The sequence below is a fragment of the Corythoichthys intestinalis genome, chromosome 15 (assembly GCF_030265065.1).
Source record: "Corythoichthys intestinalis isolate RoL2023-P3 chromosome 15, ASM3026506v1, whole genome shotgun sequence".
Lineage (NCBI taxonomy): Eukaryota > Metazoa > Chordata > Actinopteri > Syngnathiformes > Syngnathidae > Corythoichthys > Corythoichthys intestinalis.
This window is the reverse complement of record NC_080409.1, coordinates 10536596-10642727: the sequence shown is the minus strand read 5'-3', so window position 1 is coordinate 10642727 and position 106132 is coordinate 10536596. Positions and strand designations below refer to the sequence as shown.

Here is a 106132-nt window from a genome sequence, read left to right as displayed (position 1 = left end):
TCTGATAACGGATACCCTAAAATGTAACTTCCGGTTTCACTAGTAAACTTTGGTAATCGGCACTTTGTCAAGTGCGAGGCACGCGTCAAATCGCTTTGGACAAGTGTGAGCTTGTGACACATTCCTGCGATTTAAGTGTTGTGTAAAAACATATTAACATGATTTAAATGTGGTGGCGCACTTGCGCTGTCAGCCAAGAGCTAAGAGAAAGAGCAATTGCATTTACAGGAAGTGCGTTTCTCGTGCTTTCACCGTAGTATACACCAAATGGAAGTCGAAGAGAATTCTTTTATTTTGAAAGTTAAAAAAAAGTTTGTCTAACTCTTGTCATTTCCGATTCTAGACGCTCTTGCAACTTGGAACGAATTTCCCCCTGTCTCTGTTGTTTTATTGTGTTATTGTGACTTTTCCAAGTCAACTAGTTTCCCAATTGTACTCGCTAGAGTTTTCTCTTAGCTGTCGAGCCGCGTGACATGTCTGACTTGTGACGCTTTTGAAAGAAGACGTCTTTCGGAAGGAGTTGTCGAGTCAGGCCTGTTGGTGTTATTTCCCATCAGTGCAGCTGGTGGCTAACACAGAAATGTCACTGGCCGAGTACGAGAGACATTTCGACTCGCTGAATTCCGATTTGGCCAGCGGGTCTGTGCTCAGCGAGCGTTCGACGTCCGCCACGTTTAATGGCGAAGAGGAGAAGTTGCATTACATTCCCATTCGGATCCTCGGGAGGGGGGCGTTTGGTGAAGCGACGCTGTACAGAAGAACCGAGGTGAGCTCATCCACTTTTGCTTACTCTCTGAGTGAGAAACTGTTGAGTTGCAAGGAGAAAAGACAGCCAGTCAACACGTTGCTAAGCAACAATCTCACTTCTTGTCCGAGGCCTCATGGTTACTACATCGACAGAGTCAAAAGATGGGCATGTTCAAATGTGTATTTATAAATTGCTTATATGAATAATATCATTAAAAAAATGTATTCATGAACTAAGCAATTGTCCTTGTTTACCCTTGATGGGCAGGTGATTTTTTTCTGTCATTAAAAAATAGAACTTAACCCAGTGTCCTTAACCTTGTTAAAGGTGCTGAACCCCACAAGTTTCACATGTGGATTCACCAAACCCTTCGGAATTATTTAATAAGTTTTTTTTTTTTTTCAAAATTCAAAATCGATATATCTAAGCTAGTAAGCTAATAATTTAACAAGTTCCGGTTCAAAATTCTTCTCATTTTGACAGCATGTCATAGACTTCATAATGATATTGACGGGACAGACTTCCCAGACACTGCGTCACACCTTCAAGTAGGGGGCCGTCCCACACTTTGCTTCAGTCGGTCGAAGTCGGTCGCAGTTATTCTCAAACACACACAAAAACGCGATCCAACGCCGGATTTTGGTTGAAAAAGTACAAAAGATTTACCGCATTCAAATCTTAGGAGTGATTTGTTCGAGGATTCAAGGTAACTCTTATATTTTTCGTACCATTCATGCCTTTTGAAACGTTGTGAAAAAAAACTCAACGGGAGAAATTAAGCGCTACGGGATTTGCGTCATAATTTGCAATATTTACGTGAAATGAATGTTAACTGCCCGTTTTTTTGCTTTTAACCAAGAATCGAGACTGTTTTAAGTTCATATCTATAAGGAATTCAGGGTTTAAAGCATTCATTCACAGGAATTTTCTATGTAAAAAGTTCTTTGTGATGACAAGGCGGTGCTACAGTGACTTAAAGACTAGCAGCACATTCTATTTACGTAAAATAAATGCTAACTGCCCAGTTCTTTGCTCTTTTAACAAAGAACCGAGACTGTGTTACGTACATATCTACAAAGAATTTAGGGATTTTCGCATTTATTCACAAGATTTTTCAACGTAAAAAGCTCTATATGGTAATAAGGCGGCACCACAGTGGCTTAAAGACTAGCAGTACATTCGACATATTTACGTAAAATAAATGCTTACTGCTCTTTTTTTTTTTTTTTTTTTTTTTTTTGCTTTTAACCAAGAATCGACTGTTTTAAGTCCATACTAGGGCTGTCCCAAACGACTAATTTTCTCCCAATTAGTCAGCCGACTATTTTTACGATTAGTCGACTAATCTAATAATTTAAAAAAAAAATTTTTTTTTTTGGTTTTTGTTTACTAATTTAGCAATGAAATTTTTGTTGACGCTTATCAATTCACAAAAAACATATTGGAACACTTAAATTATTTATTAAAGTACAAATAAAGACGTAAATAACAATAATAAATCACAAATAAACAATGAGTTCAAATGCTGATAGAATTAACTAGTGTAGCATCCCGATTGAAAAGGTGGTCTCTTAAACTGATGGTTTACAACTTTTATTCCATCCCTGATGTAATCACACTGTAAGAGCTGCGGTGCACACAAATAAAACAACACAATTAGAAATTAACATAAACTTTTCACCTTCTTCCTTTTAAACCTTATTTATATATCAATGAATTGCCTTTACCTTAATTTATTACCTTATCATTGACAATATCTCCCTTGAGTGCAATCACTGTATATACTGTATATATTTATGACCTTTTAACCTTATATAATTTTCTATACCATAAAATAAACCATAACATGAAATAAACCTTTCAGTTAGCATTAAGGACAATACTAATAGCACTTATAGGCCCATTGTCAATGAAACATTATTATTCAGTAAGGCGACAGCACCCTTCTGGTGTACAAAAAATAAAATAAAATAAAAAAATTACAAACTGGGTGACGGCATTTGAGGTGTTTATTCACGGCCGACATGCAGCCAAGCTTGGCATTGAAGAGACAGGACAGAAGAGTGTACCCTCCATTGTTTCTTTGAAATAAGTCAATGTTTTGGACACTCTGGTGCGCTTTTTTTTGGCTTTGTGCCGCTTTCCCCGCTTGCATACAGAGCATCCGACATTCTGAACTTTCCACGCATATATTTTTTTTAACCCTTCATTAACCGTCGACGGGATGTTGTGCTCGTTGACGGATTTACGTCATCGATGACGTCGACTATGTCGACTAGTCGGGACAGCTCTAGTCCATACCTATAAAGAATTCAGGGATTTAAGCATTTATTCACAAAAATTTTCAACGTAATAAGCTCTGTGTTTCCACTCGGTCACCTTTGACGGAGATAGGCCCCCTATTAATCGGCCATGTGCCCCTTGTCCCGTCAGTATATTATGAAGTCCATGAACAGGTCAAAATTTGAGACCACGCTGCCCATTGATTGGTCTGTTATATTCCCTCATACCAAGTGCGAGTCAACCTTCCACTGAGCAAACCAGTTTCTCCTCACATCAGATCGAGGAATAGCAGTTAAAAGAAATTGATTAAGCCTGTAAATTGAGAGCAAATCAGTCCAAAACCTGGTTTAAAAAGCCACTTTGCCTAGATTTAATCAGCGTACAAAAATAGGCTCAGCGTTTCTTTACCTCTGCCGAACCCCTTAGACTTACTCACTGAACCCCTAGGGTTCGATCGAACCCAGGTTAAGAACCACTGACTTAACCCCATTATGATCTTCATTCATAGCCTTCGTAATTAGGGCTTTCAACGATTACATTTTTAATCGAGTTAATCACAGCTTAAAAATTCATTAATCGTAATTAATTGCAATTCAAACCATTTCTAAAATATGCCATATTTTTCTGTAAATTATTGTTGGAATGGAAAGATAAGACACAAGACGGATATATACATTCAACATACTGTATATACAGTAAGTACTGCATTTGTTTATTTTAACAATAAATCCACAAGATGGCATTAACATTATTAACATTCTTTTTGTTAAAGGGATCCACGGATTGAAAGACTTGTAGTTCTTAAAAGATAAATGTTAGTACAAGTCTTAATGTTTTCGTTTTAATAAAATTTGTAAAAATTTTCCATCAAAAAAAAAAACTAGTAACTCGCCATTGTTGACGTCACATGGGCTCTTTGCCGTTCTTCCACAGTATCTTTAACTACGTAAGGTAGTAATTGAAATACACCACAAGGTGTCAATGGCGAGTTTTAAATTACTTAGAAATCAAGCCAATGAGTTTTTTTTGTCCCTCGACTGACGCCGTAGTTCCCTGTTTACTGGTCCATCGATTGTACTTCAGGGTCATTTGAGTGCTGGCTTCACAACGTACAAGACCAATGATAGTTTGTATATTGTGACTAAATATTGCCATCCAGTGAATTTGTTGAGCTAAACGAGAGCTAAATGAAATGTTCGAATAGCGTTTCATCAAAGTCTGAGTAAGTTTTATGCGTATTTTGCACAGCTATTTTGCTTGGGAATGCCAGTTCTCTTTGCATTGTTTAACTGCGTGAGGATAGGGCTTTTCTTTTTCTGAACATTTTTTTTTTTGGAGAGATGGGAATATTATTTTTGTTTTGCTTTCACTAAATGATACTTATGTTTGTTGTGAAGGAGTTGCCGAAGCTTATGCCAATAAACGGCTCTGTCCAATGAACGGCTGAGTGCACTCGCCTTTCTCTGCCTCTTAGCTCTCAGTGTGCAAAAAACGGCGTCATTGTAACTTGTCAACTGTTTGAGGCAATGCATGAGCTGTCATTCCGCACATGCGTTAAATGCGTCAAATATTTTAACGTAATTTTTTTAAATTATTTACCGTCCGTTAACGCGATAAATTTGACAGCACTAATATATATATATATATATATATATATATATAGTAAGTTTGTTTTTTCAATTATAAAAAAGTGGGGGAAAAATGTCTTATATGTATCTCTTTCCAATGTTGAATCTGAATAAATACATTGAACACATACATTTTTTAATGTTTTGGGTGGGAGTCGTTATTTGGTGTTTTTTCACTTATCGCGGCGGGTTCTGGTCCCCATTAACCGTGAAAAAAAGGGATTACTGTATATGCATTGATAGGGTTTTATATATAGTATATACACAAATAATGGGGGGGGGGTGACACTACTTTGCGGTTTTTCAATTTAGGAGGAGGGTGAATGAACACGGATGACTTCCTGTTTAGTGTGGGGACATTTACAGGTCACTTCCTGTTCTTTTTAGGGCATTTACAGGTTACTTACTGTTGCTTTTGAGTTACTTCCTATTTATTTGGGGACGTTCTTGAGTCACTTTCTGTTCAGTAACCCTAAATAAACAAGAAGGGACCCAGAAATGCCCCAAAAATCAACAGGAAGTGATTGGAAATTAACAACAAATGAACTGAAATGACCCCAAATTAACTTTCTGGCTGCTATAGACCAGTGGTCTCCAAACTATTCCACATAGGGCCGCAGTGGGATTTCACTCCAACAAATCAAGACCACACCTTTTCACCAATCTGGTGTTTTATAAGTGTAATCAGTTGATTGCAGTCAGGTGCTGCTTGTTTTAGTACAAACCACATCGGTTAAAAGGTCTGTGCTTGATCGGTATGAACAAAAACCAGGACCCACAGCGGCCCTCGAGGACTGGTTTGGAGGCCCCTGCCATAGACGTTCAGCCCATGTGAAGTGGTAGAGAAACTAGAGATAGTAGCGAATATTCACAAGACAATACAATATCTGCAGATACTCAGTGGAAAAATTGCAAGAGCCATCTAATTTCTATTGCGCCTGTCTTCAAAGTTCCCTTGGGCAACTACAAGGCCTGCACTTCATAAAAAGCAGCAATTGTGCAGAGACATGACTTCCTGGATCCCTTTCATATCCACTTATCTTCATCATTCACAGATAAACCATCTTTGCCTAGATTAAATGGTATTATATGAATACTAGGGATGTCCCGATTGCATATTTTTGCACCCGAGTCAACAGATTTCGACAATCTGCCGATAGTCCTGATCTGATACCGGGAATTTTTTTTTTTTTTTTTTTGCTTTGATGCTCACGCTGCCAAGAACAACCTCTCACTCACATAATAAATGAGTTGCCACAGCACACTTCAAACTGTAGCCTACCAAGCTTAACGATGATTAACGCATTTGTGCCTTGTATCATAAAGCTACCGAGGCGTCTCTGGCCAGATCAAAGCTACAAACCTGTCAATCATCGTTAACTTTAAGTACCAAACACCAGCTGCACTGGTGACCAAGAAAACCAGTTTCGTCACACTGTTTAGCAGGAGAGAGGGTGAGAGGCTGTACAAACATGAAGCAGAAAAACATAAAAAATATTTTTAATTATAAACCTGACCATTTTCACGCGGTTCCGATCCTCTGAAAAATGGCGCGATAGGTCAATTTCCGATGACGTGATCAGATCAGGACATCTCTAATGACTACAATGTGGTCATAGTGAGTCAACCAGTGTCTTCCCAAACAGAGCTATTCAAGTCATCTGGTAAAAATTCTTCTAGTTTTAATATCGGAATACAGGCTGTAGCTATCCATTATTTTAATAGTCAATTCATCTATCAACTAGTTAGTTCGTATAAGTTAATAATAATTAAGATTGCACTTTCAAAAGAGCATTAAATACGAATACAAAATCTAATTCTCGAGTGTTTTTCAAACTTTTTTCACTTTCATTTAAAATAAATTAAAATACCTAAGCTTAACTTCAAGTGATATACAAAAATCAACGAGAATATAAGTACAACAAAAGAACAGTTTGTTAATTTGCACAGCAAAAGTCCGCTAGCTTAAATGTTATAAAATGCTAACGTTTTTTTTTTTCAATGCTCTAAACAAATTGTTAAAACACACATTCCCACAAAAACGGGGATAATATAATTTTAAACTAAATTATGAATACATTAAAAAAAAAAAAACATATCAGCTCAAATAAAAAAATGAACTCATGTTGGTCTTAACACGGAGCAGCTGGATTCAGCCATGTTAAATGAGTTATGTCCTATTCACTGTTGCCACTAGTGGGCAGTGTATTCCCCAAATCAATAAAACTAAATGCAAACACTTTCAAAACAAACCATTACAACGCAATTCTAATTAAATGAATACTCGAAGCAGCAAATCTGATTCAAAGCTTTTTTCTAATCGAGTTAATTGATTAATCGTGGCATCACTAATCACAATCTATGTCGCAAACCCCCAAAAAGTCGCAATGTCAGTTTTTTCCAGTATCGTTCAGCCCTAGCGATGACTAAATGAAATAATAATTATTATTGTATATTGATGGCTCATAGTCGATGGATGGCTATAGAAAATACATTAGTAAATGACTCCTGATATAAACATTGTTCACGGAAATAATCTGAAATCCCTGTCCCTTCCCCAGGACAATTCTCTGGTCGTGTGGAAGGAGGTGGACCTGAATTCGCTTTCTGAACGTGAGCGCAAGGATGTCATGAATGAAATCAGCATTCTGTCCATCCTGGAGCACAACAACATCATTGCTTACTTCAATCACTTTATGGATAAAAACACCCTTCTCATCGAATTGGAATATTGTAACGGTAAGAGATCCTGGGCTGTTGATTTTATTGACACCGAGAGTTCACGATTAAAGGCTGAATAACTGTGCTCACAGGGGGGAATCTTTACGACAAAATCGTCCAACAGAAGGGTAAACTTTTTAACGAGGAGGTAAGAGAAGCTTTAAATAGAAATAACCGGACACCAAACACTACTGTTGTCACGATACTGTCATTTTCAATTTGATATCGACACTAAGAAAACCCACTCGATGACATTTTCAATACTACATATATAAAAATACCAAAATTAAAAATTATATTTTTTAAGGAAATCTTTGTGCCATTGACAATGACTGGCGTTCAATCATGTGGCGTCCAGCTATTTGTCTGTTGCGAGTTGAAATGAGTTTGTCTTTAGTAGCTGTCCATAAGCCTGTCGCGATTTGCAATAAGTTTATTTATCGTTCGGTGAATAAAAGTGAGAGCGGTAATTTTCACAGCTGCGTTTTATCGCCGTGTGCTTGCGTGTACACATGCGTGTACACGTGCGTGTTGATGGCATATGAGCGGTGTTGTCACAGATTACTTGAAAAAGTAATTAATGATTACGCCTCACAAAAGTAATCTAGTTACTTTACTGATTACTGTATTATCAAGTAACTAAGTTACTTTAAAAGTAATTTATCAGTTACTTTTTACCAATTGTTCTACCTTTGCTGCCTCAACATAAGAATGACAACAGAAAAATGTAATCCCATGTAAATGACTTTCCGATAATTGAATTTAAAGTGGAAGATCAAAAATGTTCACGTAAGGCTTAATCTTTGAGTTAGCAGAGGTTTAAATAGTCGATTGAGTTGATTTCAATCACCATTGACTCGCGCTAGCTTAGCCACTCCGGAGCCCTGAAATTAACAAATAAGTGACAAACATGTTGATTTTAACTCCACCGACTAATTAAACCCTCCAACATGTTGTCGGTTCTGCCCTTCAAATTTGAACCAGAGCGGAAAAGTGAAGAGCAGGACAGCACTGTCGGTCGTTCACAAGACGAGCAACAAAGGCAAAATGCAGAGCAGGAAATACCTGATGAGACAAGAGTTGGGCAAAACTGGTGGTGTACTTGCGGCAAGTGTGTCTCAATGACAACGGAGCGAGAGAGTATGCTGTCGAGAACTCGTTTTTGTTAGCAGATCTCGAAGGTGAGCTATTGCGTTATCAAAGTTTTTCCAATATAATTATGTAGATTGTTAGCATCCAGACCTGTAGTGTGCTTTACATACAGTACAGGCCAAATGTTGGAACACACTTTGTCATTTGTGCATTTTTATTTTCATGACTACTGACATTATAAACACTCACTGAAGGTAATATAACTATTAATGCACAGTGTAATAGTCAGGATCGGAATTGTGTTGTGGCTGAGTGTCCTCATTAAATTCGTCATCTGGAACAAATCCTGGGATCGAGTGTCCTCCATGTCTTGTACATCCAACTCACGTTTGGCTACGTAAGTGTAGTCCATATTAAGTGCTCGGCGCGCATCAGCTGGCCACTGTACCGCTGCATCGGACGTCTCTGGATCAGTTTGAGTGGCAGCATTACTCATAATAGGTGAATACTGAACAGACACACTTACTGCCCGATGAACTGACAGTAAAGGTGAATTATTAGCTACCTCTGTGACTAGCGGTACGCCCGAAGGTTCGCCTACCTACGCTATGCTGTAGCGACAGGAGCGGCTTGCCTTCTTAAGAGAGCGGCCAGAGTTTCTTGTCTTTGGCGCTTTATTGCGCGCATTTCACTCGCTATCCAAGCGTGTTGAGGCTTTTTGTGAGGGAAAATAGTTGGGACAGCATTTGATTTTAGTCTCCGCTTATATCCAGCTTCTCCGGTGAGCTCTTTCATAAGTTGTCGTCAACTAAAAGCCTCGAATGTGGTAGGAGAAAAATGGCGAGAGCAAAGCCTTGGGTCTTTGGAAAGTTTTGTCAGTCAACAGGCCCTTTTCTCTTGTCAATAGGAAATCTGTGGAGACTCACACCACTCCCCAAGAATTGTTATTCTTTCACAATGCATAACAAGTCATTTGAAAGCTAGCTAAGTGCAGAATATGAATTAGTTGAGAAAGCCAATGGCATTTTTGTTCTCTGCCAATTATAGCCCACTAAAAGTGTTTATTTGATCCAAAATGACTGTCATCTTGTCCTGCAAAGTGTACACGTTAGCAAATTTGAAGCCAAATGATTCATTGCCAATCAGATTTTTCATAATCGGGTGTCATTTTAAGTCTATCCTTTCCTTAGTTTAGCTGCGAGATAAATTCAGGAAACCTTTATCCACACATCGTTTGCAAATGCTGTTATCCGGCGAGTTTTCATGTTTGAAGTGTCACCTTTTAATCACAATTTTGCATTTTGGAGAAGACTGCCAATGTTTTAAAGCAGGCTAAAGTGGTTTGTACATTCTTTTTCCGATAGCCTCAAGGTAGCAATGATAATGTTTTACAATGTTTAATATACTTTAGATGTTTCTTTATTTTGTATGTCCAAACTTTAATTCTGCGGTGTGTTGAATACCAGTAAACAGCTATGAAAGGAACTGGAGGGTCAAATGCAATCAACAAGTGTATGCACACACGCAGGCGGCGATAAATCGCAGCCAGGAAAATTACTGCCCTCATTTGTTTACAGAGCGATAAAGTGACTTATTGCATATCGCAACAGGCTTAATCTGGATCAGAGGTTGCGCTAGACTTTTTCGTTGTCTGTCATTTTGACTGACAGGGTCATAAAAATCCGGTCATAATCTATTTTTACCCGTCACTTAAATTTTTTCAATGATAATAATGTCATATTCACTAGTATTTAGTTTTCATTCATTTTTAATTAATATTCTATCCGAACAAGCTTAACAGAGAATCCACACCGTGCCATCACACATCAAGCAGATGAATATAACTTTTTCTCCGCAGTGACAAAAACAACTGACTGTGGCCCCAGTATGTACCCTACGAGCCGACCTAAGCATAGCTTTAGCTTTTTTTATCGACGCGACTGACAATGACATTCTCCTGTTTCAACAAGCTATCCTTTACCATCAGCCCTGTCTTTCTTATATATCCTCTGCTTGTCCTACGTCTCTTACCATTTTTGGGGTAATTTAGTTAGCTTTGTGTAGCGATCGCAAATGCTACTCAGTGACAGCCAACGAACACTTGTAATTTTTTCATTGATAACATATCTTAATCCTATAATTTATTTACACTTCCCCCTTACTAAAGTTGTTTTTATATATATGTATAACAGAAACGGTAGCAGTGGCAGTCAAATACCATTTTAATTCTTTTCAGGTCATTCATTGTCAGACAGAAGCAGTACGGCACAACGTTACGCGAAAAAACTAAGTTAAAAATATAAAAATGGCCTACCTCTTTGTCCTCTGAAAGACCATGCCAACCCAACAAAATATTTACTGCATATGAAACGTGAATGGATTCGCCGAGCTGGTGTTAAAGTCCGCGCAAGTTGATTCGGTCTTCACATTTTTTCCTCCCGAGTTTTTGGTTCCGGAAACGTATGAAGAAAACATCCTTCATGTGTCGTAATTTCTAGAGTCGTTTCTACAAGTTCCAAAAAAGCAATGCGTGATCGGCATGTTCGTTTTTGAAAGATTACCGGAGAAAAGTGGCCCAAATTACGCTGTTTCTATGCGAGGGCGGGTCTATAATGTCCCACTTTGGCTTTACTTCCGCTTTACGATGCGACGTCACGGTCTAAAAATAGCCTGCGTGCGGTACGCCATTGCGTGCCCGCTTGTGCATAATCAAATGTCTCAAGTGGGATTGCTGCAGGGGCTGTCCTTCATCCTCCACAGCATCAGTCCCTCTTTTTTCACCTCTTTTATCAACACCATCGTCGTTTTGGGGCTTTTTGAAGAAACTTCGGACACTCAGTTGCCTTGACATTTTTCCGAGTAAGGCCAAAGATGTCATGCATCAAGAGAGACAATAGCTAATTAATATGCTCACTCGCCGCCCTGTGGTCTGGGGTGTGAATTGCAACCTGTCAAAATGACAGATGGACTTCATTTTTTTCCGTCACCGTTTTAAAAAACCGGTCAATGACGGAAAATATTCGGTTAACGCGACCCCTGTTCTGGATCCAACATTTCAGTATTGATACTTCGATACTTTTGACAACCCTATAAGGCACACACATTTTATTCTGCTTTTCCCCCCAAAAATTCTGCAGGTGGTTATTTGGTACCTTTACCAGATTGCCTCAGCTGTGGCCCACATTCATAAGGCTGGCATTTTACACAGGTGAGATGCTTATATGAGGACCACTCTTGTCTGAGATGTTTAAGGTCCGTCATCAAACTTGTTTGCTTCCCCACAGGGATATTAAAACTCTCAACATTTTCTTGACCAAAACTGACCTCATCAAGCTCGGGGATTATGGTCTTGCAAAGAAGCTCGGCTCTGAGTTTTCCATGGCAGAAACGGTATGTGTCCATCAGTGCTGTTTTTGGTAGCCCCTTTCATTTCCATATTAGTCTTTTGGACAAAGTACATTGTGGCCTCCAAAAACTTTTTAACAGTCCAATAAAACCAAAAGTGATGGAAAAAGAAGAAAAATATTTATTCACAGTAATAAATACCTTAAAATTAGGGCTGTCAAAATTATCGCGTTAACGAGCGGTAATTAATTTTTTTAATCAATCCCGTTAAAATATTTGACGCAATTAATGCACAAATGCCCCGCTCAAACAGATTAAAATGACAGTACAGTGAAAGGTGTACTTGTTGTGTTTTTCGGAGTTTTGCCGCCCTCTGCTGGCGCTTGGGTGCGACTGATTTTATAGGCTTCAGCATCCATGAGCATTGTGTAAGTAATTATTGACATCAACAATGGCGGGCTACTAGTTTATTTTTTGATTGAAAATTTTACAAATTTTATTAAAACGAAAACATGAAGAGGGGTTTTAATATATCTTTTAAGAACTACAATTCTTTCTCTCCATGGATCGCGTTAACAGAATGTCAATAATGGTAATGCAATGCTTCAATAGGAGAACTGATGCACTTTTCAAAATAAAGCGTGTAAAGGAACAATTTGTATTTGTCGAGCTATTTCAGACGATTTATGGCAAATAGTGCGTAAAAATGAGCTTCTTATATTCATTTAGACGCCATGTTGAATAATACGAATTAATAATTAGAATGAATTTTACAACAACAAAAAAATCTCATCTGCGAGGTGTGGTGGCTTTTATTGTGGTGTGGCGCAGCGCCACAATTATTAATATGTAGGGGAAAGCCTGAAAGAGGATGCAGCTACAGTAAAGTTAATGCTAACGCAGACGCGAATGCTACGAGTTACATTTAGTGTGTGATGATCACTCAGCACTGACCTTTTTAGGCTAAAACATCGTTGCATATTCTCTTATTGCCACGATAAGAAAACAAATCTTTTATTATCTGTTTGAAAACAAGCAAGCCTGGAGCTCTACCTAGCTTGAAGCTAAGCCTAGCTAAACACCGGGGGGGTGAGGACGAGGGTGGCGCAGCACATCACACATGAGTGACACAACCCACGCACTGCTAAGATGCAGGCTGATTTGTAAGAAAATTGAAAACTATTGAAGAAAGGAAACTTGCGCAATTTTATCTCATCAGATGAAAACTAGGTCTTGCTACGTTTAAGTCTCCAAAGCTCGTCATCTTTATGAAAAAAATGGTTTGTCGCTAAAATATTTTCGTTATTGTCATCATTGACAAAAACAAAGGTGTCCCATTTGAATCGTCGTGCCTCCTAGTGTTGTATCGGTCGCGAACGATTCGTTCTTTTTGAACGAATTGTTTGGGGGAACGAGACCGAACTAATCACCATCTGCACTGATTCGTTCTATGAAGTTGGTGGCGCTTGTTCGCTGCGTGGGAGGGCGTTGAGCAAGCGGCAGCGTCTTCTGACATCGCACACGACCAATCAGACGCCAGCCTCATCGCGGGCAGGGGAGGGAGCGGAAACAGAATCATGGCGTATGTCACTCATTTCCACGTGTGGCCAATAAGCAGCCAGCGTGCAGGCAGGGGGGAAAGACTGAGTTTTGTCACTTCCCGTTCAGTGATTCGGTCCTCCGGTTCCTGACCTAGCTTGCTGCTAACTTGACTTTCCAGTAATGACTATGCGGTGAACGAGTCATAAAATGAAAGGAAACGACTTTGTCACGTATTTGTTAACGTGGAGCCTATCAAATGCTGCTCAAAAAGACAAAAACACCACACAAATCTAGCGAGCATGGTTTAGTGTTCTACTTTTCTCAACAGACTCGGGACTGTGCCTATGACGATATACTATCAAATTTACAGTAATTTAAAACACGCGTAGCTACGAGGCAAGCAAAACCTGAGCTGCGGTCGCGTGACGGCAGTGAAGCGGGCAGAGAACTGTCACTATATGGAGGCTTCATGGCAGCGATATGTACCTCATATGTGCACAGAAAAAAAATAATATTTAGTATGATCACCATAATACTGATTTGCAATGAAACTGTATATACATGTCAATTTTTTCCGAGTGTTTTTTTTTTTTTTTTTTTTTCGTGTCAGAGGGTGTCGGTTGGTTTGACAAATTATGTCAATCCGTCCATCATGTGCTACTCAAGCGCCCCAAAAACAAAGCGCGCGGACACGGGAGATGTCGCAATATGTCTACATTTTTCTTAACAGACTAATGAGAGTAGAAAGGCGAAATCATAAAGCAAACAATTATTTCTCGTCAGCATTTGACGATCTGAGATGCGGGGACGACAGGGGAGCTGACCGGATTATTTTATTTATTAATACCAGTGCAAAAATTCAAAACGATCATCTTAATAATAAAAAACAAACATACAACAGAGCGAGAGGTTAATATGATGTGTTGGCCGTTCCATAATTAGAAATTAAACTTTCGATTTATTTTTATTTTCGTGACAGCAAGCATGCCGCGTTGGCTGTTAGCAGCAGCATTGTATATGTGAGCAAGATCATGCTAAAGAAAGTCCGTGCGCCCCCGACCCCAAACCCCGACTTCCCCCTCAAAAGGAAAATGTTTAACCGTGTCCTAATTCGAAATGCAAGCACGAGCCATGACTTTGAGCCCATAGAACTAGGACAGACGACGCGGAAGTTCTCCCTCGCTTTTGCAGCAGCGGGAGGGAGACGAGGCTGTCTCTGAGAGCAGAATGATATCGCCTGTCACTCATTTCTGAAACTACGACGAGTGGTCAATGTGCAAGAGAGGGAGGGACCAAGCAATGTCACTTCCCGTTCAGTTATACTGCGAAGCGGTCTTTGGTGATTCGTTCGGCAACGTCACTTCCCGTTCACTAACCGAACGATTCATTTGGGTGGGTAGGGAGATGAGGGGGGCGAACGATTCGTTGAACGATTCGTTTGAACGAATCGTTTTACTGAACGAACCGGAATGGATTCGTTTACTCAAGTGAACGACAGATCCCGTCACTAGTGCCTCCATGATAAGACTTGGGCTTTGCTGCGTTTACTTGTATGCGATCCTTTCCTCTTTTCATTTATTTATTTTTTGTCTTGTCCAGTGTGTGGGAACTCCATATTATATGTCTCCTGAGCTGTGCCAGGGAGCAAAGTACAACTTCAAATCTGACATCTGGGCCATGGGCTGTGTGCTTTTTGAAGTCTTAACTCTCACAAGAACATTTGATGCAACGGTAGGACATCTCTGTAGACGCTTCACCGACATCAACATGTGGTTTTGACCAGTTTGCATCCTTGCAGAATGCACTGAACTTGTGTGTAAAAATAGTCCAGGGAAACTGGACTATGGATGTGAATCGTGATGTTTATGGAGCTGGATTGATCAAGCTAGTCTACGAATGTCTCGATCAAGTGAGTGTTTTGCTTAAATGGGATGTGATGCTAAATTAGCAGCCTCGCTTTCTTAGTTGTTTTTATAATCATTTGCTTTTTCAGGATCCTGCAAAGAGACCAACTGCGGAGCAGATTCTAGAACAGCCGGTCCTCTCCTGCTCCCGACAGTAAATTTTATGTCAAAAGATGACCTCTGTGAAGTTGGCCCCCCATCAGAAGCAAATTTCTATAAAAATGTGTTTGTGCTGTTTTTGCCTTTTTGTGCTGTTAAAAGTTTCATTTGTGGTGCTATCATTTTATAGATACAGTGGTACCTCTACATACGAATTTAATTCGTTCCAGGACCTTGTTTGTAAGTCGAAATGGTCGTATGTCGAGCAGGATTTTCCCATAGGAATACATTATAATTCCATTAATTCGTTCCAAAGCCTAAAAACATACACTAAATTCTTAATAAATACTGCTGGCACTGTTACAAATGGCAATTAAACATAGAAAAACAAATAAGTTATAAATAAATAAGTCAGAATAATATAATAATAAGAAGAATAATTAATAATTATTCCTGTAAATAATGTAACGAATTGGATTCTAATATGGCGGACACTTTTTACTGTCCCTGAACGCACCGCGAAGCTGACGTCACAGTGAGATAGGTCGGTGCGGTAGAGATAATACTTTCGTTTTCTTGAGAGCAGTCAACTGCTTAAGACAATGGGCGTTTTGTGTTGGATAAGTTCTTAAATAAATGATAAAAACGTGACGAAGCTGGCGATTTCCTTGGCAATGTTACCACAATAATAATTGTCACCTTAACTTATAAATAGTGGCGAACGGTGGTCGGAAGAGGACCATGGAGCTGTATTGTTGAGCCAGTTCAGGGACGCGCACCCCAAGCTCATATTTTTCTATAACTTGCATCTTCATTTCAAAGGTAAGCATCACTTTTTTCCTTGTTTCTCCAACTGTATCAACTTTTTTTGAAAACTGTGTTGATTTCTCACACAAGAAAATCCACCGTGCGTTCGTTTGCAGTGCTGTCATGTCGTCGTATTTCGAGCAACTCGTCGGATGTAGAAACAAATGGCGGCTCAAATTTTACGTCGGATGTCGAAAAGATCGTGTGTCGAAGTGATCGTATGTAGAGGTACCACTGTATTGAGATATTAATTCACACCACTCGCAGCTTTTCCGTATCCTAAACTCCAGTGACTGACGGAGTGCACCAACTCTTCCAATAACAGAGGGGTGTCCTAACAACTAGCGCATACGTAGCGCAAAGGAATGGCACCGTTTCAGCTACATTTTGCAGTAAATGGGGGGGTTGCCAGTGATGTCATCACTCGATATTAACCCATTAAGTCCCCCATTTACGGCAAAATAGACCAGAAGTGGTGCCATTCGTTTGTGCTACGTTTGTGCTAGTTGTTGGGACACCCCTTTGTTATTGAAAGAGTTGGTGCACTTCATCAGCTGCGGGATTTAGGATACGAAAGGGGCTGTGAGTGACATCATCACTGGAAATAATTTATCTCAATATCTATAAAACAATAGCAGTACAAATGAAAAAAAATTTACGACACAAACGAATGGCACCATTGCAGTTCTGTTCCGTTGTACATTAGATGTGGGGGGGGGGGGGGGGCTGCGTGACCTCATAACTGCAAATTTAAAAGCATAATAGCTACAAAACTGTTGCAGCACAAACAAAAGTTTTTACAGCACAAATGATTCACACCAATTTTAGCCATTTTGAATCAAAATGCGGGGCTGGTTGACCTTAGATTGACCTATACAAGAATTTTAAATGTCTAAAAAAACGATAGCAGCACAAACTAAACTTTTTACAACACAAAGCACAAATGATTGACATTATTTTTATATACAGGGAAGAAAATAAGTATTTGAACACCCTGCTATTTTGCAAGTTCTCCCACTTAGAAATCGGGGAGGGGTCTGAAATTTTTTCGTAGGTGCATGTCCACTGTGAAAAAGATAATCTAAAAAGATAAGTATTTGAAGTTGAACACCTGAGAAAACAAATGTTAGCATTTGGTACATTAGCCTTTGTTTGCAATTACAGAGGTCAAACGTTTCCTGTAGTTTTTCACCAGGTTGCACACACTGCAGGAGAGATCTTGGCCCACTCCTCCACACAAATCTTCTCTAGATCAGTCCGGTATCTGGGCTGTCGCTGAGAAACACGGAGAGTTTGAGCTCCCTCCAAAGTTTTTCTATTGGGTTTAGGTCTGGAGACTGGCTAGGCCATGTTAGAACCCTGATATCCTTCTTACGGAGCCACTCCTTGGTTTTCCTGGCTGTGTGCTTCGGGTCCTTGTCATGTTGGAAGACCCAGCCTTGACCCATCTTCAATGCTCTGACTGAGCGAAGGAGGTTGATCCCCAAAATCTCACAATACAGAGCCCCAGTCATCCTCTCTTTAATACAGTGCACTCGTCCTGTCCTATTTGCAGAAAAACACCCCCAAAGTATAATGCTACCACCCCCATGCTTCACAAGGGATGGTGTTCTTGAGATAGTACTCATCATTCTTCTTCCTTCAAACACGGTTAGTGGAATTATGACCAAAAAGTTCTATTTTACTCATCTGACAACAAAACTTGCTTCCATGACTCCTCTGCATCCTCCAAATGGTCATAGGCAAACTTAAGACGGGCCTTGACATGTGGCGGTTTAAGCAGGGGCACCTTCCGTTCCATGCGTGATTTCAAACCATAAAGTCTTAGTGTATTACCAACAGTAACCTTGGAAGCTGTGGTCTCTGCTCCTTTCAGGTCATTGACCAACTGCTGTCGTGTAGTTCTGGGCTGATTCTTCACCTTTTTAGGATCAGTGAGACCCCACGAGGTGATATCTTACATGGGGCTCCACTCCGATTGAGAGTGACCATCAAGTTAAGCTTCTTCCATTTCCTAATGACAAGCAAGATAGCTTCTATCCATTTTCTAATGATTGCTCCAACCATGGACTTTTTGTCACCAAGCTGCTTGGCAATTGCTCTGTTGCCCTTTCCAGCCTTGTGGAGGTGTACAATTCTGTCTCTGGAATTGTGTCTTTGAACAGCTCTTTGGTCTTGGCCATGTTACAAGTTTGAGTCTTACTGATTGTACGGGGTAGACAAGTGTCGTTATGCAGCTATCGACCTCAAACAAGTGCATCTGTTTCAGCATCATACATGGAGTGGTGGTGGAATTTTTAATAGGTGGACTAACAGGTCTGTCAGGGTCAGAATTCTAGATGATAGACAGGTGTTCATATACTTATTTGCAGCTTTATCACACACATATAAATTGTTAAAAAAAATCATGCATTGTGATTTCTGGATTATTCTTTTTAGATTAGCTCTCTCACAGTGGACATGCACCTAAGACGAAAATTTCAGACTCTTCCATGATTTCTAAGAAGGAAAACTTGCAATATAGCAAGGTGTTCAAATACTTATGTTCTTCACTGTAAATTGCGTCTGATTGGGGGCCAACTTGAAAAGATGTTCATAACAAACTTCTAAAACCCTTCCTTTCTGTCAGGGAGCTTGAAGATCGAGTGGCTCTGCTGAATTCTGCGATGAAGAGACCAAAGTAAACTTATTGTTGCCGCTTTAGTCTTTCCCTAACAAATAGAGGTGAACGAATTGTTCTGTCTTACAGGCTTAACACCGTGACTGAAACCCCTGTTGCCGTAGTGACCACCCGCTCGAGGGATGTGTATTTCTGGGGCGGAGGCAAGTTCACGCCCCAGAAAATGGACACCTTTAAAGGGGGCAGCAGTGCCCAACATGTGTGTGCTGGAGAAAGTCACTTTGCAGTGGTGACGGTGGAAAAAGAACTCTACACTTGGGCAGTAAGTTGTGAGAATACAAAGGAGCCACGTTTTTCATCACGGAAATTCATTGAAGAAAACCAGATGAAATAGTTTTGTGAACGTGCTTGGCTATCTTAAATGGAACTCTCAGTAAATTGTTGGTTCTATAAGTTGTTTTAAAGTTAGTAACTCATTAGTCTACTATATACAGTAGGTGTGGGAACCTCTGGGGAGCTCACGATACGATACAATTTGCAATGCAGGGCTTAAAATAAAGATGATCTCAGGATATGGCGATACAACAATTATCGGGTCAGGAAATCATTCTACAATACAATACAATAAACAGTTGTGAATTGAAGTTTGTTTATCACTATGTTTATCACTAAATGCTTTTTTTTTTTTTTACAATGCTCTTAACAAATCGTTCAAACACATTCTCACAAAAAATGGCAAAATATACTTAAACAAAACTACGAATGCATAAAAAAAACATGACCTCAAATAAAGTATTACCTTACGTTGGTCTTAACAGGGAGCAGCTGGATTCAGCCATGTTAAATTAGTTATGTCATATTCACCGTTGCCACTAGAGGGCAGTGTTATCCACCCAAATCAATTAAACTAAATCCAAACACTTACAAAACAAACCCTTACAACGCTACTCCAATGGTGTACCGCACGCAGGCTATTTTTAGACCGTGACGTCGCAGCGTAAAGCGGAAGTAAAGCCGAAGTGGGACATTATAGACCCGCCCTCGCATTGACACAACGTAATTAGTGCTAATTTTCTCCGGTAATCTTTCAAAAACGAACATGCCGATCACGCATTGCTTTTTTGGAACTTGTAGAAACGACTCTAGACATTACGACACATGAAGGATGTTTTCTTCATACGTTTCCGGAAACCAAAAACTCGGGAGGAAAAAATGTGAAGACCGAATCAACTTGCGTGGACTTTAACACCAGCTCGTCGAATCCATTCACGTGTCATATGCAGTAAACATTATGTTGGGTTGGCATGGTCTTTGAGGACAAAGAGGTAAGTCATTTTTATATTTTTAACTTATTTTTTTAGCGTAACGTTGTGCCGTACTGCTTCTGTCTGACAATGAATGACCTGAAAAGAATTACAATGGTATCTGACTGCCACTGTTACCGTTTCTGTTATATATATTAAAAAAAGCAACTTTAGTAAGGGGGAAGTGTAAATTAATTATAGGATTAAGATGTGTTATCAATGAAAAAATTAAAAGTGTTCGTTGGTTGTCACTGAGTAGCATTTGCGATCGCTACACAAAGCTAACTAAATTACCCCCAAGAACGGTAAGAGACGCAGGACAACCAGAGGATATATAAGAAAGACAGGGCTGATGGTAAAGGATAGCTTGTTGAAACAGGAGAATGTCATTGTCAGTCGCGTCGATAAAAAAGCTAAAGCAATGCTTAGGTCGGCTCGTTTTTTTTCGTCTTTTTCAGCCTTCGACACTAAAGCCATCTCTTTAACTGAACATTTATATGTTCTTCCACATCTTTGCCAGTCAATTTGACACCAGGCACATCATTTTCGGAGAGAATTGGTAGGTTTAGCTCTGTAAACATCTCCTTCGTACACAATTTCCATTCATTTCCTATTAGCAACAGTAGCTAATGTCATGAATATTAATGAGCGGAAGTGACGTGTTGCTTGCGGTACGCCATTAAACGATGACTCGAAGAGCAAAATTTGATTCAAAGCTTTTTTTCTATTTAAATTACTCGAGTTAATCAATGAATCGTTGCAGCTTTAATGTTGACTTACCTTGAAATAAAGTTTTTTTAATATTCTGTAAAGCTGCAACTTATTTTCAAAGCTTATATGTTATAGATGAGTTACAAACATTAAAACATACAGAACCAACACGTCATTTTATTGCTAACTTTTAACCTGAAAAGCAATTGACTGGCTAACGAGAATTGTTGTGAGAATGATAAACTGCAATATTGCAGGTAAACATTGTGAAGCACATTACAGATGCGCCCATTTGTGTGTGTGTGTGTGTGTGTGTGTGTGTGTGTGTGTGTGTGTGTGTGTGTGTGTGTGTGTGTGTGTGTGTGTGTGTGTGTGTGTGTGTGTGTGTGTGTGTGTGTGTGTGGTACCTACAAAACAGAATGTTCAAGGCGGCGCCAAGATGGTGGGCCAACTCGGGCACGGAGACCAAGCCTCCTACAGGCAGCCCAAAAGGGTTGAAAAGCTCCAAGGAAAGGCCATCCGACAGGTTGGGTGCGGCACGGACTTCACCGTTTGCATCACCGGTAAGCCCGCAACTGCTCGAAATAAAGCAAAAAAGAGGAATACACCAACTTGTTACGCTTAACCGACTTTCTGCTGCAGATGAGGACCAAATGTACACGTTTGGGTCAGACTATTATGGCTGCATCGGCGTAGAAGGGGCGATGGGAATGCAAATCCTGGAGCCGGTGCTCCTGGAGTTTTTCGAGGAGCGGCCGGTCCGTCAGGTTTCTTGTGGAGACAATCACGTGGTAGTGCTCACCCACAGTGGAGACATCTTTTCGTGGGGCTGTGGAGAGTATGGTATGGAACTGGTGGATGCCACAATACTGTAATATGTTTTTGGAATGATCAAAATAGCCGGTGGTGGGTAATTCTCATGAAAGCTATGCATTGCTATAATGAAGTAGTTCTACCAAAGCTATCTTAAAATAGCAGATTACTATGAATGAGTCAATATTTTTCATCAACAGTTTGAGCTCCAGAATTTTTTATTTACAGTAAAAGATGTAAAAAAATACAGAGGACCAAATGGGACATAATGAACTATATAAATCTTTAAATATTTAAATGCATAATTAAATAATATGGGAATTAAATAAATAATTGTTATTAAATGTATCAATTAAAATACAAGCTCATTTATTGTAAAAACATAATTATTTCACTAATGAAATTATTGACACGTCATGAATTTATCTGTCAAATTCACCCATCAAAGTGGGTGGGCGGCATTAACGCTGATTAAGGGGCCGTTTACATGGTGACACTGCGACACCAAGATGCAACAATTGTGTTGGAATGGCCTCGCCTTCACACAGTGATGTTGAAAACTGGAGATAAAAACGCAAACTTTTTATTCCGGCCTCCAAAGCGGAATGATTCGATTACCACCGTACAAATGGAACTAGGGCTGCCAACAGTCCCGTTGTGGGCGGGTCTGATTGGTCTTACCGCTATCAGAACTTCCTAAATTCCGGGTTGTCCCACCCCATCTAGGACTGTTGGCAACCCTAAATGCAACGCTCTCGCTCCGAGTCGCTGCTAGCAAACATTCAAAAAGCAAACATGGTGGACAAGTGGCTTTAATTTACTGTTTTTATAATATTTTTGATTCAAAAATATTTAATGTTTGTGTTTTTGTGCCTTTTGAAACGAACAAAAAAAAAATTCATTGGCTGTCTGTTGCCTTGTAAAACTGCACTGCCCCCAAGGGCCTGGCAGGAATACTACATTGTTTTCACACAGAATTGCGACATCGTTCGAATAGAGACGGAACCAAGACAGAACCATGTAAATACAAACATAAAATTTCGTATTCCTGGAGCGTCACCAAAAACATGGCGGCTACAGAGCTTTGCTGGGAGTTGGTTAGAGATATTTTCAACCTTGCTGATGACATGGAAGCTAAGAACATGTATAGAAAGCAGAGGAGTTTATTGAAGTTGTTGGCATAATTTCAGCTCTTCGTTGCGATACAAGAATTTAGGAGCAAAACATGCTATTATTAGCCTGGTACACCAGACTCACCGCTGTTCCAGCTATTGAGTCTGGCCACCGTTCAGCGGATAAAAAAATTTCCAGGCCGAAGCAAGCCACAGCAAACAGACAGCGGAGTGGACCAATCAGCGGCGGGCGGACGTGACGTTAGTAAAGTGACGAGGGACTTGCGCGCAGAAGTACACATACGAGGAGAGCGGAATTTATTCAGCATGGCTAGCGCGAGACAGACTGTTGTCAATGACTTGTGTCGATGTGTTTTTGGTAATTTAAAACTGATTTTACCGTGGACTGGAACATGTTCTCGGCTCTCCAGTTCGCCATCTGTGTTATTGTGGAGACGACTTCCGACGCGGAAGAGTGACGTTGCCCGTTAATAACACGTCACGCAAATAAACGAAGCTGATTGGACGTGTGATTTTGTTCTTGCTCGAGAGGCCGTTAATGGGCTGGGTCCCAGACTATTCTCACAATGTTTGAAAAATACAGGCAATGCTATTACTGGTTACCCTACTTGTTTGACCCGATAAACAAAACGCCACCTAGTGTGTTACTGGCTCTGCATCGATCGTTAATCGAAAATCGACCCATCTTGGCTTTATGTGCTGGGTAACCATTGTGACAGATAAAATGCTTGAAATCCATGAATAAATAAAAATAATGAATCAAATGGTGAAAAAACTTATTTATTGAATTCAAATTTAAATTAATTAATGACATTTTAGTATTAAAGATTTATTTATAAATTTCATTCTGTCCCATTTTGTCCTCCATAAAAAAACATTAATGTTGAACATTACGGTAATGATCACCTATGGTTTTTGGGTGAAAAAAAAAAAAAAGTCAAATAATCTTGGCTTGTAGCCGCCTTTAGTCTTGCTTTCTTTATGGTGCATTATGGCTCAGAATAACTTTTATTTATGACAGGACCCTAAATGAACACAATGCACCAGTGAGGAAAGCTGCATGCTTAGACACTAGATTTTCCTTCAGTATTTTTTTTTTTAATACAATTAAATTAAGAATTAAGAACAATTGCGAAACCGATATAGACTATGATAATCTGCTAAAGTATATAGTTTTAACTGAATTTATATGAAAATGATTGAGTATTTATGATTTTGTATTGAGGTGAAAACATAAACTTTTCATGGGTGCGTTAGTTATGAATTTTCAACTCTAAAATCAGTTAAAAACAGATATTGGTAAGAAATGGTGGACAGGACCACGTCCTAGACATAAGCATTTTTCAACGAAAAATGCACTACTTCAGGTTTTCGTGGCTATGTCCCTAAAATTTTCAAAGGCATAGTTTACCTTCATGAGAATCAATTTTTGTAATCATCAATACAGCTAATAGCTGACAAAAGTTCCTTTGAAATAAAACACTCAATTGTCTTCTGTATTTTCCAATTCTAGGGCGTTTGGGTTTAGAATGTGAAGATGATTTTTCTTCCCCAATGCAAGTAAGACATACCGCTTGCTGTAGCCACTTTTGTGCTATATTTGAACATTTAATTTTTTCCTCCTTTAGGTGGAGCTCCCAAAAAGCGCCACAATCTCATCTGTATCATGTAGCAGTGATGGAACCTTCTTCTTGACAGACACTGGCAAAGTCCTAGCATGTGGAAACAATGAATTCAACAAATTAGGTCTGAATCAGGAATTTTCTGGTCTCAAAAACCACCCTGGAGAGGTATGGTTTGCCCAACAGAAACGTGATCTCAAGTTATGAGAAGATGCATGAAGTAATGTGATATTTGTCCAAATCTGAAGAAATTTCAATGTATTTCTTTTACTGTGATATTAGGGTTACCAGGGCATCCCATACACCACCACTCTGACTTTGGCAAAGCAGCTGTCACGCTTCAAGATCCAGACTATAGCTCCAGGGAGGAACCATACAGCCGCCATTGATGGTACTGTGATAGTAAAAGGGCCGGGCGATAGCATGATTGTGAGAAAAGGTTCATGTCTGATCAGCTGTGACGTTGTAGGTGTGTGAAAAAGACGGACTCACTGAGCTCCAATAATACCTGACTGTAGCCAGGGCTCTGACTGTAGCCGATAGCCTACAAACTACGCCCACATGATGCCTCGGTAGATATCACATATATACAGAACTAGATTCAAATGACAGACACGGCGGCATTACCAACAAGTATAATAAAGAACTCGATGCGTTAGTAAACAGCCGCCATCTTAGAGTAGTAGACTTTCCAAGAAAGCTCTGTTGTAGAGAACCTTCCTAGCGAACCTAAGTAACTTCTTATTTAAAATACTCCTAAATCGGCAAAACTTAACTTAAATCTATCTTTAAATGATGAAACAGTTTTAAAACTTACACATGTCGAATATACAGAAGGGAACTAATGCAAAAACGGGAGCAATTTTTACAACTTTAACAGTTGATTCGCAACATTAAATGACTTCCACACATAGCAAAGGTTACTATATAGTTATCGCAATATCCGCAATACCCCTGTGTCTAGTTAAGTTTAGGGTAAAGGAGTGGGCTAGGGCCAATTGTCCCAAAAACCCTTAAACTTACCATTGTGTGACCTGATTTTTCTTCTGTTTTCTTCTCTTTTTTTTTTTTTTTTTTTTTTTTTTGAGAAAAAATAACATGAAAATTATCACCAGTTACTTTGCAAAGTAACTAATTACTCTTGCGTTAGTAACTCAGTTACCTGAATGTAATTACTTTTTGGAGAAGTAATTTGTAACTGTAATTGATTACTTTTTTAAAGATTAACAATACTGGTCCCCGGCTTACGAATGGGTTCCGTTCCTACGCTGGCGACCTAACCCAAATTTCCGCGTAAGTCGGAATTAACCCTTTAAGTACCCCAAAATAAGTATCCAAAAAGTCCAAAAGTATTGTAGGTGAAATCAATGTACTAAATTTACATATTGATCAGACCAGATGAACGATTAAATACCAATTGTTTTGTGTTAAATGCTTTATTGTTAAAACTGTGGTTGCCCCCGCGCAGCATTTCCACTTGTCTGCAGAACTATCGCACGTCTGATGGGATTCACGCGTTTCTCGGTGCAATTAGACACACTCAAGTAGAGAGAATGTCGGTGCCAGAATTGGCGATCAGGCAGCATAGAATAGGATGTCAGCATAACCACACGTACGCGTGGTTCACATCTTACTGAGTTCTACCCCTCACAATTCACATTGCTGATTTGTATGCGCTCCACTCTAATTTATCACATCTCTTTTTGACTCACCCCCCCCCCCCCACCCACTCTTTCTCCTCAGCCCTCCACATATTGTCTACAGGAAAGAAAATTAGCTAACGATAGCACCACTATATTCATAGGTAGTGTAGGCCTTCAATGTATTTCTTGTTGTATGTTCTTATCCTCTTCTGTCTCTCCTATACTATTTTCCTTTCTGTCCCCCCCCATAACCTCTCACTGCTCTCTCCTAATAAACGAAACACAATGAATAATCACAACGGGAGTATATCATACTCCCATGTGATACGTTAAAACTGTTCAGACCATAAGGACTCTCAGATTCCAGTTCTCCGTGTCAAACCAGCTGAACAGGGCAGGTTTTACAAGAAAACGGAAGGAAAAAAAAGGTAGTGTTACTGCAAAATAAAATGACTCAATAATAAGTAGAAATCCCAAAAAATGACTTAATATTAAAAGAGTATTTGGTAAAAAAGAATACTCTAGTAAGAGTAATAACAAGTAACTGCGTAAAATGTCTGATCCCATCTATATGAACTGGTATTATTATACTGTACTGTATAACCTATTACATGAATGACCATATTAGGCCAAAATATTAAATTAAAATTAAATTTCCAAGGGTTCGGTGAATGCGCATGTGCAATTGGTGGGGTTCGGTACCTTGAGCAAGCTCAAGAACCACTGCTCTTGTTCCTTAGGATTTCATTGCAGATAGAGTAGTCATTTTTAGCGCCATATCTCCCAGCTCTTCATTAAGTCCTAACTAGAAATAATTCCTCGGTTGCTGAATCCTCAACATTAAATCCATTCATTCACAGCGCGTGGTCGCCTCCTCACTTTCGGATGCAACAAGTATGGGCAACTAGGCGTCAAAGACTTTAAAAAACACCAAGGCGTGCAAGTCCTGGTCGGACCGTTCGGGGGGAAGATAGTCACCAAAGTTTCCTGCGGCGACGGCTTCACGATCGCCGCCACGGAAGGTAAGCACACGCAGGTAAATGTTGCATTTCACTGTTAGTGGCGTGAAGTGTATGAACAGTTCCTTCCTTTTCTCGCAGACAATCAGATCTTTGCTTGGGGAAACGTGGGAAACGGGCGACTCGGAATGCCTGCCGATAAGGGATTTGGTTCGGAGGTTTGTCCGGCCATGCCGAGGCCCATTTTTGGATCGCTCCACCATGTGCCAGACCTTTCTTGTCGCGGCTGGCATACGATTATCATCATGGGTTAGTCATTTCAATCGCTCACCTCAATGATATTATCGTAGCTGCCTGTCTGACTGTCTCGTCCATTTGCAGAAAAAGTCCTCAACTCCAAGACCATTCGCTCCAACAGCAGCGGATTGTCCATTGGTAGCGGTACATTGTTTTTCTTGTTCCCTCAGTTTTCGTATTAACTTTGTGTTTGAGAATTACATTAAAGGTCGACCAATATATTGTTCATCCGATATATCTGGCCGATATATGAACTTTGTCAGGGAAGTTCAATTTTGAACCCCAAGAAAGGGAGCAATCAATAGCTCAAATAAGAAAGAGAAAAAATCAAACCCAGCCAAGGATTGCCTGCTTCGAAGTCTTTATAAACAAGATATATATCAAGGGTACAAATGGTGTGATCCAGTCAAGTGCTGTGATCACGCAGAAGTACAGTGAGACAAAGGGAGCCAAGTTCATTTATACTATTGAAAGGGCGTTACCTAAGGATGCTTACTGTGAAACAGAAGTGAAACTTATTACAGCCCAACCTGGGGATTTTCCACAGAAAAACATCTTGAGTTACGAACTTGGGAACTTAGCCGTAGCTGGTACGAGAGGGAGTAAAATCAGATAAGGCAGTCCACAGAAACTCTTTGTATTATTTCAGAGACTTCTTTCAAGATCGGCCATTGGCCGATATATAGCCGTTTACAGCAGTGTTGTTTTTGGCAGCCGTTTTAATTTTAGTCTTAGTCTCTTGAACGATAATACTTCCTAGTCATATTTAAGTTATCTCAAAATATGATTGTCTTCATCTAGTTTTTGTTGACCTAAACTCAAGACCAATTTCGTCTAGTTTTAGTTGACGTAATATTTTCGTCTAAATAATTTAAAAAATATATACTCGAAAAATGAATAGATACGTTTCCAACTAGGGCTGCAGCTATCGAATATTTTAGTAGTCGATTAATCGATGGACTAGTTAGTTCGAATAATCGAGTAATCGGATAAGGAACATGTAAAATTAAAATACCATAGCTGAGCCCCAAACGGTATAAGTTTATTTTAAAAAACGAGGATCTATGTAAAACAAAAGAACAATTGGCTAACTTACATAGAAAAAGTCCGCTAGCTTAAATGCTACAAAATACTAAAGTTTTTTTTTTTTTTACAATGCTCTAAACAAATGGTTCAGACACATATTCCCACAAAAAATGGAAAAATATGCCTATAAACTAAATTACGATTTACGAATGCATTAAAAAATATTAGCTCAAACAAAAACTTAACTTACGTTGGTCTTAACAGGGACCGGTTGGATTCAGCCATGTGAAAAGAGGCAGACCAGAGGGCAGTGTATCCAGCCTAATCAATAAAACTAAATGCAACAATTTCGAAATAAACCATTCAAACCCTAATTTAACTGAACGAATACTCGAGTCAACAAAATTTAATTCGAATATTTTTTTCTAATCGAATACTCAAGTTAATCGATTAATCGTTGCAGCACTATTTCCAACTATTTCGAATGAACATTGACAGACAAGCACATGTTACAGCATCTACAAATCCATCATCAACTTGGTGATGATACATACTCAGCAGGAAAACACATTATTTTCAATAAATTATACCCACCTGGACGCCAGGAACCGTATGTCCAAAAAGTTGTCCGAGAGTTTAAGAGGACACTCGCCGTTAACATTAGCCTAATGCGAATGTGAATGCTCACTTTTGCGTTGTCAACAGTTTAGATCAGTGGTTCTTAACCTTGCTAAAGGTTCCGAACCCCTTAAGTTTCACATGTGCATTCACATTTGTTATTTATTCATGTGCACATTTATTTATATTTATTTATTTTATTCACATTTATTTATTATCATTAATTGATCTTATTACATTTTATTTTTCAGTATCAAATGGTCAAAACATGTACCTTGAGTGTATTTTTACAGTTTGGATGTGACTTCTTTCTTTCTTTTTCTTCTGTTTTTTTAAATTGTTTTATTTTTGTATTTTTTTAATTCAGGCGAATTGAAGTGCTTTAGGTTTTTTCTGTTGAAAACAAAACATAAAATGTTAATTAAGTTAAACTGTATTAGAAGTTGATCTATATTTTTTTCTTTAATACAAAAAATGACATGTTATGCAAAGGTGTACTTATAATAAAAATAATTATAGTCGAATGATACTATTTACAGTGGCGGCATAGAGTTGGGGGCATGAAACATTACGTCTTTCTTGTGGGGGCGGGGCGCATAACAGAAATTGAGAATCCCTGGGTTAGGTATTACAAACATCACCTTATAAAAAGTATATTCATACAATCAACACTCGAACACACACATCTATATACAAATTGAAAAGGCTGATTGTGAAAAAAATAAAAATAATATTAAAATACTTACAATAAACCAGTTCAGGTCAATAGTATTTTCAGGCATACCACTCAGTTTCGTCCTGGAACAAGACATGGGGCTACGTCACACAGCCCACACTTCCAGGGGGTGTCGGTCCTCCCTCCGCCCTGTGCACACTGCTGTCACTCTTCTCACTCGACGACTCATCCGAAGAAAATGACGACAAATCTGGCACATCCTCTTCTTTGAGTTGAAATAATCCAACTGCGTGTGCTGCATTTAGTTTTCGATTAATTCCTCATGCTCACTACCTCACCTCCCTCTCGTTAGGTGACGCTTCGCTCGGCAATATATTCAAAATTTTGAATGGTATCCTTTCCCATATTTACTGTTTGACTGTTTGTATTACTCTAACACACCCAATATAAAATAAATAGCATTTATATCATAGTTTAAGAAAAACAAGCTGAATATATTTGATATTATGGATTCGGAATGATTGGAAATTGCAGTGCCAGACAATGGGCAGATAAGGGCATAAGAGATACAGGACGCCTTTTGACCATGGAAGCCCAACGTGTGTGTCATGAAGCTGACTGAGCGAGATTGACATTGACAAACAAATGATAGGCATGTCTGCACCGCCAAATCCCGCAATCAGCTCTTCTGGACAGCCAGAACAAATGGCGGGACATCTTGTCTACCACAAGGAACATCTGATACGGAGGGACCAGCGACCAAGAAGTGAACACTCAGCACTCACGTGGCTATAAGGATGGCAAAATCCTCAACTCTTGTTGCCCTGACAACAGTAATGCCTGAAACTCCCTCCCATCCCACAGCAGAGAATAACCCTAAACAACACTCAAACACACCCTTCTTCTGGACCACAGCCCGTCTCACCAGAGCCTTTGAAAGATTGAATGTTTGACTAATTGTTGTCATTTTTCTTGGGAATCTTTTAAGTTTAGGGCTGTCAAACGATTAAAATTTTTAATCCAGTTAATCACAGCTTAAAAATTAATTAATCGTAATTAATCGGAATTCAAACCATCTCTAAAATATGCCATATTTTTCTGTAAATTATTGTTGGAATGGAAAGATAAGACACAAGACGGACATAAACATTCAACATACTGTACAAAAGTACTGTATTTGTTTAATATAACAATAAATCCACAAGATGGCATTAACATTATGAACATTCTCTCTGTTAAAGGGATCCACTGATAGAAAGACTTGTAGTTCTTAATAGATAAATTTGAGTACAAGTTATAGTAATTTTATATTAAAACCCCTCTTAATGTTTTCGTTTTAATAAAATTTGTAAAATTTTCAATCAAAAAATAAACTAATAGCTCGCCATTGTTGACGTCGCCGAATGGGACATCACATGGGCTCCCTGTCATTCTTCCACAGTGTTTTGAAATATATCACTAGGTGTCAATGGCGAGTTTTAAATTAATTAGAGACCTAGCCAAGTCAAAGTCTGAGTAAGTTTTATGTTCATTTTGCATAGCTATATTAATTGGGAATGCCAGTTCTCTTTGCATTGAGCGCTTTCCTTTTTGTGAACATTATTTTTTTGAGAGATAGGAATATTATTTTTGTTGTGCTTTCACTAAATGATACGGTAGCAACTTAACTGTTCCGCCCAAATGCATGGTGGGAAGTTGGGCAACCATGACTGTCAGTGGTGGCTGCAAATGGTATACAGTATGTTCAGCGTTGTGTTTAAGTTTGTTAAGAAAGTCTCCAGTGAGAGATGGGGATATTTGTTGTGCTTTCACTACATGATGCTGTAGCGACTTAACTGTTCCGCCCAAATGCATGATGGGAAGATGGGCAACCATGACTGTCAGTGGTGGCTGTGAATGGTATACAGTATGATCTTCGTTGTGTTCAATTAAGCGTGTTAAGAAAAAGATCATTTCCTGTCATTCTTCACCACGTCGTTCGCCACAGTACTTATATCTGTTGTGAAGGAGCTGCCAAAGCTTAAGCCACTGAAAGGCGCGGTCCAATTAACGCCTGTGTCTACTCGCATTTCTCTGCCTTTTTGCTCTCAGTGTGCTAAAACGCCGTCATTATAAACTGTTTGAGGCAATGCATGAACGGGTCATCCCGTGCATGCGTTAATTGTGTCAAATATTTTAACGTGATTAATTTAAAAAACTAATTACTGCCCATAATACTGCCCATTAACGCGATAAATTTGACAGCACTAGTTAAGTTGTTTTATAGTGACCCTGGAGCCAGTTTTCCTCCTTGTCTGGGTCTATTTACTGTTTTGCCTTGCTGTCTGATTGCTGTTGACTTGGAATAAATTGTCAACTTGATTTTTTTAAGCCTTTTTCAAGCTTTTAAAATTGAGTCAGTACAAGGGGAGGTAATTGCGCTAGCACGTTTCCAGCGGTTCGGCTGACGAGATTCTGGCAATTTGGCTGAAAGGTCAGATTTCTTCAGTCCTTCCTTTGTGACTTCAAAATGGCTCCTGGGATATGTAGTTTTTGTGTTGCTTTCCGTTTTGATAAAGGAAAAGAAAATGTGAAAATATGGACGTAAACACGTACCATGCAGCGTTTTAATCTTTATTTATGAGGGGAATAAAAGTCAAATGACATTATCTCCCGTTTTACTGGGTCTATTTACTTCAAGTAAAAACGAGCGTGGACGTCAACTTCCGCACTTTCAAACGAGACCAACCAACGGCACGTGGGTGACGAAAGTGACGTTAATTGTGATTTTGCACCACCTAGTGGCTAGTCTTACAAAAGGAAGAATTAGAAAATGAACTTGACATCGAATACGTGTTGATTTCTGTGTCAATTATAGGGATTAGCCAGGACAGTTCTATAGCCACAGTGGATCTGGAAATGGAGCCAGATTCAGAGACGGAGTGTCGAGACAGGGGCCTTGGTGGTACAGCGGAGGTAGATCTTGACGCTTGCAACTTAGAGACACCCATGATGTCGATGGCAAACCAGACCGGGAACAGTTCATGTCCTCTCTGGCTTAGAAAGGTTAGTTTATTATCGAAAAGGATCTACTAAATCTGAGTGGATTTCTGACAAACTTGTTTTTATCAGAGAATAAAATATCGAGCATCTCTTGCTAATTGTGCCCATACAGGAGCTGGAGGATGCTGAATTTATCCCAATGCCAGATGAGTCTGAGCTTCCTCCTGATCAACTACAGTCTTTTTCCGAAAGCACCACTCTCCCATATAACGAGCTAAAGGAGCTTAAGGCTGTTGCGGCAGCTGTCAGCAGTGAGCATGATCTATCGGTAATATTCGTCTACATGTTCTTAACTTTTCTTGGTTGTTGAATCTCGTTTTCTCCTACTTTAGGAGCGATATCGATGATGGCAAGATTGTTTATACGAGCTTGCCAGGCCTCTGAAAACTATTCAGTCACAGCTCTTTAACTTTTTCGTATCTTACACCCTGATTCCAGAATGAAATAAAGAATTGATCAACCAAATGTGTTAAGTAAGGTTGTCCGAGAATGACTATAACCGATATCCTGAGGTAGTTCAACTCCAAAGTCCCATACCGATACAGTGAATATAAGTATTTGAACACCCTGCTATTTTGCAAATTCTCCCTCTTAGAAATCATGGAGGGATCTGAAATGTTATTCGTATGTCCATGTCCACTGTGAGAGATATAATCTAAAAAGAAAAATCCTGAAAATCACAATGTATGATTTTTAAAAATTATTTTTGTGATACAGCCGCAAATAAGTATTTGAACACCTGAAAAAAACTAATGTTAATATTTGATACAGTCGCAGTTTGTTAGCAATTACAAAGGTCAAACGTTTCCTGTAGTTTTTCATCAGGTTTGCACACATTGCAGGAGGGATTTTGGCACGCGCCTCCATACAGATCTTCTCTAGATCAGGTTTCTAGGTCAGGTTTCTGGGCTGTCGCTGTATTGGTTTTCGGCCTGGAGACTGGCTAGGCCATGCTAAAACCTTGATATGCTTCTTACGGAGCCACTCCTTGGTTTCCTGGCTGTGTGTTTTTTATCTTGTTGGAAGGCACAGCTTCAATTCTCTGACTGAGGGAAGGACGTTTTACCCCCAAAATATCACAATACCCCAGTCATCCTCTCTTTAATACAGTGCACTCATCCTGTCCTATGCGCAGAAAAAAACCCAAAGCCAGATGCCACTACCCCCATGCTTCACAGTAGGCATGGTGTTCTTGGGATAGTACTCATCATTCTTCTTCCTCCAAGCACAGTTAGTGTAATTATGACCAAAAAGTTCTATTTTGCTCTCATCTGACCACAAAACTTGCTTCCATGACTTCTCTGCATCATCCAAATGGTCATAAGCAAACTTAAAACGGGCCTTGACATGTGCTGCTTTATAAGGGGGAACCTTCCCATGACGTCTTCATGTAGTACCAACAGTAACCTTAGTACTACTACTTTTTAGGTTATTGACCAACTTACGTAACGTGCAGTTTTGGGCTGATTCCTCACCCTTTTTGGATCACTGAGACCCCACAAGGTGATGTCTTACATAGGGCTCCACTCCGATTGAGATTGACCTTCAAGTTAAGCTTCTTCCATTTCCTAATGACAAGCAAGATGGCGCGCAGGTTAGCTTTAGATACAACTCTGGTGAGGGAGAGGCGCCAGCACATGTCACAAGAGTGACACGACCCAAACTGCCACAATGCAAGCTGACGTACTCCATGTACAATTTGAAAATGTCATGCATTGTGAACATATGACAGAAACGATGTCGCATTTTCGTCTTGTCAGATGAAAACTGGTATTTGTCTTGTAATGTTCTAGTATCCTAAGCCACGTTTTTAGCTCGTCATCGTGAAAAAATTGTTCGTCGACGAAATATTTTCGTTATCGTCATTGTTTTGTCGAAAACAACACTGATTGCGATGTAAAGGTGAACCCTCTTGGTTGTCTTCATACAGGCTACGCGTATGAGTGATGACAAACTCAACGGCCCAGGGGAGGATGGCGTCTTTAGCCAAGTGGACTCTATCACGTGCTGTCGAGCGAGTAGCCAAGTGGCGGAGGTAATGTAGCGGCCATGCTACACATGCTAGCCAACGAGGTCACCTTGTAAACACCTTCTTTCTTTCATAGTTGCGAGAGATGGTTACTCAGCAAGAGATGAGAATCCAGATGCTTGAGAAGCAGGTGAGGCAAAAGCCTTTATAATCGTGCTTAATGGGTGACGTGTCCATACTGTAGAGTAGGCTGGTCATGCGAAAATAGATATAATAATTAAGTGGATGATGGTGAATGAAATAACTTATCAACTTAGGCAAGGGGTGCTCATTGTTTTTTGCCCCAAGATCTGGGGGCGGGGGTACTGCACGGTCAGTCACGGTCAGTTACTAAGTAACGCGTTATTGTAATCGGATTACTTTCTTTCAGGAACGAGCAATCTAAGGCGGTCATTTTGCCAAACCAGTAAACTGATTAAAGTTAGTTTCCTTAGTTTCTGTGCGTTCCTATTGTGTTATTACCTCATAATGTATGTAGAATGAAGAACATTGTAGTCATGCACGAATAAAAAATGTTAGGTTCCCACTACATGTTCGTTTCCATGGTAACATAGTTACTTCCTGTTTTGGTCTCGAGTCACACGCGCTAAGTGTTTTGGGACTGAGAAAGTTGTGTGCCAGCGCGCGTGCACATTCGAGCCGAGTGCAGCCACCTGTTGAGATGTGTGAGGGAATGTTGATCTGTGTGCGTCCCTGAATGAATGTGAGTATGTTTCCTTCATTCTTGAGAGTTCCAGCTATAGGTTTGAGCCACTACATGCGCGGCCGTTTCGTAGCTTTGCCGTTGCGACAACGGGTTGTCATTGCTCCTGCTCGTTCTCACGAAGTCGGCGAGCATTGTTTACATCATATTCGTGTTACACATGTATGCCGTGAGGTGACGTGTTCATTTAGCATCTTTAGGATGTTTTGTAAGTCTAATTGAGTGTAAAGTCACTCCATCGACTACCGTATGGACCCGAATAAAAGACTGTGTTTATTTGCATTGAAATAAGACCGAGAAAGTGGGAGTCTTCTTATATTCGGGTCTAGACATTATATTGAAGCGAATGCTGAACTTGAGGAGTAATGTTCTGTCATAACAGATCCCAGCTACTCTCAAGTTTAACCAGTTTGAATTATTTTATTGCAATGTTTTTCCTTATTCAGATTTGTTTCAAGACTACAGTTACAGTTAGACCTCACGTTGATGGTTAATGCAATTGTTGCAATTTTGTTGTTTTATCACAATAGATTGGTTTATTTACATTTCAAAAACCAGAAGCCATTCATTTACGAATGTGATTGCACTTTAGTTTACATATTTAAATGTTCAGATATTAAGATTTGAATGAGGCAAATTGACATGCTTTTTCTCTTAAATATATTGTTATAATCATTTGTTTCGGATGTACTGTAATTATTTTCTGTATAAAAATTAATTTGGTGTTCAGAAAGTCTTTTTTTCAAACTTGAGTCTTGAAAAAGGGGGTCGTCTTATGATCAGGGCTGTCTTATATTCGGGGTGTTTTCCGAAATTTCCAGGTTCGCGGTGAATCAGTAACAGGCACACTTCTGCTCAATAGACGATGTTTATTGATTAGAAAATGCAGAATAAATGAGATTTATTGATTACAATCCCACAAAAGCAAGCAAACAGATATCAAAAACAAGCAAACAAATGGTAACGTGATGCTAGATTTGAGTTTGTCAATATCAGAATCCCCGCATTATGTTACAGCACAACTAGTTGTCCCTTACAAATGAAAATTGCTTCCCGTGACAAACGAGTGGGAAGCCAACAACACTCCAGTAAAGTGTCAAAAGGACAAAAGCCAGGCGATCCGTACGTGACCCGCTGGCAGACTTCACTGGTCGCCCGGAAATGTCCGGTTTTGTAAGGACGCACCCCACGGAGGCGGAGAGGCCAACTTCCGCCCCCAAGCGGCGCGGCCCCATCCAATCAAAAACATTTAAGCTACTTTGGTTCAGCCCCCTTGAAAAAGGGCTTTTCACATGGGACAAATGAGCTATGCTGCAACAGATGCCAACAAATGGTAAATATTATGGGTGCAAAACAAGTTATCTCTATGGGACCCAGGCGTGTCAAAACAAGTTATCTCGTGAGATTCTCAAGCGCGTCTCCTAACTATGGGAACAAGGTGAAAAACAATAGAAGTTGTTACAATCTATGTCACAGAAGCAATCATACATCACAAAAGCATAATGTAATATTTTCCCCTATCACGGGCCAATACGGTACTAAAGTAATCGGTAAAGTAACTAGATGACTTTTTTTTAGGCGTAATCATAAAGTAAATTTTCAAGTAATGTGTGACAACACTGGTCAGGAAGTACCGTCTTGCTGGCAAGGCTAGCAACTAGGCATAAATGCCAGAAACTGACTGTTTTTCTTTGTCACTTCCCACCACTGTCGTAGGTCAGTGATCAGCGAAAAGAAAACGAGAGATTGTTGGCAGCATTCAACCGGTTGTCACTACTGGAAGCCAGATGTGACAGTAACGGCAACCACTGCGACGGTCACGTGACGGATAACGGAGCAGCAGGACGAGCGTCCGGATTGGCGTCGCGCGGGGGCCGACCTGCGGGTTCCAGCTTGTGAGACCCGATAGGGGATGTGATTTAATGGCGTTTTAGGAATACATAGGTGATGTGAGAATATGAAGCCCACTCGCAGTAGTGACGGCCGCCTCACACGCCTAAACATGTGTCATGTATGTCATTATGTACATTATTTAACAGAGCACTAAGTTGCATCTTTATTTTGGTGCTTACGCACAATTGTTCTCATGCAAATGTTGCGCAACAGACTGAATCGTTTGCTGGGTTCAACATAAGGCGTCAAGACAACCTTAGTGTTATTCCGTCCACAATGTGAATATGAAGTCCTTTGTTTTCTGCTGATCATTGTTTACTTGTCCTGACGTCAGTCGGGATTTTGTGCTCGCTTGTTTTCAGTTCTTTGTCAGGCTAAACCAACCCGGTTAAAACATGTGGCGCTGAAATTTGTGGAGGGAGATTGCATGAGCTGAAACAGAACTTGTCAGAGAATACACGTGTTTGCGTTTCAATATTGAACACGTCATTTACAGAGGGGGGTATCGTAGGCAAAGGTTTTACTTCAAAAAAAATATTACGGAGCCCCTAAGGGGACATGGAAGAAGGAAAAAAAAGCCTCCCCAGACTGTCCGTGAGCTCAGTGATTCCCTGGTCCACATCTGGTAGGAGATCCCCCAGGACACCCTCTGTCGTCTAATTAGGAGCATGGAGGTCATACAGGCACACAGAGGCCACACACATTACTGAGCCTCATTTTGACCTATTTAAATGACATTACATCAAAGATGGATCATCCTTAAGTGCATTGGCGTCGTCAGGCCTTAGACTTCACTATCAGTTGACAAGACAGCTCCTACAGACATTGAGCAACGGCTTCCCATAGGGGGCCGGTGTTCTGCCCAAATGTCCTACACGGGTTGCGGGTCTTACCAAATGCGCTACTGCCCTCCAGTGGCCAGTTTTATTGCTTTAAAATGGATTTTCAGCTTTGTGCTTTGGAGCTAAATTGAATCAGATGTCTTTTTGGGGGGGGGGGCATAAAAGATGTATAAATACATCTTTGGGACACTGAAACAATTAAAAATAGAACGTATTTATACGTTTTTGGGGGCAAATGAGCTAAGAACAGATCGTTAAGTTTCACGTGAAAGTTGTCTTTTTCTGGACATTTTGAGAGTTTAATCAAACGCACAAAGGTAACTTCTCTAACCACCTGAACTGTTTTGAGCTATGCCAACATAATTGCAAAAGGTTTTCTTATCATCTATTATCCTTCTAAGGCAACTTGCAATGAACCATTAGAACACTGAAGTGATGTTTGCTGTAAATGGGCCTCCTTACAAAACTATGTAGATATTACATTAAAACCGGATGTTTCCAGCTAGAAGTCATTTACAACATTAATAATGTATAGTGTTTTTCTGATCAGTTTAATGTTATTTCCATTGAAGAAAAATTGTGCTATTCTTTCAAAAAGGAGGAAATTTCTAAGTGACCCCAAACTTAAAAAATAGACTGCAACAGCAAAAACAATAATACTAATGAAAATGTTATCAGTAATTGTCAGCTGTTTGTGAAGTTTTGTGCTTGGACGCTAGGTTCACTTACATCCTGTGCATCTCCTGGTGGCTAAGTCCCCCCCCCCCCCCCCCCCCGTTTCCAAAAGTGACACCCCCTGATAGTGTAGTGTGTTTTTCCACTTTCATTTTGAGTATAACTCCAAATCCAGAGCTTCATGGGTTGTTACATTTGATTTTCATAGATAATTTATGTGCGACTTTGTTGTCAACACATTCAACTATGGAAAGAAAGTATTTAATAAAAAATATTTCATTCAGATCTACAACATGTTATATTAGTGTTCCCTTTATTCTTTGGAGCAGTATATTTACCTCCGTTGTGTTTTTATTTATTTTTTTGGTATGTATCGTTAAAACTAAAGTGTATATAGCTTGTTGTCAAATTTGTTGCTCTGAAACGAAAACAATGACACAATACTAAATTTTGATACAAAATCAGTGTTATGATCGTATTGAAATGTCATTTTTACACTGGTATTGATAAAGAAAAAATCCCGTCAGCTCCCCGCTGTCGTCCCCTCATCTCAGATCGCCAAATGCTGACGAAAAGAATCGTTTGCTCTTTACTATTTGTCACCATAGACTTCATAATGACGGACGGGTCAGATTCGACCTTCAGTGCACCACGCCTTCAAGTAGGGGCCATCCCATAATCCGCTTCAGTTACTCGCAGTCGGTCGCAGCGACACATGCAGCGTTTCAACGCCGGATTTATGTTGAAAAAGTACGAAAGCTGTACCGCATACAAACACGCAGGATTGTCACAGGAGTGCTTTGTTCGAGGATTCTAGGTAATATATTTTTCATACCATGCAAGCATTTTGAAACGTGAAAAAAAATCAATGGGAGAAATTAGTCGCTACAGCATTGGCATTATACTTTGCTATTTTTACGTAAATTACATGCTACTTGCATGGTTTCTTTTGCTTTTAACCAAGATTTGAGACTATTTCACATCCATATCTATAAAGAATTTAAGCATTTATGCACAAGAATTTCCCATGCAAAAAGCTCTTTGTTGTACTAAAAGGGCCGCCACAGTGACTTAACGAGCAGCACATTCGACATATTTACGTAAAATAAATGCTAACTACACTTTTTTTTTTTTTTGCTTTTAACCAAGAATCAAGACTGTTTTACATCCATATCTATAAAGAATTCTGGGATTTAAGCATTTATTCACAAGAATTTTCAAAGGAAAAAGCTCTGTTTACATATGGCGGCCGCTACTTTCCTTTCTTACTCGCCTCATAGTTCGCAATGTTTACGTAAAATAAATGCTACCTTCACATTTTTTGTTTTTCAACCAAGATTCGAGACTGTTTTACATCCATATCTATGAAGAATTCAGGAATTTAAGCATTTATCCACATGAATTTTTAGCAGCACATTCGACATATTTACGTAAAATAAATGCTAACTGCCTTTTTTTTTTTTTTTTTTGGCTTTTAACCAAGAATCGAGACTGTTTTACGTTCATATATACTAGTATAAAAAGAATTCAGGGATTTACGCACTTATTTACAAGAAAGAGACAGAAAAAGCTCTTTGTTTACATATGGCGGCCTCTAATTTCCTGACTGACTAGCCTCAAAGTTCCCAATGTTTGTATTAAATAAATGCTAACCGCCCGATTTTTTTTTTTGCTTTTAACCAAGAATCGAGACTGTTATACATCCATATCTATAAAGAATTCAGGGATTTAAGCATTTATTTACAAGAATTTTCAACGGAAAAAGCTCTTTGTTTACTTATGGCAGCCGCCAATTTCCTTACTGACTAGTCATAGGCGGATCTACTATTCAGGCGAAGTAGGCGATCGCCTTAGGCCCCCAACCAGTAATGGGGCCCCCAACCAGCTGCGCTTGCCCCAACGAGCAAGAGCTTGGGCCACCGGAGCCAGCAGCACCCCAAACTATTCGTCATGCACAAATATGTCAGCACACCAAACAAAAAAATAAAACAAAAAAGAAAGCCATTTGAATGTTGCATTTATATTCTCTCCCCCACACACACGGACTACAATGGACTGTTCCACGACAACCGACTGAGTATCAGTCGCTTAGCTTCGTTTAGCACCGTTTAGCTTTGCTTACCTCTGTTTAGCATCGCTTAGCTCCGCTTAGCTGTTCGTTAGCTTCACTTAACTCTCCCGCGTTTTTCACGCCACTAAGCACGCTATTTTTACAGGTCACTTGCTACTTTGCACGTCGGCAATCATTTATTTCGAACACATGAGCAAACGTGCTTTCCATGAGAGCCAAAGTGCAGTGATGGAGAATTTGAGAACAGGCCGCTAATGCCTCTTTTAACTTTCTTCTTCTTCTTCACACCGATCATAAAATACTCAACAGCACACCCTGTGGCGAAACAATGCAGTACAGTTCCAATCAGTCATAAAATAACACTCAACAGCTAGTTAACAGCAATTGCTAACAAAAAAAAATTAAATCTTTGTGACATCACAAGCAATGACGAAGAATGTTTTTTTTACGGAGTGTAAAGCTTTCGGTTAGCGGGTTAGCGAACGTACCTCCGGTGAACATTTCAAAATAAAAGCACGTCATGTTCGTCATATAAATAACGATTTCTGGAGTTAATCCCACATACTTCAGAATTAATATTATAACACATTGAGTAAATACTACAGAATACAGATTCTACACTAAGAATAGCTTTCAAATGACACTCTTTATAACAAATATGATTGGCAATGAATAATTATAATTATTATACTGCTATTCTATATAGTAGTATACTATCATAATAATGCTAGAATTTTTTTTTTTAAGAATTGTTTTGAATAATGTTGGAAAGGCAAAGTCAGTGTTCTGAACCTGTTTACTTTCCATTCTTTTGCACTAGTAAATGCTATCAGCATTTAACCTCATTGTTTATTTGTGATTAATTATTGTTATTTACATGATTATTTGTACTTTAATAAAGAATGTAAGTGTTCCATAATGGTTTTGTGAATTAATAAGCATCAGCAAAAATTTCATTGGTAAAAAAAGAAAATTATTAGATTAGTCGACTAATCGTAAAACTAGTCGGCTAACTAATCAGGAGAAAATTTTTCGTTTAGGACAGCTCTAGTGTACCGGAACATACTTCCTCCACACCCTTCTCACCTTTTTAACCCCTGACCCATGAAGAGGGCCCCTGGATATATTCGCCTTAGGTCCTAAAATTGCCAAGTCCGCCACTGGTCATAGTTTGCAATATTTATGTAAAATAAATGCTACCTGCATGGTTGTTTTTTTTTTTTTTTTTGCTTTTAACCAAGAATCGAGACCGTTTTATGTCCATATCTATAAAAAATTCAGGCATTTAAGCATTTTTTTCCACAAGAATTTTCAACGGAAAAAGCTCTTTGTCTATGTTTCCACTTGATCAGCTTTGACGGAGATAGGTAACTTTTAGCAGGATACAAGGAAAGATATCACAATGTAATGATGAAACAAAAATGCAAGTGACATTTATTTAAAGCGCAATGAAATGTTGTGTACAGATGAATACTGTATATAAATACAACTGAGAACATAATAGTAATACTCCAATTTATTCTTTCTTATACATTTTTTTCACATTTCTAATTGGTATTTTTCCTTTTTGTTGTGAACAGGTTGTAACAGTTAATGTTTAACTAATTCCAAACATTTGCAGCCAACAAAAGGCAAAGAAATGCTTCCTCATCTCAAACTATGAGAAACCAGCCAGGTCTTGAACTATAAGTCCTACATCTTAAAGATTTGATTAGTCTGTAGGTGTCAGCAACCCAATGGCCTCCAGCTCTTCCTCATAAGTCTTCTTTAGGCCCTTAAGATACATGCGTAGGCTGTCTGGGTCAAGTCTGGAGTTTCTGGCAGTTTGTAGGAGACGTGTTGCCAAGCGGTTTGTTGCACGCTGCCTCTCTGTTTCTGGATCGCTCTTACGCTCGACCTATGGATTAATTTCCCAAAAAACATTTGATTTCTTTTCAGAAAGAATTAGTAGCATTTTACTAGAAATGTGACAACATATCAGTTATCGATATGCTTCTCCCAAGAGTCGGTCGTTTTAAAATGGTGTCGCTGTTTAAAAACAACAAACAAAATCTTCCACAGCACCAGGCCTCCAATCCTGTCAAAATGGATTGGACGTCGAGCGCAGTCAATGGCAGCCAATAGGTTAACTGGGCAGTGCCCTAAAAATGCCCTGAAAAAAACAGGAAGTGACACCAAATCAACAGGAAGTAACCTAATTTAGCCCTGAAATCAACATGAAATGATCCAAAATATACAGAAAGTGACCTGTATGTATCCTAAAATGACAAAGAAATTACGCAAAATGAACTCATTGCTTCCCATTAACAATGTAGACCAGGGGTCCCCAAACTTTTTCCTGTGAGGGCCACATAACTTTTCCCTTCTCTGAAGAGGGGCCGGGGTCAGTTTGTAACAGAAAAAGTGTGACAATTGCAGGAGTGCCTAAATGTAAAAAAATGTTTTTCAGAAAGCCACAACCAAATGACCCTTTCTGGATTCTTCACGGAACAAAAGTGAATAAAATAAAAATAATAATATAATATAATAATAATAAAACTTGTAATAACAACACTATTAATTGAATAGATAATAACCAAATAACCCTCTCTGAGTTCTTCACAGAAAAAGGCCAGGAAATAAATAACACTATTGAGAAAAAAATCAAAATGCTCTCTGGTATTGTTCAGGGGGGCGGACCAAAAGTGACCCCTGACGTAGGCATCCAATTCACTAAAATGGAAGGAATGGTTGTGAATTCTCATCTTCCAGTGCCACTGACTGCACTAGATGTCCAATCTGTTTGGATATTCGTTCATTCGCCCCCTTCCAGTCCAAATGGACTGGACATTGAATAACTCATTGACCTGTAAATACACTAAAAAGAAAAGAGAAGTGACCCAAAATTAACTTCCATTGATACAAATAAACGTCCAATTCATTCAACTGGGAGGACTTGCAGTGAATGCTCATCTTTCAGTGCCATTGACGGCGCTCGACTTCCAATCCATTTTGACTGGAAGGGTATGGTGTTCAAACCAGCAAGCAGCCCAGTCAAAATGGACTGGACATCGAGTGCCGTCAATAGCAGACAGTGACTTAGCTGGCCAAAAATAAAGCGAACCGAAATGAGTTTGACACCCCTGACCTGAACAACAGAGCATGTACAGTGGTATGAAAAAGTATCTGAACCTTTTGGAATTTTATCACATTTCTGCATAAAATCACCATCAAATGTAATCTGATCTTTGTCAAAATCGCACAGATGTAAAAACAGCGTCTGCTTTAACCGAAATCACCCAAACATTTATAGGTTTTCATATTTTAATGAGGATAGCATGCAAACACTGACAGAAGGGGGAAAATAAGTAAGTGAAACCTCTGCCTAAGGATACTTAAAGAGCAATTGAAACCAGTTTTTACCAAACAATCTAAGTCAGGTGTGTGCCCAATCACTGATGAGTGTGGTTTAAAGCTGCCCAGCCCACTATCAAACACACACCTGGTAAGAATGGTCTTGACGAGAAGCATTGCCTGATATGCATCATGGCTCGGTCAAAATAGCTGTCTGAAGACCTGCGATCAAGGATTGTTGATTTGTATAATGTTGGGAAAGGATACAAAACCATCTTTAAAAGTCCGGATGTTCATCAATCGTCAGTCAGAGGAGTTGTCTACAAATGGAGAGAGTTTGGCACTGTTGCTTCTCTCTCAAGGAGTGGCCGTCCACCAAAGATGATGCCAAGAGTTCAGCGCAGAATACTCAGAGAGGTAAAAAAAAGAATCCTAGAGTGTCTGTTAAAGACTTACAGAAATCATTGGCACAGTCCAATATCTCTTTGCAAACAGCAACTATATGTAAAACTATGGCCAAGAATGGTTTTCATTGGAGAACTCCATGGAGGAAACCACCGCTGTCTTAAAAAAAAACATTGTTGCTCGTTTAATGTTCGCAAAAAGGCACTTGGACACTCCACAGAAGTTTTAGCACAATATTTTGTGGACTGATGAAACCAAAGTTGAATTGTTTGAAAGTAAGACACAACGTCATGTGTGGAAGAAAAATGGAACAGCTCACCAACATCAACACTTCATCCCCACTGTGAAGCATGGTGGAGGGAGCATCATGGTTTGGGGCTGTTTTGCTGCCTTAGGGCCTGGACAACTTGCAATCATTAATGGAAGAAAGAATTCAAACGTTCATCAGGATGTTTGGCAGGAAAACCTGAGGCGGGAAGCTATAAAGAAGATGGATGCTGCAACAAGACAATGATCCAAAACACAGAAGTAAATCAACTTCAGAATGGCTTCAGAAGAACAAAATAGGATTTCTGGCATGGCCTAGTCAAAGTCAAGACTTGAACCCCATTGAGATGCTGTGGCATGACCTAAAGACATTGATTCATGCCAGACATCCGAGGAGTCTGACTGAACTACAGCAGTTTTGTACAGAATAATGGGTCAAGACTAGTCCTGATCGATGTACCAGATTGATCTGCAGCTTCAGGAAGCATCTGCTTGAAGTTATTGCTGCCAAAGGAGGGCCACAAAATATTAAATGTGATGGTTCAGTTACTTATATTTTCCCCTTCTGTCATTGTTTGCATACTATCCTTATTAAAATCTGAAACCTATAAGTGTTTGGGTGGTTTTAGTTAAAGCAGACACTGATTTTTCATCTGTGTGGTTTTGACAAAAATCAGCTCACATTTGATGGTGATTTTATGCAGAAATGTGAGAAATTCCAAAAGGCTTAGATACTTTTTCATACCACTGTAGTAGAGTTTGTTTTGCACACATTGTTGGACTAAAATATTCCTCTCCAGGAAAAATGAAATAAAGCCTACCAAAAGCTGCTTGCTGAGTTTAGAGGCAATTGTCTTTGCCTCCTGGAGTATGCTTGAAGGAAGAGAGGTCATCTTTGCCGCGCTTAGGCCTAATAGAACAATAATATGACTTACTAGACTTACTTGTGACCGATATTCAAGAAGACTGAAATCAAAAGGCACTTACCATAGTTTCTTTCTTTGGAGAATCCTTGACTTAGTAAGTGTGTGTACACGATGCTTTCGTTGCCATTGTCATGAGTGAATGTGTGCTTAACCTGCATGTGCTGGTTGTCCACATTAGGATACAGAGATTCAAGCTGGCACAGCTCTAGGTAGTGTGTGGCAAATAGGGTGAAGGCCTGCAAACACAAATGTAAACAAGTAAATGTGCAAAATATAATATGACTTGAGTGCAGTGTTGTTTCGTCAACAATGACGATAACGAAAATATTTCTTCGACGGACAATTTTGTCATGACGTGACGATGACAAGCTAAAAACGTGGCTTGGGAGACTAGAACATAACACAAATCAGGCATGAAAATGGGTCAGGGGTTAAAAAGGTGAGAAAGGTGTGGAGGAAATATGTTCCGGCGTTCTGCCAAAATGTCCGCCGTCGGCAAAACGTATGTGGCGAATTTGACCATTTTAATTTTTCACATAAGGCTTAATATTCGAGTTAACGGGGGTTTAATTAGTTGAAGGAGTTGATTTCAACCACCATTGACTCGCGCTAGCTTAGCCACTCCGGAGCCCTGAAACTAACAAATAACTGTCAAACTGCACAGAATTTGTTCAAATCATTTCCAACGACTAATTAAACCCCGGCTAACTCAAAGATTAAGCCTAATGTAAAAAATTCTGAACTTCCCCTTTAAAATAAAGACCATTGAATATGGCCCTTAAAATGTTGTCTATAAAAGTTTTAGAGCAATAAAACAAACAACACAAATGAATAAAATGAACAGGAATCCTTCAAAGTATTTCATAATGGGTCCAAATTATTTTTCGAACAGATCATGTGACTATAGAACCTTAGAGACAGCCGTTTGCATTGCTTAGCCAAAACTACAGCTGAGGAGGCAAGAATACGTACTACTGTATGACGGAAAATTTTAGTGGTTTTGTAACCGCGACGTTTTCATAGCATGGTAATCCGTGAAGGTAACTGGCACATGCCTACAAACGACCCCCCCCCCCCTTAAAATTTTTTCTCCTCGGATCTACACGATTCACGTAGGTCATCCTTTTTTACTTCAAAACGGCGAATTTCGCCGAAAGGTGAGAGATTTTCATGCCTGACAAATGCCAGTTTCCGTCTGATGTTGTGTTGTTTTCGTCAACGAACACTTTTTCATAACATGACGAGACGATCACGAGCTAAAAACGTGTTTTAGGGGCCTAAAACATAACGAGACAAATGTTAGTTTCCGTCACATGTTCACAATGTGTGACATTTTATGTGTAGTTAGCCTGCATCGTAGCAGTGTCTGGTTGGGTCACTCGTGACTTGGGTTGCCAACAGTCCCGGATTGCGCTGACTTTCTGGAATTTAAAAAGTTCTGGTTACTCGTGACGTGCTGTGTCCCCCCTTCCCAACTCTCCAGTGTGTTGTCTCCAGTCTCCATTCAGACTTGCACACACGGTAAGTTTTGGGTTTTTTTGGGCCATAGAGAATATGCAATGTTGCTTTAGCCTTTAAAGGTCTGTGATGAGTAATCATCAGACACTAAATGTAATTCGTAACATTAGCATAGCATTTGCGTTCGCATTAGACTAATGCTAACGGCAAGCGTCCTCTAAAGTCTCAGACAGCTTTTTCTTATATTAATTCGTCACATCCAAGTGGGTATAACTGATGAAAATAATGTAGTTTTCCTGCTGAGTGTGCATAATCACCAAGTTGGCGTTGTTCTTGTAGATGCTACAATATGTGCTCGTCTGTCAATATTCATTCTAAATAGTTGGAAACTTTTATTATTTGTTGGAGTATTTTTTTTTTTTTTTTTTAATTTTACAGACGAAAACATTTTTAGTAACCGTTGACTCAAACTAGATGAAGACAAACACAATTTGAGATAATTAAAATATGACTAAGACTAGTAAGTATTATTGTCCAAAAGACGAAGACGAAAATCAAAAGGGCTGCCAAAAACAACACTGGTCTGACGAGACGACAACGAGACGAAAATGCAACATCGTTTCTGTCATATGTTCACAATGTGTGACATTTTCATATTGTAGTACATCAGCTTGCATCGTGTCATTCATGTGAGATGTGCTGCGCCTCTCCCTCACTCTCCTCACCGGTGTTTAGGATGTGTCCTAAGCTAGGCTGCGCTCCAACTTGCTTGTTTGGAAACACGGTAAGTGTCATATGCTGGTGATGTTAAATAAAGAGCAGACGTGACTTCTGTGGCGTATATGAACTCTTTTAAATGCCGTAACAACACTTGCGCGCTTCACATTAGATATCGTAAACTAGCCGCCTAGATGCGCTATGCTAGTTCACTCCAAGTCTCATGCCATTGGCTGCGCGAGCCCCGGGCAATCATGGGACACGTAGTCCATATACTACATCTTCCTTCTTAGAAAAAGAATATTGTAAAACATTTTACTGTAACAATATTTAACAATACAAATTCTTAAACTTCGAGGATAACACTCGCATTTCTTCAATCATTAAAGCTACAATTATATTGGCATTAGTCTAACTAACAAATCCACATTAATAGACTTATAACAACAACAAGAACACAATGTCTCTTATTAACTGTATCATCCTTTAAACTAAATTGCTAAGGATGCTTCCCTACCACTTCCGTCGGTGGTGATTTCAGACAGTACATAGTCCTGTAGTTTAGACGTCAGCCTCAGACTTCGTCCACTTCTCGATGTCTGGGCTGAGGTGGCTTCAGGGACTGGCACCGGGTCCTGCACCGGAAAGTCGACTTCCTCGCTTTCCTCTTGCTCACTCTCCTGGCCGCAGTCAGAAGCAGGGTCTGTGATGTGATCTTTAACTCTCTGCTCAGCCACCCTGTCAGGTCTAAGGTGTCTGCGGTTCCTTCTGTATTGTGCTCCATCCGATGAGATGATGTCATAGGACCGCGGCTCATCCCTGACTCTCTGCACTGTCGCTGGCTTCCATCCGTTGTTAGTTTTCATGCATACTCTCTCACCCACCTCGAAGGGAGGCAGTGACAATGCCGCTTTGTCATGAGTTCTCTTTTGCTGAAGCTGTCTCTGTATCAGGCTCTGCTGAACATTCACAGGTGTCGCCGGCAGAAGGGTCTTCTTGCTTGCCGGAAGATCAAAGCGGAGAACACGCCCCATGAGCAGTTGTGCCGGCAAGTATTTCAATCCAGTAAGTGGCGTGTACCGCAAGTGCAGGAGAGCCATGTGGGGGTCTACCCCAGTCTGTGATGATGCCTTCAGCATGTTTTTCACCGTTTGGATTGTTCTTTCAGCCAACCCATTTGACTGAGGGAAGGCTGGGCTGGAGTGTGTAATTTTAAAGCCCCAGTCCCTGGCAAACCTGCCCATCTCAGCACTGGCAAATGGCACGTGGTCTGCTATCAGTTCAGTAGGTATGCCATGCCTTGCAAAGACACCCTTGAACTTCGCTATGACAACAGCAGAAGTCTTGTCGGAGAGCCTAAGCACCTCAGGATATTTGGAAAAGTCATCCACAATGAGCAGAAAGGAACGGCCTTGAAACTCAAAGATGTCAGCTGCTATTTTCGCCCATGGTGTGTCAGGGACGGCATGATGAAGGAGAGGCTGTTTTGATTGTCTGGTAGCTTCTCTTGACATGCCGGGCAGGATTCCACCATTCCCATAACATCTGCAGTGAGGCCTGGCCAGTACATCAGGGACCTGGCATGCGCAAGGGAGCGCTGGATACCCTGGTGCGCCGAGTGCAACTTCCTTAGCATCTCGGGTCTGAAGCCTCTGGGAATTAACATGCGGAGATTGATCATGAGCAGCTCATCCTCAATGTATATGTCATTTTTTGCATGCCAGTATGGCTGCGCAGCTAGTGGCAGGCTTTTCTTCCTGTCTGGCCAGCCCTCCTTGTGCAGTTTCATTAGCGTCTGCATCTCACCGTCACTTGCTGTCGCAGCTCTTAGTTGCTCCATGATTGCACTACTCAAGGGTTCCTGTGGCTCAATGTCGTACACCACCTTTTCATCACCCAGGACACCGCTATCTGGTGCGGTTGTAGAGAGGGCGGCCCTGGAGAGTGTGTCATCCACCAACATGTCCTTGCCAGGCGTATATGCGATGTGTATGTCATACTTCTGCAGCTGAAGAAGCATCCTTTGTAGGCGAGCAGGTGCTTTGCCGATGGGCTTGGTGATTATCGCCTCAAGTGGTTTGTGATCAGACTGGACTTTAACACCGTAAACATACTGGTGAAACATTTTCAGCGCAAAAACTATGGCGAGGAGCTCTTTTTCAATCTGGGCATAGTTCTGCTCAGCTGCAGAGAGGGACCTGGAAGTGAAAGCCACTGGGCGCTGTGCCTGCATCAACACCGCCCCAAGGCCGTCTTTTGAAGCGTCGGCCTGTATTTCAATCTCCTCCCGTGGATCAAAGAATTTCAGTAGCGGCGCGCAGGAGATTGCAGCTTTCAGTCTGTCTAGCGCCGCCTGGTGCTCAGGATGCCACTGCCAGATGATGTCTTTTCTGAGGAGCGTCCTTAGCGGTGCGGTAAGCGTTGCCTCATGTGGAATGTACTGGGCAAGGAACCGGGTCATGCCCAGCAGTCTTTGTAGGCCTTTTTTGTCTGCAGGTGGCGGCATCTGGGTAATTGCCGCAACCTTTGAATCATCAGCTCTGACCCCATGAGCACTAATAATGTGCCCCATGTATGTGACTTCACTCACCACATACTGGATTCTGTCCGCATTAAACTTAATGTTTAGTTTTGTTGCTTTGTCCATCACCTGCTGCAGTGTCCGATCATGCTCATCTTTCGTGGCAGCCGCTATGATCATATCATCTGCAATGATATGAACTCCGGTTATGTCGCCAAAGCTTTCGGTGTTTATACGCTGAAATACCTCACTGGCACTTTTAATGCCAAATGGTAAACGAGTGAACTGGTATCTTCCCCAAGGGGTATTGAATGTGCACTGATCAGCTGATTCTTTATCCAGTTTTATCTGCCAGTAGCCATCCTTCTCATCAAGAATTGTAAAGAACTTCATGCCCGCCAGCTTGCATTGCACATCTGCCGGTGTTGGTATGGAATAGTGTTGGCAGAGCACGGCTCTGTTAAAGTCTCTCGGGTCGAGACACATGCACAGACTGCCGTTTTTCTTTTCAGTTATGACCAGGCTGCTCACCCATGGCGTAGGTTTAGTCACTTTACGGCACACACCCCTCTGTTCCTGGATGTCGAGCGTCTCTTTCAGCCTGTCTAACACAGCAAAGGGAATCTTCCGACATCCATGAACAACTGGCGGTATCTTAGGGTCCACATGAATGTGATGTTCACCTGGAAACTGGCCCAGCCCTTCGAACACACAGGCATACCGCTGAAACAGCTCTGCTTTGGTCCTAGGTGGAGCATTGTGTGTCACTGTGTTGATTTTCTTGACTAAATTGAGCTGTACACATGCCTCCCTGCCCAATATAGGCGTGTCAGAGCTGTCGGTCACATAAAACTGCAAGAGGGCCTGCTTGTCTCTGGTGTGGGCTTGATGCGGGTGCCACCATAAGCTACCAGGACAGTGTCAGTCTCAGCCATTTTACCCGCCTCAGTAAGCGAATTGGCTACAGATTGGGGAAGCACGTTAGCCTCTGCCCCTGTGTCAAGTTTGAAGCTGACTGTCTGACCCCCGAGATGCAGTGTCGTGCGCCACCCGGTGTCCCTAGAGCGAGACTGCGCTCGTTTGACAGCACCAATAAACAATGCGTCCACCTCCATGCTTTCGGTATCTACTGGAGCAACGTCAGCAGTCGAGCGGCATACTGCCGCAAAGTGATTCCTTTTTCCGCACTTCCGGCACACGACATTGAATGCTGGACAGGTCCTGGGCCGGTGTGATTTCCCACATCTGTCCATTGACGTTCCCCAGACGATCTCACTGCTCGTGGTTTTGGTGGGAGTGCCCGCCGTTGGTGATGCTGCTCCACAGCTAGCACTGTCTGTTCCGAGTCACCTGACATCAACTTGGCCTGAGCTGTAACGACCTCTCTTGCACGACAAATGTCAATGGCTTTCGTGAGAGACAAGTCGGGAACAGATAACAATTTTTCTCTAAGTCTGGTGTCCGACACACTGAACACAATTTTGTCTCTTATCATCAGGTCCTCGGTTTGTTTGAACTCACATGTTCGTGCCTTTTGTCTCAGTTCAGTGACAAACTTGTCAATCGAGGCATGGTCGCTGAGTGGGTGCGTCCAGAACTGATGTCGTTCAAACACTGTATTTTTCCTCGGCGCGCAGTACTTATCAAAGGCTGTCAGCACCTCTTCCATCGTTTTATTGTCAGCATCCGCATACGATATCTCTAGTGTGTTGTATATTTCCAACGCATCCTCCCCAATGCAGTGTAACAGCACCGCTATCTTGCGGTCTTCAGGTTCGTCATCAAGTCCACTCGCTGATAAATATAGGCGCAGCCTTTGCTCCCATTTTCGCCAATTTTCTGCGACGTTCCCAGTCAACAGCAACGGCGACGGTTGTGTGAACAACTGCATAATCGTACGAGGCAAGGAACGAGCAATTCACAGACCAAAGTGCCGAGCAGTTTAGCAACGCTAGCAGCGTGGGGAGTTTAATGCGTAGCCGTCCGTGGTCACGTGAGATTACTCCTTTTTGATGCCATAATGCACCACTTCTGACACCATGTCATACGCTGGTGATGTTAAATGAAGAGCAGACGTGACTTCTGTGGCGTATATGAACTCTTTTAATGCCGTAACAACACTTGCGCGCTTCACATTAGATATCGTAAACTAGCCGCCTAGATGCGCTACGCTAGTTCACTCCAAGTCTCATGCCATTGGCTGCGCGAACCCCGGGCAATCATGGGACGCATAGTCCATATACTACAGTAAGATGCGTTTTCTTACCTTGGCAAGAGAGAATATGCAATGTTGCTTTAGCCTTTAAAGGTCTGTGCTGAGTGATCATCAGACGCTAAATGTAATCCTAGCGTTAGCGTAGCATTCGCGTTAGCATTAGCTTCAGAATAGCGAGCTGGTCTGTAAGTCTAGAGCAGTGGTTCTTAACCTGGGTTCGATTGAACCCCAAGTGTTCGGTGAGTAAGTCTCAGGTGTTCGCTGAATGTTAGGACACACAGAGCCCTATTTTCATAATTCTGACTAAAGGCCGGGTGTCGTTTTTGACTAGGTTTTGGACTGGGTTGCCTCTAACTTACAGGCTTTATTCCGTTTCTTTCAACTTCTAGCCCTATAACTAATGGGAGTAGAAACTGGTTTGCTCAGTGGAAAGTCGACTCATTATGAGGAAGTATAACAGACCTACAGTACTGTGCAGATAATAAAAAAAACATTTGTGCACATTTTAAGCCATGAAAATAGTATGTGAATATGTGAAAATGAAGCGTCAGTGGGGTCTACCTTGAGGTTGAGGAGAAATTCACAAATTGAGTGACAAATTCCAATGCCTTCCTCAGCACTGGTGCCACGTCCCAGCTCATCGATGATGATGAGAGATCGCTCACTGGCATTCTGGATGATGTATGACACCTTAGGAGGGAAATGAATTTGTCTGATCATGGAGTTTACTGCAGCATACAGTTGTGTGTACATGTCATTGAAATATGCGCTACAACACGCTGAATTTTTGTTCAGAATCAGCTTTATCACTGGTTATGACGCGGCTTAAGGCCCAAGTACACTGCATGCGTGATCGTTGCGGTTCCGGTCCGGTTCAGTGTTGCCTGCGTGCCACGCAGTCCGTCAAAAACAGGCAAATCATACCGGCTGCTGCACGGCTGCGGTCCGCCAACTCCGTCCCCTCGTGAGCTCTCGCGTGATCGCGCGCGATCATGTGCCATTTAAATCAACGACAAACACACAGAGTCTGTAGTATGTACTAGGGCTGGGCGATATGGCCTTAAACATGTATCACGATAAATTGAGCAGATTTATCTCGATAACGATAAATGACGATAAATTCGCCCAAGCGTACGGTTATATAATTTGAAAATCTGAATCAATGCATGAAATACAGATTAACTGTTTCTTGTTGATTTATTTACCAGCATTCAATTTCATATACTGTATTTAACAATTGTACATGCAGTCTAAACATTAAGTTTATAAAAATGTAATGTAAGCAATAAGAATTCAAGTATGAACATTTATAACAGCGTGTATGACTTGAACAATGTACATTATCAAAATCAATATGCCTGTGCAAACATGTCATTGTAACACAAATGACTTGCAGCTTGAACAGTACACTTCAAAAAGACAACTTGTTAATGGCTGCTGTGACATAATTATTAAATACAAGTGTTTACATTATGGTTTCAGGGTCCCCCCCAATGCATTTTTTAATAAATGCACGCACAAATGAAACCCCAAACAAACAGAGAGAGACACACACACATTAAAGCTATATTGATCTTCTTCAAATGAAACGCTTAAGATTTTATGATAGCAATAATGACACAGAAATAAGCACATACAGAAAAATAGCTGGGGCCATTTCTCGGTCATTATAAGTTTCGCCGTTGGATTGTACTTTAAGCTGAATGCTTTACCATCACAAAAGCTATCAGAGGAATCACACACAGACAGATACAAAATAATGCCACATAGTAATTGCTAGATGCAGTCCGTGCCCAATCCACTCATTAAGTTCAGCCGTTTCGACAAGTTAGAGCCGCTATCCGACTACATCACGTTCATTTGTAGCGTTAGCCGCTAGCTAGCGTTAGCCTGGCTACCAGTAGAAAGCACTGAAAGCACCATCTCCGGAAATTGTGAGAACAGCAGGGAGGACAGCGGGTGAAAGCCCGTCTGGATGCCACCAAGAGTCTACTAAATGTCGGTTAAAAGTTTGGTGAACCTCCCTTAAGCCACACTCCATCACGTTTTGCTTGTAGCGTTAGCTGCTAGCGTTAGCTTACTGGGCTTTTGTTTGATTGGCTCCTTGATGATCACGTGACTCCCTACGTAAGCCCATTGACGGTTTCTTAAAGGGGAATGAACATAGACGGACAACACAGAATCAAAGCGGGATGAAAAGACTATATTTTCTTGTTTTATTAATTTACCGAATTTACCGACATGGTCAAAATTACGTCGGTCATCGTTAAGAATTTCGGTGACGGTAAATTTTCGGTTTACCGCCCTGCTCTAGTATGTACTCATCAGAGAAGCAGAGAGAGAGCACATTTTTTTTCTTGCATATTGATAATGTAACGTTTGCTAAGCGGAAGTTTGGCCGCGAAAACAACACACGAGCTTCAACGCCTTTTTCCTCTTTTTCTTTATTAACTTCCCGCCACCTCACCAATGCAAAAACAACAACTACAGTGGGGAGAACAAGTATCTGATACACTGCCAATGGGTTTTCCCATTGTCAGTGTATCAAATACTTGTTCTCCCCACTGTATTTACACTGACGCTATCTAGTCCACCAATCGGAGCGTCGCGCTGGTGCACCAGCACACCAATGACAGCCCCGCGTTGGTGCATAAATTAACCCACCGATGACAGCCCCGGCGACACTACAATATTTTATTTGTGTCTGTCTCTTAATTCCAGATTGACTGCATCATGTTGAGATCAGGGCTCCGTGTGTGGAGGGAAGGGGGGCTATTATGCCCTTGGTTGTGTCGGTGCGTTTATATCTTTGTGCACATTTAAAATTTATGGCACATAACATCTCATAGAGCTGTTATAAACAACTGATAAATAATCTGTCATATTTATAAAATGGATAGCGAATTATATTCGACATGAACTAAAAAAAACAGCGTACTTGGAATTGGTGTCTCAACACTGCAGATTCATGTGGCCAGCGCAAACTGTTGTTTTTTCTATGAAGAGTCAAGTGAAATGTAGGAAAGAAAGAGAAACGTCTTGAATAGACCACCAGGTCGAAACTTGTGGGTGTCTCTTTTTTCTCTTTCGTCTCTTTTTTTCTCTTTCGTACTTTCCCCCCTCGACTCTGTATACAAACCGAGATTGTTTGTACGCGGGGCACGAGAATTTCTGCAGTGGAACCACTTCCAGATAGGCTGTCTTTTTTTTTTTTTTTTTTTTTTTTTTTTTTTTTTTTTTTTTTTTTTTTTTTTTTTGCTTAGCACGTCGTGTTTGATATCATTGCCAGAAAAACACACATAATAGGACACTTTGCAGTTTCGCTTTTAATGGTGTCCTTATAGTAATATCTGCTGCATGTATATCACTTTGTGGCTTTCCACCTCCATGATGAAGCGCTCATCATCCATTTTCGCTCGTGTTTAAACCGTGATTAGGCACCTGGGCTTTTGACGTCAGGCCCAGCTCCGCCCATTTTGCCGGATGCGTGTCCGGTAGTGACGGGATCTGTCGTTCACTTGAGTAAACGAATCCATTCCGGTTCGTTCAGTAAAACGATTCGTTCAAACGAATCGTTCAACGAATCGTTCGCCCCCCTCATCTCCCTCCCCACCCAAATGAATCGTTCGGTTAGTGAACGGGAAGTGACGTTGCCGAACGAATCACCAAAGACCGCTTCGCAGTATAACTGAACGGGAAGTGACATTGCTTGGTCCCTCCCTCTCTTGCACATTGACCACTCGTCGTAGTTTCAGAAATGAGTGACAGGCGATATCATTCTGCTCTCAGAGACAGCCTCGTCTCCCTCCCGCTGCTGCAAAAGCGAGGGAGAACTTCCGCGTCGTCTGTCCTAGTTTTATGGGCTCAAAGTCATGGCTCGTGCTTGCATTTCGAATTAGGACACGGTTAAACATTTTCCTTTTGAGGGGGAAGTCGGGGTTTGGGGTCGGGGGCGCACGGACTTTCTTTAGCATGATCTTGCTCACATATACAATGCTGCTGCTAACAGCCAACGCGGCATGCCTGCTGTCACGAAAATAAAAATAAATCGAAAGTTTAATTTCTAATTATGGAACGGCCAACACATCATATTAACCTCTCGCTCTGTTGTATTTTTGTTTTTTATTATTAAGATGATCGTTTTGAATTTTTGCACTGGTATTAATAAATAAAATAATCCGGTCAGCTCCCCTGTCGTCCCCGCATCTCAGATCGTCAAATGCTGACGAGAAATAATTGTTTGCTTTATGATTTCGCCTTTCTACTCTCATTAGTCTGTTAAGAAAAATGTAGACATATTGCGACATCTCCCGTGTCCGCGCGCTTTGTTTTTGGGGCGCTTGAGTAGCACATGATGGACGGATTGACATAATTTGTCAAACCAACCGACACCCTCTGACACGAAAAAAAAAAAAAAAAAACACTCGGAAAAAATTGACATGTATATACAGTTTCATTGCAAATCAGTATTATGGTGATCATACTAAATATTATTTTTTTTCTGTGCACATATGAGGTACATATCGCTGCCATGAAGCCTCCATATAGTGACAGTTCTCTGCCCGCTTCACTGCCGTCACGCGACCGCAGCTCAGGTTTTGCTTGCCTCGCAGCTACGCGTGTTTTAAATTACTGTAAATTTGATAGTATATCGTCATAGGCACAGTCCCGAGTCTGTTGAGAAAAGTAGAACACTAAACCATGCTCGCTAGATTTGTGTGGTGTTTTTGTCTTTTTGAGCAGCATTTGATAGGCTCCACGTTAACAAATATGTGACAAAGTCGTTTCCTTTCATTTTATGACTCGTTCACCGCATAGTCATTACTGGAAAGTCAAGTTAGCAGCAAGCTAGGTCAGGAACCGGAGGACCGAATCACTGAACGGGAAGTGACAAAACTCAGTCTTTCCCCCCTGCCTGCACGCTGGCTGCTTATTGGCCACACGTGGAAATGAGTGACATACGCCATGATTCTGTTTCCGCTCCCTCCCCTGCCCGCGATGAGGCTGGCGTCTGATTGGTCGTGTGCGATGTCAGAAGACGCTGCCGCTTGCTCAACGCCCTCCCACGCAGCGAACAAGCGCCACCAACTTCATAGAACGAATCAGTGCAGATGGTGATTAGTTCGGTCTCGTTCACCCAAACAATTCGTTCTAAAAGAACGAATCGTTCGCGACCGATACAACACTAGTGTCCGGCAAAAATAGAAAATAGCCTATACCATCCGGCGGGCATGCGGCACGCCGGAGGTGGTTCGCAGTCAAGCCGGAGCACTGACGCGGCCGGTATACGTTGAACAATAGGATATAATGGGAACGGATTGGCTCCGGCGCTATTTTTTACCGGAGTCGGACCGGAAACGCAACGATCACGCATGCGGTGTACTTGGGCCCTTACTCTTCGTTCATTCGTGCAGCTTCACAGTCTTTTAAATAGTGTGGACTCTGTGCACCTGAGTTGAGAGTGCATTGTTCTACTCATGCAAAACGGGACGAGTCATTAGCTAAAGGCTGGGTTTGGGCCACCCAGGTCTATGGGCAGTGGGCGGGGCTCGGCCGGCATTGATGCGCTGCTTCTCTGCATGATGATTGGATAATCTGTCAGAGGCTGAATCCCTTTTTGATTGAAGGTGAAATGAGCGAATCAGCGATCTTGTTTAACAAGTATTAAATAAATAAACCACACATTTCCAAAGAGGGACTATCTCTTCCTTGATTCTAAGATCCAGTAGCAATTCAATTTCGTTATGTTTCATAAAATTTATCCTTATCCTTCCAGTTTGCAATGTTGATAATTGCGATGTTTGTTTACTGTTCTTTGTCTTCCTGCGAAAAAAGAGGAAATGACGATGGGTTGAATATGGGTTAGAATGATTTGTTAAGAGCATTGTTAAAAAAAAAAATGTTAGCATATTACAGAATTTAAGCTGGCAGACTTTTGCTATGCAGGGTAGCCAATTGTTCTTTTGTTGTGCATCGATCCTCATTTATTATTACTATTTATTCATCTTTTTATACCGTTTGAGGCTAAGCTCAGGTATTTTATTTTTAAATGCATTTATTGCTCTTGTGTGAAATGAAAGTGCAATTCTGCATCATTGGAAAAAACACTCTGGAAACTTTATTTTGTATTCGCATTTTACGCGCTTTTGAAAGTGCAATTTAGCAAGTCTTTGTTTTACATCTCCGAAAATTTATTCTGCAACGCATTAAATGTTCCTAATCCAATGACTCGATAATTCGAATTAAGTAATTGCTAGATTAACAGTTTACTTTAGTAATCGATAGCTGCAGCCCTATATGAGATCGTTTGACGTCATATCGTACATAACTAATAGAAAGTCAATAGAATATACACTACCTCTTTCATTTCCAGCATGAATGTGGAAGAATTCGTTTCAAAATCATCATCAACGCCAATTCTGGTGAAAATCTGATCTGCTACACGGAAAGACGCATACTCAGCAGGGATAAAAGAACCTGTATTTAAAAAAAAAAAAGAAAGAAAAAGGGAAACCTCACAAATCTCACATGAGTTTGTTGCTTCAAATGTAGTTACATACCCAGGTATAACTGACCTATTTGAGCCATGATCTGACACAGTGCCACCTGTTTGAGATAAGTGGATTTCCCACTCATGTTGGGTCCTGTGATGATGACAAAGTTCCTATCCTCAGAGATGCAACAGTTGTTGGGCACGAGCTGCTGTCCGGGCATTCGGTCCAGGATGGGGTGACGACCCTGTCTGATAACTAGTTTGTCGGCAAACTGTGGACGTACTTGCAGACAACAACACAAAACATATCATTTGACATTTTTATAATTGTATTATTGTTGAACCATTTTAAGTGTCTTGTAAAAGTGTTTTGATTGGGCTTTGTTTGTTCTGCTGTCAATGTTGACTGGGTGGTGAGCTTTTTACATCATAGTTTATAATTTAAGGGGCGGTAGCAACCCATTGAATACTCAACTCAATCAAGTCAGCCACTACAACCGCCCCAACATCACATCAGCTATACTTCTATATACTGTATAAATGGAACTTTGTCTGTGTGTATGTTCGTTACCTATGGACTCCCAAAACGACTGGGCAGATTTGGCCAACATTTTAATACAGTTGTACTTAATATTTCTATGAGTGGTTAGATGGGTCTGCTGTAGGTCACTGTAGGCCTCCATTTCGTGCAGAAAATGAATTCCAAACTCCAAAAAATGTGCAGATAAAATCCCTGATTGTGGAGGCGACAGCGCCGTGTTTTGGGCAAAAGACGCGTCCCTTGTGATTGCAATGTCGCAGTTGGCTTTCAAACTTGACGGTTTCATGTACAAATTTAAATGTGCTGTGATGATTCATTGTGGCATGCAGTACTACAAGTCGCTGGATTAAAAAAAAAAATCTACATTATTAGAAATAGATTCATTTCAGTGAGATATTCATACTGTAGCGGAAGTTATTTACTATGTTACGCCTGCAATGGTTGATGGGTAGCTGTGGCATCAATGAGAGTGGTGGTTGCTGTTTTCTGTTCAATAACCATGCTGTCTCTTGGGATTGTGCAGTGTATGGGGCACAAGAACAGCAAGTGTGAAACATAAAATCTGTATTTCTCTCATTCTTCGCTCGCCACAATAATGTACACAGTGATGGAAAAGCGATTGCGCATAAACCCTTTTGTGGTGTCCTTTTACTGTTACTACATTACAGCTGCATCTCTAAGGCAAGTGTGTTTTATCTGCCATTCGGCTGTACTGCGTTCACGTTACACATACCCGAGCGATGCCGGGTCATTCTGCTAGTATGCAGAATAAAGAGGAAAAATGTAAGGACTCTAGTGTAGCCCACAGTAGCAGACTAAGAGTAGCATTTCTTCTTCACAATTAAAAAGTATTATCTAACATTTTTCTCAAAAAGTTACTCAAGTAAATATAATGGAGTAGATGTAACGCGCTATCTCTGGTTATACAACTGGAAATCAAGATTTAATCAAGTGTGACAGATTGCAAAAACCAGCTGTGCATCACACTCACCATAGTCCGAAATGCTGCATGCGTTTGCCATGGACAACAACATATCCAGCATGGATACAGCATCAGACAGTTTGTAGAGGCAATGGATGTGCTCTCGGATAGAGCTGAGCAGTTGAGATACCACCCTTAAAAATAGACATGTCCAGAGCAGTGAGCGCCATCTCGGAGGCAACGAAAAACCTCCAGTTTGAGATGATTCTTGTGAAGGTCTCATATTGTGCACATCCAGTCAAATTAAAACCACTGTGACATTAAGAGCAACCCACTTAGGGTAATTACATTAACTCGTTTTGTAACCTTTAGCCTATTTAGAGATGGAGTATATATTTCTTCATTTCAAAAAGACATGGGCAGCAAGGTGGATGAGTGGTTTGCACATCTGCCTCACAGTTCAAGAAGGACATCAAAAACAATATATAAATCACGGGTGTCAAACTCATTATGGTTCACGGGCCACATTTATGGCAATTAGATCTAATGTGGGCTGGACTAGTTTATTTTTGGCCCAATAAGTAAACTCCCTGACTGCCGTTGACAGTGCTCCGACGTCCATTTCATTTTGACTGAGAGATGAGTATTCACATCCAGTACTTCAGTTCAGATGAATTTGACGTCTGTTGTTGTCAGTGGCAGGCAATGAGTTCATTTTGCTTCACTTCCTTGTAATTTTAAGAGACTTACAGATCACTTTCTGTAAATTTTGCGTAATTTCCTATTCATTTCCAGGCTGCTTTCTGTTGATTTTGGCGCATTTCCACATTACTTTCTGTTGGTTTTGGGGCATCTTTAGGTCACATTCTTGTTAACTCATTGGCTGCCATTCACTGCACTAGATGTCTAATCCATTTTGACTGGGGGGGTGAATGAAGGAATGTAACCGCGGACACGAAAAGTGAGCCAAGTGCAGTAATGCGCGCACTCAATCTTGAGAAACTACAAATAAATAAATAAAACTACAAATCTACGGTTTAACGGTGTCAAAATCATGACGATTTGGTATGAATCAGTTACAATAGGGTAGCTAATAGTTCTTGCACCGTTTTAAAAGTCAAATTTAATGCTTTTTAAGACATTTTAGGACCTTAAATATAATGTAAGAGTAAAACACGTTGCAACAATTTCTGATGAAGAAAAAAACACATTTTATTTCATTGTAACTGGTGTTTTTCTCCTCTCATGAGCGACTCGACGGGTTTGACCCTAACGAAAAAGTCTTTTTGCAGACTTCGCATTAGGGGTGGGAACCTCTGGATACATCACAATACGATTTGCGATGCATAACGATGATCTCATGATTATTATCTCATGATTACTCAAGACATATCAATACAGCCAACCTTCGTCCAATTCCCAAATCATCACTACCCCTTATAAAACAAAATTATCTGAAATTGGCGTTATTTAATTCCCGATCAATCAATAACAAAACTCACACTCTTAATGAATTCATAACAGAAAAGAACCTGGACATTCTTTGCCTCACCGAAACCTGGCCAAAACCTTTAGAATATCTCTCTCTTAATCAAACCACTCCCACTGGATTCACATACCTTGATAAATCCTGCACTGTTGGCCGAGGAGGTGGCATTGCTATTATTTACAGGAAAACTATCAAGACAACTGCCATCTCAATTCCGTCCGTCCCTTCATTTGAACACTTCGTCTTTAAACTCTCCGGCCCTTGCCCTATGGTTACTGCTATTATTTACCGCCCCCCCCAAACCCCTCTTTTATTTCTGACCTGACTGACATGCTAACCCAGTTATTTGCCATTTCTCCATCAATTCTCCTCCTGGGTGATTTTAATCTGCATATTGACGACACTAGCAATAAATTGGCCACTGAATTCCTTGAGCTGCTACAATGTCTAAATTTCACTCAGCATATTAACTCTCCCACACACAATCAGGGTCACATCTTGGACCTAGTCTGCTCCTCGAACCTAAATATCCAGCAGATAAACAGCTACAACCTTCACATCTCTGATCATTTGGCAATCACCATAGACATTAACATTCCTATCCCCAGAACCAAACAAACCCGTACCATAACCTTCAGAACTCTTAAATCCATTTCTCCCACAGCCTTATCAGCCTCACTCACCGAGTATCTATCTACTTCACCTGCCCTGCCACCTAAAGACCCCACTGTCCTGGTAAATTACTATAACACCATACTCTCTTCCTGCTTAAATCAGCACGCCCCTCTCAAAACGAAAACAGTTTCTTTTACACACTCAGCCCCATGGTACACGCCCATACTCCGCTCAATGAAAACCCGTAAAAGACAACTTGAAAGACTCCATAAGAAAACCGGCCTAACAGTTCATCTAATTGCATATAAGGACCATCTACAGCAATATAAAGAAGCAATCAACACCGCCCGGACCACCCACTATGCCAACATTATCCACTCCGTCTCCAGCAATTCCAAGGCTCTTTTTTCCACCATAAACTCCTTGCTCAAACCCCATGACAACTCGTCTGCTTCATTCACTCCAGAAAAGTGTGAATTATTTCTTTCATTTTCCAGACAAAAATAGACAACATCTACAGTAACCTAAATACCTCCAGGATCTGTCCCATTGCTTTACATACCCCTCCATCCTTCCTTCCATCTGCCTCTATGCTCCTTCCGATCAAGAAACTCACTCAACTTTCTCCAATATCAGCCACTCAACTTGCCACCATAATGTCTGGAATGAAAACTGCCACCTGCACCCTAGATCCCATTCCCTCTGTTCTAATAAAAGACTGTCTCCCCGTAATCTCCTCACTTATCGCTGACATCATTAACACTTCCCTCCACACTTGTCCCCCAAACTCTCAAAATGGCTGCCATCACTCCCATCTTAAAGAAATCTGGCCTAGACCCCGATATACCAAGCAATTACCGCCCCATCTCCAATCTCCCTTTTCTGTCAAAAATCCTGGAAAGGGCCGTCGCCACCCAACTCAGAATCCACCTAATAATAACCTGTTTGAATTTTTTCAATCTGGCTTCCGCTCACAGCACAGCACCGAAACAGCCCTTCTCAAAATAACCAACGATATTCTCCTCTCCTTGGACTCCGGACAACTCACCATCCTCATCCCCCTGGACCTCACTGCTGCCTTCGATACAATCAACCACACCATCCTGCTCTCCAGATTAGAATCTTTACACGTCACTGGTACCGCACTTTCCTGGTTTCGCTCCTACCTCACTGACCGACAACAATTCATCGCCATCACTCATTGCACATCCCCTCCTGTTCCCCTACCACAAGGTGTCCCCCAAGGTTCAGTCCTAGGTCCCCTCCTCTTCATTCTGTACATCCTCCCCCTTGGTCAGATCATCCGCAAACATGGTCTCCAATTTCACTGCTACGCTGACGACATCCAAAATTTACATAACCACACAACAAATCTCGCACAGCACCCAATCCACACTTCAAAACTGCCTCAGTGAAATTAATTCCTGGATGCAAGAAAACTATCTTCAACTCAACAGTAACAAATCAGACATAATCATCTTCGACCCTGCAGCCCACATCATAGACAGTCAATTTTCCCTCACCATCAACAACTACACCCTGCCTCTCTCAACACATTCCCGCAACCTTGGTATCATTTTTGACAATAAACTAAGATTCGACCACCACGTCAACCATATCACCAGAACTGCCTTCTTCCACCTCAAGAACATAGCCCGTCTTCGCCCCTCCCTCACCTTCTCTACTGCTGAAACCCTCATCCATGCCTTCATAACCTCCAGACTTGACTACTGCAACAGCATTCTCTTCGGTTCTCCATCCAAACTCATCAATAAACTACAATATATCCAAAACTCCGCTGCACGCCTGCTCATCCGGACCCCCTATAGGAACCACATTACCCCCGTCCTCCACAAACTGCACTGGCTTCCTATCTCATACAGAATTCAGTTCAAAATCATCCTTCTCACTTACAAAGCACTCAATAACTTGGCCCCGCCCTACCTCACAGACCTTTTCTGTCCCCACACCCCTTCCCGTCACCTCCGCTCTTCTAATGGAAACATCCTCGCACCGCCCAAACAAAGAACACACCGAACTAGGGGGGACAGAGCCTTCTCTGCTGCTGCCCCCTCCCTTTGGAACTCACTCCCAAAACCCATCCGTACCTGTTCAGACCTTCCCACATTCAAAAAACTGTTAAAAACTCACCTTTTTAAACTAGCTTTTAACTTATAATTATTTTCTTTGTTTTGTTCTGTTCACATTGTTTCCTGTTTTTGTTCCTACTGTAAAGCGTCTTTGAGCATTGGTAAAAGCGCTCTACAAATAAAATGTATTATTATTATTATTATGATATGGCGATACAACAATTATCAATACATTGGTCAGGGAATTATTCTCCAAAACAACAAACAGAAAAACAAGCTCTTTTCATCCTTCTGCTGTGAATGACGTACCGCAAGCAACATGTCACATTTGCTCATTAATATTCATGACGTTAGTAAATGTTACTACGGGAGTCAAATTCGCGTTTGTCCCTCATGCTAGATACATGTAAATAGTGTATGAACGAAATGTTAACTAAGCTAAACCAACCAATTCTGTCCGAAAATGATGTCCCTGGTGCCAAATTCACTGGTAAAGATGTGGAAGAACATACAAATGTTCAGTTAAAGAAATGGCTTGAGTGTCGAAGGATGAAAAGGAAGGAAAAAAGAGCCGGGCCAACCTGATCCAGAGTTAGCTTTTTTTATCGACACCTTTTTCTTGTGTGCATTGCCTTACGCCACTGACAATGACATTCTCCTGTTTCAACAATCTATCCTTTACCACCATATGCCCTGTCTATCTTAGATATATTATACACTGTAAATGCTAACATTCAAATTAATTACATGTGATAAGTGAACTAAACTCAATTTTCATCAACCTGTTGTGAACACTACTTTTAAATAAGTAAGTAGTAATTTGGGGTTGGAGAACTTGCTTAACTTGATATATCCCAGTTAAGTCAAATTAGAAAAAATAATTTCTTGTACCCAGTGTCCTTTGGGCGTTCTATCAGACATGCGCAGATCTGCCCTGCCCACTTTCGCGCTCTTTCCAACACCTTTCTCAGTTATTTTCGCCATTGTGGATTTACTTGTCCTCAGCACACTGATTTGGTAAGTACATATTTTACTCTTTTGTAAACCGTCGATTTGTCTTGTTGTAGTGTAGTAGCCTGTGTGCTGCCAGGGAGGAGAAGTGTCAATTACATCAAATATCACCGCTAGCAAGCATGCTATATGACCGTGACAGTAACCTCATCATTTTCAGAAACAAATGTAGACTACAGTTTATGGTAGACTCCCATTTTATGCCGGCCGGCGTTTTGAATTCTTGACAGACGGGGCTCGTAACGTTTTTAGGCGATGGGAGAGGTTTTTAAAACCGATTTAAAACAGTTACCGAGCGGTTTTAAGTTAGCTAGACCAGGGGTTCCCAACCTATTCCACTAAGGCACACTGTGGGTGCAGGATTTCATTCTTACCAAACAAGATGACAACACTTTTTCCCCAATCTGGTGTTTTACAAGTGCAATCAGTTGATTGCAGTCAGGTGTGGCTTGTTTTAGCAGAAGCCTCATTGGTTCAACTGTCTCTGCTGGATCGGCTGGAACAAAAACCAGGACCCACAGTGTGCCTTGAGGACTGGGTTGAAAACCCCTGAGCTAGACCGAGGGGAGGTTCGCTTCCTGTTTTAAAAATAAAAACACTAATTCTATCGTTAGCGGGTGTTTTATTTTGTGAAACTAACAGGAAGTGCCTTAATCACTACGGCTAGCTTGAGTAGCGCCGAATTTGCACGTTGTGGATCTAAACGGCTACTTTCTCGCGTAAAAATGTTAGAAATGTCGATAAAGTGATTTATTTACAGAGTTAGTGCTAGAATTAAGTCAGCTTCAGCCTGTCTATTTCGGCTCAGGTAAGAGCTAAATGCACAGTCAGACCTTATGTGCGCCAACGTAATCGGTTCTTGCGTTGGAGCAGGGGTCCCCAAACTACGGCCCGCGGGCCGGCCGGATACAGCCCGCCCCCACAATTGGTCCGGACACCCTGAACCCCCCCCCCCCCCCCCCAATAGTGTTATTATTTCATGGCTTTTTTCTGTGAAGAACCCAGACAGGGTTATTTGGTTATTATCTATTTAATTAATTGTGTTATTATTATTCATTATTATATGATATTATATTATGTTATAATTATTTTTATTTTATTTTGTTCCAAGAAGAATTCAGAAAGGGTTATTTAATTATGGCTTTCTGAAAAACAATAATTTTTTTACATTTAGGCACTGCTGCAATCGTCACACTTTTTCTGTTACAAACTGACCCGGCCCCTCATCAGAGAAGGTAAAAGTCATGTGGCCTTCACAGGAAAAGGTTTGGGGACCCCTGCTTTAGAGTGTTTGTCATCTGCCCTTCCATTTGCTTTTCTTCATGTGCAGTGCTCCCCCTCCATGTTTGATCAAACTGCACTGATAATTTGAAATTGTTTTAAAATGCATTAATCGCAAAAATCAGAGGACTAGATCACATTTCCCCCTGTTATTTCACCACTTTAACTTTGGTCTAACCTAATATAGGAATACAGATAGAAAGAGTGCAGAGATCACACTCGACGCCATAACAACCTGGTGTGTTTAAGGTTGGTCATTTATGTGCCTATATTTTGAAATTGTTGCCTTAATTTTGTGTTCTTTTTCACCATCCCCCAATCAGGCTGAAGCAAATGGTCAAAAGTCCACACATACCTCAGTCTCAGCAATTACAGGTATGTTTCATACACTGATCAATGAATCATTTAATATTTGTATTTGTTTCATGGGTTGGGATAACAAACATGCATTAATGTTTTTACAGATGGATTAAGAAATTAATTGTACATCTCAATTTGAATGTTCAAAAATAATCAATTACGTTAATTTAAAAATAACTCATTGTTAAACATTTTAGTTTGTGAATATTAAAATAATTTATTGCAGATTTTAATTTGTGGTTAAAAATAATTGGACATTTTAATTTGTGACTGTTAAGAAAAAAATTAACTTTTTTTTTTTCTAACAAGTTCTCAATGCTGAAATTATCATGTCTTTTCAGGTCAACCAAAGCAGTATTCTCTAATGCAGTGGACTTGCAAGTACTGCACATTTTCTGCTGAAAAGAGCCTACTTGCTTAAGCATTACCGCTTAAAACATGGATACCACACTCGGACATCCCTACTCCCATGTCTTCATAAGGACTGCCTCTGCACATTTAAATCTTTTAATGCACTCAAAGTACACCTATCGACATGGCACTCTCAAAAAGATGCAGGCAAAAGTGGAGAAACTGCATTTGACCGTCAGTTGTGCAACTTTGTGGAGCCCTGCTCAGAAGCAGACTTCTTTACCCATTTGCGAGGACATCTTAGGCTGAGGCAAATGGTTACTTGCCCATATCAAGACTAACTTTCAGAGCAGTATTTATTCGACCTTCACTGCACACAAAAGCAAAGAAATGTGAAATGTGTTTGAGCCATAGTGTGGGTAGGACATTTGTGTCTAAATCATTCAATCCCAATAAAAGTTGCTTTAATAAAAAAAAACTTATTTTTAATCAAAGAAAAAGAACCTTTTGCAAAAATATATTTTTTTGAAAATATATATATTTTTAAATATATATATTTTTTATTGACGCGTCACTTTTTTTTTAAAGGAAAAAGTTTAAAACTTTTTTTTTAAAGTGGAAAAAGTTTTGAACGCATTTCTTTTTTTTCTTTTTGAAGTGGAAAAGGTTTTAAAGGCACTTTTTTTTTCGATTGAATCATTTTGACACAAAGATACGACTTCAACGCTACTTCCGACATGTTTGAGTGGCAGGTGACTACACCAATGGCATAAAAGAATGACTAATGGCCACCAGGGCTCCATCGAGCCATCGGACTCTGCTCGAGTCCAAGCCGAAAATAGGGCACTGGTACAGGGGGGTGACATCGGCATCTCACCGGAGTGCCCGCGCTGGTATGGTGCGCTGCTGCTTAATGTGATTCAAGAGGGGAACTTCACCCACTGCCCTGACGTGACGGTTGGCAATCGGGGTCCAACCGCAGTGTCGCGACGCGCCGGTATGGGAGTGGCCGACACTAGCCTGCCCAGTAGCCCGCGCCGGGAGCCCCGTCGCTTCAGCTTTGAATGAGTGTCGTGTCAGTCGCGGGCCGTCTACTCAACAGCCGGCCTCCGCGCCGGGGTAGTGATATCGGGGTCCGCCAGTGTGCCGCAACAGGGCACCGTACCATCGCCGGCACACCGGTGGGATGCCGATGTCACACCCCCGTACCGGTGCCCTATTTTCGGCTTGGACTCGAGCAGAGTCCGATGGCTGGATGGAGCCCTGGTGGCCATTATTTTTGCTTCCTGCTTTTATGCCATTGGCGTAATCACCTGCCACTCAAACATGTCAGAAGTAGCGTTGAAGTTGGATCTTCGTGTCTAAATGATTCAACCGAAAAAAAGTGCCTTCAAAACTTTTTCCACTTCAAAAAAAAAAAGTGCCTTCAAAACTTTTTCCACCTTAAAAAAAAAAAAAAAAAGTTTAAAACTTTTTGCTTTTCAAAAAAAAGTGACATGTCAATTTGAAAAAAAAAAAAAAAAAAAATTTTTTTTTCAAAAAAATATTTTTGCAAAAGTTTTTTTTTTTCTTTGATTAAAAATAGTTTTTTGATTGAAGCAACTTTTATTGGGATTGAATGATTTGGACACAAATGTCCTACCCATAATATGGCTCAAAAACAAAAAGGATTGCTTCGATCAAAGAAAACAGTTTCAATGAAAAATAAAGCGTAAATTTCTGAGTCTCAAATATTTTTTCACATTCAAACCTTTTTTTCTACAATTTTTTTGTTGTTGTTTTTTTGTTTTTTTTTTTAATTGAAGTGATTTTATTTTGAAAATATACATTTTTTGTTTGAAGCAACTTATTTTTGGATTGAATAATAAAGACACAAATGTCCTAGCCAAAATGTGGTCCAAACGCAGAATTACATCAATCAAAAAAGTTGTTTCAAAAAAAAAAAAGAATAAAATTAAAAAAAAAAAATTTCAATCAAAGAAAAATAGTTTTCAAACATATTTTTTGACTTACAAATTTATTTTTGCATTCAAACAAATTTTTTTGATTGACATGACTTTTTCTTTGATTGAAAAAATAATAATAATATATATATACTAATGAAATATTTTTGAATAGAAATTACTTTTTTTTTTTTTTGAGGAAAAAGCTTAATATGAAATTAGAATTTGAATAAAAATAAGACACATATTCTTGGTAAGATTTTAGGTTTCTCAGGTGTATAACTCCAGTACACGTTTTGCATTTACTCTTTTAGTGATGTGAAAAAAACAAAGTATCTTGTTTACTGTATCAGGTGTTAAAGTGAAATTTGAATTTGAACTGAGTTGTGTGTTTTAAAAGGAGTTCTGTATTTTTATGTTTATTTTATCACTGCTGCACAGTTTAAACCATGGCGCAATGTTGATTGTAGTTCCAGTTTTGATCACTAATATTGTTGGAGAAATCAGAACTGTTAGCTTTACCAGAGCTCAAGCTCATGTTGTAATGGGAAACTAGTTTGACGCCATGTCTTCAATGCTGAGTTAATGTCCTGAAATGATGATAATAGGATCTCGCCTGTTAGTCTTTGGAAATTACAGGATAGGAGTGGACATTGATGCAGTTCAGGTATTATTCAGAAATTTCTGTAGCAAAAGGTTATTTTAGGTACTTATACTTTGTATGAGGTGCAAAATGTTTGCAAAAGTAGGTTTATAATTAATCCACTGATTGTTCATTGATACTGAGCATTAACCAAACACCGTTCAGCCTGCCAGGAGCCAGTGTCTCTCATTAAATGCACTTTTGAGCATTTTAAAGTAAATTTTAATTCCATTGAATTAATCCAATGAGTGTTCTCCATTTATTGTGTTTTGGGGGTCATTACTGTTAGATAATGTGTTTTTAATGAAATTAGTATGTGCAGATGTAATTTCTATTGTGGAATTCTTTTAGGTCAAGAAAATTAAGTTGACCTGAATATGATGGGAGTACTGTACACTCAAAATAAACAAGTTACTGTAATCCAGTTATTTTAGTTAGTTTGAGTACTGCCAACTCAATAAAAACAAGTGACTATAATCCAAATTTTTTAAGTTAATTTGAGTACTGCCAACTCACAATAATTAAGTTAATCAAATCTAATTTATCTAAGTCAACATAAATTAATTTTTTTAAGGCAGCAAGTTTGCATATATTTTTTTAGTAAAGTCAACTTTTAATATTTTACAGTGTAGTATATTATAAATAGCAATTTACATTTACAGAAGTAGCACGGTAAAAAGCCATGCTAAAAAATAGGTAAAAATATCAAAATGGGCCATGGCCCCCAACAAAATGTTTACTGCATATGAAATGTAAATGGTTTCACCTGCTGGCGTTAAACTGGTCTTTTGGACGTCCGCGCAAGTTGATCAATTCTTCACATTTTTTACTCCAAGTTTTTGGCTTCGGGAAACGTATGAAGAAAACATCCTTATGTCATAATGTCTAGAGTCGTTTCTACAAGTACCATAGCAGCAGTGTTTGATCGGCATGCTCTTTTTTGAAAGATTACCGGACAAAACAAGCAGAAATAACATGGGTTGTATGTTTGTGGCATTTGGTGTCATTTTTAATGTTGATTTTCTGTCAATTCCTTTTCCCGTTGAGGCATATACAGGTCACTTCCTGTTGATTTTGGGTTATTGAAAACCAAGTGACTCAAGAATGTCCCAGAATGAATAGAAATTGACTCAAAATCATGCTAATCATGCTGCATGAAATGCTAACAAAATGTGAATGTGGCTGTGAATGCTATAGTTTGAGTGCCACTGACTGCTCTAGATGTCCAATCCAGTCAAAATGAATTGGATGTCAAGCGCCATCAATACCAGCCAGTGAGCTAACACTATTCTAATGGAAGATTTTTGTAGCAAGCTTGGCATTAAATGCCTGTTCTGGAAATTTAATACCTACAACAATTTTCCATTAAATTGAAAGACAATTTAAGGCTTTCCGGCCTATCGGGATATTACATTTAAGACATTTTAAGGACCCTGGGAACCCCACTAGCCAGATTGGACCCCTGAGATGAATAATCATAAAAAAAAAATAATTTGTATGGTTGTTTGACTCACACATAGGACATGTGAACAATCTCCTTCTGGGCCTCATCACACCGGTCATTCAATCTCATCAGATCTACAGTGGTGAAGCCATAGTTGTCCTTGTTTTTGGTCACCTGAGAGGAATGATGTCAAATGCCAAGAATTAGGCTCATACAACAAATCACATCACATTGTCGAAGGCAACAAACTTCAGAGCCAAGAAAATAACTCCAAATAAATTTACTTCAATAGAGGTAAAACTCAACTTTGTTTAGTCATTTCCACTGTTAATACCTTGATGAACTCTGACGGAAGTTTCCCATTGGGCAGCAATATTCCGACGAGCTTCATTTGGACGAAGAAACCTCGAGTGTTGCTGTAGCTTATGCGCATGGGAACGCAATATTTCTCCTCCATCTGTTTTACTAGTGCTGAGAAACATAAATCGTTAGCCTCATAGCATAATTGTCTAGGTCATATTTCACTGGTTTTGGAAAACATGCAAACAAATTGGCCATTTTTTTAAATCAATATTGTTTTGGTTTCTAAAACATGCTGTGATTGACCAAAGATAAAAGCAGAAAGGCAGGATTACGTAGAATTGAAATGAGCATAAAGTTAATTTAAAATTTGGCCAAAAAATAGGGTTGCCCACTACCTGAAGAAAAAAAAAGGCACACGTCATTGATAGAGCCGGTGTTCAGTCATATTTTGCTCCCTTGTCAGATCTTTCTCCCGTGGCGTTGAATAAGCGCTCTTTAACATTCAGTTGGAGTCTCAATATTATCCAAAGGTGCTAAATAAAAAAGTTACATCATAAACCTACATGTGTAACATGAATAAAGTGTAAATATATGCTTAACGGTAGAAGGAAGACGTTAGCGGTGAGAGAGCGGCATACGGTCGAATTGAGAGCAGCCACATAATAGGATGTGCGTGAGGAGAACTTTCCTTCGTGTGCGTCCATGACCAAACGTAAGTACATATTCATTTCTTGATAGAAGGTCAGTGGTGCTTACTTTGGAGCCGCTGGATTCAAGGACGATTGAATTGCTGCTCAGCCTTCAACGCGTACAGACGCACTCTGAGCTCCTGAAGCACTCTCTTATCTTAACCGATAAGCGCTCAGGGCCAGCAAACTCGACTCCCAGTATGGCTCCAAAGAATCTGAAACCTGGAGACTTGGATGAAATAAAATCCTCCATACAGAAGTTGGAGGTCTCCTTGACTGGCTTGATTGAAAACCAGAATCAAGAAATCGTCAGAGAGCTCCAGTTACTTCGCGCTGAAAACGAGAAACTCAAGCAGGCGGTCAAGGAGAGAGATGTTCGCATCAAGAGGCTGGAAATTTTGGCTGACGAGCTCGACCAGTGCCGACGCGCAGATGAGCTCATCATTTCTGGATTACAACTGATGCCTAGCCCAGGGGACACAGTGGCGCAACTGGCAATTGCTAAACTGAAAGAGTATGGAATAAACATGGAACCGCTGGACATCCGTCGCTGCCTTCTGCTCCCATCTGGGGGGAGAGGACCGGCGACAGTGCTCATGAAGCTGGCAGACCACAAGACCAAGACTGCCCTGCTTAACCAGCGCCGCCACCTGAAAGGGTCGAAGATTTTTTTTGAATGACAACTTGACACGCCGAAATCCCAAAATTGCAAGAAAAGCATGTCAACTCAAGAAAGCTGGGAAAATAGCCAACACCTGGGTCTCGGATTGCAGGATCCTTGTCAAGACGCAAGATATGAAGATAACAGCTATAACGAGTCTTGACCAGCTAACTATAATAGCTGGATAACTGTAAACACCACACAGCGGACCAGTATAACAACTCGTGGATGTGGACGGTAAGCTGAAACCTATCAACGGCAGGAGTCTCTACAAGAATCTCGAACACACTAAGGATTATCTACTAAAGATAGCAAAGGCTCTGACTTTAATTTGCATGGACATAACATGACACGAATGGATCGGGCATCTAACGGGAGAGGGGGTGTTGCAATTATGATTGACAATCTCCTTGAATGTATTACAATTGAGCTCCTAATCCCCAATTGTAAAAACATAATTATCTGCTGTGTCTACCGAGCTCCTGATTCAAATGTCTAGTATATGGAAAAGATACTGTATAAAACGAATAATAAGCATGTTTTCGTTGTGGAGACATTAATCTTGGGATAAAATATGTACGGCATGTTGTTTGATTTTATACATACATGTCTGATGAAACTGTTACAGTGACATTTGTTTGCGCCAATTGTTGCCGCTACTCACACCAGCTGTGATAACACATAATCACTTTTGCCACACACATAGCCACAACAAAATATTCCACAGCAAACAGATGCAAAAATGTCAGGGACATGACTAAGCCATAACTTGTATGCCCTGAAATTAATTGAGCTGCTTGACTGGACGCTAGGTTACTAAACTCAGATTGTTGATTGTGTTATTGTACAGGTTTGATGTATGTTCCATGCCTGAATGTGCATCTTAAGTTGTATGTTGGACGGGAAACTGATAAGCATATGCTTCATCTCGTCCGCCTTTGTCTTCTTCTACGGTTACTTCGGGCAAATCATATCACATTTTGTAATTGTCAATAATTGTCAATGATACCAATGATGATGACAATAAAATTCTATTCCATTCCATTGTAACGTTACACACATGCGCAGAATGTCAAAGTTGCTATTTTTGATGGGGAGAAAAAGCTGACGGAACAATGGCCAGCCTGATAATGGTCACCCTTTGATTACACGTAATTTTGTATGTTAAGTCATTTTTTAAATTAATCAGTGTTGTTAATTTTACTTTAAAAAAGTAATTAATTACAGTTAAAATTACTTGTCCCAAAAAGTAATTGCGTTAGTAACTCAGTTACCTGAATGTAAGAGTAATTAGTTACTTGGCAAAGTAACTAGTGATAATTTTCATGTTTTTTTTTTCTCAAACAAACAAAAAAAAAAAAGGTCACACAATGTGAAGTTTAAAGGGTTTTGGGAACAATTGGCCCTAGCCCAATTCTTTACCCTCCACTTAACTAGATACAAGGGTCTTGCGATAACTAGATAGTAACTTTTGCTATGTGTGGAAGTCATTTAAAGTTGTGAATCAACCGTTAAAGTTGTTAAAATTGCTCCCGTTATTGCATTAGTTCCCTTCTGTCAACTTACAACAATCAACATGTGTAAGTTTTAAGTTTTCATCATTTAAAGATAGATTTAAGTCAAGATTTTGCCGATTTAGGAGCATTTTAAAATAAAATTTAAAAAAAGTTACTTCGGTTCGCGAGGAAGGATCTCTACATCAGAGCCTTCCTGCGAGGTTTACTGCTTTAAGATGGCGGCTGTTTACTAACGCATGTAGTCCTTAAAACATGTTGCCAATGCAGCCGTGTCTGTCATTTGCATCTAGTTCTATAATATGTGATATCTACCGTATCATGTGGGCGTAGTTTGTAGGCTATGGCTACACTCAGGTAAACGAGGGAGTTTATTTTATATCCAGCGATGAAGTAGGAAGCAGTTATGTGGCGTCGGAGCTACTCCTGTTCTGGTTTGTTTACATCCGTGGTACACTCAAAATGGCGCATGGAGGCGTGTCCGCTAGTTTGGGCACGTGACTGACAAAGACCGACTGGAGCCACCTAGCATCGCGTTTGCAACGGCGTCCTCCCCACTCCTGCTCTGCTCTCTCGTCGCTGTTGTAGGTTCACTTTCCTCTTCCCCTCACTATCCACTCGCTCTCGCTATATGATTGGCCGAAGAGTCGTCGCTGTCACTATATGATTGGCCGAAGAGTCGAAATGCTCTCCCGTGAAATGCCTGTTTAAAAATGTTCCCGTTGTCACTTCTTGCGTTCGCTTAAAAGTGGCCATTTAAAAAGGAAAAGCGATGGATGATACTACACACAGAGCGTATTATTAACAAATGTTAAAGTTGTATAATCATATAGCAAGAATAAGGAACATCACTGACAAGCACAGGCCCCCGCGAGTGGATAGTGAGGGGAATAGGATAGTGCGCCTACACCGTGAGTCCGTCTCTCTCAGACATTTTTTATTCAACCAACTTAGTAACGCACGCCTTTCCCGCCTCAGTAACGGTAACGGCGTTGCCAAGATGAGAAAAGTCATTAATTAGATTACTCATTACTGAAAAAAATAACGCCGTTATATTGTAACGCCGTTATTAACAACACTGGTTATAATATTATGATAATTTTACTAGTCAAAACTGAATTAATAAGGTACATATCTGAGTTACGGACGGACAAGGGAAAACAATCATTATCAGCAATGTATTTTTAATACAAAATATACACCAGTTAAATTTGTCCTACTAAATTTAAAATTGTTTAGTTTATTTATTTAACACTTAAGGTTTTAAGCCTTTAAGTGTGTGTGTTTTTGGCTGTTTTTTTTTTTAAATACTTTTTTCTCAAAAGTGCTAACTCTCAGGTGTACTTGGCCAAAAATAGCTAAAATCACATTTTTGGTTTTCAGTTAGTCGACAAGAAGAACCTTAGACCTCTTGGGATGACGTAATCAAAACACGGAGAGCTAAAACTACTAGCTCAGATTTAACATGTCCGCGGTTTGGAAGTATTTTAAAAAATATATCAATCATTAAATGAAGGAAAATAAAAGAAATTTGCTTCATCCAATATTCGGTGATCGGTTTTGGCCAAGAATTTTGCTTTTGGTACATCCCTAATATATTTGTTTCTTTTTGCAATGTCATTGTATTTCTGGATTATTTTGTGCATTTTTCATCCTTAAAAATGACTTTTTTCTACCTTAAAAAACCCAATCCTTTTCACATTATTCCAATCCTCTGAATAAATAGCCAGATCGGCCCGATTTCTGATCACGACATCCCTATTGATGTGCATTTTTTATTTCTTTAGGTAAATTGGAACGGATTGCGTTAAATACCTTCATAATTCTGAATTAAATCGATCAAATGCCATTGACTAGAATCGAAGCCAGGTCCCCCGACTGGCAGCCACGACCCAGCAGCGTGATGGAGTTGCGTGGACAAATTAACTAAGCGTCTTTTGTGAATGATCACCTACTGTATTTTAAGCAAACACCCTTGAACACCCACCTGAAATGTCATCGACTATCTCGGTATAAGTTCGTCGGGAAATATCGAGGAACTCGTTGATGTTGGGTCGCACGGCATAGCACTTCTGCATTCGCATGTTCATGCTCTCCTTCGTGTAGGTGACGTTATCATTGATCACAGTGAGGATCTGCTTCGATATCATGTCAAATCTGAAGGCGTGCAAAAAAAACAATGTATAAGTAACAAAACAAAAACAGATGACAATTGCCAATAATAACGAGAATAAAATAGAATCCTTTATAGTCACTCTAACATACTGTACCTGTTGTCATCTAGGGAAGCGCAGTATGCTTTAAGAAGAGCTGTGTTGTAGTTCTTTAACACCTCCTGTTGATAAAATGTTCCTTTTAAAAAAAAAAGAAAATCATACTTGGAGCCATTAACTAGTGAATATCAGCAGGTACCGACCCTCAACTTTGGCACCAGATCCAAAGTGTGTTTCAGCTGAATTGCATGTGTAATCTTCGCTTCTGCAAATTGTATCTACAGAAAATATGATGATAGAAGTGACAAGTCCTATATTTATTAAAGACATGTATACATGAAAAAAAACAGTTCATCTAGTCCATTCAGTTTCGGTTCTTTTACTTCCGTTGGAAAGAAAAAAAAATTCTGTAACGTTTCAGTCGAAAATATTTGGCTACCAGATTTTATGATATATATGATATATGGGGGACTCTCATGAAAGCTTTGCATGACAGTAATGAAGGATATTTTCCAAATCTAGTTTAAAATAGGAGAATGTTATGATGATGGTCGAGTATTTTTTTTCATCAACAGCTTGAGCTCCCTAATATTTTATTTACAGTAAAATATCTGATGGATTCATGTCTAAATACATGTAATATTGCACATTATGCTAATGATCAGCTATGGAGGGGGAGCAGGCATATAAACCTAACTTTTAACAATATCAAAAAAGGCCAGACAATCTTACCCTGTAATCATCTTTTGTCTTGGCTTCTTTGCGGTGCATTATGGGTCAGAATAACTTAATTTAAAAAACATACTGTGATTATGACCGGACGATGAACACAGTGCAACAGTAATGAAAGATGCATGGTAAATGGTGTTATACTTGTATAGCGCTTTTCCACCTTAAGGCGCTCTACACTACATCCTCATCTACCTACTGGTGGCGCAGCATCAGGAGCAATGTGGGGTTCAGTATCTTGCTCAAGGATACTTAGGCAAGTTCATCAGGGCACAGAATCGAACCCTCAACCTCTGGGTTGGGGGGACAACTACTCTACCACTGAGCCACCCCATCCCCATGCTTGGACACTACATTGTCCTTAAATATTTCTTGATACAAAGTAAGAAACAGTTATATCTTATCATGATCTGAAATTACAACATATAGGTTTAAACATATTTATGTACTTCTCCTGACCCAGGGAAAGTTGGAACACCCAGCTCGAAAGAGATGTACAATGCTAGTGCATGTGCTAGCAGGCTACAGAGAAAGCGATCCACTGGGCCCCGCACTCTGATAGTGGGCGACTTTGCTGTGAATGGGATAAAACACTTTTGTAGCAACAATACCAAGTATGTTGTTTTAATAAGGCAATGGTGTCTGATATCTCAGAGAATATCCTGAGCATTGCTGCTCAGCATCCAACAGCCACTACTCTGATAATACACACAGGAGCCCTCGATGTTGCGAAGCAAAAATCAGAGCTTTTAAAGCAAGACTTCACTGAACTGATAAACAAAGTCGGAACTTTAAATATTGAGGTGTTTTTCAGTGGACCCATACCCGTGCCTAGGCTGGGGGATGAAGGTTTCAGCAGAGTGATGATGCTCAACAAATGGCTCAAAGCTACATGCGCTGGACAATCGATGAACTTCATTGACAATTTCAACATATTTTCAGGGCGCAGGCATCTCTTTAAGAGCGATGGCCTTCACCTAAATAAGTCAGGAGTGCGGTTACTAAGCAGCAGCATGTTTTATCTCTTGAGGCACAGACAGTCTGCTTATCTCGAGGACAGGAGGCAAGGTGTCCCAAAACATCTGATATACATGGAGGCTGGGATGAGTGCTGGCTCAGACAGTGAGCATGCAGGATCAACGTCTCCTCCAAAAATGGAGCCTACAGTCGCTGAAGTGGAAGTGACTAAGCCAGCCCTGCCAGGCTGTGACCAACCCTCTTCTGCTGAGGCTCCACTGCCTCAACGGGAGGAGACCCTGGTAGCAGGTGATCGACCCCCTTCAGACAAGACCCAAGAAGTGGCTCCATCAGCTCAACAGGAGGAGAACCACCCGACCGTGCAATCCTCTGCTGACGGGGCCCCATCCAGCCCCAAATCCTCACACTCCAAGACGCCACCACGCCGCCGACTCAGTCAGGCTAAGGCCCCATCCAGCCCCAAATCCTCACACTCCAAGACGCCACCACGCCGCCGACTTAGTCAGGCTAAGGCCCCATCCAGCCCCAAATCCTCACACTCCAAGAAGCCACCACGCCGCCGACTCAGTCAGGCTAAGGCCCCATCAAGGCCTAAATCCCCACAGTCCCAGAAGCCACCCTGCCGACGACTTAGTTTGGATGGAATAATGAGTCGACCTGGTCGGGAGACTATGGATCATGATACGATAAATAGCAAGGTTAATCATTCTCTTGATCTCCTCAAGTTCATGTCTTCGATGGCTACAAACCAACCAGCCTCCCCTGGAATTCTCTCGGGGCAAAGCCAAAGCACTACAACTCAGGAACTACAGGGTATTATCCTTCTATCGAGGAAGCCATGTTTGCGACACCAATATGATATGCACCGAGTCCAGGCTGTGACAACATTACAAAGACTGTTCTGTCCCAGCAAAAGCCGGGGCCCTATGGAGTACAGTCTGTATGCTCAACAATCCCAGTGGTGAAAAACAACAAAAAAAGGACTAGATTGGTGAGAAATAAAAAAACGTTCAATCAACTCTGCCAACCTGTTAAGCATAGTATGTCATTCCCAAAACTCACCAGTGAATCCAGTCTGGGATCTGCAATTGGCTCTGCTAAATATCAGATCTTTAGCTGGCAAATCTTTCTTAATTAATGATTTTATCAGCAAACATAACCTTGACATGATGTTCCTAACAGAAACTTGGTTAGATCAAGATAATAGCTCAACAGTTGAGTCAACCCCCACAAACTTCCATTTCTTTAGTGCGCCAATAACCCATAAGAAAGGAGGTGGGGTTGGGACAGTTTTTAATGCACGAATATTTCATGTGGTCAGTTTGATTCCTTTGAATATATTGTCATTCAGCTAAAAAGCCCTTGCAGAGCTGCCTTGGTAACAGTTTACAGACCACCAAAGTATAACACAATGTTTTTTGATGAGTTTACCAAAATACTGTCTTCTGTCTGCATGGACTTTGATTGTGTTGTTTTAGTGGGTGACTTTAACATTCATGTTGATAATCCTGAAGAGGGATGTGCTAGAGAGCTTTTAAATATTTTGGATACATTTGGTTTATCTCAGCATGTCACAGTTCCAACACATAACAGAGGACACATACTGGACTTAATGTTAACCAAAGGTCTTAACATCTCTGAGGTTACAGTGAATGATGTTGCTCTTTCTGATCACTACTGAATTATGTTTAAAATGACCACCCCTGTCCATCCTCTGAAATGGGAAACAGAGGTGATTAGGAAGCATTACGTAAGTGATAAAACTTGTGCGTTATTCACACAGGCCTATGCCTCACCATTAACCCCTACAACAGCTCCAGTGGAAGAACTTGTAAATAGTTTCAGTTCCAGCGTGATGATTGTAATTGACACTATTGCCCCGATTAAGACAAAAACTTTGTCAAGAAAGAAGAGGTCACCCTGGAGAAATGCCACACTAGCTTTAAAACAAAAGCAAGATTGTAGACGAGCAGAACGCAGATGGCGAAAAAACAAACTCCTAGTTTTTTATGATATCTACAAAGAGAGTCTTCGCAAATACAACCAGGAACTGAAAAATGCTAGACAGTCATATTTTTCAGAGATCATTAGTAGAAACACCAACAATACTCGCACACTATTTTCTGTTGTTAACAAACTGACAAACCCACAAGCATCAATACCTCAGGAATTGGCATCTGAGGTGTCCTGTAATGATTTTGCAGCATTCTTTACACACAAAGTAATAAAGATTAGACAGACTGTGTGCAACTCCAGATCAACAATTGTTACACTAAATGCCTCCCAAAATGTCCCCCACGTCAATCTTAGACAGTTTAGCCTCTTGGACTATGCCACTTTAACAGAAATTGTGTCAAAATTAAAGCCCACAACATGCTGCCTTGACATCCTTACTTCAAACTTTTTCAAAACTGTTTTTATTGCATAGCCCCAGACATACTTTAGATTATAAATACTTCTCTCCAAACAGGAGAGTTTCCACAGACTTTAAAAACTGCAGTAATAAAACCTCTCCTAAAAAAAACCTAATCTGGATGCCTCAATCATTAGTAATTACAGGCCAATCAATATCAAATCTGACATTCCTGGGGGAAATTATCGAAAGGGTTGTGTCCGAACAGATCCAGACTTTCATGAGGCAAAACAACCTTTTTGACTCATTTCAGTCTGGATTTCAGCCACAACACAGCACCGAGACCGTGCTTATCAAAGTCCTAAATGATATTCGTCAGAATACCGATGCAGGCAAATCATCTGTTCTGTTACTATTGGATCTCAGCGCTGCATTCGACACGGTTGATCACAACATACTATTCAGCAGATTGGAACAGTGGGTAGGGCTTACTGACACTATACTTCATTGGTTCACATCCTATTTACATGATAGGGATTTCTTTGTGTCAATCGGAAACCATCAGTCAGAACGAACCAAATTCACGTGTGGAGTCCCTCAAGGGTCAATTCTTGGACCACTCTTATTTAACACCTATATGCTTCCCTTAGCTCAGATAATGGAACAGTATGACATCTCCTATCACGCCTATGCAGATGACACACAACTGTACATTTCTGTGTCCCCACATGATTATAGTCCCTTAGTCTTCCTGAGTAAATGCATTCATCAAATCAATGAATGGATGTGCCAGAATTTTCTCCAGTTAAATGTGGAGAACACAGAGGTGATCATTTTTGGGCCAAAAAAGGAAAGGTCAAAAATAAGCAGGCAACTTAGCTCAATGTCACTTACAGCTACAAATCAAGTCAGAAACCTTGGCGTAATTATTGACTCAGACCTAAAATTTGAATGCCATCTAAAGTCCGTCACTAAATCCGCTTATTACCACCTAAAAAATATAACCAGAATTAAGGGGCTTCTGACTCAACAAGACATGGAAAAACGTATGCATGCATTCATTTTCAGCAGATTGGACTATTGCAACGGTATATTTACGGGTCTTGATAAAAAATCAGTCAGGAAGCTGCAGCCAGTACAGAATGCTGCAGCCAGAGTCCTCACAAATACAAGGAAGCTGGACCACATTACACCGGTTTTGAAATCGCTACACTGGCTCCCAGTGAGTCAAAGGATAGACTATAAAATACTACTGCTCGTCTACAAAACACTTAATGGCCTTGGACCAAAATACATGCTTGATTTGTTAGATTCCTATGAGACATCTAGACCCCTAAGGTCGTCTGGAACCGGTCTTCTGCATGTTCCAAGAACAAGAACCAAGCAGTGTGAAGCAGCATTTAGTTATTATGCTCCTCACCTCTGGAACAAGTTACCTGAACGTCTGAAGTATGCTCAAACTGTTAGCTCTTTTAAATCAGGGCTAAAAACGCTTTTGTTTAGCACTGCATATCCATAACTGTCTGTATATTTCAATCTACTTGCTTTCTATTCCTCTTGTGCTTATCTCCATTGCTGATTTCATTTATTATTAGTAGTAGTAGTTTTTGTTTTATTTTTATTCTATTTGTTATTAAATGCGATTTTTATGTATAATTTTATTTCCGATTTTTTGGTTTTTACGTTGTATTGATTTAAATGTGATTTTTATGATCTTCATGTGATGTAAAGCACTTTGAATTGCCTTGTGTTGAATTGTGCTATAATAAATTTGCCTTGCATTGCCTTGCCTTATGAAATTGAATTATGATGCTGTGTTGAGGTGAAAACATCAAAGCTTTTCACAGACGCCTTACAGTAATTAATTTACGACTCTTAAAAAACATACAAAAGACTATTTTTGGTAGGAAATGGTGGACTGGGCCACATAATAAACATAACCATCTGACAACTAAATATGAATTATTTCAGGTTTTCACGAGTATATCCCCAAATTCATCCAAGACATAGTTTAGCTTTGCTTCAAGAGAATCAATCACATAGTGTGAGTATACAACCCCTAGCAAAAAGTATGGAATCACCAGTCTCAGACGAGCACTCACTCAGACATTTTATTATGTAGAACAAACTCAGATGAAAAGCTTGAAAAAATAACAAATTAGTTCAAAAGTGCAACTCTTTGGCATTCAGAAACACTAAAAGAAATGAATAAAAAACATTGCGGTGGTCAGTAAATGTTACTTTTATAGAGCCAGTGCAGGGAAATAAGTATAGAATCACTCCATTCTGAAGAAAAAAATATGGAATCGCTTCATTTTGAGTAGAAAATATAGACACACTCAGTCAATTTCCTTTCCTTAATTGGGCCCCTGCATCAGATTAGATCTGCTCGTTAGTCAGCAGTTAAAAACAGTGCATTTATCACACCTTGGAGGGCTGGTGGACCAAGTGGATTCACAAGAATCATGGCTCCAACAAGAGAGATGTCTATTGAGACCAAGGAGAGGATTATCAAACTTCTTGAAGAAGGTAACGCTACACGTACGGTTGCCAAAGATGTGGGCTGTTCACAGTCAGCTGTATCAAAAATCTGGACCAAGTACAAACAGCATGGCAAGGTTGTTAAAGTTAAGGGCAATGGTAGACCGAGGAAGTTATCCAAACGTCGTGACAAACAACCAAAGGCCATATGTCTTGAAAACAGAAGATGTACAACAAGACAAATGAAGAAGAAATGGGAGGAAGCTGGAGTCAAGGTATGTGACAGAACTATGCAAAATCGCCATAAGGAAATGGGATTTTCATGTTTCACCATTATTGACACTTAAACAGAAAGGGACAAGACTGTAATGGGCTAAGGAGAGGCAATCATCGACTGTGAATTGCTGGATGAAGGTTATTTTCAGTGATTGTCAGGGACGCGGGTAGGCAGGCAGGTTGTGTGGACCCAATTGCAGGGAAACAAAAGCGGCAAGGCAGGTGAACTCAAAAAACGTTTAATGATATCTAACAAAAACACAAAGTACAACTGAAAGCACTGAGGATCAAAAGGGCAAGATTCAAACAAAACTTACCTAAATCAGAGGGACTGGTACACGAGGGCTTGGACCGGACTTGAAATTGACGTAGACATAGACATAGACAATGACGCAACAAGGAGTGAACAGAAAATGGGAGCTTATATACACACACGCAGACAATGGGTAACGAGACAACAAGGAAGAGGTGAGCACAGGAGGATAGTCTAGGAGAAGGCACATCAGGTGAAATCAATGGGCAATCACAGGGACAAGTCACACTAGGAGAAAACAAACACAAAACCTAACAGTGATGAGTCAAGAATCTGCATTGGACAAGGTGATAATGCTGTAACTTTTGTTGGGTGCCGTTCCAGTGAGATTTACAAAGATGACTGCCTGAAGAAAACATCAAAATTCCCTCAGTCCTTCATGATATGGGGCTGCGTGTCAGGAAAAGGCACTGGGGAGATGGCTGTGGTGAAATCTTCAATAAATGCACAAGTTTATATTGAAATTTTGGACAGCTTTCTTATCCCTTCAATTGAAAATATGTTTGGGGATAATGAAATCATTTTCCAAGATGGCAATGCATCATGCCACAGAGCTAAAACTGATAAAGCATTCCTTGGAGAAAGACTCATCCAGTCAATGTCATGCCCTGCAAATAGCCCAGATCTGAACCCTATTGAAAACCTGTGGTGGAAGTTGAAAAACATGGTCCACAGCAAGGCTCCGACCTGCAAGAATGATCTGGCAACTGGAATCAAAGAGAGTTGGCACCAAATTGATGTTTGTTACACATCAAGTCCATGCCTCAGAGACTGCAAGCTTTCATAAAAGCCAGAGGCAACTAAATACGAGAGATATGTTTTGATTGTTATTTCTTTGTTTGTTTCTCATGATTCCATATATTTTTCCTCAGAATGGAGTAATTCTATATTTATTTCCCTGCACTTGCGCTATAAAAGAAACATTTACTGACCACCACAATGTTTTTTATTCATTTCTTTTAGTGTTTTTGAATGCTAAAGAGTTGCACAATTCCTTATTTTTACAAGCTTTTTATCTGAGTTTGTTCTACATAATAAAATGTCTGAGTGAATGCTCGTCCGAGACTGGTGATTCCATACTTTTGCTAGAAGTTGTATTAAAAACAATAATAATAATAATAATAAAAGTGATTCACATACTTTTTCTTGTTTTGGGACCTGGATCAGAACAGAAAGCAGCTGATCAATGTCACCAAAATTACTAATAGCTGAAACAAAACAAAACAAAAAAAACAGGGCCAAATGTTCAACTCATTGTATCAGTGTGTACAATATCAAGTTTGATTTAAAAAAATGCTACAGTACCGTTCTTCAATTCAAGGAAGAACGTCTCACTCTGCAACATCTCTTGTATTGTGTCCAGCCGAATGTTGATGGTATCGATGTCCGTCAGAGGCTCTAGAATATTGGCGCGCAACCTTCTGGCACCTCCAGGAGTTTTTGTGTGGTTCAGGACACCGAAAAGGGTATGGTCGCATCTGTGTGCATCCACAGTAACAGTGCTGTTTTTGGCAGCCCCTTCCATTTTTTTCTTAGTCTTTCGGACAAAAATACTTAGATATTTTTTAGTCTTTGTCTAGTTTTCCAACAATTTCGACAGCATACATTTTGGAAAATGTATGCAAACCATTATAATCAAAAACAGTTTGATACCAGCATTAAATCAGGAGCAGCTCTGTCTAAACTACGACCATGATTAAAAACGAGCTGTAAACTGCTACCAAGTTATGTCCAAACCACCCAATGCAGTACTTCTTCCTATAATAATACACACTCATCAGGAAAACAGTACATTATTTTTAAATTAATTATACCCACCTGGACATCACGAACTGTGAACTATAAGAGGATGCTTGCCACACTGAAGCTAACAATAACGCGAATGCTATGCTAATGTTGATGATCACTCAGGGGCAGAGGTGGGTAGTGTAGCCAAACATTTTAGTCAAGTAAGTGTAGCGTTACTTCAAAATAATATTACTCAAGTAAAAGTAGTCATCCAAAAAATGTACTCAAGTCAAGGTAAAAAAGTTTTGGGCGAAAAGAATACTCAAGTAATGAGAAACATTGTGAGTAACTGCTGAAGATGTTTTTTAAAAAAATGGTATTTTCTTTTCTCAGCATAAAGTTATCTATATTAAATGTTATTATTATACTATACTATAACATATTACATTACTACTTTAAACCAAAGACATACAAAAAAAAAAAAAAGATTGAATTCCAGCTAGAGAGAAAAATCTACAGAAACGAAGCATTATTCGTCCGAACAGCATGAGTGCCCTCTAGTGGAGAAAACATATTTCCTATTATGAAACTAAAAGGATTTCATCTCCGTTTTTCCATGGTCAATCAGTGCCAAATAAAAACTGGGAGAGAGATTAAAATATGCGCTTTCAAGTCATGTTGACTGCGGTGCTCTATGTCAAATACTTCCTTTTTTATGGTGCTTTAAACACACCACGTGATTGAACAGGCTGGCGTGATCATAGAGCGGCAAGCTTGACTCTGATTGGTATAATGGAGTCATGTGATTATTGTTGTGACGTCTCATTGGTGCAATTGTTTGACCCACTGCTGGCGTCTCTGGCATAAAAAAAAAGAAGTCAATTCTAATACTGTACGTAGAATAAAGAGGAAAAATGTAATGACTGTAGCCCAAAGTAGGTAGCAGAGTAAGAGTAGGGTTTCTTCTTCACAAATCTACTTAGGTAAAAGTAAAAAGTATGGCTAGGTAAAACTACTCTAGGAAGCACGTTTTTCTCAAAAAGTTACTCAAGTAAATGTAACGCGTTACTACCTACCTCTGCTCAGGAGTCAGCACAGACTTTTACAGCCTAAAGCAAAATTGCAAAAACTCACCATGTGTCTCAAAACGAGCAAGCTTGGAGCAAAGCCTAGCTTGAACTTAGGTGAGTGTGTGAGTCTGCTTGGAATGGGAAGGGGGAGCAGCATGTCATTTCAGTGACACAATCAAACACTGCTACGATGAAGGCTGACTAACTACTACATGTACAAAAACTGGCATCCATGTCTTTATGTTTCGGTCTCCCAAGAGTCTCCCTAGCTCTTTATCGTCTCATCATCGCCATGAAAAAATGGTTAATCAACAAAATATTTTAGTAACCATCAACGTTGACAATGCACAGTAAGTACGTATATACATACTGTATGGCCGATACAAGTACTGCATTTGAAATAACATTACTTGCTCTTACTGTACCTGTGGTCTCTGTTGTTGATCACAAGCTCCATGTTACGAGTAGACACCCAGTCAATCTTAGCTGTCTGTTCACTTCCTATAAAAGTCACTTTAAGCGACTTGGCAGCATACACAACGTTTTGAGTGAACTCCAGGTATTTCAGCAAAGCAGCTGCAGTGGCTAGACAATAATATCTGCACAGGTAGGGACAGTTGGTCATGGAATGGTTGTTACAGTTTGTCTCCAATTTTTTTGCACGTTCATTTTGAACAGGCCCGGCCCTGGGTGACTAGGTGCCTTTGGCCAGTGTTTTTCAACCTTTTCTGAGTCACGGCACGTTTTTACATTGGAAAAAAATCACGCGGCACACCACAAACCAAAAGTGTTCCTAAATTACTTTCTGTACAGTAAATTTAATTTTAAAATAATTTCTAAGTATTTATACTTACTCAGTGTGAAACTTGAGCCTAATTAGATGAACACAAAGCTGATATCCTAGCAGGAATCATCGTCAACAGCTCTCGGTCTCTCTCTGTTATGATATTTTATTGCAGTTATGCTTGAAAAGCTCAGAATTACCAGACAGGGGGACTTTAGCAATGTCTTTAACCGGATCAGGGCCGAGCATCTCACTGACAATAGCTTTGCAGGCAGGTAGTATTAAGGTTTCTGCCAAAGTGTGGGACTTTTTTTATTTAGCAACACAGGGTTACTGGCTTTGAGGGCTTTCTCATTTACCTGTGTAGTTTTTCTCAAAAAAGTAGCCTTTTTCTGTTTTCACGAAGGCGAACAAAATAATCCATCGACTAGTTTGGAAGTGACGGGTGTTTCGTTTGGAGATGACGTTTAGGATAGCTGCTCATGACGCGTTCAAGAACTGCTCGGATTTCTAGATGTCAGCCATTTTGTTGTCCTCGACAATGTGTTGGAATAAAACACGGGGAGGATTGACGGTCGTCACATATGGATAAAATGGAAAGGACACTTTCGTGTATATTGACTCTTGACGAGTTTAATAAAATGATGTACACTAGACATGCTGTGGTCTACATTGTCGCGGACAGGAAGGTTGCTGATGGCTAGAAATCCAAGCAGTTATTGAACGCGACACGAGCAATACTTCGCTCATCTGGACACGACTGCAACTTTCTGCACACTGGTTGAAAAACACTGCCCTAGGCGATGTGTAATGAGGAAAATAAGCATGTATATACAGTATATTTTAAATATTTTAGCCCTAGGCAACCACCTAGCTCACCAATGCCCAGGGTTGGCCCTGGTTTTGAATACAATGCCATACTTAGCTCTTATTTCCATGAGGACGATACTAAACTCTGGAGCACAGAGCTGTTCAATATATTCCAGTCCTTTCTTATCGTTAAAATAAATCCGTTGAATTGGAGTCACACCCTGCTGCAAAATGAAAACACTTGCACCAAACAGTACAATATTGACAGATTTAGGCTGCAAAAGGTATATTTTTGCATTGGCACCTGTAAATTCTCTGAAATAAGTTTGAATAGCTGTGTTCCTTTATGTTCATTACAGACGGTGTCTGGCATCAGTATGTTCATTGGCAACAAGTTATGGACCTTGGTTATGACCTTAAAAAGTGTAAAGATTAGCCTTTTCCCACAACGAAACAACTTTCGTCAGTGCCTAAGTTACCTTAGTATAAGTTCCAGTATCTGCAAACTGAGAGAGTACAAGTTCTGGAAATTTCAGGTTAAGACTGGCCATTCCAATTTCTCCCCGGGCAAAACCACGCCCTTCAACCAGGGCGACAATAACAGATGCAGCAGAAGCCGATGTAGAAGAAGGGCAACAAGTCGATGCTAAAAAAAGAAATGAGAAAAAAGACAAAATGCAAATACGAATGTTTGAATTAACTTCTAACTCAAAGTAACTCTTTGGAAGACAGTACCAGTGCCAGCGGTCAATGGTGTCCAAGCAGGGCGTGGAGCTCTAGCAGAAGTGGGGGTCTTCCTGGGGTTGCCTCCATGGTAGGAGTCAGTCGAGGAAGGCATAAAGTAGGGCGTATTGTTCCTTGCTAACTGAAGGCAGTGGAGGGACTGACCTATGGCAGTAAAAGGATGGTAACGGTTCTCGAACACTACTGTCATCTACAGAGGTCAGGTCCCCATGCTAACATTTTTTACTAGGAGCACAGTGGCCCCTAACTTAAAATTTTAGGGACGCAAGCAGAAGAATTATTCTCAGACAAAAGCAGTTGTGATGTGTCCGTAAACGGGGGTCTCAGGGGGTAAAACGGACAAATTTAAAATAGTCCGGGTGCATATTGCGCGACGAAACTTCTATGGCAGCATCTAGACACACTGTTCTATCAAACACAACAATTATTTTCGTAAAATACAGTAGTTTATTTTAAAGTCGGTTGCATGAAGAGAAACTGCTTTTTCAGCCATGTGTGTGTTTTCCACTATACATGCAAATGCAATACAGTGATCCCTTGCTATATCGTGCTTCAAACTTCGCACCCGCAGTCTATCGTAGATAGAATCAATAAATGCAGTATTTTATTTTAAAATGTTAAGATATATACATGTATACATGTACAAATCATTGTTTTCTTTTATATATGTCTTATTTATATCATAATTATTACAATTATTACATACTATTAAAATATACATATACATTTTAGCAGGGGTGAAAGTGGGCCAGAACAGTCAGGAACGCAGTTCCGGTATAACATTTATGGCCGGAACGCAGTTCCGGTATAAGATTCAGGGCCGGAATGCTGTTCTGGTACACGGTGCATTGATTCTGAAAATATGACGGCAACTGTCAAAACGCTATGTAAAAAAAAAAAAAATGCTAAGCTGCCACACATGCATTTCATCTCCAAGAAGAAAATAATCTACCAACATCAGATTTACATACACAAGTGTTAACAACAAGCATAATAAAGTGCTTGTGTAGCGTAATCAGTTTCCACCGATATTTGTTATTTATTTTATTCCACGGACGGTATGGAGGTTTCCCCATCTGCTGCAGTTATCTGAGTCTGACGATGATGAGTCACGTCAATGTGCGAATGTACGCAGCAAAGCAAAACGCCTGGACTCATTTATACGTTCAATTGGCTCACATACTGACATGTGATCAGCAGAGATAGTTAGCGCTGACTGGTTCAAATGTGCATATTTTCTCGAACAGCAAAAAAAAAAAAAAAAAAAAGTTTGTTGAATTGATGCGGCAAAAAAAGGGCAATGCAACAGAAGATGGATCAAATCTTTAAGAGCAGGGAAAGAGTTGAGGAGGCTTATTTATCATATCTAGTTTTATTTGCTCTGATAGGGAGGTTCAGAACATCTTAGATGTCAATGTGCACTTTGGACTTATATTTGTTCATTTATGTTAGGCTACTTATTCATTACCTTATGATTTAAAAAAGTCAATGTTTGCATGATCTTCAAAATATATTCCATTTCACTCTGCATAATATAAGTCATTTGTACTTATTTTTCTGAATGTATGTTACTTATATCTTTATTTAAAAAAGAAAAAAAAGAAAGTAAAAGTAAATTAAATTCAGGCGGCTACATTAACATTAACTTCAATTTTAATATACATCCAATTTTCTTAAGTAGTTAAAATTGAGATTTGGCATTTAGTTTGTGAGGAAATGAGGGAAAATAAAGATTAGGAGATTGGGGTTATTGCAGTTTTAGTTAACTTTTATTTTGCAAATCATTGAAAAAATAAAATTTTAATGAAAATCAGTTTTTGTATGTGTTATAGAAATAACTGTGCCAAAACAGTTTTCTTTGCATTTCAAAAGTTTACTGTTTAAAAAAAAAAAAAAGAAAGAAAGAAAGAAACAAACAAAATTTCTGGCTCCGTGGCGACCTTCACGTCAGGGAGTTCCGGCAAGAAATTCTAGCCACTTTCACCCCTGCATATAAAGGTTTTCTTTTGTTTTTTTTATTTAATTATACTTTGGGGGGGAAAGGAGAGAAAACACGTCCTACTGTATATTTATCTCTTTCCAATGCTGTAACAAAGTAATCTTAAACCAAACCGAGTTACTTTTTCAATCTAGTAAATGCGTTACATGTTTGAAATTAACTGCATACTGTGGATGAATTCATATTTGTTGCCTTTAAAAGGCTCAAATTTTAAGTATGTTTGAATTTACACAGTACCAAACATCATAAACAAACTATATTAACGTTACCCGTGGCCGTACGAGGAGGTGAGGGGCCAGTGCTGGAGTGAGTACTCTCTTCATCCGCATTTTGACAGGACAGACTGTGATAATCTGACACCAGATTATCAGAAGTGGCTCCAATTTCAAAACTTCTATCAGAAGAGGACAAGTCAGAGAAATGTCCACTTTCTGTATTATCACTACTTAAATTCTCCTCTGTACTGGTACAAAACATTGCAAAACTTCATAAAATCCTCTGCGTATGAAGTCTGTTTCTCAAATTATCAGTACAGCCTCAGTATTAAATTGAATATCAAAACAATATGACAACAAAGGCACCGAGAAACAGCTGCTGTTAGCTAAGAAGCTAGCATCGCTATGTACGTAATAGATTCCAATTTGGCGCCATTCCCTCATAGGCTTTTATGAGAGCTTCACGTGAGCTCGAAAATATGATAACTGACATGCTTTATTATAATAATTAGTATTTTCATTATTATTTACTATTATTATTAAAGATACCTAATGAAAACGCACGTTCATAATAGTAATTATTATTATATCTATAATATAATTTATGTTTGAGAGCATCACAGTTGAATTTCCGTTTCCTCTACAGCTCAGCTCATCCAACATGGCGGCGCCGAGAGAGCGCAGCAACTACTTTGTGAGAGAAATTGAGAAAAACGACGGGTCCCTTTTATCAGTGAGCCAATGTTTCGTGGGAGACGTTGGCTGCGTGGTGTGGGATGCGGCCATTGTTCTCGCTAAATATTTAGAGACGAAACAATTTTACGATCCGTCCTCTGGAGTTAATTTATGGGCTGGTCGAAGAGTGGTGGAGTTAGGAGCTGGGACGGGGGTCGTTGGTTTGATGGCAGCAACGCTGGGGTGAGTTTCAAACACTGACTTTACGCGTCTTTGATTTTCTGTTGGGCGTGTGGCGATAGAATACGTGAGCAGAAGGCACTCTCTGTTATCGACGTTTCAACTTTATGCGGATTTATAAATCCCTAGAGAACAATTTCTTGACAGCGCCAGTAGAGGGCGCCACATTGTTAGCCAGCTTGACGTGCCTTGCAACGGAACGAAGTCTGTATCAATTTCCAAAATGTTTGATAATTGTACACAGGGGATTATAGTTTATTTTAGGTTTAGATGACAGATGTTAATAGCTATTAAAGCCTGAACGTTGGTTCAAGCACGAGCGAGTGTGTGACTTCAAAAATACAATACTTAAAAAAAAACATGCATTCAGTCAATCATAATGTTGATTTAACCAATAGGGATCCATGAAATGAGTTAAAAGACAGTCAAGAGTTTTTTTTTTAATTCAAAGGCATAGCCAGCATTCCACCCAAAATCAGATGGGATAGGATCCTGGTATACAATTTGCCAATTTCATGTCTTAACGTCTGTCTTAATTTCCATAGTGCTCATGTGAATGTAACAGACTTGGAGGATCTACAGACCCTCCTGAAAGTGAACATTCAAGACAATCAGACTCTCATCAGTTGTGGATCCATAACTGCCAAGGTACTGAAATGGTTTGTAATATTTTCTATATTTAACATAATGATTGACAGTGGTATAATTACATTGTCTAAACCAGAGATGTCAAATGTACAGGCACGATGCAACTCATTCATACTGTACATCCAGAATGTTTGTATTTTGACATTGGCACCGTAAATCCGAAGACTTGTGCACTTCTGCAATTGGCTCTAGGGCTGCAGCTATCAATTCATTTATCGACTAGTTAGTACCAGTACTCGAGTAGGGCTGTAGCTACCGATTGTTTTAGTAGTCGATTAATCGATAAACTAGTTAGTTCGAATAATCGGATAAGGAACATAAAAAATTACAATACCTGAGCTGAGCTTCAAACTGGATTAAAAAAGAAATGAGGAACTATGTACAACAAAAGAACAATTGGCTAACTTAAATAACAAGTCTGCTAGCTTGAATGCTATAATGCAAACTTTTTTTTTTTTTTTTTTTACAATGATCTTAACAAATAGTTCAGACACATATTCCACCAAAAAACGGCTAAATATACCTATAAAGTACTTTACGAATGCATTAAAAAAATATCCTCAAACAAAAACTTAGCTTATGTTGGTCTTAACAAGGAGCAGCTGGATTCAGCCACATTAAATGAGACAGACTAGAGGGCAGTGTATCCACACGAATCAATAAAACTGAATGCAAACATTTTCAAAACAAACCATTACAATGCCACTTTTATTGAACGAATACTCGAAGCAGCAAAATTTGATTTGAATGTTTTTTCTAATCGAATCCTCGAGTTAATCGATTAAACGTTGCAGCACTATAATCGAGAGATTGGATTTGGATTATTGTATTTTAAATTGTAGGGTATGTAAAACAAAGGCTTGCTAAAAAAAAAAAAAAAAGAGCATGAAATGTGAATACAAGATAAAATTCCAGAGTGTTTTTTAAAAGTATGCAGAACTGCACTTTCATTTTAAAAGAAATTAAAATACCTGAGCTTAGCCTCAAACGGTATAAAAAAATAAATAAATGAGGATCTAGGTACAACGAAAGAACAATTGGCTAACTTGCATGGTAAATGTCTGCAAGTTTTAATGCTATAAAATGCTAAAAAATGTATGTATATATATATAATGCTCTTAACAAATTGTTCACACACATATTCCCACAGAAAAACTGCTAAATATACCCATAAACTAAATTACGAATGCATGAATAAAACATGTTTTCTGTAACAAAAACTAACCTTATGTTGGTAGGGAGCAGCTGAATTCAGCCATGTTTAAATGAGTTATACCATATTCACTGTTTCTACTAGAGGGCAGTGCAGGGGTGGACTGGCAATCTGTGGGTTCTGGAGGATCACAGAACGGCCGGTGGCCGCCATTCATTATACATCACTGTTTTTATCCCCCCATCCTCTGATTATCTACAGTTAGCATCCAATCCGACAGGTGGCAGCAATGCGCCTGGCTGTTCACTGCCAATCTGATAGACTACGAACGAAGAAAGCACAGAGTAGCCTTCATTGGTTCCTTCCTTGTGGAAGCAAAATAGTGACGAGCGATAATGCACAATATGGATGGTGGTGGCAAAAAACAGAAAAGAGCAGGGTGGCGCAGAGAAGGTTAGGGAGAAAAAATTAAAGAAACTGGAGAGTGAAGCATTAAAATGTCATAAGTCGACAAATATTTTCGCAAGCAGCAGTCTGGCTGCAACGGCCACGTCGGGTAACAACAGCCCAGCTCCCGGCGATGGTGAGAGGGAGCGGCAGCCGCTCTGACGTGCAGCCGGTGCAGGGAGAGAGAAAAGAAGAGGGAGGGGGTAACAATAAGCTGGTGGAAGTTCCCCAGCCAAGCGCAGGGCAAGTAAATTGGGATGAAGAGGGTTACTTGGTCGGTATACTGGCAATTGTTATCCACCAGGTAGCTACATTTTAAATGAAATAAATGACAATTAACCCTTTAACACCGAACGTGTCGGGAGCGGCGCGTTTACGCATGTCGTCTTTGAAGCTTCGTCACGCTGTAATTACGTCACCCACGTGCCACTGGTTGGTCTCATTTGAAAGTGCGGAAGTTGATGTCCACACCAGTTTTTATTTGAAGTCAATCGACCAAGAAAAACGGGAGATAATGTCATTTGAGTTTTATAGTTTTATTGCACTCATAAATATGCATTAAAACGCTGCATGTACCATGTATCTATCTCCATATTTCCATAATTTCTTGTCCTTTTTCAAAACCGAAAGCAGCACAAAAGACTAAATATCCCAAGATCCGTTGTGATGTCAAGAAGGACGAACCGAATGTGAACATTTTTAATAAATTGCCGAGCTAGGCGCCAACTAAGGAAAAGGAGGCATGAACACCAGTTGGATTGCGCGAGCGACTTTGAAACGTGTAGAATGAATAAAAAACTAAATTTAGCGCAAGCTAATGCATTTTTTCATCAACTCAAGGAATAGGATGAGCTGTATTTGTCGTTTTCCTCTGATTAGTCGGCGTCTCGGCGAGTAGAAGTGACAGCAGCGCTCAAACGGCAGAAGAGTAGGCTGTGTGACGTTCTATGTGACGCAGCTCAGTGACCTGTTCAAAAACAAACTTTATTGAGTGCGCAAAAAAAAAAAAACTTTATCGAGTCGCATGCCTGAAAAAATTGAATTGAACTGAACTACTTGTCAATATTTTTGAAAATACTTTTTTTCAAATGTTATATATATTTTTTCTTCACTATGAATCTTTTCAATTCTTATATAGATGTGTGTTCGAAAAGCTTGATTGCATGTGCGTATTCTTTAGATAAGGTGATGGGTATAATACCTCACTTCACAAAGAGATATCCTCCAAACCCTTTTTGTGTTAGATGATATATATAATTTTTTTTCCTCACTATTTTGCACTGTATATAACCTGTTTTGACCATAGTATGTGTAAAGGCCAAAAACGCCTATGACCATACCCGCTGTTTGTGTTGAATAGTCAAACATAAAACTATTCAATTTTATTTTTTTGTATTAAATGTTTATCATAACAAGTTGAATAAATATTATAAAGCTTCAAAACGGTTGGTCGAGCATGTTTGGTTGTCAATGGGACACCAACATTACAAATTTTGAAAAAATATTTTCGGATTTTTTTGTCTTTTTGGGTCCAAAATGTGGATTATAATTGGTCAGTGAAGAAAACAACAGTTTGGACATGAAGTTCAAGGTGCCCTGAAAAAAGGGACCCAACTTCGCCATTGTGAACAATTTTTTCTTTGAAATATAAAGGCAACATCAAATGCATGCAAATTCGGCCAAAATAGGCTTAGGTGTTAAAGGGTTAAAGGGTTAGTGCCAGCTAGTCGATGTACCCGTTTGCAATCGTGTCAAGTTACAGTATGCTAGTCCTACTATCCCTCTCCTAAGAAAAAATATTTTAGCCGTAAAACAGTGTATGCACACGCAGCAAAGCAATATTAATTCAGAAGAAATATAACAAAATATTAATAAAATGAATGGTTTTACTTTAAAGGTTAGGTAGTTAAACTGATATGTATATATTTTTAATCATTTATATATCGTTTTGTTTTCTGGTTAATACTTTCCAATGAAGGTTATGTATACAGGATTTGTCTTGAAATGTTATTGTATTTTCATTTAAATTTATTATTTGTATGGCAGGGGTCTCCGAACCGGTCCTCAAGGGCCGCTGTGGGGCCTGGTTTTTGTTTCAACCGATCGAATACCGACAGTTTAACCAATGAAGTTTCTGCTAAAAAAGCAGCACCTGACTGCAATCAACTGATTACACTTGTAAGACACCAGATTGGTGCAGAGGTATTGTCTTGTTTTGTTGGAATGAAATCCTGCGCCCGCCGCGGCCCTATGTGGAATAGTTTGGCGACCACTGAATTATGGCATAAACAATGAAGTCATTTTATAGACAGAGATATATAGAGATATATTATAATCAATTAGATACGTAAAACTTGCTTTGAAAAATAAATTCTTTCATTTGTTTATTCAGGTTGATCATAGAGCTAGTACAGAAAATGAATCCAACTCCAGTTCAGCCTTGCAGTACTTTGAGCGCCCCAAGTCAGACAGTCACAGTCTAGACACATTTTCTTAAATTTTCTCTCAAAGTGCACGAAATTGATGCATTTTACAATAAAATGTTAAAAAAAAAAAATCTTCCCGGGGGGGCATGCTCCCGGACCCCCCTAGGAGGTGTGTGTTTCCCTTCGTATAGCGATTCTTGTGGGCTGGGCTGAGTCAAAGTCCAGGGCTGCTTTTTAGTCCCAGTCCGCCCCTGGGGCAGTGTATCTATCAAAATCAATAAAACTAAATGCAAACACTTTGTAAACAAACCATTATAATGCCCCTCTAATTAAACGTTTCATTGAAGCCGCAAAATTTGATTCGAAGCTTTTTTCTAATCGATTACTCAAGGTAATGGATAAATCGTTGAAGCACTACTTGGCTCACTTTTATGTCCGCAGTCACTTTCGCATCCACACTGTCAAAATGAAATTGACTTGTGCTGTCAATGGCTGCCAAAGAATTAACAAAGAAGTGACCCAAAAATGTCCCAAAACCAACAGGAATTTACTCAAATCAACAGGAAGAATCTGGAAATGCCCTAAAATCAACAGGAAATTATGCTAAATGTACAGGACGTAGCCCAGAAATACTCCAAAATGTACTGGAAATGACCTAAAATCAACTATGCCTTCTATTAACAAGAATAAACGTCCAATTTGCTTACACTGGGAGGACTGGCGGTGAATGCTCATCTTCCAGTGCCATTAATGTCGAGCGGAGTCAGCCAAAAGAATAAACTAGTCCGCCCCACTTGAGATCAAATTGCCATTAATGTGGCCTGCAAACACAAATGAGTTTGACTCCCCAGCTCTAAACAACACTGTCTTTATAATCCAATATGTTCTTTTGCTCAGGGGTGAAGATGTATCTGGTTTCCTTCCACCTCCAAACTATATACTGATGGCAGATTGCATTTATTATGAGCAGGTATCTAAATTGACAATTTGCTTGTTTTCATCCTGTCCAATTCTCCTCATGCATTCATTTATTTCTCTCTAGTCGATTATTCCACTGGTGAAGACCTTGAAGTTGCTCAGTGGACCAGAGACTTGCATCATTTGTTGCTACGAGCAACGCACGGAGGGTATCAACCCCAAAGTAGAAAATCAGTTTTTTGAGGTTAGAGCTGTGGAGTCTAGATGTAAATATATTTTTTTGCCACTTAATAGGTTATAACTTGTTTCATCTTTTAGTTGCTGCAACAAAGCTTCACTTGTGAAGAGATCCCTTCAAGCAAACAAGACTGCAAGTTTAGCAGTCCAGACATCCACATTCTGCATGTTAGGAAAAAAGTAGGTTTGTAAAATAGAATTTGTGTAAATAGCTGTTTCTGTAGGAGGCGATACTCTGGACTACACCTGAGGACCAGACATCCCAAGTTCCAAAAACTCATTTCAGGGAGATATTTATTGACCCAAACCCCCTCCCCCCTCGTCCAAACATGCCAACAACAAGAAACCCCACCTAACCCTATGTGCCCAATACATATACGTACATACCTAAAGGGGAAGTTCAGAATTTTTGTCATTAGGCATTATCTTCGAATTAGCGGGGGTTTAATCAGTCTCGGTGGAGTTGATGTCGACAAATTCTGTGTAGTTTGTTAGTTATTTATTAGTTTCTGGGCTCCAGAGTGGCTAAGCTTGCGCAAGTCAATTAGGCCGACTCAGCATGCCAATTAAAAAAACAACATATGTACACATGAAAATCATCGATGACCCATGCAATCAATAGTGTTGGCTATGTTTTCAGGATAAAGTTATTAAAACTTACCATTGCATGTCAAGAATTGCAGTATGAACAGCAACATTTGTCATCCAGCAGCTCTGCAGGTAGCAGGGCAGAGTGATATCACATGTTTTTTTCACCACTGATTTTTATGTCGTAGCCAGCAGCAAGTAACCACAGTTTATTTTGTTCCTCATTCTTCATAGGGAATCTGTGGAAACTTTCCTTTTACCATCTTTTCTGTTTCTACATTCTCTAAATGCATATTTTACCATGTTGCCGTCCTTCAGTCAACTGCAGACTGATGCTGCATTCGACGAGGGTGGGATGTCGGAGTGTCTAACCTCCGACCTGGAAATACATAATTGGAACGCCACTCTAACTGAGAGGTCCTAGTCGCAAAGTCGAGGAAAAAAAGTACCTCAAAACTACGAGTTGCTTCAATCTGATGCCACTTGACAAAATGGCGCTGCCTGTGGAAAAGCAGACAGTCAATAGTAAAACCAAAGAAGGCAGTTTACAGTGCACACTATTTCCCTCAGCTGTCGTTTTTCCTCCACTATTTGATCGCTTATTAGAAGGCAGGTTTGCTGGAGGTAATGTCTTTTGATGGCCAAAATTAAAAAAAAAAAAAAACTTGTCACGATCAGCCATCTTTGCTGTTTACATTCGCCTGGAACGCAATGAGGTCCCAACAGGTATCATCCTAGTGGGATAAGTCCGACTTTCCACCTTCCTCAAATGCAGCATGAGCACAAGTGGCCAAAGCACTCCTCTCTATTGTGGTCGCGTTACACATTTTTTTAAAAATAGTCCTGTAGAATGAAATTAATTACGGCAGTTTGGTGTGACATTGTTTTGGCCACGTGGGTATTTCGAACAATGATCTGCATTTTGAATTTATTTGACTATCTTAAATCTGTTAATATTGTTTTATATTGGCATGCTAAGATTGTACCATTGACTCGCTAGCTTAGCCACTCCGGAGCCCTGAAACGAACAAATATCTGACAAACTGCACGGAATTTGTTGAAATCAACTCCACCGACTAATTAAACCCTCGCTAACTCAAAGATTAAGCCTAATGTCAAAAATTTTGAACTTCCCCTTTAAGTGTTAACTGTGTGTAATCCAACATTAAAAATGGTAGTATCCTATTTTTATGTTTTTTAAAAAAGGCACCAAGGTTGCCAGCTGGGGAGCCTGACTTTCACGGTTTCCTCAGTCGATCCATACAAAAAAGAGTTGTCTATTTTTGCACATGAACAGTGAATTGAAGAATGTTCGAACAATTTAAAAAAATAATAAATAAATGATGTGATTTTTTTTTTTAATTATTAAAAAAAAAAAAAAGTCTTTTTGTCTTTTCTGTTGTACCAAACCTTTACCGAAGCATGGCCTCACTTTCATTTTGAGTATAACTCCAAATCCAGACCTCCATAGGTTGATACATTTGATTTTCATTGATATTTTTTCTTTTTGTGTGATTTTGTTGTCAGCAGATTGAACTACGGAAAAAATAAAGTATTTAATAAAAATATTTCATTCATGTTCCCTTTCTTTTTTTGAGCAGTGGATAAACAATAAAATTCTATGTCAAAAGTTGACCATCATAATTTAATAATTGACAAAGAAAATGTTGTTATTGACCCATCTTTCAATATACAAAGATTTATTTATATGTTGTATGTCTTGATTGTTCCACATGTCATATCTATGCGGTGAAAGTTGTGTTAATATATCATTAATTATGACAGAAGAAGTTGTGGATGGAACTTGGCTAATTTAACTGGTGACAGAAATGTTGTAATTACACTAACGCACATGACCCGCTCAAACAGAATAAAATGACAGCACAGTGTAATGTCCACTTGTTAACTTGTGTTTTTTGGTGTTTTGTCGCCCTCTGCTGGCGCTTGGGTGCGACTGATTTTACAGGTTTCAGCACAACATGAGCATTGTGTAATTATTGACATCAACAATGGCGAGCTACTAGTTTATTTTTTGATTGAAAATTTTACAAATTTTGTTAAAATGAAAATATTAAGAGGGGTTTTAATATAAAATTTTTATAACTTGTACTAACATTTATCTTTTAAAAACTACAAGTCTTTCTATTCATGGATCGCTTTAATAATGTTATTAATGTTAATGCCAACTTGTTGATTTGTTATAATAAACAAGTACAGTACTTATGTACAGTATGTTGAATGTATATATCTGTCTTGTGTCTTATCTTTCCATTCCAACAATAATTTACAGAAAAATATGGCATATTTAATAGATGGTTTGAATTGCGATTAATTACAATTAATTAATTTTAAGCTGTAATTAACTCGATTAAAAATGTTAATCGTTTGACAGCCCTAAATTACACCTTAACAGAAATTCCAGACTTTCTACAGATTTAAAACTATATGTAATGATGAAATTCCATGTTGAGTTGGGATTTTTCAAATATTGTTAAATCCATTTAATTTTAAACGATGCATTCAATGAAGTTACGTAATTTTTCAACGCTTTCGGTTTACATTCGTCGCCTTTGTAATACGTCATAAGTCGTCATTTCCGGTAGTACAGTTAACCGTAAAAAATTTACTCGAAACGTCTCATCGAATCGAGTAAAATTTAGGTGAGAAATGCAGTTTCGCGGGTGAAATAGATTTTAGTGCGTATCTATCAACTTTTTAAAAAGATTTTTGAATGTAGATTGTAGAACGAAACACATGCTAGCATGTCGCTGCAGTAATGTCACCTTTTATTTTGACTCGAAATCGTCAGTGATTGGATGAAATGCAGTTTATTTGTTTTTCTTTATGCAGCATGTCAGGCGGAGAGTTGATTTCTGTGGATTATGAAGTATTTGGAAGAGTACAGGGCGTCTTTTTTCGGAAATATACACAGGTACGTTTTGTGTTTTGCAGTGGCTGAGCCACATTTTAATTGGGATTTTTCTGTGTTGACATGACGTTTCGTCTAAAAAGGATGCACGTAGTTACTGCCGCAATGATAACTTGTCAAACAAATACACTGAGTCATGGTGGAAAAAGCAAATATATCACAAAATTATTTGGCGTGAGGGGCGGATCTAGAAAAATATTGATGTGGAGGGCGAGGGTGGCAGGAACTTTTTTAGGATGGCAAATATTCCATGATATGAATGATCTATTCTTTGGACAGTGATAGGATATTCAGTGGCGATTTGATTCAAGGGCCTTTGATTCAATACACATTTATGAAGATGTTGAACGCAATCCGTTCTAATTTACCTTAAGCATTGAAAAATACGCTCAGGAAAGCCACTAGTCATGCTCTTTGGCTGGGATGTCCCAGATCCGAACACATGATCAGAAATTGGGCCTAGCTCATCGTTTTCAGAAGATCTGAATCAGGTGAAAAAGAGAGGGTTTTTAAAAAATGTTTTTAATTTAAGGGTTATAAAACAACAAAATGAGATGTAGAAAGATATTGCCAAAAGAAACAAAAAAAATGTATGTTTTGTACTATGTAACATTTTCAAAAGATTGGAATCGGATGGAAGAAGATTGTTCTTAAGATTTTGTTTTTTTTAATTGCTTCAGAGTGACAGATAAATGAATAAATTGCCGAGGTATCCGATCGGTACTCTGTATCGGCAGATCCTCAAAATCGGGTGACTCAAACTCGGGTGCAAAAATATGTGATCGGTGCTACTATACCCTCTGAGTATCCAATGTGTGTGTCTGTTGGACTTTGCAGGCCCAGGGCAAGAAGCTTGGACTTGTCGGGTGGGTCCAAAACACAAGTATGGGAACCGTGCAAGGGCAGGTCCAGGGTCCGCACAAGAAAGTGAAAGAAATGAAAGAGTGGCTGAAATCCACAGGAAGTCCCAAGTCACAGATTACTAAGGTGGAGTTCAAGAACCAGAGAGAAGTTGACCATCTGGAACATTCATCTTTTGACATTGTAAAATGACATGCTTGCTATTAGCTTACACGCACTTATTTATTTTGTCTGTGTCTTTCTTATATAACCTTATGTGTATAGAAAAAATGTGAAATGCTTGTGTAAGATACAAATAAAACAAGCAAAAAGGTGTTCAATTTAGTGCTGCAACGAGTAATCGATTAACTCGAGTAATTCAATTAATTAGAGTGGCGTTGTAAAGTTTTTGGGTTTTTTTTAACATGTTTGCATTTAGTTTTATTGATTTGGGTGGATACACTGCCCTCTTGTTGCAAAAGTGAATATGGCATTTGGGTGGATACATTGCCCTCTAGTTGCGACAGTGAATATGGCATACCTCATTTAACATGGCTGAATCCAGTTGCTCCCTGTTAAGACCAACATAAGTTTTTGTTTGAGTTAGTTTTTTTTTATGCATTCATAATTTAGTTCATAGGTATATTTAGCTGTTTTTCTGTGGGAATATGTGCTTGGATGATTTGTGAAGAACACTGTAAAAAAAAAAAAATTAGCGTTTTACAACATTTAAGCTAGCGGACTTTTGCTATGCAAGTTAGCCAATTGTTCTCTTCTACTTAGATCCTCATTTATTTTTTACATTGTTTGAGGCTAAGCTCAGGTATTTTTATTTTTAAATGAAAGTGCAATCCTGCATAGTTTAAAGAAACACTAAGGAATTTTAATATTCTTTTGAAATTGAAATATTTGCAAGCCTTTTTATTCTGCAATGCAATAAATGTTCCTAATCCAATTACTCGATTATTCAAACTAACTAGTTGATAGATTAACCGACTACTAAAATAATTGATAGCGGCAGCCCTGGTTCAATTTTCCATTCAGAATACAATCCCTTGAAGCAATACTTAATAACTTTTCAGCCTTCATTAAGCATATTCTTAATGTTTGTGATCAAACAGACTTTCAAGTAGTTGAATGATAAAAACCGGTCTGTATCACTTAACTGGCACTAAGCAACTTGGAAGAGGGTGATAGGAACCCTGCCACTCAAGAAACTACAAATGTGCCGCCTGCTTTCCACAGAGGTGGGTAGAGTAGCCAAACATTTGACTCGAATAAGATTAGCGTTACTTCAAAATAGTATTACTTAAGTAAAAGTAGTCATCCAAAAAATGTACTCAAGTACAAGTAAAAAAGTATTCGGTGAAAAGAATACTAAAAGAAAACATTGTAACTGCTTACAATGTTAGATTTGTTTTTAAACTGATATTTTTATACTGTACTATAGTCTAACATATTACATACCCACATTAAGCCAAAGAAATACAAAAAAAATTCTGGCGAGAGAGAAAAAAATCTACAGACATTAAGCATGAGTGCCCTTTAGAGGAGAAAACGTATTTCCTATTATGAAACTAAAAGGATTATATCTTCGTTTTTCTGTGGTCAATCGGTGCCAAAATAAAAACTGGGAGAAATTTTATTTTTATTTTATCATTTATTTACCTGTTCTGTTCAGCTGCTTGACGCGGAGAATGGAGATCAGAGTGTCCGATTGAGCTGAACAGTTTTAATGTATCGCATGGGAGTATTAACATACTAGTCCTTCTAAAAAAATTAGCATATTGTGATAAAGTTCATTATTTTCTTTAATGTACTGATAAACATTAGATTTTCATATATTTTAGATTCGTTACACACAATCGAAGTAGTTCAAGCCTTTCATTGTTTTAATATTGATGATTTTGGCAAAAAAGTCAAGAAAACCCAAAAATCCCTATCTCAAAAAAATTGCATATTTCATCTGACCAATACAAAAAAAGGCAACCTTCAATTAATTATATCAGCTATGCACTCAATACTTGGTCGGGAATCCTTTTGCAGACATGACTGCTTCAATGCGGCATGGCATGGAGGCAATCAGGCTGTGGCACTGCTGAGGTGTTGTGGAGGCCCAGGATGCTTCAATAGAGGCCTTAAGCTCATCCACAGTGTTGGGCCTGGTGTCTCTCAACTTCCTCTTCACAATATCCCACAGATTCTCTATGGGGTGCAGGTCAGGAGAGTTGGCAGGCCAATTGAGCACAGTAATGCCATGGTCAGTAAACCATTTACCAGTGGTTTTGGCACTGTGAGCAGGTGCCAGGTCGTGCTGAAAAATGAAATCTTCATCTCCATAAAGCTTTTCAGCAGATGGAAGCATGAAGTGCTCCAAAATCTCCTGATAGCTAGCTGCACTGACCCTGCCCTAATTAAAACACAGTAGACCAACACCAGCAGCTGACACGGCACCCAGACCATCACTGACAGTGGGTACTTGACACTGGACTTTTGGCATTTTCTTCTCCCTAGTCTTCCTCTAAACCTGACACCTTGATTTCCGAATGATATGCAAAGTTTGCTTTTATCTGAAAAAAGTACTTTGGACCACTGAGCAACAGTCCAGTGCTGCTTCTCTGTAGCCCAGGTCAGGCACTTCTGCCGCTGTTTCAGGTTCAAAAGTGGCTTGACCTTGGGAAAGCGGCACCTGTAGCCTATTTCCAGCACACGCCTGTGCACAGTGGCTCTGGATGTTTCTACTCCAGACTCAGTTCACTGTTTCTGCAGGTCCCCCAAGATCTGGAATCGGCCCTTCTCCACAATCTTTCTCAGGGCGCGGTCACCTCTTCTGTTTGTGCAGCGTTTCCTGCCACAGTTTTTCCTTCCCGCAGACTTTCCACTGAGGTGCCATGATACAGCACTCTAGGAACAGCCTATTCGCTCAGAAATTTCTTTCTGTGTCTTAGCCTCTTGCTTGAGGGTGTCAATGATGGCCTTCTGGACAGCAGTCAGGTTGGCAGTCTTGCCCATGATTGCGGTTTTGAGTAATGAACCAGGCTGGGAGTTTTTAAAGCCTCAGGTATCTTTCGCAGGGGTTTTGAGTTAATTCGTTGATTTAGATGATTAGGTTAGTAGCTTCTTTAGAGTACCTTTTCATGATATGCTCTTTTTTTGAAATAGGGATTTTTAGTTTTTCTTGACTTTTTGGCCAAAATCATCAATAATAAAACAATAAAAGGCTTGAACTACTTTAGTTGTGTTTAATGAATGTAAAATATATCAAATTCTAATGTTTATCAGTACATTACAGAAAATAAT

General features: G+C 39.8%; 4 protein-coding genes across 10 annotated transcripts; 3 read left to right on the top strand and 1 right to left on the bottom strand.

Moving 5' to 3' along the window:
* The first annotated feature begins 337 nt into the window (after window positions 1-337).
* On the top strand, window positions 338-41874 carry LOC130931361 (serine/threonine-protein kinase Nek9). 4 transcript variants are annotated; one of them, XM_057860102.1, is made up of 23 exons: window positions 338-766; window positions 7221-7398; window positions 7473-7528; window positions 11610-11680; window positions 11757-11862; window positions 14959-15090; window positions 15158-15268; window positions 15353-15417; window positions 18799-18849; window positions 18919-19111; window positions 21223-21367; window positions 21447-21647; window positions 24264-24310; window positions 24379-24540; window positions 24655-24763; window positions 26876-27037; window positions 27116-27283; window positions 27356-27409; window positions 32449-32636; window positions 32746-32901; window positions 34564-34668; window positions 34739-34792; window positions 37082-41872. In XM_057860102.1, the coding sequence occupies exons 1-23, from the start codon at window positions 581-583 to the stop codon at window positions 37262-37264; spliced, it is 2883 nt and encodes a 960-aa protein (XP_057716085.1). In that variant the 5' UTR covers window positions 338-580; the 3' UTR covers window positions 37265-41872. The 4 variants fall into 4 exon arrangements, with proteins under 4 accessions (XP_057716085.1, XP_057716084.1, XP_057716087.1 ...); XM_057860101.1 differs by having other exon boundaries at window positions 27356-27415; XM_057860103.1 differs by lacking the exon at window positions 7473-7528 and having other exon boundaries at window positions 619-766; window positions 27356-27415; window positions 37082-41874.
* Window positions 41875-42279: 405 nt separating this feature from the next.
* On the bottom strand, window positions 42280-92165 carry msh4 (mutS homolog 4). Of its 3 annotated transcripts, none has more exons than XM_057859964.1 (20): window positions 91786-92165; window positions 89509-89661; window positions 89253-89419; window positions 89078-89188; window positions 88885-88997; window positions 87605-87778; window positions 85687-85859; window positions 85522-85589; window positions 77455-77529; window positions 77309-77373; window positions 77026-77195; window positions 72206-72342; window positions 71942-72045; window positions 60714-60838; window positions 59264-59464; window positions 59047-59165; window positions 53250-53378; window positions 45839-46013; window positions 45673-45761; window positions 42280-42743 (listed from the first exon to the last, which is right to left on the bottom strand). In XM_057859964.1, the coding sequence occupies exons 1-20, from the start codon at window positions 91991-91993 to the stop codon at window positions 42558-42560; spliced, it is 2742 nt and encodes a 913-aa protein (XP_057715947.1). In that variant the 5' UTR covers window positions 91994-92165; the 3' UTR covers window positions 42280-42557. The 3 variants fall into 3 exon arrangements, with proteins under 3 accessions (XP_057715947.1, XP_057715948.1, XP_057715949.1); XM_057859965.1 differs by having other exon boundaries at window positions 42592-42998; XM_057859966.1 differs by lacking the exon at window positions 42280-42743 and adding an exon at window positions 44838-45081.
* Window positions 92166-92392: 227 nt separating this feature from the next.
* vcpkmt (valosin containing protein lysine (K) methyltransferase) lies at window positions 92393-101167 on the top strand. Its single transcript, XM_057858585.1, has 5 exons — window positions 92393-92649; window positions 93192-93305; window positions 98218-98290; window positions 98363-98482; window positions 98557-101167. Exons 1-5 carry the CDS (start codon window positions 92393-92395, stop codon window positions 98665-98667), a joined length of 675 nt encoding a protein of 224 aa, XP_057714568.1. The 3' UTR covers window positions 98668-101167.
* Window positions 101168-101631: 464 nt separating this feature from the next.
* Window positions 101632-103173, top strand: acyp1 (acylphosphatase 1, erythrocyte (common) type). 2 transcript variants are annotated; one of them, XM_057859765.1, is made up of 3 exons: window positions 101632-101723; window positions 101914-101995; window positions 102830-103173. In XM_057859765.1, the coding sequence occupies exons 2-3, from the start codon at window positions 101915-101917 to the stop codon at window positions 103043-103045; spliced, it is 297 nt and encodes a 98-aa protein (XP_057715748.1). In that variant the 5' UTR covers window positions 101632-101723; window position 101914; the 3' UTR covers window positions 103046-103173. The 2 variants fall into 2 exon arrangements, with proteins under 2 accessions (XP_057715748.1, XP_057715749.1); XM_057859766.1 differs by having other exon boundaries at window positions 101683-101759.
* Window positions 103174-106132: the final 2959 nt, after the last annotated feature.

Excerpts from the sequence above, each read along its gene's own strand:
- acyp1 (XM_057859765.1), top strand. The coding sequence starts at position 101,915 with ATGTCAGGCGGAGAGTTGATTTCTGTGGATTATGAAGTATTTGGAAGA. Across the intron at positions 101,996-102,829 it reads TTTTTCGGAAATATACACAG|GCCCAGGGCAAGAAGCTTGG; the intron begins GTACGTTTTGTG and ends TGGACTTTGCAG.
- vcpkmt (XM_057858585.1), top strand. The coding sequence starts at position 92,393 with ATGGCGGCGCCGAGAGAGCGCAGCAACTACTTTGTGAGAGAAATTGAG. Across the intron at positions 93,306-98,217 it reads ACTGCCAAGGTACTGAAATG|GGGTGAAGATGTATCTGGTT; the intron begins GTTTGTAATATT and ends TCTTTTGCTCAG. Across the intron at positions 98,291-98,362 it reads ATTGCATTTATTATGAGCAG|TCGATTATTCCACTGGTGAA; the intron begins GTATCTAAATTG and ends ATTTCTCTCTAG.
- msh4 (XM_057859964.1), bottom strand. The coding sequence starts at position 91,993 with ATGTTTTGTACCAGTACAGAGGAGAATTTAAGTAGTGATAATACAGAA. Across the intron at positions 77,196-77,308 it reads GCTTCCCTAGATGACAACAG|ATTTGACATGATATCGAAGC; the intron begins GTACAGTATGTT and ends GCACGCCTTCAG. Across the intron at positions 60,839-71,941 it reads ATTGTTCACATGTCCTATGT|GGTGGTATCTCAACTGCTCA; the intron begins GTGAGTCAAACA and ends TCTATTTTTAAG.
- LOC130931361 (XM_057860101.1), top strand. The coding sequence starts at position 581 with ATGTCACTGGCCGAGTACGAGAGACATTTCGACTCGCTGAATTCCGAT. Across the intron at positions 15,418-18,798 it reads GTCCTCTCCTGCTCCCGACA|GGAGCTTGAAGATCGAGTGG; the intron begins GTAAATTTTATG and ends CCTTTCTGTCAG. Across the intron at positions 34,793-37,081 it reads TCCAGATGCTTGAGAAGCAG|GTCAGTGATCAGCGAAAAGA; the intron begins GTGAGGCAAAAG and ends CCACTGTCGTAG.